The 141,200-nt window shown below is 38.6% G+C and overlaps 3 protein-coding genes across 10 annotated transcripts; 2 read left to right on the plus strand and 1 right to left on the minus strand.

Moving 5' to 3' along the window:
• Positions 1 to 14,464: 14,464 nt before the first annotated feature.
• AREL1 (apoptosis resistant E3 ubiquitin protein ligase 1) lies at positions 14,465 to 53,402 on the minus strand. 5 transcript variants are annotated; one of them, XM_031454047.2, is made up of 21 exons: positions 53,252 to 53,402; positions 51,102 to 51,201; positions 37,487 to 37,801; positions 32,438 to 32,549; positions 31,341 to 31,567; positions 30,179 to 30,416; positions 28,017 to 28,186; positions 27,591 to 27,771; positions 27,139 to 27,386; positions 25,589 to 25,666; positions 24,698 to 24,839; positions 24,445 to 24,566; positions 23,387 to 23,462; positions 22,758 to 22,867; positions 22,007 to 22,186; positions 21,707 to 21,832; positions 19,864 to 19,993; positions 19,718 to 19,776; positions 17,761 to 17,850; positions 17,157 to 17,332; positions 14,465 to 17,047 (listed from the first exon to the last, which is right to left on the minus strand). In XM_031454047.2, exons 4-21 carry the CDS (start codon positions 32,451 to 32,453, stop codon positions 16,945 to 16,947), a joined length of 2,472 nt encoding a protein of 823 aa, XP_031309907.1. In that variant the 5' UTR covers positions 32,454 to 32,549; positions 37,487 to 37,801; positions 51,102 to 51,201; positions 53,252 to 53,402; the 3' UTR covers positions 14,465 to 16,944. The 5 variants fall into 5 exon arrangements, with proteins under 5 accessions (XP_031309907.1, XP_010974802.1, XP_010974804.1 ...); XM_010976500.3 differs by lacking the exon at positions 51,102 to 51,201 and having other exon boundaries at positions 32,438 to 32,498; XM_010976502.3 differs by lacking the exon at positions 51,102 to 51,201.
• Positions 53,403 to 53,460: 58 nt separating this feature from the next.
• FCF1 (FCF1 rRNA-processing protein) lies at positions 53,461 to 76,728 on the plus strand. Of its 2 annotated transcripts, none has more exons than XM_010976499.3 (8): positions 53,461 to 53,518; positions 53,821 to 53,888; positions 55,206 to 55,277; positions 55,849 to 55,997; positions 62,537 to 62,609; positions 67,288 to 67,375; positions 68,755 to 68,849; positions 69,659 to 76,728. In XM_010976499.3, exons 1-8 carry the CDS (start codon positions 53,516 to 53,518, stop codon positions 69,705 to 69,707), a joined length of 597 nt encoding a protein of 198 aa, XP_010974801.1. In that variant the 5' UTR covers positions 53,461 to 53,515; the 3' UTR covers positions 69,708 to 76,728. The 2 variants fall into 2 exon arrangements, with proteins under 2 accessions (XP_010974801.1, XP_031309914.1); XM_031454054.2 differs by lacking the exon at positions 53,461 to 53,518 and adding an exon at positions 54,283 to 54,343.
• A 5,505-nt stretch (positions 76,729 to 82,233) lies between these two features.
• On the plus strand, positions 82,234 to 140,521 carry YLPM1 (YLP motif containing 1). Of its 3 annotated transcripts, none has more exons than XM_064486115.1 (21): positions 82,238 to 83,265; positions 91,735 to 91,971; positions 92,921 to 93,100; positions 94,183 to 95,177; positions 108,293 to 110,407; positions 113,053 to 113,185; positions 117,535 to 117,955; positions 118,063 to 118,155; positions 118,379 to 118,574; positions 119,061 to 119,179; positions 120,117 to 120,271; positions 122,793 to 122,855; positions 123,145 to 123,264; positions 123,674 to 123,850; positions 123,938 to 124,021; positions 124,306 to 124,389; positions 126,603 to 126,683; positions 129,845 to 129,896; positions 134,930 to 135,060; positions 139,590 to 139,772; positions 140,104 to 140,521. In XM_064486115.1, the coding sequence occupies exons 1-20, from the start codon at positions 82,393 to 82,395 to the stop codon at positions 139,734 to 139,736; spliced, it is 6,456 nt and encodes a 2,151-aa protein (XP_064342185.1). In that variant the 5' UTR covers positions 82,238 to 82,392; the 3' UTR covers positions 139,737 to 139,772; positions 140,104 to 140,521. The 3 variants fall into 3 exon arrangements, 2 of the variants coding, with proteins under 2 accessions (XP_064342185.1, XP_010974800.3); XM_010976498.3 differs by having other exon boundaries at positions 113,053 to 113,173; XR_010381033.1 differs by lacking the exons at positions 129,845 to 129,896; positions 140,104 to 140,521 and having other exon boundaries at positions 82,234 to 83,265; positions 139,590 to 139,728.
• The last annotated feature ends 679 nt before the right edge of the window (positions 140,522 to 141,200 follow it).

The raw sequence follows: 141,200 nt of genomic DNA on the forward strand, positions 1-141,200 counted from the left end.
TCATTAACCAGGAGGCTGGCATTTCCAGCAATTAAGTCATGCTGAATTCATTCAGTATTTATTGAGCATTGCAGCATGCATTACTGTGAGGGGTTGCCATCTCTGAAAGAGACAAAGTCTCTGTTCTCATGGCACTTACACCCTCCTGGAACAGAAACGCTCCAACCCTACTAGACACTGCAATACTTTTTTAAGACAGCAGTGAGTGGATGGGAACAGCATGTGTTTTTGCCACCAAAACCATTCACACTTTCCTGTGAAAGTATTCATTTTCCCCATGGTACCATGGGACGGAGGTCTTAGCCAGTCAAAGCATTGTATTGCCCCAGCCACAGTGATTGGTTGAGGCGAGGACCCACCCAATCAGCCTGAGGGAGATTTTGTGCCAGGGGCTCCAAAATGTCAAAACCTGTGAGGAAAGAACAGCGGGGGCAGGGGGGTGCATGCCGGAGAATAAGCCACTGCCACTGAGGGCGGAGCCAAGAGTGGAGGGAAATGAGTCCTGATGGCACTGTTCCAGCCCCTGAGGGGAGAATGGGCTTGAAGTCTGTCCTATTCGGGACTTTTCAGTTGCACAGCCAATACATTCCCTTGTACTACTCATTACTGAAGGAGCCCTGAGCTTAGTTCAATCCCTTAGAGAGCTGACACTTGGGCAGGAAGCTGGACGCTGTTCTGAGCCCCTGCTGTTGCTCTGAGCACTTCTTAGTTTCCTGCCGTGTCCCCAAGTGTAAACCACCACACAAACACACACACTCTCTCTCTCTCTCTCTCTCTCTCTCTCTCTCTCTCTCGCTCTCGCTCTCGCTCTCGCTCTCGCTCTCGCTCTCGCTCTCGCTCTCTCTATCCACTCCATCCCACTTCCCACCTCTGGCCCACTTACTCCTGCTTCCTCCTCCGGGAGACCCCTGACCCAGGCCAGCCTCCCCTCCCCCATCCTCCAGAGCTGGAGTGTCTCCCTTCTGCTCACCTGGACCCTCCCACCCCTCAAACTCTTCTGTCCGAGCCTCTCTTTGGAGGCAAGTCTGGCTGAATTCCCAGCCTTCAGTCTTGCCTTTTGTGGCCCTGCCTCCTCCCCTCTGGAAGGACTGAGGGAACCCTGTGCAGTCCTGATGGTCAGCAGGAGAGGACCACCGTCCACCGCAGGAGTCACACTGAGGCTCACACTCTAGAAGGTCCCCCTTTCATTACCTTATCTGTCCCTGGGGTCTTCCTGTAATCCTAGGCCTGGGCAGCTTCAGGGCTGACTCAAGGATGTTGGAGTTCTCCCACCTCCATATCCTGGTAGAAGCCATATCCTAAGGGGAACCCAAACTGCCACTTCCTTTGAGAAGATTTCCATCTCCCTTTTCTCAAATTCTAGGGAACTGGCTGTCTAAACTACTTCATCTTACCTTGACTTACGACATTTCTTGTGCTGTCTGTCCTCCAACCTCTCTTGTGTTAACTTTCACTCAGTATATGATTTGCCTCTTCGACTGACTGGTGTCTTGGTCAGCTCGGGCTGCCTTACAAAATACCACAGACAGGGTGGCTCAAACAATGGAAATTTATTCTTCACAGTCTGGAGGCTGGGAAGTCCCAGATCTATCGGCCAGCAGATTCAGTGTCCAGTGAGAGCCCTCTTCCTGGTTTTCAGACGGCTGGCGGCTTCTGTGTCCTCACACGGCAGAGAAAGAGAGAATTGGATTCTTCCTCTTCTTACAAGGACACTAATCCCACCATGGGACCCCCACTTTCATGACCTTATCTAAACCTAATCACCTCTCAAGCCCACTCCAAGTATCATGACACGGGGATTAGGACTCCAACATATGAATTCCGGGGTTGGGGGGGGGACCACAGTCCTAGCAACTGGACTGTAAGCCCCGCACAGTGCTCAGTGAGCACTGAATGAAGAAATCAATGGTTGACTAAATGAATTATTGAATGAATGGTGAAATGAGTGAGTGAGTGAGTAAATGAATAGACTAATGATGGGAGGCAATAATAGGACTGGGGTGAAGTGACAAAAGGGTCAAAAAGTCCTAGAGGGGTTCGGACTTGGGTCCAGGGAGGGGAGGAGCAGAGAAAGGAGACCCACAGGGGCTGGGCAGCTACCACGGCAGAATGTCCTAAGGGAGACAACGCAGGGGCTTGGGCCTGGACTCCCTTACAGAGCCCATTTATTAAAACTTACATAAGTGCCATTTGTCACGAACATTGTGCATCTTGCTTTGACGTGGCCAGTCTTGACGGCTGAGGGCTCTGCTCTGGTGTATCTCTCACCTGGATGTGGGAAGGCTTTGTTACCAGCACAGCAGGTACAGCCTCTGAGGAAGGGCCTGCGAAGTCCTGTGGACCTGGCTGCCTCCTACAAGCCTTTCAGCGAGATTCCTAGTCCTCTCAGGTCAGAGCCAGGGGGCCACTATCTCTCCTCCCCTTCTCCACCCTTTGCCATCCCTTCCCAGTCCCTGGTTCCACACCGGCACTGCCAGAGCCTGTGGGGCCCCACACAACCCCAGAGCGCCACAGATGTCTGCATGGATTTGCAGCTACGAATGAAAAGCCGAGGTTTGTTTTGAATGGATTGTGGCTCTGGAGAGAAAGCCTGGGGATGCAAATCTGCCATGAGTGGGATGCAGATGGGAAGCAGATGTGGGAAGTCCCTGCTCCATCCCCTAAGGCCCACCTTAGAGAACTCATGCCTTTCTGCTCAGACCTGCTCAAGGCCCGGTCTGCTCAGCTGTTCCCCCATCATCTCCTCTTTCTCAGTCATTTGCATTTTCCTTTCTCTGGCATTCCTATAGGGTAGTCTATATCCCTCACCTCTCCTCTCTCTACTTCTGTCTCTCTCTTTCTCTCTGTCTCCCAGTCTCTGTTTCTCTCACTCCATCTCTTTGTCTTCACATCTATCTTACCCTATCTCTTGCTCTCAGACAGTCTCTGACCCTGTCTGTCCTAGGTCTCTGACTCTCACTCCCTCCCTCTTCCTGGCTGCTTCCCAAGGCCAGTGCCCCTACCCTCCATGCTTGGATAAGTCTGCCAATCAGCTTGAGCTCCTGGAGTGAGGAACAGGAAGAACAGGCCAAGGGCAGACAGCAGCCCCTGTTCCATGAAGGAAGGCGATTTTAAGCCAGAGAGGCCTGGACGGGCTGAGGCCAAGAATTTCTCACTTACCCACAGGGCTGGATATTTAGTCTGAGTTGGGGAGGGCAGGTGGCAACCAGCCTGGAGCTCCCAAGCCTCCAAGAGCAGCTCGGCTGCGGGCCCTCCCCAGCCTGACGTCCCCTTCAGCAGACATCTCTCTCCCTCCGACATCTCTCTCCCTCCTAGCCTGGACCCTACTCCTTCCAGCAGCAGGGAGAAGCAGCACCGCAGGGCACCACAGTCACTGTCTGCCCAGGTGAAGGGCAGGTGGGACACGATGGGGTGTGTTTTGTATCCCTCCCTGCTCTCCCAAGAGCTGGGAGCAGCTCTTGCCTTTCAACCCCTGCAGGGCCTCAGACAGTCTCCCAAGGCAAATTTTCCTTTGGCCTGTGTACAGACTAAATACTTTATCCAATTGCTATGGGCTCCACCTCCAGTTGTCTTATTCTCCGTTACGGGTCTGTCCACAGCCCTCTGAGCTCTCAGGCTTGGGATGATTTGCCGCACAGTCCAGAGGCCCCTAGTGATCTGACACACGAATGTTAAATGCATGTACAGGTGGAGAATCCTATACAACTTTGGGGGGAACCTCGAGGGACACACAAAACCATCCCCAAATAGGCTTCTGTCATTCCCAGGAGACTGGAATCGTTTAGAGGACAATGTCACAAATACAGCTGCAGTTGTGAATGAGGGTGCTGTCAGAGGACAGCTGGGGCCGGTCTCCCTGGCACTCTCCAAGACTCTGCTCAGGGCTGCCTTCCCCCAGCAGGCATTTGCTGTGGGACCCAGGGGCACCCTGTAGTCCTGGCACTGGGCTGGCACTGAAGGGCATCACCATAGTGCTGTATCACAAGGCATGGTCCCGGAGGCATGGCATTTAGGTGGTGGCCGAGCCCTTGGTTCTGGAATCCTTCATGCACTGAGAACCTATCCCATGCTGACTCTGTGCTGGGCAGTGTGTGGGAGTGGGAGCACACCAGACAGGGTGCCTGCGTTCATGAAGGAAGACGACGGGGTGGTGAGAGCTGGGACAGTGGTCAGGAAGGGCCTGGAGCAGGTCACAGCAGATGTCTCTGAGCTTCAGTTGCTTCACCCATGAAATGGGGGCGATAACAGGGCTGTTCTGAGGAGTCAGTGAGGTAATCAATACATGGTAACTGTAGTGATAACAGACCACGAATAAGGACCAGGCAGCTAAAGCAGTTAGCAGCAACAGACAGGGCGTGGGCATAGCATGTGCTGTCAGCGCTCTGCCCACACCCTCAGGTCCCTGTATCACTTCAGGACCCCCTTGCCAACACCTGTCCCCCGCTGCTGGAACCCACTTTGGCTGCCTACATGGAGGTCAGGGAAATGCCTGGAAAGTTACTTCCCTCAGTCCCCATGGGCTGCCCCTAACTGATGGCTCTGGGTGAGGGGTATAATCACTTCCATCTCCCAAGCTCCCTGCACACTGAGCCATACCCCCACCCCCTCACCCCATCCGCCCCCGTGGCCTCTTGCCTGACATCTCAGTCTTGCTTAGCTTCTTTCTCTTCTCAGTCTCCCACCCCCACTCCTGGGAAGATTCCTAAGAATTTCACTTGCTCACAAATCCTTGTTGCAGGGTCTGCTTCTGGGCATACAATTTAAGAAACAGAGAAGTGCCAAGTAAACATTAGGAGGTGTCCCCTAAGTTGTGTGACCCAGTGTTCTTACAGAGCCATGGAAGGGTCCTATAGGCCAAGGTGGGTCCTCTCAAGCCCCTAAGGAATTAGTCACAGCGGCCTTCTAACTCTGAGGAAATCTGGGCTCCCTGTATTTGAACATGGCAAAGGCCAGGGCCGTGGGAAGCTGGCCTATATCTCTTAGCCTTTGGGTCAGGAAACCGTCTGAGCCGCTGGCTTCAGGAGTCTGTGTCCTTCCTCCAGGGATTACACAGGGTGCCAAAATATGGCATAAAATCATATTTAACTATTGCCATCTTTCTCTATTCCTGGGAACCCCAAATGGGTCAGCTGAAGTTAAATCTTTATTGTCCCTCTTCCCACATCCCATCAGAGGAGAAACGGCAGACCCACACATAGCGGCTGGCAGGCGCTGATCCAGATGCTGGTCTGGATTATTTTTCTGGACTTCGTGATGTTTGTGGTATTCGCTAGCTTTTAAAAATTTTGTGACATGTGATTTTTTTCTTACTCTAAATAAATATCCTTCTTCATACCTAATTTTATGTTCTTTTTCTTAAAGCAGGCTCTCCAAATTTTACAAGCTTCAGATAACAGAAAACCTCAGTACACTTTGACCATCCGATGAGTGGAAGAATTTTTCACAGACTGGCTTCTGGCTCCATACATCTCAACCCTTCTTCCTCCTCTCCTGTCTGCAGACTTCTGGTGCCAGATGTGATACGTCTCTGGCCCTGCACCTGGCACTGCTTGAGGTGAGTCCCCACAGTGCACAGTGGGAATATTCCAAAAAGCCATTTCTAAACATCTTTTTTTGTTTTGTTTTTGGGGTTTTTTTGGGGGGGATTAGGTTTATTTATTTATTTTAATGGAGGCACTGGGGATTGAACCCAGGACCTCGTACATGCTAAGCACGCATTCTACCACTGAGCTATAACCTCCCCCCAGAAAGCCATTTCTAACTAGCTTAGCTAGCAATAAATATATGACATAAATGTATTATACGTGATCAAACTGAATGTTTTCCCAACATAACCAATGAAAATGTGACAGTAAACTCAACTGAATGTATTCCCAACTCAGATTCCCTTAGTTACATCTCCGAATGCCATAGCCTCCCCCTCCTCAGCTGACATGAAGAGAGGTGTGACAGAGAAGAAACTGGGGTGGAGGCAGTGGTCTCAACCTATTATAGTTCAAAAATCTTACTTTAGCAAATATTATAAAATATATGACCTTGAAAAAATATATGACCTTGGAAGGGGCTCATGCGAGTAAGGGGCCCTATGTGTAAGAATTCTCAGGACACCTGCCTCTGATGGCTGGATTGCTTGAGGCTCAGACATAGGCTATTTTAAGATCTGTAGGTTTCAGCGCTGTGTGAGAGAGGAGAGTGGCTCACTATTGTTCTGGGCTCTCCTTTTCTTTCGTGCTTCTCAACCTCCAGGGTTCACCAGGAATTTGGCCCCTGAGGTTGGACTTCATAGCAGGAGACATCAGTATTCCTAAGTTCAATTTTTTCTCCTCTTTATTATTTTCTTAGCTTCATTTACCCTCTTAATTTTTAAACAAAAATTTCTTCTAAAAAAAATTCCAGGTCTGTTTTTGTTGACTAGGAGGGCGAAGGGATTTAGCCACTCCTATGCTAGGCCAGTTGCAGGGATGAGATCACCCCAAGGGGCAGGCATGGTACAGAGGTTCACCAATGCCAGGGCCCCACGTGAGCCAGTGGAGGTAGGAAGGGCAATGCCAGCATTTGTAGCAGGTTCTGTGATTTACAAAATATTGTTCACATCCTTTATCTCCTTTGAGCTTCACACCCACTCAGTGGGGTACACTGTGTAGGTGTTAGAATCAATCTTTTCTAGTTAAGGGAGATTGAGCAATTTATCCAAAGAGTATTCAACTAAGAAGTGGCAAGGTCAGGAAGTGAACCCAGATCTTCCAAATTCAAATCTACAACAAAGTCAAAGATAGCTGGGGGTATTGGTTTACCATCGTTAATAATAAGGATGATAATGTTACCAACCTTTTTTTTTTTAAGGCTAAATATGTGTCCAACTTTTCACGAATCCACACTATCCTCTGATATGAGCTGGGTTTGAAGGGTAGGGAAGCTGGACTGAATGAGACGGGAAGCAGTGCTCATGGGGTGCACAATATAAGCAAAGGCTTGAAGGCAGGATGAGCTGAGTTTGTTCAGATGGCATTCACAGTGCCTGCAGAGCCGCTGTCCTGGGACCTCCAGCCCAGTCAGGTAGGCCTCCTAGCACACTCTTCCCTCTTGGTGGAAAGGGGCTGCTCCCAGATAAAGTGGAAAGTGGGCTCTGGCATAGCCCTGGCGGCAGCAGCAGCTGGAAGAGGCTTGCAGCCTGTTACTATGCGAGACAGAGACCTGCCAGGGTGAGCTGGATGTCACTGAGGCCCTCAGCTCTGCAGTCAAGTGATGAGCTTGGCTCCCATCCCGCACCTTTGAAGTTTAATGGGACTCTTGGTCCGCGGGCCTTGGCCAGATCCTGCCATTTAGTTCCTCTTCCACTCCCCGCTAGGGGCCTGCAGCCCAGACAACTCCCTAAGGAACCTCCTCCAGCAGATTTGGAGGAGATGGAGGGGCACCACTTGCCCTGCAGGGGGATGAGAAAAGTGCAGGTTCAAAGAGCAGCAGAAGCTTGAGGAGGCACAGAATGGTGGGACTGGATGGAGAAGTGCCTGCCAGACAGGCTCTCTCAGGTCCCAGAAGTCAGAGGCCTACACAGTTGGTCTCTGGTTTGGAAGATGAACAGAACAGTCTGAATTTGACTGTCCTGCCCCCAAACTTCACCTCCTTTGACCTTGTGTTATATAAGGTGTCGGGGCCTGCTTGACACCTCATCACTGGACATGTGACCTTGGCAAGTTGCTTCTCTGTGCCTCAATTTCCTCATCTGTAAAATGAGAACAGCAGTTGTCTTTACCTTGCAGGCTGATGTGAAGATTAAATGACTTAATACAGGCAGTGCTTAGAACAGCACATGGCACAGTGTTAGATGCTGGCTATTATTTTTACAAGAGTTTTGAGATTACTCCGAGTCCCCAGTATTTTCCCTTGGGGTGTTTCTGTTATTTAAAATGGATTGGGATTTCAGGGCAAGCACTAGAAAAACTTGAATCCCTGCTAGCGAGACTTTTGAGGCTGCTGTGATAACGGCTATCACTGGCTGGTTTCTCCTCTCCTGCCACCCCCAGTCCTAGGCTAGCTTCACTGCTCTGGCTCATGGTCTGTTATCGGCAGCTGCAGCTGGAGAAGGTGTTTAATACCTCTTTAGCACCTCCCAACTGCTCACTGCTCATTGTGGGCACTAATCACTTGCTCCCTCCGGAGTGATTCTGAGCTGCCTTTGGAAAGCATGTGATGCCTGGAGGCTTCACCAGCTGGTCCCAATTCCCTGCCTTGGTTGCTCCCTCTGCCCAGAGGGTGAAACAACTTACTGGTTAGATTTTGGTGACACATACACACATCAAAAAAATTAACAATAGATATCACTCATATGTGGAATCTAAAAAGAAAAAAAAGACACAAGTGAACTTATTTACAAAACAGAAGCAGACTCACAGATATAGAAAACAAACTTATGGTTACCAGAGGGGAAAGGGAGTGGGAAGGGATAAATTGGGAGTTCAAGATTTGTAGATACTAACTGCTATATATAAAATAGATAAACAAGTTTCTTCTGTATAACACAGGGAACTATATTCAATATCTTGTAGTAACCTATAATGAAAAAGAATATGAAAACAAATATATGTATGTATATGTATGACTAAAACATTATGCTGTACACCAGAAACTGACACAACATTGTAAACTGACTATACTTCAAGAAAAAAAGAAAAAAGAGAGGGAAAAAAAAAAAACAGAAAAAAACAAAAGGTCAGATCCTTTGCAGCACCTGAAATAAAACTTTTAAACAGCCTTTCCCAGTCTTCCTCCTCTTCTTCCCCACCCCACACCTGCAGACCTGCCCCTTCACCCTTGCCACCCGTGGTTTGGTACAGGAATCAGAGAGAAGGCAAGGGCCCAAATCTGAAGCAGATGTTTGGGACGAGGAGCAAGGCTGGGGTGGAGACAATAGGAAGGATGTGGACCCTGCTAGAACTGCTTGTTGCCCTGACCTACTGCCAAGGCTGAGAAAAATAGAGCGACTGTTCCCAGTTAAATACCCAACGTTTACTTGTGCCAGACTTTCCTGGGCCTCAATCCTTAGAGTCTCTGGCTCTGCTTCCAGAGTTCTCCATATCCTTGTGCCAACCACTATCTTGGCCCCCTTTTCTCACCACGCCAAGCCCCTATAAGCCCAGCCTGACCCCTAAAAGTCAGGACTGGAGAATTTTTTTTTTAATTCCCCCATAGTTAATCTCCAGTGACATTTTTGGAGCCCATACTCAAGATACAATCTGACAAAAGGGTTCTGTGCTGCTTCCAGGTGTGAGAGGCTGTCTGAGAAGACATAGCTTGGATGCCAAAACAAGAGAATTTCAAGGTGTAGGGGGATCTCACTCAGAACTATTGAAACCAGAACCTTTGTGGAGCAGGCAGATGCATGGCTGCTGTATCCAAACCCACCTCCAGACACCTCCAGAGAGGCGCTCGTGAGCCTGCCAGGATCAGACAACACGTTTGGCTACTCCAACTGGGAGAGCTAGTGTCAGATCTATAGGAGAATTTACCTCTGTTGCTTTGACTTTTTGAGGAGATGCAGGCTGGCATTACCATGAAAAGATATCAGAGAAATCCCCCTGGGAAAAGGAGCCTGAAGACTGTCCTCAAGGCAATGGTCTGACCCAAGGCCCATCCAGCTGTGATCCATCCCAGAAGCTTGGGGGATCAGCTTTAAGATCTACCCAAACCCCAGAGAGGACTAAGCATCAGCTGTAGCACACTGCAAAGAGATGACCAAGGCCTCCAGTTTCCTGGGTTTGATAAACATTGAGAAAAACTGGAGCAACACTCAGTGTTTCCACCTAAAGTGGCCACAACCAACCAACCTCATGGCTATTCATGAAACTGATATGCCTCTTCATACCTCTGGGTTCATGGAAAATAACATTACTTTGTCTTTCCTCTGCCACCCCGTAGTTATTCTGATCATAGTACAAACCTTTTGATTGCTTTAGTGTTGGAGATACCTCCCTCTCCCCATTCACTCAAGATTTGAATTTCAGTCACTGTTCTGCAGTCTACCAGCCAACCCCCTGATGCCTAAGTCAGTCCCTCAGGTCTGCTTTATCTGCGAGAGTATGTTAAAGGGGGAGTGGGTCCTAAGATGATGCAGATCCCTTTCCCAGCCTTTCCTCGGAACTGCTCAGTTGTGATGGCCTATTTACGGCACAATGAGGGGCTTGCTCCTTGGGTCAGTTTGGAATCCATCTTTGCAAGGGTTCTTGCTTCTCTGAAAATCAACAGGGAGACTAATGTCCCTCCCTTTGTATACGTGTAAGGAGCTAGACAAATTTCACTTGCAGCTTTTACTCTATTACTTTGGAAAATCTCCAATGCATAAACAGAAATGTTCCCCCCTCCAAATTAAACAGGAATGAGAGAAACTATGGGGGTGGGTGGTGATGGCTTTGGGTGCTTAAGCCTTGGGGAAAGGAAACTCTAAGGAAAATGGATTGTTTATATATCTGTCTCCCCCCACAAGACTGTGAGCTGTTCAGACGCAGGCATCACATTCTATCTGGTGTGTCCTTAGCTCCCTGCACAGTTCCTGATACACAGGAAATGTTTGCTGAAATGCAGAGATGCAAAGAACTAAAGGGAAAAGAGAGCCCATAAAACCAATGATGGAACAGAAGTATCAGGGTTTTTTTGTTTGTTTGTTTGTTTTTTGGTAGGGGCAAGGGAGGTACTCATATAGGAAATGAAAACAATAACTTGAGTGTAGACCTAGGATTTATGAGAACTAGCACAAACCAATGACACACACATCATCTTCCTCTTACACAATAACACAACACTTTGTTTTCAATGTAACTTAAAAGCCATCAAAGGCTCTCCAGCTGGCTTGCAAATAGATATCCCTGACTCTGCTAATGGGCAAACTGAAGAATGTCTTGGCAACTCCTTCGAGTGGGAGTTCCGAGTAGAGAGGGAACATTGTTGATCTGTCAAAAGAGGGTAAGATTCAGAAAGATTCCTTCATATGCAAGTCCATAATGCAGGTGAAGTGGGGGTTGTAGAAACAAAGGGGGGCTTCATCCCAGAGAGGTTCAGGACCCCTCACCCTGGAGGAGATACTATGCTTATAGTTCCAATAGAATCAGTTTTGTTTGAGGTGTGTGTCTCCCTTTAACTCTGGCATTCTTGAACATGTTTCCTTCCTCAGCGAGATATCCACCAGAGATTTGGCCTTTGCCAAATGGTGCTGTTTCTTGAAAGAAGAGCTTAGAGACAAAAGATTTACTTAAATGAGTCTTTTTCTGCAGACTTAAGTTACCAGAGATAAACATCAGGTTATTGTGTAGTGTGTCTGACCTCATTCTAATACTTCATTTGCATATAGCCTATGGATTTTCCACCAAAGTGGGGATATTAAAATTTTGGGATTTTCTTCGTCAGTTATATCCTCAAGGGTGTCTTTTATACTCTATGCAGGACTCATTTAAACTTGTAAGTCACTTCACTCAAGTCAGTACTTGGTATTCTATGGAATTTCCTATGCAAAAGATTCTAAAGCTACTACCAATTGCTGTATCTCTTACAAGCTCTCTATGCTGAGTAAATAGGGCTTTCTCCTCATAAATCCCAAATCCTCTGGTGACTGACAGGTAGACAAAGGCACAAAGTGCTCATCTGTCACACAGTGTCACCAAGTGAATGTGACACTGTCAGTGAAGACAGGTAGCCCAGTGCCTGTGTTGTTTCTTGATCTAAGCTAACCTGCTAGACACAAACCAGCAATGGGGAAAGAGTTCGGGCTTTGAGATGGAACAGACTCATGTTCAAATACTGCTCTGCCCCTGGCTAGCTAAGGAAATTTGGCAGCTGCTTATCCTCTCTGAGCCTCAACTGTGTCTCGTGTAGAATGGAGAAAACAAGCCTTTCCTTGCAGGGTCATTGTCAACATGAGACAACATATATTAAAGTTCTTAGCATAAGGGGAGAGCTCAAAAAATGGCAGCTGTTACCATAATTCAGTAATCAGGTAAGTTAAGGGATTTTAGGTTGCTTGCCATATGATACGGGTTTCGATGCAGTCCTCTCAAATACTTCCTCTGGCTCTTGGAGGGTCATATGAAGGAGGTCTCTTCTGATCTGGGGTCTTCTTCACAGGTCTTGAAAACCCATTCTCTATGGCCTGCCTGGATGTGGCAGGAGCTGGCCAAGGCCCGCAGACACGGCAAGGTGGGAAAAGAGCCCCACCCCATACCAGTCATCCCCTCTTGCATCCCCTACTGCCCCTAGACCCATGGAGCTGCCTGCTGTAGAAACTACCAGAGCCCTGAGCTATAATCAATATGGTATCACACATACTGTACATAGCAAAACTTTTTTCCAAGGGATCCAAGTTATTAGTCAATTTTCTTTAGTTAACAGCATCATTTTGCAGGTCAGAAAACTAATACTGAAAGATTGTCTTGCCCAAGGTTGAACCATGGGAGTTAAAATATGAATCTTCAAACTCATCAATTCATGGCTGCCTACCCTTTGAGCGTCCCATTCTGCACACTCAATGCAAAAGCATTTAAAGGGCATCTTGAGAAAAGGCCAAATGACAGGAGATGCCTATTCCGCAAGGGAGGATGGAGGCCTGGGGGCCCTTAAGTCAGAAACATAGGATGCAAGCAGGTTCTTGTCATCCGGGTGGGCCATGTAGTCAAGGACTCAGTAAAATTAGTAAAAGAAATTTATATCCTCACCTACCTCCTTGAGTAGTCCAAGACTGATTTCTTCCTAGAATCACTCTGAAAAGGTGAAGTCCTAAGACTTTGCTCACTCAGAAAGTTGACTGGTTGGCCAGCTGAACATGGTTTAAGGCATTCATGACCATCTTGCAGAGACTATACCTGGGTTCACTGCTAAGAACCAGCAGCCAGCCTGCTGTGGTTGCCAAAAAGTATTCTTATACAAGCAACATTAAAATGAACTGAATTTGGGGGGTGAGAAAGGTATTCACAGCAAGGCGTATCTCAACACTAGCAGCCCCCCTGTCACATACAAACCAAGATCCTCATCATGCTCCCTGCAGATTTCTAAATCCACTCCCTTTGCACTCCAAAAACAGTAAGCTCTCCAAGAACTCTGGGATAGCTTTCTGTTAGAAGTTACACAGATTCAGTACCCTGAGTCAGAAATACTAGCCATCCCACAATTTTTGAGACAGTTTAGTACTGAGTCATTTTCAATACCACTACACGTATATGCTTTTCAAGAACCTGCCGACCACCAAAGAGATCACATTAGATCAGCCCACAAAACTGCTTCAGGGTATAAAAACAAAGGACTATCCAATTTAGTATATCTGGGGAAAGCCCTTTGCAGAGAGATCTTGTGGTCTTGGAATACGACTCATCAGATCGAGCATCAGGAATCTGAACTAGATTCTTATGGGGTGACAATGGTTCCAGAAGATTTAAAACTAATTGTGAGTAGTAATTACTATAGAGAAACTGACCTTGAGATGACATGGGCTCTTTTTAACCCTCTCCCCACTGTGATTTTTAGGACAGACTGTTTGAAAAGGGGATTGGTGAAAAAGCCTAAAAGTCACGACAATAGTTACCTCTAAAAGGGTGGGAGGAGACTTGCTCTGCAGTGCTGTTTTCTTTCTCTCCTGGACAGTGGTTACATGTGCACTTTCCCTATAATTATTTGTTAAGTTGTACATGTTTGTATGTCCTTTTTTTGGTATACATGTTCATCCCAAAATAAAAGAAAAAGAAAAAGGAATCATTCATTTTTAAATGAAAGTATTACAGGATAGTTTGAGCTCATCTATTATGCTTGAGGCTCTAAGTGAAGCCAAAGCAGAGGTAAGGAGTACTCTGGTCAAGCTGCTGGCTGGAGAACCTCTACTGTAGTCCTAAGAAAAGGGTGGCTGGGTAGAGGTCTGAGAACTTGATCTGCAGTGGCTCAGTGGTTAACAGTGCATGAGAAACTGAAAGCACCTGTGTGTGTGTGTGTGTGTGTGTGTGTGTTTAGGGAGGACACTGAGAAATATGTGATTATACGCAAATGAGAAGGATATCCATCAAAGTGCTATTACCTCTGGATGGCGAGTAACTTAACTTTTCTGGTACTTTTTTTATTTCCAAATTTTCTACACTGAGTTTCTTATGTAGTAAAACAACAACAAATTAATGTTTAAAAGACCAATGACAACAGACATCCTCTGTTTTTGTCAAACTGGTTTTTTGGAGCTGAGCACAGGCACCTGTCCCAGCCTTTGGCGGTCTGTGCAAATGAGCACTGTGGGCCTGCCCGGCAGCATGGACAGCAATCAGGGAAGGGTGAAAGGGCAAGAAGGTCCTGGCCAGGCCTGGGCTCCGGGGTACATTCTACCCCAGCTGACTCCTTTTGAAGGGATTACTGGGGAAATGCAGAAACATTTCTAAAATTTCCTTTTCCTTCCCCACCTCCAATTTAAGCCCTGAAGCATCACTTAAAGCAGTCACTTGCTCCTTAGTCCTTTTAAACATTCATTTATTTACTGTACAAAATTTTTACACTACCACTGCAACTGTCTGGCCTGTTTGCCTGGCCTGACAAATTTGCAGCAGGGCTTGGTCTCTGCTGAAGTTCTAGAAACGCGCTGACATTCTCCTTGGTGTTCACTTGGTGCCTGGTCTCCTTCAAAGACACTCAAAGGCCAGGAGGTTAGCTGGCCCCCCAAGTATCTGGGCCACAAGGGCATAAATAAAAGAACTGGACAAAATAAGAAACGTGAATAGAAAATTGCTCAAGAAGTAACAGACACTCTTCCTTCTCTCCGACATGTTGTACCTTTCCCCACAGTGGCTAGTTCCAAAGCAGGATTAGGAAAAAAGGTCAAAGAAAAAGGTCAAAAGAGCAAAGATACTTTTCAACAGAATTAGGAGAGAGTAAACTAGAAGAATAGAAAACCACAACAGTACCAAAGGGTTTTTTTGTTAAACAAAGATCCTAGGGCTAAGAACCACCACAGGACGCAGCTGTGCTGCAATGGTACCCAGGATGCTCTGAAAAGTGCTGTAACTAGAGCTTAAAATGACAGACCTAGCCAAGAAAATCAACTTAAGCTCCAGCATCAGTCTCTGGAGGGGAGAATGCAGAATCCAGAAGAGGAACAATGGCCAAAGACAGCAGAACCAGCCCACGTGCCTGCAGCTGGAAATCCCTCTATGGGCCCGAGGGGCAGCATCATGTTTCCCAAGAGGACGATGAAACCTGCCTGTACATATCCCGTGGGAAAACACTGGGGCAGGCAGCAGCACCTTGTCCTGGTCCCTGAGGAGAGCAGTGACCATGTGGCATGGAGGACCCTGGGGTATAGAGGCCCTGATGCTAGATCCTAGACCCCAAGGATGAGTGAGGTCAGCATCCATGCCAAGAAGGACAAATGACAACTGCAAAGGAGTGAGGTCAGGCAGGAAGTGTAGCAGCTCAGAAGGCATGTTCCTCATGATCCCTGGGAACAGGAGGGCTCAGACGTGCTTCCAGGAGGCCAAGGCATTGCTGCAAGTCCCGCCTCATCTCTGGACTCTTTGTACTTGCTGGTTTTGGCAATAAAGATGGCTTGTAATATTCTTAGAGTCGAATGCCCCACTGGGAATGGTAGCTTGCAGCAAAGCCTTCTTAAAAACAGAAACTTGGGAACTCGATGAAATTTTGAGTCTTGAAAATGTTTTCATTCAAATCACGAAAAAGGTTGTCGTCATCTTCCAAGAAACAGCTGCAAGTTCTCTTCAATCATCATGTAACAGTGAATCTAATCTATCTTCCTCCCTCCTTAGTTCCCCTTCCTGGTAACTGATGGAGTGACAAGAAGTGACTGGGATAACTAGGTGTTATCGTCTGACATATCTCCTCTATGTGTTCCCAGCATCCTGACCCTAAGGACCTGTGATCAGCAATTAAATTACTGATTCCTTTTCCCTTGCCTTGGGGCTGTCCAAGAACACCACGCAGAGAGAGAAGCAGGCATCAGTAGCATGTTATCTTACTGTCTTAATCACTTGCTCCAAAATTTTCTTCGGTAGAAATCTAAAGAATCCCCGGCTCTTAGCAGGTTGCATAACTTGGAGGTAAGTGGCCAGGCCCAGCCACGCCTCAGTAAAAAGAACAAACTCAGGGACAAGCATCAGTAGTCTTCAAGCCAGCCACGTGCCTAGGCATGCCCCATAACCCTAAAGGAGAATCACATTCAGCACTGGAGGCAACAGCCCAGCTATCTTTCACATTCTTAGGTCTGTCTGTTTGTCTCACTGGCTCATATTCAAGAAAAAGCTTATTAGAGATTTCTTCTTGATGGATTAATGATCATTTCTAGAAATGCTTGCAAGGAAAGCTCCTTTTCCAGTTCTGACACCTCAAAAAAAAAAAAAAGATCCTTTTGTGCTATCAGTCACTATGAGAGGTAGTCCAGTGCCACAGCCTGCGCACAAGTCCAGTGCAGAGGGACAAAACTGAAGACTGCTCACATGGGCTACTTCCTATCTGGGCTGCTTTTGGCGAGAAGCAGCAATCACCCTGCCCACAAGAAGGACTTGCTGACTTCAGGTCAAGTAGGTAGGGCCACAGAAGGGAGGTTTAAGGAGCATCAGCAGAGGAGGCTGAGCTACGCTGAGCAATACCAGCTCTCCAAGAAATCTCCCTCAGCTACTGAGGCAGCTCCCGCTACTGAGATCTTCTAGGAACCAATGGAAATTACAGCAGCATGGCCCTTTTCTTGGAACTGAGTGAGCAGCTCAGATTACGTACCTGCCAAAGTGGCCTGTAGGGGAGACGGGAAGGAAGGGGGGCGAGGGAAGGACAAGGCCTGTAGGCGACCAAATACTCCAGACACTGGGGAGCATGCAGCAGCTTCTGGCTGATGGTTATGTGTATGTGAGGGTCAGTGGTTATGTGTGTTACGTGCACCTGGATGCTCCAGAAAGCACGGGTGCCAAGTGGACGGCAGGAGAGTGGTCAGAGCATGCCAAAGCCCTCGCAGCCCTCGCTGATGGCCAGCTGCAGCATCCTGTGCACTTCTTCATATGAGTCATATGTAGGGAGGCACAGCTGGTTGAAACTGGAAGGCCAAGGAGAGAGCAGTGATTAATTCACACCATGAGAAACGCTGGCAAGGGCCAGAAACGTCATCCCCCATGACAGCATGCATCAGGCAGTCAGATACCCACCACGTGTGTGCAGTTGGTAGTGTGCTATGGGTTGGAGCGGCAATAATCTGGAATGAGGGACAGAGGGCAGCAAAGCCTCCAGGTGGTAGCTGAGAGGAGCCTGTTGTGAACTGAAGCAGACGAGCCAACTCCTCCTGTGTTAAACTGGAAACCACGGTCCAAAACCATCTCATGACCTGGCAGGGAGAGAACAAGGCTGGGGTCACACCCATGTGTAGCCTGGGATTTGACCCCTAGGGGAAGGAACAGGATATTCTGAAGTGGGGGTGGGTCCCAGTGACTGCCCACTGAGGACACAGGTAGGAATGGTTAAAGTCGACAATCTCTTTAAAAGGAACTGATATTGTCACACAGACTGGAGGGTAGTTGCTGACTGCTTGGTTCTATTTCTTTGCCTTTCCAATGTACTGCCCCTGGGGCAGTCAGCATGACAGCCCTGAGGGACCAGGGCTCCCTTCTGCCTGGACAACCACCTGCTTTTCCCACATATATCACACTTCCCCAGTTGACATGTCTGCTTCTCCAACTCCTTGACTTCTTTCTTCTGAAACTTTTCCCTTCCAACATGGCACAAATCAAACTAAAAGAAGTTTGGCTCACTTACCTTTTCTCTGAAATGCCATGAGCCACCAACAACCACTGCATGGGCTTTGAAGTCAGATACATTGATGTCCCCAGTCCCACACATCAGCAACTGGAGAAAACAGACAGGTGTTACTAGGATAGTCAGAGGGGCAAAGACCCACCATAAAGTCAAAATTACCTATGTTGATGTGCAAAATGTGGAATAAAGAAAATACCAAAAAAGAGGATAGAAGGTGAGGTCATAATGCCAGAACACCGCTTCAGGAAAATCAATTATAACCAGTGCAGTAAAAATCACACAGCTTAAAAATATATATATATATTTGCCTATGGCCTTACCTTAGACCTACTGAATTAGAATCTCTAGTGATGGGTTACAAGCTTGTGTATTTTGAAAAAGTTTCCTAAGCATTTCTGATGTGCACTCCTAATTAAGAACTGCTGCTATGGATGATTTTCAATTGAAACAAAGGACAAAATGGGAACTAAGTGTTTACTGATGGTCTGCTCTGGATGTGGCCTGGGAATGAATACCAGGGGGAAAAGCAGGCCCTTGCCCTTTGATGAAGACCCCCAGCCCCATTTATGAATTTGTTAGATGGCCTTTCCTTTTTCCCAGGATCCATCCTTCTTTTACGGATTGAATTTTTACTACGGTCCCTTCAGCCCCGCCTCTACTTGATCAGATAAATGAAAAAGAATGCCAAAAAATGAGAACATTAATGACATCAGGGTCCTAAACATCTTGTTGATGTCCTAATTTGATTCAGGATCCAGCAAGTTACTTAGCAGACTGTGAGTACTCATCCAATAGCTATAAAGAATGATACAGCCTAATCAAGAGACAAGAAAAGCCCAAATTAAGCCTGAGAAGCTTGGATCCTTCAAAAAGAAATTGCTCAACTAATGAGCAACCAAGGGCAGGATGGGGAACAACCGTGTAAGAGATAGTGTCCTTCCTCCTACTCACTTTACGAGTTGTTACAAATGCTTTGCTTCATGATTAAGCAAAATACACCAGTACCTTGTTCCTCAGCCCTCAAAATGACAGCACTAGGTGACAGGTCTATCACAAACTTCAGGCTGAGGATAGAGAGTTCATTATTCATATTTCATATCTAAAGGTACAAAATGTGGTGAAAATTGCACAAGACTTTGACTCTTGTTCTCAAAGCCAGTTCACTTAACATGAATCAAAATTGTGTAAGACCACCTGCAACTACTTTTTGTTTCCCCATTTTTAAAGAAGAAATTCCTCTCTGCAGGAAAGAGGCTCTGGGAAGTTAAAACTATTAACTTGCAGTGTATCTATCACCTGTGAGCAGCAGGTTGAAAAAATGACTTTATTTTGTTGCCTGCACCTGAAGTTCATAGAACTTCAATTTTGCTAATTATAGAAAGGTATTTACCATCTCATAGCCACATTTTGGTTGTTACGGGATGTAAAGTAAGAATATATTAACTATATAGTGCTGTAGCCCAAAGCTGTGAATATGTCATATTTCTGGTTTGCCTCCTCTTAGAATGGAGCTCCATGAGGGCAGGGACACTGTCTTATTCATTGCTAACTCCCCAGTTCCCCAAATGCACATGGCATATGAGGCACTCAATAAACAATTTCTGAACAAATAAATTCTATTATTCCCTTAAACTAACTTTAAATGTCACAGGATTTATGAAGATTGTACAGGATATCAACATTCTTCCCTATTCAACCAGTATCAATAACAGAAATGAATAATAAATAAATAAATATTATTACTCTTCATAAATAATTAGCCATTTGCTGGTTCCTTCACATTCAAATTGTTTAAAAGCTGGAGAAAGGGTCAATGCATGGAAGAGTGACAAAAGTGAAACCAACTCTTAAAAGGCTTTTCTACCACATCTCATAACAGAAGATGCAGTAAGCTGGTTCCTGTGGGCATAATAAAACACAAAGCCAGGAACAGGGGGTTCCAACTGTAAGCACTTACCTCAAGCTCATTCTCATCAAAAATAGCCAAAAGGTTCTCAGGGACCAACTCATTCAGGCCTGAAACAAAGTAGCCAAGTTAAAGCCATATCCACACCACAGATACAGGTACTTTCACCTCAAAATCAAGAGCAGACAGGATCCCACCTTTTAGGAAATGTTCCACCTCCTCTTTCACTTGACTGGCCAACCGGTATTGGGCCAGCAAATTTAAATAGAAGATTTTATTGGCATTGGTGACTGGGGTTTGAGCTCCACCTGTCATAAGTTCTACAACCTGAAAAGAGGCAGAAGACAGGGACAGGATGTGGATGGGAGTTTCTAAGATGGTATCTGCCCAGTATGTCCCACAAACACATCATTACTGAATTCCATCCCAGTCACAAGCTCCTGCTGTGCACTCAGGTTCTCAACACGCTTGGTTTTATTTAGTTACTAAGCTTCAGGGTTCCTACTGCTATTGCTGTATGCTACTCGCTACTATATCTGAAGTGGGTATCTGAGTGAGTCTTCTCTGACCTGATCAAATAAATAGTGTTGATGCAACAGGAAAATATAATGGTTCCTTGTCAGCAATATTTAACGTTTCTATGATTCAAAGTTAAACCATTACTGACCTCTTCTCTTTAACCCCTGAGCCAACTGACAATAAATAAAGCCAGACAAGTAGTGAAGAAGTCTCTTCAGGTCTCGGAAATTCTAAGATGGGCACAGCTGTTCCCTACATTCTTCTGTTTTCAGCGTGAGTCAATGGAAAAAGCCACGTCTTGATACTTGGTGACTAACTCGCTACAGGATTTCAGTCACTTACATACTTCGGCCCCCAATCTTCCTATCTGCAAAGAAAAGGCTGAACTATATAATTCTCAAACAGAATTGAAACCCTTCTCCCAATAAACAATTCCCAAGGGAGCTCTGAGGAAGCCCTGAGGTATAGCTTAAAGCCACCACCCCAGAAAACCTGTGTACAATGACCACGGTTGTCTTCACAGGTGAATGAAAGCCTCCATTTAGTTACAGCATCAGATTTTAAGGTCCCAGTGACAGCATGGTAGGGACGGAACTTTGCTCCAGCAAGGATTCTCAATGGATCTAAATATGTAAAACTTTTTTCTGTTATTATGCGCAATTCTGGATATTTTTATCTTATGTGTGTAAGCATTTCTAACTAGTAGCCTAAGAAGTAAATTACTATGATTTAGAATTCATATTAAACTCAATTAAAATCAGTACTGCCCTAGGCCTGCAGACCCTAATTCAGTATTCTATTGACTCTAGATGCCTTGCTGGGTTAGGAAGATAGGCTCCGCCCACATATGTGCAAAGGCTGACAGCTGGGATTCCCACAATGTTCACAAAGGCTATTTGATTATCAGCACCGCGCTACAGTGATGATACATTCTCAGTCACTGCTATTTTGCTTTCAATTATATGTTACTGCAACTTCATTTCATATTATTTAACTTCACAATGTAAATGAAATCACATTTGCACCAGAAATATTTTTGGCCATTAATTTTCTAATAAAACATTTAAAAATATATAAGCACAGTGTTAAAACAGGAGTCATCCATATCCCCACCCTTAATGCTGAGAGAGACACTGCCACCCCTTCCAAAGCTGCTTGTGCAGTGACATTTCACTATCACTTAGTTCTTTTTCCGCTGGTAAGAAGGAATGGGTGGGATGGATGGTTACCTGTGTCTTTGGCTCCACTCAAATAGGCCAAGACCATACAGTGTGGGATGCAATGCCCCAAAGCTGTGCTGTCCAATACGGTTGTCACTAGTCACATGTGGTTATTTACATTTAAATTAATCAAAGTAAAAAGAGAAATTCGGTTATTTGGTCACACCAGCCACATTTTGGGTGCTCAAAAGACAGTACAAATAGACAACACTTCCATCATTGCAGAAAGTTCTAGTAGACAGCCCTGCACTACAGAAGGCTGGGAACCATGGGACACACAGGCTTCAGTCCTCCTTCTCACCTTATCCAATTGACCTGATTTGTTATATTTCTCTTCTGCAAAGACCAGCTCCATCTCACTCATGTCATTGTTGAGGATGAAACAAACTTTAGATTTGTAGAATTCTGGGTCATCTGTTTCAAAGTACTAAGGAGACAGGAAAACACAGAACACAACATGACTACTCTTACCCAGCAATGGGCTTTGTCACTGTGTGGAACCACTTACCCCTTCAACCTTAAGAATAACAAGCTCAGGGTGGAGAGATTCCAGAGTTAGTGGCCAGGGGCCTTAGTAGAAAATGCACACCTAAGATGTTACCTTGTAATGCATACGCAGTCCTATGATTTGGGCCAAAAAAGAGCGAGTGAAGCGAGCTCGGACCAACTGCTTGTAGGCTCCTCCTAGAGAGGACTCATACAGACACTTGCCCACCAGTCGCCCTGCAAACTCATACATCTTTAGGCGCAGATGAGCGGGGCGATTAGGGTTGGGATGCACCTGTCAAAGAGAGAGATTAAAAGGCCCTGGGCCATTTTTCTTCAAGCTGAGTTCTGGAAAGGTCCTCCCTCCTCAACTCTATCCCAAGGGAGCAAGAATTTCAGTGTTATGATGAAAGAGCCCATCCACATGGCATCAGTCTTTTGGTAGCCACCACTGAATAATTCAAAGTGACTAAAGGATAAAGGGTAAAATTGACTTACATTAAGTTGAAGAATCTTATATTAATTTTGTGGTTTATGCATATGGAATGTAATCAGTGGATGATATTATGCCTTTTCTCTAAACTAGAACTTCTTTCAGCCGAAGTCTAGATCTTGTACAGAGTTCAACTGCTTCGGATATGTTTTGAGAAAGTGGCTTAATTATTAAAATAATAATGAGTAGAATAGCCACAGCTTTATAATGCTTTTTAGTTAAATATTCATCTGTCTGCATTTTCTCTTATTTTATAGATGAAATAATGAAGGCAGAGAGGAGGGAGGCAATCTGATTAATTCAAACTCTTATTAGTCTCTCCCTTATAATCCACATTCCCCATCCCCGCCCTTTGGGGAAGTCACAGACTCACTAATGCTTGGTTGGTGTCACTGAATCGGGTGAAGAGCTGATTGGTGGTATCAAACAATGCTTTGCAGATTAGCTCAAACCATTCCCGGCGAGGCCCTCCCCAGTCCAGAGCTGAAAAGTATAAAATAAAGTGACTCAAGCCTACCATCTCTTATCACTTTTGTTCATTTATTCATCATTCTACACTTCCTCCATTCCACCACCTTAGTGCCCTCCATTCCAGTCCACCTCAACTATAAATCCCACCCCTTTCTGTGGGATTAAAGTTATTCTCATCACTAAGCTAATGCCCCCTAGTGTGGAAACACAGAAGATTGGAGATCCCAGGAAACACATTTCTCTTGGTCCTACAAAGGTTACTCTGCCCTTCTGCTTCAAACTCTTAGAGCTCCCCCTCCAAGTCCCTGTATGTCGGTGCTCTGTAAGTTCTACCAAGCCATCGAGCCAGTAAACACCACCCTTTTCTTGAGTCATGACTTCTTTTTCTCTCAGAAAAAAAGCTGGGGTGGCAGGGGAGGGGGCGAGTATGTGTAGGAGGTTGTTTTTATTTTCTGTGTATGGGCGGGTAAGGAGGAGGGGAGGAGTGGGAAGGAGAGTTAAAAAAGATGAGTATAAAATTTCAAAATTGACCTTCTTCATCCTGAAAAACCACTTCAAAGTTCTTGCTCCAATCTGAGATGGAGAAATTCCGAGTGGCTTTCAAAGACTGAAAAGTAGTGAAAAAAAGAAATGATCAGAACACTGGCTGGTATCTCTTGGGTGTTAAAGACAAAAACACAGGAACATTGCCCACTGTCAATGTAACTAAACACTAGTGCTTGGAGGCAATATATTACTCATGAATAAGCTTTAATAATACCGTCTTCTATTCAAAAAGCACATATCTCCAGAAGAAATTAATATTAAAAAATCTTAAAATATTAAAAATCTATTCATATTTATACCATTGACTTATTGGGAAGCTGAAGTTTGGTTTTAATCCTAATTTTATTAATGAGAAAACTCTTAAATAAAGAAACAAAAATGGCTCAAATCAGTAAGCTATCAGCAAGAGAACCAAGGAGTCTTGTTTTTCAGTAAAGTACAGTCTATCCACTAGACGTCTTTATCCACAAGGCTAGGTTCAGACAGGGAGCCATGCCACAAGAAAGTGGCTGAGAAAAGGAGTTTCCACTCATACCTACCAGAGCCAAACATCACAAACACTTTCTGGACAGGGACCAAAGCCTTCTCATTCTCAAGGAATGTAAGGACTATGCCAGTGTCTGTGCAGTGGAGACAGACACACATCAGGTATTCCTTTCCATCAGACCAGAGTGACAACAAAAACCATTTCCTGTTAATCCAACAAGAGCTCCTCTATTCCTGGGATTCAGTAACAAGAACTTTCTTCTACAACAGCTTAACACCTGCCCTACCTCAGAGTTCCGTAAGATTGTTCAGGAACTAGTTCAGTACAGATTTTTAAAGCCAATGTGTCAACTAGTCTCTCCTCTCATTAACATCTCTCCAAAAAATCTGCCCCAAGCTCAGTATAACCAAACACACAGAATAGTCTTTAATATGTTTAAAGAAGAGAGAGATTTGGGTTTCATAAAAAAGATAACCTATAGAATATAACCAAATATCAAAGAGCTTTCTATTTGGAAAATTTTGACAACCATTGATGGGGATGAAACTTTACGCACCGATTCCAACAAGGCATGTCTGCTGACCTTCAGGGTGACTTTGGAATGTGGTCTTTTCATATGTACCTGCCGAAGTTCTCGCTGGAAAAAGTTCACCTTGTCCTGAAAGGTCTCGGAGCCTCCTGAGGAGCAGCAAAAGCCATCGTGATTACACCTCATTACAGGATATCTATGCAGGCCACCTCTACACACTCAGGCCCCCAGGGTCTCCAGGGTCTCTGTCTTCCCCACTGGAATTCCTGTCCAGCCTCACCTATGTTCTTATGAAGTGAGCGGATGAACGTGGCTGCGAGGATGTTCCTTTCCTTACAGCTGAGCTCCACAGGAGGTTGAATGCCATCATCCACCACCAATGTGAGGAGCTTATGGACAGGGTCAGGGCCGAGGTATGAAAACTAACAAAGGGGGAAGAAAAAGGAGTTAATCTACAAAGCCTTCAAATCCAGCAAAAACCCCTCACATCCCTAGCCCTTCTGCACCAACTAACAAAAACAACTTAAGCCTGTTTTCTCAAAGTACCTACCAGGAATACATCTCATTGTTTTTTTTTACCTCAGTGCTCTATGATTCAAATTCTATTTTAAATTATTTGAGTCACAGAGACTACTTTTAGTAAAGATCAGAGGCAATGCTACAGACTCTCCAACGTAAAGTATAAGAAGGGTGAGAGAAATAAAGATATATAAAATAACAAATGACTGCCGGAATAGGTTGGACAAACTGGCTGGAGGAAGGTGATTTGCCTTTAGATTCCAAAAGCTCAGAAAAGTTAAAAAAAAATTTTTTTTAAGTAGATGAGAATACTGGTGTTGAAAGAGTTAGCTTTGGTATGGGGAAACCAAGCTCAGGTCACAGATACCAACACCCTCTTCATTAACTTAGTCCTAGGGGCAAAAGATAATGGTTGAAGTATTATTCTGACTTGCTACTAATTGTTATTTCTGTAGGCATGTGTTCTCCTAGAACTATATTCTTCATTCTGGTTCACGAGGAGGTAACAACTCCTCCTTTATTTGGCAATAAACCCTGTGTGCACAATGAGAACTTCCAGAAACACCAAAAGCCTTTCTAGGAAAAAAGAGAAGGCTGGGATGTTGGAGGTAGAAGCCTGCTCTGCATGAACGGGGTCTAAGGTTCAACTTACTTTTGTTCCTGGGCACACTCGGAAGGTATAAAGGCGCCAGGGAATGATTTTCAGGTAGAACTCCTTCACTGAGAATTGCTGGAGGACCAACATATAGAAAATAAAGTGAATGGTAAATAAAGAGGCTCAATCTATTGTAATTCAAATATCAGCCCCTATCTACATGTTTCACGATAACCTTTTCCCCTATAGACAAAGAGGATAATTTAGTCAGTACTGAAATCAAATAAATAACATCAACTCTATCTTAAAATAGGGAAATTAAAAATATTACTCTTACAATACAATTTCATAATCTTAATACTCAAGTTTGCTACCATTTCTAAATATCTGAGGTCAGGTTTTCACTTTATAAGTAGAGAACGTTTCACCTAGAAACAATCAAAATCTCCTTCTGCTTAGCCGGATGCTGCTCAGAGAGACTTCTTCCAAGTCAGTGCACAGGGAACACCAGTGACCCATACCCAATGCATTAGCCCTATTTCAATAGCACCAAGGATTTCCTGGGGAAGAAGAGGTGTGGGATGGGAGGAGTCTCATTTAAAAAATCCATAAAAATCCCTTATGTAAGAATAAAAAGAGGTCTCTTGTCATTTACAAAAAAGGAAAACATAATGCAATAATTTTTCAATCTAAAAAAAAAAACCCCATTATCTGAACATCTATTAGGTCAGATTTTTTTTCTTGATTTTTAAAAAACTCTTCATTAAAGAAAATTTCAAACACATACCAAAGAAAACAGTAGAATGAAGCCATCACCAGCTTCAACAATTACTAATTTGTAGCTGATCCTGTTTTATCTCTACCTCACCATTTCCCTCATTACCATTCCCCCAGGCCAAATTAAGGCTAGATCTTTAAATGATGAATGGCACATAGCAAAGCGTTCTGAAGTAGAACAGAATTAGAACTCAGTTTTGGTTATGAGATTAAAAGAATGTAATGAGATGTTTCAAGAGTCTCATTTTTTCTGAGGTCTGAACGAATAAACAATATACAAATATTAAAAAAAGAAAATCCCTAACACAAAGCGCCTCTTAGCTCCAGGGCCTTGGGAAGTTCACCTCCTTGTCTCTGCCAAAAATCTCTCTATTCCAATCCTGTTCCCTGATGATGACATCCATTTATTGCGGTTTCACAAATCACAGAATGAAAGATCAAATTGTTCTGAATAGTACAAGGGGCTAACAGTCATTTTTACACTAGTGAGGAATTTTTAATGGTTAAAAGTAGTTTTCTTTAAAACTCTGAGAGCCATGCCTTGAAAATGCATCCCAGAAGCAAACAGCAGAGTGCCACAGGTGCTCTCAAGCACAAGGCACACAGACTCCCCAGACAGAGGTGTAACCTAGCCCAAACCGAACATGCAGCAGAAGAGCAGGCACAACCTTCTGCTCAACTTTAGGCAGCCCCTCTTAGTATCCTAGAAACCCTACGAGTCAGTGATCTCGCCCTGATTCTCAGACTGTTGCTTTGTGGGTTTTGTTACCAAATACCAATTACAAGCAGGCTCAGGCAGGGGGTTTTAAGGCAAGAATGGGAGCTCCAACCTTTGGTGACACATAGCAGTACACCTTCTTCGGTTTCTTCACCTTCTCCGGGGTGTGACACTCAGACGGCGAATCTTCCTCTTCCTCCTCCACAGCCGTGGAAGGCCGGCGCTGGGCAGAGCTCATGTGCATGGGCGGGAGGTGCCACGGAGTGCTGGTACAGTTGGCAGCATTATACAGATAAGCTTCAAAGTAAATGCTGACTCCTGAGGTGGACACATTGCGTTCAACAATATTCCTCTCATTCTCTGAAGTATAACAAGGAATAAGGTTTAGAATGCAAGACAGGGGAGAAAAAAATTATCTATCACCAGATCTTTGGTCCACAGGGCTCCACACCAAGTCTGGCTCAAATATCAAACATCTGTGAGGCTTGTCAGAAGAGTGCAGATGCAAAGAAGAAGTGATCTGGGAATAGGACTAAATCACAGCAAGCTTTTCTTTCAACTCACCACTTAGGACTATGATGTCAAATTCGCCATTACTGATTGGCTGGTTTTGGTATGAAATGCAGGCATGGAAGCAGCCCCTGGAATGCAGGGTGAGCCGCAAGAACACCTGGCAGGTCTGCCTGTTGGATGTCACTGACTTCTCAAATGAGACACCAGTGCTCTCTTCTTCTTGAGGCCCGAGCTACAGGAGGAAAACAAAGCATCACTAACCATATATAATTTTCGCTGTTTGCACAGTAATTTACTCTTTACAAAGAACTTTCCTGTCTATGAGCTAGTCTAAGTCTCACAATTACTAATGAGCAAGGTACTATCGGATAAAGGAAGGCCGGCACAGCACTCAGGGAGAGGGGACAGGCAGAAGTGAACTAGAAAGGACAACAGTGACAGAGAAGAGCACACAGGGCAGGAAGGGAGGCTGCTCACCTCATGAATGGACAGACTGTAATTGTGCTCATCTCTCAAGGACGCGGAATTGTTGGTAGGGTTGTCATACTCATCTCGGGGCACTATTTGAAGAGTGTGCGGCTGCCCACAGGTCAACAAAAGAGTGGAAAAATGGCACACAATTTTGGTCTTAGAAGGAACCACCATTCCTGCAACACAGACAATAGAATGTAACGTCACAGAGGTGATTTTTCAGGGCACGAAGATCTACTCAGTCAGTGAGTCCTAGAGAGCTGTATCCCCACCCTATTTCCAGGGATAAACAATATCATTATGAGGCAGAGAGAAAGAAAGAAAGAAAACAAAGAGATTGATTCAAATAAACTTTGGGAACTCATTTTTACGAATTCCTAACCACTGCAAGCACTAAACAAAATGACAGAAGAACTTAGAGAAAGCAGAACTGAAGTTACAGATACAGTATCTAGAATCCCACTGGGAACCTATGAGTGAAACAGGCCTTAAAAATAAGTGAATAATTGCAAAACAAACAAATCTGAAATACTTAGGTGCAAATCTAATAAACCAAGTATAAGACTTGTATGTTGAAAACTACAAAATGCTGATTAAAGAAATGAAAAAGGTCTAAACAAATTCAGGTATACCATGTTTATGAATTGGAAGACTCAACATGTTAAAGATGTCAATTCTCCCCAAATGATATACAGATTTAACAAAATTCTTATCACAATCTCAGCAGAATTTTTTGGTAGTTTGGACAGTTTTATACTAAAATTTACATGGAAAAGCAAAGGGTCTAGAATAGCTAAAGCAATTCTAAAAAAGAAGAATAAAGTCAAAGAGTCACTTTACTCAATTTAAAGTCATTATATACCTACACAGTCAAGACACTGGTATTAGTAGAGGGATAGACAAATAGATCAATGGAATAGAACAGAGACCCCAGAAATAGATCCCCATAAACATGCCCAACCAATCCCTGACAAAGGTGCAAAAGCAGTGCAATAGAGGGGGAAGACAGCCTTTTCAACAAATGGTGCGAGAGGAACAGGACGACTATAAGGAAAAAAAAAATTCTTGACCCAGTATATGAAAATTAACTCATATTAGATTATGATCTTAATAATAAAAAATGTGAAACTAGGAAACTTTTAGGAAAAAAATAGGAGAATATCTTTGCAATCTAGGACTAGTAAGAGTTTTCAGATACCAAAAGCGTGATCCATGAAAGGAAACATTAATACTCTGACTTCATCACAATTAGAAACTCTTGCTCTGTGAAAGACCCTATTAAGGAGATGAAAAGAAAAGTTAAAGGCTGACAGAAAATATCTGCAAACCACATATCTAACAAAGGACTATGAACATCTATTATCTGGCACAAATAGAAATAGAGGCCTCAATTCTTAAGATACCAAAAGCTTGGCCAGACACTCCTCAGTAAGGAGTAACACACATACTGGCAGCAAGGGTAGGATTAAATGGGTCAAGTTCTTTTACTTGAAAAGGTTTCAAAAATCAGAAGACTTTACCTTTGGTCTATTTTAGCACCCTAACCCCTTAAGAACTTACCAGGCTAATGACCCAGCGATTCTATGCCTAGGGAACTAAAAATGTATGTCTATACAAAAACTGTACACAAATGTTCATATCAGCATTATTCATGGGAGCCAAAAGTGAAAACAACCCAAGTGTCCATCAACGGATGGATAAAGAAAATGTGATATACCCACATAATGTAATACTATTTAGCAATAAAAAAAATGAGGTACTGATTCATGCTATAGCATGGACAACTCAAAAGCATTATGCTAAGTGCAACAAGCCAGTCACAAATAGCCACATATGTTATGATCACACGTTTATTAGATGTAAACAGGAGAGTAGTACCCAGAGTATGTACATCCACAGTAGCAATATATAAGCGGTTGCCTAGGGCTAAGGAAAATATGGAGTGACTGCTAATGGGCACAGGGTGATGGGGTGATGAAAATGGTCTAAAATTGACTGTGCCACCATGTTTATACAACCCTATGAATTTTAAAAAACATTAAATTGTGTATTTTAAATGAATGAATTATGTAGCATGTGAATAAAGGTTTTATTAAAAAGAAGCAGAAAGGAAAAGAAAAAGGAAGGTAAGAATGGAGAGAGAAAGGGAGAAAGAAAAAAGAACCTACCAGGCTGAAAAATCTTATAGTAGGGACTGTAGGCTACATTTAATCCACCAAGCTTCACTGAGATTTCGTACCGCCCAGCCCTGCGCACAGTGAAGGCCACCTTGACGACGTTGGAACTGGGTTCCTGGAGGACTTCCTGGGTCACTGGAATTTCCACTGCTAGCTCAACATGAGAGATGTGAACTCTTAGTCCCACAGGCCGATGTGCAGGGAAAGGTTGCCCATTCTTATAGAATAACTGCGGTGGTGAGAAGAGGGACACCCATTAATGAACAAGGGGAGAAAACATTTCCTGTGTAACCTGAGAGTGTGGGAAGAGAGGAAGTGGCTGGCAAACCCCAGTACCCACCCACTCCTATGGTCCCGTTCACACAAGGAGAAACAAATTCTCTTAGTGCTTCAAAGAAAACAATTATATCATGAACTAATTCTTCCCCTATTCAGAGGATAGGGGTAAAATACACCACTGAATCAATTTCAACTTGGTATTTCTGAACCACAAGTGCGGCCTCCCCTGTCTTACCCTCCATTTTTCATTATGTTATCACTGCTAAATCAAATGTACAGGTAAGTCAGCAGGTACCACTGGCACTGAGCAAACAAAACCACCTGGCAAGGCTAGGGGGGTTCAGACTATGAAGCCAAGCAGAAGGCTGCAATGGAGAAGTCATTGCAGGGGACAGCAAACTTTGTGCAAAGAGCCAGAGAGTAACTATTTTTGGCCTTGTGGCTCATACACAGTTACTAACTGTGGTTAACTTCTCAAATGTGAAAGCATCCATAGGCAGTACAGGAAGATGAACGGGTGTAACTGTGTTCTAATAAGCTGTATTTATAGAACCAGGAAGTGGGCCTGATTTGGGCCTCGGGCCATAGTTTGCCAACCTCTAATATAGAACGCCAACTCTTTACAGTAATATTCTCATTTTGAAAAGGTAACATTAAGCTTTATACTTCTCCAAGGCTAAGCACCTGTTAAACCAAAATGATAGAGAAATTTGTGACTTTTCAGATATTAACAATTCCCAAGTTCCCGGAAGGGGTTGAAAAACAAGGAACATATTAACATTCCAGGCCAGCACCACCAAGAGACTGAACTGGGCTCTGGAAAGCAACTGACTCAGAAACCCCCGTGGGTATGGAGACAGAAACATTCCCTTACATGCACTCGGAAGGCCATGCTGTGGCCCACCTCATAGGGGTCCTTCCAATCCCAGGAGACTTTGCAAGAGCGAGGATCCAGGTAATTTCCCCGCACATAGTCATAAATAGTCCGGTCCCCTCGGCGTTCACGGTCCTCATTCTGGAGGAAGCTGACTACACGTGCGGCAAGCTCAAAGAGGAACTTAATTGTGAAGAAGAATGCAACCACAGACACTGTGATGCCACCTACGTGAAAGAGAGAACACACACACCACCTGCCAGTTACACATTAGTTTCTCGTTATGGAACAGGCTAGCCATCTCTCATATGAGAATTCCAAAGATACTCTCTACTGGGTCACCACCTCTGTGGGTGAAGAGGTACTTCCACACCAAGGTTAGAAACTACAGTCTTCAGCAAATCCCACCCACTGCCTATTTTTGTAAATAAAGTTCTACTGAAACACAGCCCCACCCTTCATTTACTATTGTTTAGGGCTGCTTTTGCCCTCAAGCAGCAGAGTATGGTAGCTGTGACAGAGACTGTATGGCCTAGGAAGCTGAAAATATTTACTCTTTGGTCCTTTACAGAAAAGGTTTGCCAACCCTTGTTCTATACCACAGACCACATATAACACCTCTCCGCAATGTTCCTGCATGCGCTGGGCCCTGACACAGTAGTAAAAAGAACGCATATTCTAATTTTCTCCATTTGGAAGTTTTCCCCTCCCTTGCCCACTTGGCAAAAGCCCTCCCCAATCCCTGCTACAGTTAGGGGTTCCCTCTTCTTGGCTCCCTTGAACTCCTGTACATTCACTCATCTATTACAACTTTTCACCCACCTCGTGTTATGAACTTCATGGAGGTTGATTTTTGCCTTATTTGACTCTGACTGGGCAGGAAACAGTGTCTGGCACTGGCCATAATTACTCAATAAATATTTCCCAAATGAATGAATTGCACTGCCAACTCTGTGAAGGTACATTCTGGCATGACTAGAAATATTTCTAAGTCTATTTTCAAGGAGAAATATTTCTAAGCTTGCCTTCAAGGAGGCAAAAAGGGTACACACAACCCTAACAAAAAAATAATAAAGAGAGCTCTTTCCATAACATACCAATAACGTAAAACATCAGGTCCCTTCAATGCCAACAGACAGCCGAGGATCACAGCTGCAGCTGCAAAAGAAAACTTGTTCAGTTTTTCCTCCAGCTCTTCCTTACTGCCATCTGTAAGATGAGACAAAGTAGAGCATCTGGCTTGAGTCAACCATCTCCAGCCTTACTGTCCCTTCTCTCTCTCTAGCTTGACAGGTGCCCCACAACATTGCAGAGAAACAGAGACTGCATCACTCCCCCTAAAGACTTCCAATCTACCGACCACCCTAGGAATACCACAAACAGCCACCTCTAATTACCAAATGCAGAAACATGGCTTTCATCTTCTTAGATCCAGGGCCCCAAGACAGTTTCCCTCCCCCATGCAAAGTAGTGCTAATTAACATAAGCAAAGAGGATAATGGAGTCACTTTCCCCTTATATTTACCTTCTGGAAGTAATTCATCTAAGTAGAAATAGTTATATAAAATGTGGATTTTTAAAAGCAAGTATTATCATCATCATGTAATTAAAATGAACTCTGGGTCATCCCAATAATAAGCAGTGAGTGGGCATGTAAAAGAAGCCATTTTTGCTGTTACCAAGCAGACAAACTAATGGGCCCCGTGGAAGATGAGCTCAGCAGAGGCCAAGGAGAGGAACCAAAGGAGAAGACTGTACTTCTCATCCTAAGTGATGTCTGCCAAGGTCAGAACAATTCAAACAGGGGCCAGAGTCTGAGAGAAAACTTTCACTGTTATTAAACTTATTTCCAGAATAAGACTTCAATCTTTATTACTCATTTGAACCACCCAAGGTACTGCCAAGGAAAAATTCAATGCACACTGACATTTTTGACCTTAGCATAGGCTGTATATGCTCTCCAATCCACAGAGCACTAAATTCATTCTTTCAAATCTGTCTCCCTCCCTCTCTGTCTCTGTCTGTCTCTCTCTCTATAAAGATTATCAATATTATCTCAACCCAGCACCTTTTATCAGCACTACTATATTACTTAGAGATAAGACAGCTGAAAATTTCTGGGTTCAGATTTAGGAGAGACCAAAACAACTTTTTTTTTTAACTAAGTACGCTTTTATGTCTAATTGTAATGGGAAAATTTAATAGAAAAAGTGACCAAAAAGGCCATTAGTTCCTTTGATAACAATATACCCAATAGAATCCATACAGAGTAGTGTAATTTGAGGTATGATCATGTCAAGTTTCATAGAAATCCCTATTTAGACTGGTGGTTAAAGTACTATCCAAAGAGAAATCCACAAGGGAACATTCGCACTGTCAATACACATGGATTAAGCTGCCCCTACAATGGGACTATTATAGAGACAAAATGCTGACTCAAATCTGGGATCACAATTACTGAACCCCTTGCCAAACAAGTATCTCATTTCCTGGGACCCTATGCTGAAAAGCTGGTATCATCTCTCAAAAAGCATCTGTCTGTGCCTTACAGGATGTGCTAGGTGACTTGGTGGGACCAAAACCAGCAGTTAAACTGTCTTAGATACTCCCCTAGTTGGATACCACCCAATCTGATCCTGGATGTAAAAATTTAGTCATCAGCAAAGTTATAGCACTCAGCAGAAAATGAAGCGTATATAGCTGATGTTATAGACTTGTGGTCTCAAGTCTCTTACTCCTTGGAGGAATAAGAGAAATGCTAAATTTATGGCACATGTCATGAGAGCTGGGAAAAATCCTAAGTGTTATCCCTCACAATTACAACAACTTTTTCTGTGAGAGGCCACTGACAAGCAATATGTCAGAGCCTGGAGACCAGATCCAGGGCTGCAACTGTGTGGCCTATCTAAGCTACAGAATTCTCACTGCTGTAAAAAGAGTTGAGGTTTAATAATTTCCATGGCATCATCTCCTTTAGTGTGATAAGACTTCCATATAACAAGCCACAGCCATCAAGACTCTAAAATCAAACATTACAGCAAAGAGAATATAGAGGATGAGGGTACGTACTCTAGAGCTAGACTACCTGGGCTTAAATCCATTCTCTCCCACTCAGAGGGTGACCATAAGCAACGTATTTAATCTTTCTATAATCTGCCAGTGTCCTTATCCATCAAATGGGGATAGTATCTGTCTGTACCTCATAGGGGTGTCATGAAGATGAAATGAAAACATATGTCAACAGCATAGAATAACGCCCAGCACAGAATGAGTTCTCAGTTTCAATTATTATTATAATTATTATCAATAGTAATAGCAGCATCACTACTCCTTTGCTTCAGAGCCAACAGGAAACTCAGGGAACCCCCTACTAGCCTCCACTTTCTTTAATGAGAAATGCATCAGAATGACAAAAGGCAAGGCTTTTCTTACCGTACTTAAAATCTCTGCCTACATAGGCGTTCTTTATGTCTGAAAATTTTTTTAACGAAGAATTAAAATTCATCCTAAAATAATTCATCCAACAAATACTGAATATCCAGTTAATATCCCAGGTATTGAGGGAATGATGCAGAACAGCCATTGTCTCAGTACTCATGGCTGGCAATAATGAACTTGACCTTGTCAAGTCCTTGTCTATTTTTTTCCTCATTCATTTATTTCTCAACCAGATCATCTGATCTAGACCTTTTCCAAAGGTCAAATCTACATTTCTACACCAATTCCCTTTTTCATTTAAAATTCAGCATACCAACTATTACTTTTTTCCAAACTCTCCTCTTTTCCTTGAAACCTCCTTGTGACCAATGACTTAGCTCTTTCAATTCATCACTGAATGATGTGATCTTTACAAAATATCCCACTTCTCGTATTCCTCTCAAAAACCTCCTCAACTCCAGAGTGAACAGAAGTGCATCCTGGGCCTGCTGGAGAACTTCTAGGAGCCCCTGGCCCAGGACAGCATGGATTCTCTGGGCCTCCTCCAGAAGCAATTTGTATACAGCACAGTGTGACTTTTGGGACAAATCAAAGCTAGTTTTGGTATTTAAAACCACACCTCCCCAACAATGGGATACTTACCCATCCCTCAGTTTTACATGGTCACATTCTGAACCTGTCTTCCTTCTGTATTTTCTCTATCTCTGGATGCTGTCACAAAGCCTTCATATCTTTGTCTTTGGGTACAGAATTTCTTTTTATGGTGACCCCTCAAATCACTTTTATTCCAGATTTCACCTCTTCTGAAGGCATTTTCTATCTTCTTACTGTCCCTCTCTACCTTATCTCTGCTCCCACCCCATCCCATACTATTCTCCTTGGCCCCATAATGCACAATATCTTGTTATTCAGCCTATGATCTAGCTGAATCAGATCCTTGACACTTTCACATATAAGCTCTAAAATGTCCCATCTCCGTGCCTTTGCAAAAGTCATCTCCTTTGCCTAGACTATCTTCTCCTCTCTCAGTCTTTATCCATGAAAAATCTCTTAATCCTAAAGTCTAGAAAAATCCTGTCTTCCCTCCCTGAAATTTGTCCCGATCCTCAATTAAAAAATTCCTTATCTCCTCTAAATTCCCAAGCTACTTTATTTTTCTTATACCACTTATATTCTTTCAGTTCCTTGTGTGTTTTATTTTCCATTTCAGATGGTAAATAACATGAAGCAAAGACTAGTCTTAGAAATTCTCCCCAGCATCTAACATAATTACATAGAGTAATTGCAATAAATATAACTAAAATATCTGCTGAATGGATACAGTCATATGTGTTCTTTTCTTTGTCCAGGAATCAGGATGCCTAAAGATCAGGTATTTTCTGCCTGATGGGGCCTTCCTTTTGATATAGTTTTTAAAGACTTCTCTAATTAACAGTAAATTCATTTGAGACGGGGGTTATAAACTCTTTAGACCAAATGTTGTCAATTTACTTCATTCAGATCTTTAAGCATGTATCAAATACCTAGGATTAGAGTCATGGGTTCCCACGCATGGCTGGTATCTTAGGTTTAAGGTCCTATCTTCCTTATCTTGAGGGTTTTTTTTTTTTAAACAATAGTTTTCACAGCACCTTCCACTTTCTGCTGCTGACACTTCTTCATAAAATTATTTTGGAATTCTTCCTGAGTCTAATTTATGCACAAAGAAGCAGTATGTTAAGCCTCTGCCATACTATTTCATGTACAGCTAATTCATCTACATGAGTATTTTGTTTTCAAGTTCGATCTCTTTAGTGTCCTTGCCTTTATATAATTCAGCAAATTGTGATACCCTAGGCTAGCAGAACAATAGTAGTAGTAGTAAACTCATAAATTACAACCCCATTACTAAGCCACTTACCATAGGCCAAACATTATACAAAGTATTTTACAAATTAACCTAAATAAAAAGCTAGGCTTATAAAAGTTGACTTGCTGAACATCTCCTGGCTGGTTAAGTGACTCAAGTCCGTGTCTAACTCTGAAGCCCAAAGTTCTTCAGCTCATTCAACACTGAAGTATGAAAAAGAGTGGAGTCATAGGGATAGTGAAGTATTTGGGAAGAGACAAGATGTAAGAAAACAGGTAAAAGAAAGTATGAAAAACATTACCCAATCTTACTGTAAGAATCTCACCATAAAGCTAAAATTAGAAAGATAAATGCTTATGGCCCCTTTATAGACCTTTTGAAATAAAAATAAAGTATGATAAAGGAAAATGGAATGCAGTACCAATTATCTAAGGCAGAAATATCACTTGCTTACTAAAAGATCCCGGGCAAGTTGCTTAATACTACAGCATTTTGGCTCATATTACCTACAAAAGAGGGAAAGGGGAAATACTTGAAGATAATCTGTCTCAAGGGAACATTACAAAGTTGACTGACAAAACATATTCTAAAACTGTTTGCTTTTTCTTTTGGTTTATAAAGATTTACAATTACAATATCAAATAAATTTTAGCCCTGACATTGAAGATCAGTTGTGAGAAAGTCATTTCTCAGAAATGGAGAACTGATTTCTTCATACTCGAAGTTGCCCTGCTGGGAGCAAAGTCAATTCTACCTGCAACTGTGCATTTCAATACTACCCCTTGCTGAAAAGGCTTTGAAACTGAGTCCATGTTCTACATCCAGTACAAAGTGAAACTTAATGAGTCTATCCCCTTACCTTTAAACGAGGGCCCATGTTCTGAGAACCAAGAAGAATGCTCCTAATCACCAAAGCGGTAACTTTTGGCCACATCCACTTTGTCTTCCAGCTTCCACATGAAAGAAAATAGCTGCAAGGTCAACAGAAAGTGTCTGTCCATCAGACCTTCAGTGAGGGTGTGTCACAGAAGCAAAGGGTCAATGTTTCTGGAATGAACTGGATGAATTCCAGGGTGGAGAAATACAATCCCAAAATATATCATCTCTGGACCTCTCTAGTGCAGGGCACAATCAGCTGCCAAAGGATGCATGCGTTCTGTCTCAGGATCTTACCCTACAAAGAAAAAAAGAGTCAGTGGAATAGGTTTTTATTTCTGAAAGAGAACCCCCAGAAAACAACAAAGAGGAGGTAGAATAGGCAATGGAAACCCTGTGGCACTAAAAATAACCTAGGCCTGGTAAACTCTGGCCAAATTTTCCCAGTTAAAAGTCCAGAAGAAAAGTCAAGCGGCAATCTCACGGCCTTCACCGTGTCATCCACTGGAAGGGAGCTCCAGCACTTCAGCTGATTCCAACCCTTCAGTAGAAGCGACCTAGAGCATAGATTCAGAGTGAGCCTTGTCACAACCACACACCCAGTTTCGGTTTAACGGGGCTAGAACACAGGGTATGGGAACAAAGTGAAAACAGAGGAGAGGATATAAGAGGGGCCAGGCTGCCAAGGGCCCTGGAAGCCATGACAAGGAATCAAGATAACACTCAGCTAGAAAGCAGAAACCACCAAAGAGCTTTAAAACTTTAATCTATCAGCCTATACAGTCTGCTCCCTTTGTGCCCGTGTTTGTATTTCCAAGACAGGGTTAAACAATACTGACTTTATCTTTAAAACAGTAAGATTTGCTACTATGAGTAAGGGGGAAATTATTGTGAACTTTCAAGATAAAGTCACTGAGTAATAAAGTTCAGTAAAATCAGCCTGTAACTCAAAGATAATCATGAACTAAATGTAGCAGAAAGGGGGTTATAGCAAGGCACACATAAACAGCCACTACACAACATGTGAGAAGAAACAACAATCCATTTCCACATGGCAGGAACTGTTCTTAGTGCTTCATATGTATTAACTCACATCTCTAAGACATAGAGACAATTATCCCTATTTTACAGATGAGGAAACTGAGGCAATTTCTCAGTTATGTTCTTAAGATTTCGCATAAGTAGCAGAGTTCAGTGAAACCCAAATAACCTGGACTCAGACTCCATGCTCTTAATGACCACTCTACTGTTTATCATGGGAAACCAAGAGCAAAAACACAAAATGCTAAGAGCAGAACAGAATGAGCAAAAGCCACCATATCAAACTAGTTGGCAAACTTTTATAATTAAAAATAAGTACATGTAATTATTTTAAAATACAGCGATAGACTTGCCAAGTACATGAACTAAAACGTGGGTCAACTAGTGACTGGAACCAGCTTAAAGGATCCACAAACAAGAGAACTACATAAACTAAGAGAGATCCATTAGAATGCTATATAAGCATTAAAAAAATATACAACACTTCAAAGGATTAACAACACAGTGAACTGCTCACAAATAAAATGTTAAATGAAAAAGCAAACACAAAATTATTTACATATCATAAGCCCAATTTTTATAGTATTACATTACATAGAGAAGATTGGAAGAAATAACATAAAAACGTTAACAGTGGTCATCTCTTGGTGTTTGGAATTATAAACAATTTTTATTTTCTACCTATAACTTTTAGTGTTTTCCAAACTCTTAATGATGCAAGAACATATGAAAAGTTCCTATTTCTGGAGAACAAATACTTTTATTCTCCAGGAGAGAACAGGCAAGTTGTCCTTTTTTCAGATAAGGAAAGAGTATTTTCAAATTAGCTAAACATAATAGAAAGTATTAAACTTTTATTTCTATTCATAATGACCTCAGTGGGTCTCCAACCCTGTGATCAGCTATTTGACTATTAAATCAAACAACTCCTAGATCAAACATCATCTTTACTCTACCCCACCATGATCTACCGTGCTTACTTCTGTCCCCTCAACTCTGCCTGCCCCCGTCCCATGCTTCAGAGCTTCTAGGGAGCTTCAAGACTCAACTAAAGCACCATTCCTTTTCCTGGTCCAACTCCCAAGACCCTCTGAGGGTTCCCCCTACACCAAGCAGAACCAATCACTTTCTACTTTGTGATACTTCTATGCTGAAGATACCTCTATTATAGCATTTATTGGTCTGTATTATAATTATTTGTCTACACAATTGTCTCTCCTAATGAATTGCAGACTCCCTGAGGATACTTAGTGGGTCTTCCTCATCTTTGCCTCCCAGTCACTAGCATGGTATTCAGAGTCATTTCAGAGTCCATACTTCCCCAAGTTCCCCAGTGATTCCTATGTATGTTAAAGTTTAAGAAGCATGGTCCTCTTTAGAGCAGTCAGCCTGAAAAGGGACCCAACATTCTGCACCTCTAACAGGTAGGTTCACAGGCAATGCTGATGCTGCTGGTCTGCAGACCATGCTTTCAGGAGAAAGGGTCTATACAGAAGGAGCTGGCAAACTACAGCCTGCAGGTCAAATCCAGACAGCAGCCTTTTTTTGTTTAAAAAAAAAGTTTTGTAAAAAGAGAATGAACACAGCCAAGTTCATTCGTTTACATTTTGTCTACAACTGCCTTTGAACTACAGCACAGAGCTGAGTAGTTGCAGCAGAGATGTATGGCCCACAAAGCTTTCCTATCTGACCTTTTACAGCAAAAGTTTACCGATCCCTGGTATGGAGGACTTAGTCGTAATGCGCTGTATAAACAAACTCATTTTTATGTATCAAGAAAGCATAAAAATTATTTTCCAGTTCTACTATGCCCCTCCTAGGAAAATAGCTATAAAACTGGCAACATTATACAAATGTTTCTCCTGGCTAATTTCAACTGTTATTTAAAAGTTTTATGCCTTCCATACCCCAAATAGGAATTTTATACATTCATTTCCCAAAGTATGTGTTTCATACAATCATGCTTGGATTTCCTCAAGGCTATAACTTCCTAAAACCACCTAGTACCTCAGGGACCAAATCCTGTATCTGGGTTTCTAAAATTACCACAATACATACTGACTTAGTCTCTACTTTTGAAGTGTTATTCTTTAAAAGTCGCGGAAAAAAAAAAAAACTATGTGACAGTCCACTTTGGAATTCTGGTATATAAAGAGGTAGGGGTAGCACATAGGAATCCTAAATAACAACCACTGAGTTCCACAAAATAAGACAGGACAGAAGAAAGATGTTTGCTTTGCAAGCTGTCATCTACAGCTTTCTCTACAGAGAGAAGCACCAGCCACAAGTCCACGGAAGTCAAATTTAAAAAACAAATCATTCAAGTAGCAAAAGGCCCACAAGTTACAGTGGTCTAAATAAGGAGGCTCCAGGAAATAAAGTGCACCGTAAGACACTTTAGCTTATTAGTTTACATTTTTCTTTGCTTCATTTCACCCTTGGTTTATTCTCTCCACCCCCAAAATCCCACCATAAAAGATCACCCTCCCCCAGCAAGTTTATACTCTTGAGATATTTATACAGTGTATATTCCTGCTACCTTGGTTCAGCCAAGTTATACAGTTTTTCATTTATATTCTTTCCTCATCAATCAGCCCCTCCAGTCTCTTAATCATTCCTGTGAGTCTTCTGTGAACTCCCTCCAGCTGGTCCCCAGTGATCTGGTAATGAGGTGCCTCCAACTGACTGTAGCCTTCCAGGAACAGCCTCGTTACTCAGAACAAGATGAGCTCACCCTCCTCAGCTCCATGACATAATACTCCTGAGAAGACAATCCTCTGAATCACAGAAAGCTAGAATGCTGCCATGTTAGACTATGACCCCATTCCATGCTTCCAGATTTGGACATTGGGGCATGCCAGAACGTGCTAGCAGACAGGATAAATGACACGCGTTCCTGCAGCAACTAGTTATTAGAGGATGAGGTCGGTGAGGAGAAAAAAGTATTTTCATGTTGGAAAAAACTCACAGATAGTAAAACAGAATGCAAAATATGTATGAATTTCTAAAGATAAAGCAAGGGTATATTCAAAACAGTCATATATATTTTGTAGTTTTGTACATATTTTGTACTTGGGGCTCTGCTCCCAGCCAACAGGTTACATACCAACCAACCTCCATCATTAGAGGTACCTGAGCTGAAAAGTTTGAAAAGCAGTATAACCTCCACCCAACTTTTGGTGTACCATCCCACTGTCAACCCACTCCATATACCCACATTGTATTTTTTTTGTTATGGTCCTCCATCCCTAGATATCTATATTTTCTCTTAAAACTATTTGCTAAAGTTTTGTGTTTTAGCAAATTTACTGTAATTTACTACCAACATCTCTAGGTTCTTCTGTATCATTCATTCTTCATTCATTTCATATTTACTGAGCATCTATGGTAGTATGCCAGACTGTGTGCTAAAAACTAAAGTCACCAGGATAGATAAGACAGACTCTTTTTCTTAACCTCAGTGAACCCTGTCCAACACGGGAGATGGACAACACAATGTGGCAAGTACCACAGAAGAGGAAAAAACAGTGTGTGGAGGAAAAAAGGAGAGAGGTAACCTTGCCTGAGAGGAGTGGAAGTCTTCACAGGAGTGGCAATGGAATTATTACTTAAGAATGAGTAAGCATTTGCAAGGCAGGGAGGAATAAAGAATCAGTATCCTAGGTAGAAAGAATAACATAAGTAAAAGTACTGAGTTGAGAGAGCAAGAGAGAGAGAGAGAGGAAGAGAGCACAATGAAAAGTTAAGCATGATGAAAGCAAAGTGTTTAGAAAACCACATAGGGCCAAACCAGGGTGACTGATTCTAAGCACAGTGCAGTGCAGTGGTCAAGAGCATGAATCTTACAAGGAAGTGATCTCAGGCAAGCTACTTAGCTTATCTTTAGTTGCCTCAGATGTGAAATGGAGATACACTGAGAAAAGGAAGGAATTCAGCTGTTCTTGGGGAGTAAGACTTGGAATATAAGGAAAGGGAGGACCAGCTGAGACTGGAAACTAGACCTAGGTGACTTGGCACTACAGGAGCACCCCGGATGCGGCTCTATGTGCAAACCAGGCTGCTGGGGTGCCAGGTTAGGATGGCGGTTTGTGCCCAGGGCACAGCAGCCCAACCCAAATAAATGAGGGAGATAGAACTGAGTGTATTGGAGGGAACTTGGTTCAGCTAATTATACAGTTTTTATTTATAGTCTTCCCTCATCAGGAAAGATGAGAAATCCAGAGAAATCTCATTTGGAAACAACAAAAGCAACAATCCAAATACTAGGTTTTCTGGGCTTTTATCAAGTACAATGATAAAAGCAAGAATCCACCTTTATTGAGAATTTACTATATGCCAGCACTGTTTGAAGTGCTTCACGTATTATCTCATTTAACTCTCACAACCACTATATAAGGTAGCCATGTTATTATCCATATCTTATAGATGAGGAAACAGAGGTACAGAGACCTAACATAACTTGCTTATAGTCACTAAGTTGACACCAGGAGCCAGGCAATGTGATTCCGGAGCCTACACTCTTAACCAGGAATATTAATGCATCAAGAAGAACCCCCGCAAAGAAAAAAAAGATATTCTTGGAATATCTTTTTTAATTTTTTTAAATTTATTTTTAAAACTTAAATTAATTTTAAAATTTAATTTAAAAATATTTTAAAATTAAAATTCTAAGCAACAACAATAAAACCACAAGGGATTTTTTTTAACTAAGGGAGTAAAAGAATCACACATTTAAAAAGAGGTAACTCTGGGGGCAATGTGAAAGAGACTCTGAAGAGGAAGACAGACCAACGGCTGAGAGACAAGACAACAGGATATTGGTCCAAGGGAGTAACTAGGCACAGGCAGTGTGATGCAGAGGTGGGAGAGACTACAGTATGCTTTATTTCTGTAAGAAGCAAAAGGATTCGTATCTGTGAGACCAAAAAGATCAAGGATAGCAAACAGCCAAGGACAAATGAGGATTTTCTATGCTTAGGAGACTGGATGAATAATGGTGGAGAAATAAGGAGGCAGAGCAATTACATAAGGAAAGACAATGAATACAGAACTGAACACATTAAGTTTAAAGCATCTATAGGCTATCCAGGTCATTATACCCACAAGACAAGTGGAAATCTGAAGCTACAAAGATGCCAGGATTCAGAGGGCAGTGAAAAGACATGGGGACTGGGAAAAGATGACCATAGAAAGTAGGCAGACCAAGAATAAATACTAGCTACAGAACCCCAAGGGGATCAACTTTAAATATGCCCAAAAGAAGCTAGCAAATCAGAATGAGAAGAAACTTAGAGGAGAAAAATCGTAAAAGTAGTTTATTGGAGACAAAAGGAAGTGACTATTTCTAGAAATTGGTGGTCAATAGTATTAGACCAAGTAAAGATTTAGACCAGCGGGGGAATTCAAAGTCAGCCCTCAAGGTTTTTTTCCGTAGTCATTTGGTAATCTTATTTTCTGATCTAGAAACTTCTTCAAATAAAATTTGTGTCTTATTTCCATCTATTTTCATTAATATTAACCTAAACTTGACTCAACACTAATAACTAGTAAACGCTTTGCAACCCAATTCAGTGATACTGATTATTATTTCAAAATTATTTTAATGCCTATAACAAATTCAGATCCAAACTAATCTAAATTCACTCTCTAATCCTGCATAAGTCACTGGTAAAAAAAAAAAAATCTCTTGTCAAATTGAGGTGTAATATATAGATATATAGTAAAAGTCACCAATTTAAAGCATACAATGAAGAGTTATGACAACTGTAGAAGGTTATGTTATAAAATACAATCATGATACAGAGCATGTCATCACCCCCAAAAGCCCCCTCTGGATCCTTTGCAGTCAGTCCCTCTCCTCCACCCTCCTGCATAACTACTGATGTGCTTGCTTTTACCATAGTTTTGCCTTTTACAGAAGGCCATATAACCATCATACAAAGAACACAGTCCTTTGTGTGAGACATGACACTTGAGCGCCATACACGCTGTTACACGTATCAGTAATTCATTCCTCTTTATTGCTGGGTAGTAGCTGTCCATTATGTTGACCTACAACAATTTGTTTCCATTCACAAGTTGAAGAACATCTGGTTTCTATCTAGTTTGGGGGTATTACAGAAGAAGCTGCTATAAACATTATAGTACAAGTGTAATGTGGACACAAGTTTTCATTCCTCTTGGGTAAACAGCTAAGAGTAGGATTGCTAGGTCATGGGTAAGTATATATTTAACTTTTAAGAAACTGCCAAACTGTTTTCCAAAGCGGCTGTACAACCTCGTGTTTCCACCAGCAACATATGAGAGTCCAGTTGCAATACCCACCTACAACTGGTATTATCAATCTTTTAAATTTTACCCATTCTAATAGGTGTGAAGTGGTATCTCACTGTGGGTTTAATGAGAACTTCCCTAAGGACTAACAATATTGAGTATCTTTTCATGGGCCTATTGGCTGTTTGTAAAGATTCTTTGGTATCCAAGTCTTTTACATTTAAAAAAACTGAGTTGTCTGTCTTCTTACTACTGAGTTGAGTTATAAATTCTGAATACGAGACCGTTATTAAACATATGTTTGGCAAATATTTTCTGTGGCCTGCTTTTTCATTTTCTAAGCAGTGTTGTTTAAAGGGTAAGTTTCTAATTTTTCTAAATTGATGAAATCTAACTTATCAATCTTTTTCTTTCATATTTTATAGTTTGTGCTTTTTTTGTGTCCCATTTCTTTAAAAAACTTTGCCTAACTCAACGTCACAAAGATTTTCTTCTGTTTTCAAGAAGTTTTACCTAAAAGTCTCACAAAAGAAAACCTCTTGTCAAAATTTTTAACAAGATTTAAAAAAAAAGCTTGCATTCCATTTACCTCATAATTAGTCACACAGTTTTATTATCCGTTTGTTTCTTTCAAAATCAACTTCCCACATTACCAAGCACTATTTAAGTTATAGTCTATTTCAGAATTGGAGAGATTTTTATCTTTCAACAGTTATTCCCCTTCTTCAACCTAATAAGTGGCATTTCTAAATGCAGACAAAGTTTTTAGTTCCTCAGTCCTCCTCAAACAGACATAAAACTTCTGGACCCCTGATGCTGGTTCTTAAAAGTAATTCTACCTTTCTTAATTCAATTTTGATTCCATTACATCATTTTCTTTAAAATAAGCCAGAGTTCTTCAGACTCAAAATTAAATGAATAGTACATATGAAACTATTCTATGTCCCCTGGAATATAGCATAGTTCAGAGACAGTAGGAAAATGGTATACAAAGCTAATGTGAATAAAACAGGGAGAAATGACAATTATCATTGCTCACTTTATAACTTCACAGGATGTCTGCAGCAAAATAAAATAGAAAACTGGCTCATCTATGCCCCTGTCACAGTCTTTACTCTAAATCAAGAAAATAGCAACTTCAATTTACAACTCCCTCCTATCCTGATGTTTCTTCTATTTACCAAATGGACTCTACTGTGCCTGATCCACAGAATTAGAACAGGCCCCTGTGTTCCCATACCACGGCAGCTTTTATGCTTAGGTGACCCTGGGCCACTGACTCTTGGCTATAATAGGAAAATTTTTAAACTAATTCTCTGAATCTGACAAGCCGTCTCCCTCAATAAGTCTAGGAAGTTTTTATTTCATTAACTGTGCATGAAGTGGCAGGCAAACAGCCAGATCTACAGCCCAGTGGAACTGGAATTGTCACACAGATACTTAAAAGCTCACAAAACTTCTACCTCAACTACCATCTATTACTTTCAATTCTATCCTTATTTTTGATGGAAAATAAATTATCTATATAATCAGAAGAGCAACCTTAAATGAGTATTTTATGGTTATTTGTTTAAGATTGAGAAGAACAACTCAACTTGCCACAGAAATGGCAACTTAAGATGGCTCAATTTAAAGGAAAAACTAAACACTTACGGTATTCAAAACAAAACTTCTGTTGACCTAATAATCAATGTTACCAAACAAGGATTTATTAATTTCTTCAAATATGTATTAAGAACCTACCACATGCCAAGCATGCTGGGTACGTTGGGCCTTTAAGATTCCAAAATAAGCAGAATAGCTCTTGACTCCCTAGAAACAAACAGTTTAGTAAAGAAGACAGACAAGTAAATAATTAGTGATGGTGATAGTTCCATATAGTAAAATCTGAGGTGAGCACACGGTGCTAGTGGAGCCGAGGAAGGGACCCTCAATCAGGATCAGCTCTTAAGCTTCTCAGGAAACTTCACACCACCCTCCTGGGAGCAAAGCCAACTCTTCCACTGAGTTAACAGTGCTTTGGGAATCAAGGGCTACAAAACACTACCTATGCAGTATTGTTTATTCTCATGGTCAATGACTTTCTCTCCCCAGCACTGGTCAGAGGGGATTATTGGACCACATACATGGCATAGAAAAAGCTCATTGAAAACCCCAACCTATTTATCAAAATTACACATGGTCTAAATGCAATGTGGTATCCTAGTTTGGATCCTGGAACAGAGAAAGGGTATTAGTGGAAAATTTTGTGAAATCCAAATAAAGTCTGTAGTTCAGTTAACGGTGTCATACCAATGTTAATTTCTTAGATGTGACAAATGTACCACAGTTATGTAAGACATTAACATTAGAGAGAGAGCTGGGTAAAGGCATACAGGAACTCTATTATTTCACAACTTTTCTATAAACCTAAAATTATTCCAAAATAAAATTTGTTTAAAAAAAATAGGGGGAAAAGGTATAGCTCAAGTAGTAGAGTGCATGCTGAGCATGCATGAGGTCCTGGGTTCAATTCCCAGTACTTTCTCTAAGAATAAATAAGTAAACCTAATTACCACCCCCCACCAAAAAAAATTAAATTAAAATTTTTTAAATTACATACAGATCCCCACTTTACATTCTCACTGCCCCTTAGGATTCTGATCATGCCTCCCAAGTCACTGCCCCAATTCAGGTAACACCTGGTTAAAACACTTTTTCAAATCCTTTCTATAAACTATTTATGTAGACCAGCTGGGTTTTCTTCTTCACCAAAACATAAAAATTAGATCACATTTGGGAGGTCTTAACTGTTTTCTCTTCCTAATAACTTCAACAAATACACCAGGGGGTATCTTTAAAGCCAAACTTTCCTAAGTGGACAAGAGAGGGGCTAAAATAACCTGGACTAGATCTCTGGATAAAAGCAAAGGGTGGCTTAAAGACTTAAACATAAGACATGACACTATAAACCTCTTAGAAGAAAACATAGGCAAAACATTCTCTGACATAAATCTCAGCAATGTTCTCCTAGGGCAGTCTACCCAGGCAATAGAAATAAACGCAAAAATAAACAAATGGGATCTAATTAAAATTACAAGCTTTTGCAAAGCAAAGGAAATCATAAGCAAAACAAAAAGACAACCTACAGAATGGGAGAAAATACTTGCAAAAGATGAGACTGACAAGGGCTTAATTTCCAGAATATATAAACAGCTCATATAACTTAATAACAAAAAAACAAACAATCCAATCCAAAAATGGGCAGAAGACCTAAACAAGCAATTCTCCAATGAAGACATACAAACGACCAATAGGCATGTGAAAAAATGCTCAATATCACTAATTATCAGAGAAATGAAAATCAAAACTACAATGAGGTATCACCTCACACCAGTCAGAATGGCCATCATTCAAAAGTCCACAAACGATAAATGTTAGACAGGCTGTGGAGAAAAGGGAACCCTCCTATACTGTTGGTGGGAATGTAGTTTGGTGCAGCTGTTATGGAAAATAGTATGTAGATTTCTCAAAAGACTAAAAATAGACTTATCATATGATCCAGCAATCCCACTCCTGGGCATATATCTAGAGGGAATCTTAATTCAAAAAGATACATGCAACCCAATGTTCATAGCAGCACTATTTACAATAGTCAAGACATGAAAACAACCCATATGTGCAATGACAGATGATTGGATAAAGAAGTTGTGGTATATTTATACAATGGAATACTATTCAACCATAAAAGATAAAAAATAATGCCATTTGCAGCAATATAGATGGACGTGGAGACTGTCATTCTAAGTGAAGTAAGCCAGAAAGAGAAAGAAAAATACCATATGATATCACTTATATATGGAATCTAAAAAAAAAAAAGACAAACGAACTTACTTACAAAACAGAAACAGACTCACAGACATGGAAAACAAACATATGGTTACCAGTGGGGGAAGGGATAAATTGGGAGTTCTAGATTTGCAGATATTAATATATATAAAATAGATAAACAACAAGTTCATACTGTATAGCACAGGGAACCATATTCAATATCTTGTAGTAACTTATGGTGAAAAGACTATGAAAACGAATATATGTATGTTCATTTATGACTGAAGCATTACAATTGTACACCAGAAATTGAAACGACATTGTAAACTGACTATATTTCAATAAAATATGTACATACACACAGGAAAAAAGCAAAAGCAAAGGGACACTACAGAAAAGATATGTTCTATATTATTACATTACCTTTACCTGATCTCTGACCAAAAAGAATAATGAATAGAAAATACAATGAAAGCATGAGGAAGGACTTTTCTAGAAGCCTACAACAAACTTAATCTCTCATTTCAATGACCAAAATTGAATTACATTCCCTTTCCTAAATTAATGACTGGTAAAAGATGGATGGAATTCTTAGCCAACCAGGCCCACCCCTTGGTGTGAGGATGTGGTAGGCTTCCCCTGAAGCATGGCTGCAAGGGAGAAGAGTGGGTATATGGAAGAAAATCTGTTAGGAAGAAGGAAGAAACAGATGCTGGCAGTAGTGGGGTGAGGAGATCAACCAAAAGAATCCTCTGCACTTTATACCCACAGTATGCTAACAATTGAGGAACTTTAAAGTGTAAAGGCAACTTTTACTATACAATTACTTTTACTGGCACTTGAGTTTTCCCTTGCTTGTCAAAGTCCTTGGGGTAGACATGGGAGCTTATATATGTACACAGAAAGACAGAGAACAAAGTATGGCTAGTAGGTTTCCATGAATAGTAGACTTGCTATCTGGTGGGTGGGATATGGAGGGCACCAAATTCATGTTCTCTGTATGGTTTAAGTGGAATCAAATGGTCTTGCAGACATACAAAAGCATAAAGACAGGTCATCTAGTTAAGCCAACCCCAATTTTTCAAAATAGAGATAGTAAAATGTTCTTTAAATGCTTTTTAAAGTGTTTTATCTCACTCCTTGTCTTTAAGGCTAGTCCAAAAGGAACTAGTGTTTGTTAAGGGATAAAATAGAAGGCTATGCACTGGGAAGAAAATGTACAGGAACATTGTATAAGATCTTCGGGTATCTAAGTGGGAAGAGACCTCAAGACCATTAGCTGAGTAAATATAACAAAGCATTCAATCTTTTAATAAAATTTATTGTGTCGATATTTCAAAAAATACGATGAACAGATGTTGACAATCAGCATCTCAACACCAACAGGCAAAAGGCACTGAAATGAATGCTTCAGCTACAAGCTCTGAAAAACATGATACAAACTCCTCAACTATTCAAGGTAATAAAAATTCACGTTAAAGTCATATGGTACTGTTCAATTCAGGCTAAATGACAAAATATATATCCACCATAACTGGTTTCTAATAACTAAATAAATACTCATCTCTCTCAATTAAACCACAATTTGTAATAAGGTTTTGAGAGTCCCATCAGGGAAACAATATGGTAACCCAACACCATATCAAGGCCTTAGGCATGCTCTCATATACACACTGCGATAAGGTTAAACAACCTCAAAACTTTGAAAACTACTACACAAAATATTAGTGAAGGCTAAACATTTATGAGCCCTTCAAAGAAAAAGAAACCAAAGAAAGATAACTGAAATTTACACCTAAGCTATTTAATGGCTAAAGCCATTTAAAAGGTAAAATGACACACTAGAATCCATTAAGGTCAAAAAATTTGATCTGTTGTCTGCTATGTTATAAAGTTAAAAAAATATTACACAGCAGTACTCTGACCTGGACCACTTTCAGAAAGATGAACAGGTAGAGTAATTCCTCTAAAATATTTCAATTTGCATACCTCTGTTCAGCCACCTACCATAATCTATCTGTTCACAAGTCCGAACACAGGGCTGAGCTCTTGAAAAGTAACCAGTACATTGCATGGCACAGAATGGCCCCCCAGTAAATGCCTTTAGAATGAATGAACATGTGGCGGTAATGTACTGCTGAAATATCTTTACAAACCAATTCAATATCAATTCCATAGGAGTAGGGCATCCTGTAATATATACTATGCTATCACATTTAGGAGGCAGTCAAACTAATTAAAAAACAACTAACAGCAACTAATGTTTGTTAGGAAAAAAACACATTACATGAGACATAAAAATAAGTGTAAAAACTGTAACTTGAAAAGGAAGAAAATATCTGTGAATTAATTTTTTTTCTCTTAATGGACACAAAAGTGAATCTACTTTCAACTTTATAACATTGAAATACAAGATGTTCCTTAAGGAATTTTTCATCACCCAAAATTTATAAAGAAATTTGTTATCAACTTACATTAGTAAGTTAGACCAATTAGTGAATGGAATGAAGTCCAAGCCCAATTATGTGTTCAAACTGTGGGTCGAATACCTTGAGCAATTCTTCCTCTTCAAGACTGCAGAAAAGTACAAAACAACCCTCTTAACTGCTGAGAAGGACTAAAATCATTTCTTTTTCTCACAAGTATGTAATCAAAAGCAATTACTTTCTGTTCCCACCCAACACCATACAACACCACACAACACCATCTCCCATTAAAACAAGCTATAGAATATCTGAGTGCCTTAATCTTAAGTGTTAAGAATCTCAGACTGCAATTAAATTACAATGCAACAAAAATATATTTTTCTAAGTATGTTCTTATACCCCATCGTGATCCTATACTAACTTAACTCCCTATCAAGTATTAACAATCAAGGAAATCAGAAAAGCCTCAGAATTGATATTACAAACTGCTTGGTTTTTTTGATTTGTTATTGTTCATGGATTCCAAAATTCAGGGTACACATTACCAGGAGAGTGTTTTTCTGTCAATGCCTGAATTTAAATGCAAATTACTATTTAATTATATGTAATTTTGCCTCTGAACCTATATATAATACTAATCAGTCTCCAAATGTTTAAAATAAACACACCAATCATGTTTACTTGAAAAGCGTATTGCCTAATCACCCAGAGTTTCTAATGCATCAGAAAAAGTAGTCGCTATCATGTCGCCATGAGAGCTTGGCAGACAAGCTGTTCCCAAAAGATTAGGAACTTCTAGTGACCATAAACAGGGTAAAGCAGTAGGCATATACAGTGTCTGTAGATGCTTCCATAATAAAACTATTTCAATATCAAAAATTTAGAGCTTCCAAAGTCAGATATGTACCCTACAAAGCTATTTAAGTGCATGTATGCCTAAAAGGGAAAAAAGTAGGAAGAAAACTGTCTACTCAAATCAACACAAGAAATCACCTTGCAATTGAGTTTTCCAAGAACTGATAACATAATAAGATTCTTGAGGTTATCAACACATTCAAGTTCCAAAATAGACTAGCTATATTAAAATACAATTGGAATACTGTGACAGAAGACACAATGATAACAGAAAACACGAAATAGGGTTTACTTGTGGTAAGCACTGTTCTAGCAACATCATATTTTAACTTAGTCCTGATTACATCCCTGTAAGACAGGTACTATTATGATTTCCTCCATTTTACAGATAAAGAAAGCACAGATAAAATCACCCAATTACACACAGCTAGTAACAGGCAGAACATAAATTTTTTAACTCCATCAGTCAGACTCCAAAATTCATATTAATACACTATGCTTCACACTAAGGGTTATGTTACAATGGTCAGCTTTTTTTTTTTTTAAACCTCATAGCCTTTTTGGATTCAAACACTAGTGTAGCTTTGTGCAGCAAGAACAAACCCGTGAAGAAAGTCTAAGCCTCAGCTTCCCCATATGCAAAATAAGGGTATTTAAGTTATTGTGAAGGTCAAAGAAGGTAATACAAGGGTTCTTAGCTTTAAGTTCACAGACACCCAGACGGTCCACGGATGGGCTTCAGAGTCCACGAGTCTCGTAACTGCATGACAAATGTTGTATGTGTACCCATTTATTAAAGAATCGTCCCTGGATCTCCAAAAGATTAAGAACCACAAGAATGCATAGCAGGTACTCAAAAAATGAAAGCTATCTTTCCCTTCTTGTTCTCTAAAACTCTCCCTTTTCCATTAAGGATGACACCCCTGGCTTCACAATAAATGTTATTTCCCAACATTTTCCCTGCTTGGCAACTAGTAACATATGCAAGCTTATGCCTCAATTTTCTAGACAGTGTCTAAACAAATTCCTCAAAAGCTTCTCCATCCCCCGCTTCACCGAGACGAGTACACGGTATTCACTCGGTGAGAATCAAGAGAATCGTCCACCTGGCTGCACGAAGCACCATGCCGTCTAGAAGAACCAAGTAGGAACCGGAGCCTCGGGGTAGCACAACAGAGACCTGACGCCCCAGCGCTGAAGGATAAGGAGAAGGTGTTTCCCCAGACTACTGGGCAACCCAGAATCCCGTCCCCTCTACCCTTGTTCTCCCTCTCTCTGGAACTCCCGTGCAGGCAGTTCCTCTGGACTCTGCCCCGTGCTGGAATGGAGGAGAGAAATGTTACCTGAGCAGGGGTGTGCAGCGCAGCGAAGTCCCAGCTCTGCTGCCCAGACAGGCAAGGGCAGCACCAGCAGAAAACCTGCCCTCGACCCCCCGACCGAGAGACCCCGGTACAGATCCTGGCCAGGGCTGGAAACCGGCTTGGGGCTTTTCCGTTTTCTAAAGCGGCTTCCGCTTCCGGGCTAGCCTTTGCCGGAAGCAGTATACGGCTGACGCAAAAGTGTCGTGCCGCTGGTAATTCCGGAAGAAACAAGAGTGCGGCGTGAACATGGTGAGAAAGCGGGGTCCGAGAAGAGAGTTGTCACACCACATTTGGGACGGAGATTGAGGGGGTAGTACACCTTGGTCACATTTCCTCCACATTCCCCTTGCGTATTTTTATTCCGGTCTCAGCTCTTAAACTACTCGGAGTGGTGCCTGTTGAGGTCCAGCGAATGGGGAGAACCCTGGTTGGGACAGAGACTAAGAGGAGCTGAGTATTCGAGGGAAGAAGGGAAGGGAGTGGACGAAAGGAAAGGAACTTAAGAAGATGTAATTTCCAACTTTTTTTAACTCTAAAATTTCTGTTTCAAGGGGAAGCAAAAGAAAGCCCGGAAATATGCGACCATGAAGCGAATGCTTAGTCTCAGAGATCAGAGACTGTGAGTGTCTGGAATCAACTGGGTTCATAGATTTTCCAGAGATATAGGAGTCACAAGGGGATAAGTAGTGAGATTTTTTGCTGTTATTTTGTGTTTACTTTTAATATTATTGTATCTTGGATTTATATAGCGAAGTATAACACTCATTTAGCTGCTGAGCAAGCACACTGGTGAGTGGGATGGGAATTCATCATGCTAAGTGTTCAGTTTGTGCCACTGTTTTTATATATTACATCTTCCATATCACATTTAAGCCTCCTAATAGTTCTGTGAGGTGTGTAGGATTATCTTTATGTTCTTGCCATTACATTTCTGTATTCCCCAGGAAAAAAAAAATTGTTAACATTGTTAAAGGATCGCGAGGTCAGAAACCATGATTGTGTTTTGTCTCCAGCACCTGACACTCGAGTATTTATGAAAGAAATAATGGGAAAACACCTAGATGTCTCCATTTTGTAAGTCTTATAAGATTTATGGCTGTGGAAGAAAAGAAGTAGAATAATAGTCCCTATTATAAAGAGAACCTAAACAGCTTGCCTGCTTCAGTGGAGAATGAATTGAGTTATTAAATAAGGAGTGGCCTTCATTGTGTTTAAGAGTCTCAGAACAAAGGAATCGTCCTTAGAGCCTTCAGTCATTAAATTGTATTCTCAGCCTTGAGTATGTATTTATCATGTAATTTTTAAGAAATTTGCCCCACTAATAATATTTTATTTCTTTTTGGGGAGGGGGAGGTAATTAGGTTTACTTATTTATTTATTCTTGGAGGAAGTACTGGGGGTTGAACCCAGGACCTTGTGCATGCTAAGCATGCACTCCACCACTTGAGCTATACCCACCGCCCTTATTTCTAATTAAGGTTAAATTTTGCATATGTATTGTTACATTTTAGCCCTTTATAAGAGGCATGTAGGGGAACCATTTCCCCTCTGTTATTGAAGCATCTGAGTCTTCAGACGATAAATGTCAGCCTATTTACCCACTACTTGGAAATGGATTTTTATCCTTGATATAAGGAAGAAATAATAATATAAACAACATTTATTTACCCATTAACAATCTTTATGGATTATCAGCTAAAGATGTTTAAGTGTAATTATGTTTACTGATTAATTATGTTAATTCCAGGCTACTTCTCACACAGGCATTTGTGCTCAAAAAGTGTATGCCGATATTAACGTAATGAAGTCACCAAGTAGAATTTCTTCTGTAAACCAAAAAAAAAAGGAAAGAAATAAACTGTAATTTTGAATAAGATTATAACTGCTATGGTTTTTTTCCCCCTTGCATTTAATTTACTTTTTTTTTTTTTTGTAGTAAAGAAAAGGATAGATTAAAACCGAAAAAGAAAGAAAAGAAAGATCCCAGTGCCCTCAAGGAAAGAGAAGTGTGAGTAATCAAAAATTTCAAGTTTTCCTTTAAAACTAGAAGAGACATTCTAAAACCATAGACCTCTTAGAAATTCAGGCTTTCCCTGAACTGATTTGCTCAGTCATTTGTAAGTCACTATGCCGAGTGATATTGATAAACATAGAACAATTCCAGTGGTTTCAAGGTTTTTTGATTTCATGGAGCAGTAAAATTTCCTGTAAAATCCTGAGGATTAAGTCTAGGATTTTTTTTTTTTTTTTTTTTGCCAAAAATCTGTCAAAAGATGTAATTGCCATTGTTTAACACACTATCATTTCATCAGAGAGAATGTATCAAAAAGTAGTAAGGACATATTTTCAGAATAAAGGTTATGCTTTTTAAGTAAATACATTTAACTTTATGAAACATCATCATATTTTTCTAATTTTTCTCATTTTGCCCTAAATTGGTGATGGATATATCATCACAGGATTTATTGGGATTTATTTCTAATGAACAAGGAAAAAGGAGCAAACAGTTCCAAGCAGAGACTTCTTTTGTTTGTTTATATCAAAATATCAATGTAGATATTTATTTCTTTTTCCTTCAGCCCTCAACACCCTTCCTGCTTATTCTTCCAATATAACACACAGCTGGGCCCACCTTACCACATCCTGGTTGATACCAACTTTATCAACTTTTCCATTAAAGCCAAACTGGACTTAGTGCAGTCAATGATGGACTGTCTGTATGCCAAGTGTGAGTATTGTACTTTTCCATTACTGTGACATTTGTACAGAATAGTCATAATCATCCAAAATAGAAAAAGAGGGGAATGGGATTTTAGTTAACTGAATTGCTAGCCATTTAATTTGCTCACCATAGTGATGACTGGTTTTTTCTGGTTTTGTTTTTTTTTTAGCAGTGACCATTTTTAACGAATTGAAATATGATGCAAACTTGACTAGGAATAATTAAACTTTCACAATTCAGAAAACACTTAGCAGATTTTTGACCATCATTATAGACATCAATTCTGAATATAGGAGGGAACTTTTCTGTTTTAAGATTTTGGATTTTAAAATTCTGGATAAATGAAAATTCGTTTCTTTTCTCACTATGTATATATGTTTTTACATTAAGGAAGAAACAGTCTTCATTCTACTACAGTGCAGAAAAGCTAAATAAGACATTTTGCTATTTACAAACACAGGACCAGAAGTGATGATGGTCAACTATTCCTAAATTTATTTAGTTTGGCTTTTATGTGTCCACAAAGGATCTGAGATAGTTTATTTACATATAGGTGTGCAGTTTACCATTAATAGATTTCCCTTGTATATTTGGGTGTTCCCTCTTTCAAATGATCTTCTCTTACTGCCATGAGGAGGAAAAAGAAAATTTAGACCATGTACAAGGGAATAACTTCCTAATAGTGACATCTGGTGCATTTTGTGGTGGGATGGGTTTATATTCATGTATTTTCCAGTTGCCTAATTAAAGGTACAAATAAAAATTAGAATTATACTTTGCCATAAAGAATAAGTTACTGGAATAAATGGAAAAAATTTGCACCTTCTTTAATATTTAAAAGGTACTACATAATAAACATTTATAGAGTGGTAGTAATATAAATGTTGTTTACTGATTTATTAAAATTAGCAAGATAAGGTATGTGGTAAGTGAGATAAAGTCTTTAAATGCCTAAAATTAATCAATACAAAAGTAACTGAGTAATTTTATTATATGAAGATATAATAAAGTGAGAAAGACAGCTAATAGGGTGAAATCATCATCTCTAAGGATCAGAATTGGTGGAGTGGGAAAAAATCAGGGGACGATTGTTTTTCATATATGCCTTTCCGTATTTCTTTTAAAAGCTATGTACATGTAGTACTTTAATTTTCTAGAAAATCTCTTAGAAACAGTAAAGAGTAGTCTGGAGTTGGAGCACTACCATGTCTGTAAGGGTAGGCTAGGGTGGCCTGTATTAGGGAAGACACCAAACCTGGTAGACTTTTTGTATTCCCATGGTGTTTCTTATAGATGTCTTAGCCGCTTCTTCAGAAATGCTTTGGCTTATATGTAAATGATGTGGGTGGAGGGTTCAAGCATGGCACCTTGGAGGTGAATTGTTTCTCTGACTCTGTAGTTCCGCCATTGCTATCTAAATGGTGATTGTTTAGGATAGCTTGAGTCCTATAGTTAGGTTTTCTCTAGGTATGGTTACCTTAGAGTACAGCTATAATCCATATGGCTAAATGCTCTCACTGTGCCTTTTCTAAAAACAAGCTAATTAATGAAAATTCTGTGCAACGTAGTACTTCATAGCAGAGGTTGAAGAAACATTCAAGTACAGTACAAATTCAGTTACCTAGGACATTCCTTAACTGTTTTAAGCTCTGCTTATTTAATTTTTCTTCAGTTGCCTTTACATATAAAGGGAGGCCTTTACCTTCCTCTTGCCTTGGAGATTCCCTTTGATCTTTTCTTAGTCCCTAGTTTCTTCCATTTCCATCTGATATTCCTACAAGGGAGGATAGTTAGCCGCCCATCAGCTTTCTTTTCTGCCCATGAGTCTTCTTCCCTGTTCTTTGTAGTGATCTTCCTGGGCCTGCTTCCCCACTCTAGGTGTAAGCCCTTGCTTGTTTCAGTGCTACATGGCTCTGAAATTGATCCTCCTAAGACGCATATTGCCCTCTGAGTCCATAACTATTTGCTTCTCCTGACTTTCCTCCATTTTACAACTGCTTTTGCTTCTGGGCATGGTGTTTTAAAGTTTCTTAACCTTACTTGCTTTCAAAAGTGTTAATGTACTTCTAAAAAACAAATGGCTTTCCTCTGACACGGGCAGTTTTTAAAAAATTCATATACAATTTCTGTTGGGTAGAGGTTATTTTTGTTTATTAACGAGAGTGGATCATACATTATTCTTATTGTCATGCTTTTTTCTTTAACAGTTTTGAGGTATAATTTACATGCTATTCATTTCACTCATTTAAAGTATACAATTTGGTGGCTTTTAGTGTATTCATAGTGAACCATTAATTTGCTTTCTGTCTCTATAGATTTACCTATTCCCGGACATTTCATTAAAATGGTATCTTTATTACCAAATGATATTTCATTGTATGGCTGGATCACATCTTAGTTATCCATTTCTCCTTGCTTTTTACATTGAACAAATACATCTTGAATGTTACACTGTATCAATATACATAGATGGATTTATTCTTTTTTAAATTACATAGTATTCTATGATTTATTTTTTTAATTTTCATTTATTTATTTAGTAGGGGGAGGTAATCAGGTTTATTTATTTATTCATTTATTTCCTTAATGGAAGTACTGGGGATTGAACTCAGGACCTCATGCATGCTAGGCATACACTCTACCATGGAGCTGTGCCCTCCCTCCAGTATTCTGTTGTTTAAATATATCATTTTTAAAGACCAACATCCTAATAGACATTGGGTTATTTCCAGTTTTTACGCTATTACAAACAAGGCTGTAGTGAATATTTTTGTGAATGTGTCTTTGTGTTAGGGTGGAGTATTAGTTTAGGATACATTTTGTAAAAGCTGTATTGCAATATCAAGGGGGTACTTTTTTTTTTTAATTTTAATAGGTATTGCAAAATTGCCCTCAAATAACTTCACGAGTTTATACACCTACTAAGTTAGTGTGAGAATACCTATTTCCTCAATATTGGTTATTTTCATCTGTTTAGTTTTTGCCACGCTAATAGATAGAAAATGAAATCTTGTTTTAATTTATATCTCTTTAATTAGGAAATTGAGCATTTTTATGTTGATTGACCATTTGTATGTCTTCTTTTGTGAAATGAAATGTAGCCAGGTGGTTAACAACCCACTCTGTAGCCTGACAGTCTCAGTTCAAACCTTGGCTTCACCATTTGCTCTCTGGTTACTTCATTGTACCTCAGGTTCCTCATCTATAAAATGGGAATAGTAATAACAATGCTACCTGATAGGAATTGTTATGAAGATTAAATGAGATAATCCTTGTAAAGTGCTTAGCACAGTGTCTGGTAAATAACACACAATTCCAAGCTATTATTATAAGGTTCTTTACATATTAAGGAAATTAACCCTTTGACAGATATGTAGAAATATTTTTCCAGATTATTTTCATTTTACTTTAATATGACTTTTTATTTGATAGTTGTCAAATAGAACTTTTATATTTTTATGTGATCAAATTTACATTCTCTGGTTAATTTCGTGGTTTCTTTTGGATCACATTTAAATTTTTTTTCATCTAGAATTTATTTTAATATGTAAAGATTGACAGGGATCCAGCTTAATTTTGTCCCCAGATACGTTTATGAGAGATACTTTATGGAATCTTGATGTGGGGTTGGAACAGTTCCCTAGTTTCTTTTTTTTTTCACATTTTGTTATTGAGTAATAGTTATTTTACAATGTTGTGTCAAATTCTAGGGTAGAGCAACAATTTTTCAGTCATACATGAACATATATATATTCATTGTCACATTTTTTTTCACTATGAGCTACCACAAGTTCTTGTATATTTTTCCCTGTGCTATACAGTATAATCTTGTTTATCTATTCTGCATTTTAAAATCCCAGTCTGTCCCTTCCCACCCCCTGCCACCTTGGCAACCACAAGTTTGTATTCTATGAGTCTGTTTCTGTTTTGTATTTATTTTATTTTATTTATTTTTTTTAGATTCCTCGTATGAGCGATCTCATATGATATTTTTCTTTCTCTTTCTGGCTTACTTCACTTAGAATGACATTCTCCAGGAGCATCCATGTTACTGCAAATGGCATTATGTTGTCAGTTTTTATGGCTGAATAGTATTCCATTGTATAAATATACCACATCTTCTTTATTCAGTCATCTGTTGATGGACATCTAGGCTGCTTCCATGTCTTGGCTGTTGTAAATAGTGCTGCTGTGAACATTGGGGTGCAGGTGTCATTTTGAAGTAGGGTTCCTTCTGGATATATGCCCAGGAGCGGGATTCCTGGGTCATATGGTAAGTCTATTCCTAGTCTTTTGAGGAATCGCCATACTGTTTTCCACAGTGGCTTTCCTTGCTTCCTCTCCCACTCTTAATGATTTAGATGTCTTCTTTTACAATTTTGTGTTTATTCTTTTTGTAATTCATGGCAGTTATCTCCTTCCCAGTTACGAGTTTCTCATTTTTATAGCATCCTGCTTCTTTTCTATTTAGAGTAGACCTGTCAATATTTCTTTTAGCATGGGTTTAGTGTTGCTAAACTCTTTTAGTGTTTGCTTGTCTGTGAAGTTCTTTATCTCTCCTTCTATTCGATAGCGTTGCTGGATAGAGTATCCTAGGCTGCATCTTTTTTTCATTCAGGACTTTGAATGTATCTTGCCACTCCCTTCTGGCCTGTACTGTTTGTGTATAGAAATCAGCTGAGAGCCTTATGGGGTTTCCCTTGTAACTCACTCTTCGTTTTTCTCTTGCTGCCTTTAGGATCATTTCCTTATCCTTGACTCTGGCCATCTTGATTATGATATGTCTTGGTGTGAGTCTGTTTGGGTTCTTCCTGTTTGGGACCCTCTGAGCCTCCTGTACTTGGATATCTGATTCCTTTAGGTTTGGGAAGTTTTCAGTCATGATTTCTTCAAATACCTTTTCAATCCCCATTGTTCTTTCTTCCCCTTCTGGAACCCCTATTATGCATAGATTGGCACGCTTTATATTATCCCATAGGTCCCTTACATTGTTTTCATTGTTTTTTATTTGTTTTTCTCTCAGCTGTTCTGATTGGGTGCTTTCTGTTGTCCTGTCTTCTAGGTCACTTTTTGTTCCTCTGCATTATCTAGCCTGCTTTGTAGAGCATTTAGGTCAGCTCTCATCTCAGCAAATGAGTTTACTAATTCTACTTGGTTCTTTATAGCTTCTATTTCATTTTTGACATATTTTATACCTCTAAACACTATTTCTTTTAGTTCCTTCAGTACTTTGATCACTCCTTTTTTGAAATCTTGATCTAGTAGGCCATCAATGTCTATTTCCTTGATCGTGCTTTCAGGGAATTTCTCTTGATCTTTTAATTGGGAGTGGTTCCTCTGCTTCTTCATATTGCTCATATCTCTCTGACACTGGCTTAAGGAGTATCAGTTATCTAGTTATCCTGGAGACTGTGTGCTCTTAATGATTTTATCGAGAGGTCTTTGTGTCTTCTCCCTGTTTCGCGAACTCAGCTTGCTGTTTCCAGAGGCCTTCTGTTGACGCCCTCATCTATACTGCTTCCAGTGGCTGTCGGCTAGCAGATCGTGCCCCCTCCTAACACTGGGTCAGGAGCTGAGCTCTTACCCGGTGGGCGGGCAGGTCACTCTCCCTCCCAATGCCGCTGTGCTCAGGCAAGGCAGATGGGCAGATCGCGCCCCCTCCCAGCACAGGAGGAGATGACGGCTGTGGCTGAGCCCTGCTTCTCTTGTCGTGAGATGTGCTAGTAATGGCGGCGCAGGTCTGAGGAGACAAAGGCTACAGCGCCCCTCCACCCAGGGCACACCAGCCGTGTTGCTTTGCTTTTTTCGCAATTTATGGGGGACCGAGGTGGTTCTGCTCCATATCCCCTCCCAGCCATGGCGCGCAGCACCCTGCATTCCCCTGGGGCTGCCTCAGTGCAGCCGCCCCAGTCCTCCACCCGGCTCAGGCAGCCTGTCCCGGCCCCCAGCTGCTGACTCACGTCTCAGGCTGGGTGTCGCGGGGACCCTTTGTGCATGGTTAACTCAGTTCTGTCGGTCAAGAGGTGCTCGGGGCAGATTTGAGCCTCGGAGGCTCCCCCTCCGTCCTGCTGGTCTCTCTGTTGGAGAGGGGAGACCCAAAGAACAAGCGCCAGTCCTCCTTTGCCGCTCCCTCTCCGCGGGATAGGTCCCGCACTGTTTTGCTTTTTCTTCTTTCTTTTTTCCTTTTCTGCTACCAGATTTTTGGCGTCTTTGTCCTTTGAAGAGGGCGATGTTCTGTCAGAGTTCCGCAGGTGCTTTGGTTGGCTGAGTACGTCTATAGATGTAAGTTTTGGTGTATTTGTGGGAGAGGGTGAGGTGAGCTACAAGCATCCTTCTACTCTGCCATCTTGCTTCTCTCCCCTAGTTTCTTTATAAATAAGGATTTTATTCTCTTCTAGCTCTTATCAGTTATTGTACTGTGCTTTTTTTCTGTTATTCCAGCAGTCTCATGAGTCTTTTAAAGACTCTCAACAGAATATAATTCAGAGAGAGTAAAATCAGTTCCTCTACAAATTCTGTTACTAATATATTTCTTTTCCTGGCAGGTATCCCTTGCATAACTGACTGTGTAATGGCTGAAATTGAGAAGTTGGGGCAGAAGTATCGAGTGGCTCTAAGGTAGGAAGGAGTGGGTTTACATTTGTCCTAGATTGGTATACTGAAGATTCTTTTGACCCTCCTTCATCTGTTTGCCATCCAAATGTTTCTTGGCTGGTTAGTTTAAATAAAAATCATACATAGCTTGTTAACTTTTTATGATTAAGGAAGCAAACATTTAAAGGTTAGAGATTTCCAAGCTGAAGCCTTTTGAACTAAATTACTTAGTCATAGTGGTCTTATGGGCCTCCTTTTAAGTTCCTTGAGATTTTTCGATAAGAAAGTATCTTTTCGTTTGTTATGTAGTATCTTCTTTGGAATCCCACACTTTAAAGATTCACATTCTAAGTTTCGAGTTTATTCCAGAAAGTGTCTTTGAGTTTACTGTAGTCATTCTTGAAGTGTGGTTCATGGACCTCCTCACCCCTTCCCCACCAGGAGTCTCAGAGACCTTTGCAGGGACTTTGCAAAACTGTTTTCACAATAATACCAAGATATTGCCTTTGTCACTGTGCTGACACTTGTACTGATGGCAAAAATGCCAGTGCCTTGGTATAAATCAAGGCAGTGGATCCAAGTAATGTTAGTGGTCTTTATAGTCTTCACTACCACCCCTGGCAGTTAAGAAAAAGAAATACACTAGTCACTTAAGAATATCCTTGATGGAGCAGTAAAATTTGTTAACTGTTAAATCTCAACCCTGGAGTACATACATATCAGTGTTCCTTGTGGTGAAAAGTGAAGGACACATAAAGCATTTCTGCTGATGGTTGCTCTCTAACCCTATTGTGGGAATCATTTCATGAGGTGTGTTAGTCAAATCATTATGCTGTACACTTTAAACTTACACTGTGCTGTATGCCAATTATATCTCAATAAAACTGGAAGAAGGGGAAGAAAGCACCTCTGCTGCATACCAAAGGATTAAAGTGGTTACAATGAAAAGTATTTGTGTGCTATTTGAGTCGTGAGCTGAACCAGCTGCTTTTTCATGAAATACCATTTTTATGTGAAGAACAACTGACAAACACTGATTTTTTCAGACTTTGGTATTTAGCAGATATTTTCTCCAACATTAATGCAGCGAGCCTGTCACTTAAAGGAAAACAACTTACTGTATGACTTACGATGGATAAAAACAGAATTTTCAAGTGAAAAATTAGAGTGTTGGAAAATTCCAAGCTTATCACACTCCCAATATTAAAGACCTTTCTGTTGAAAACAGTGATGGTATCAATGCGTATGATATTTTTATGTTGTATAATGAAATGTGTCAATATTTGAAATATCTGTGTAGCTCAGTGAATCAGTATTTTCCAAATGATCAATGCATGATATTACAAAATCACACATAGGTAAAAGACCCTTTCAAAGTCCAACATATACCAGTGGATTTGTGTGTTGGGGGATGGCCTTTAGGTACCAGAAATGTGATTCCATTTATAGGAAATTCAAGAAAAGGCAAAACTATAGTAATAGAATACAGATCAATGGTTGCCTGGATCTGAGGATGGAAAAAGGAAATTAACTGTAAAGGGATGTAGGGAACCTTTTGTAGTGACAGAAGTCTTCTATATTGGTTGTGGAAGTAGTGACATGGACAAATAAATTTGTCAAAACTCATCAAATTTTACATTTGTAATCAGTACATTTTATTATATTTATTTATGCCTAATAAAGCTAATTTTAAGGCAAAAGAAAACAGTGGGAAAGTGATAAATTATGAAAATATTGATTATTCCTGGGGAAAGAAATAAAATTAATCCTTATTCACTTCTTTCACAAAAATTGATTCCAGGTAGATTGTCTGAACCTGTATAGAAAACATAGAGACTATCTTAGTGATTTGGGGGAGGGCAGGAATTTCTTAAGGCCAAACCATAATGGAAAACTAATAAATTTATCTATACTGAAAATGTATAGTTCTGTATAACAAAAGACAGCAAAAACAAAGTGAAAAGCTGTAGAGATTGGGAAGATATTATTAGTAACACATAGTGAACAAAGGGTATATTTTCAAGATACATAAAAAACTACAAATCCATAAAAAGAAGACAAAATCCACAATAGTATATCATTTCAGAAACAGCAGATTGGCAAGAAATAAAGTCTGCTTGACAGTGCCAACAATAATTGAGACTGGGGAGCAATGGGAATTCTCATACTCAACTGCTAAGGATGTAAATTGGGCAGTCACCTTGGAGAGTAATTTGATAATATCTGGTGAAAATGAGGTTGTCTACACTCTTATGACACTGTATCTTTCAACCTGGAGATGGTGAATCTATAGGATATGACATCAGTTTAATGGGTCACATCCAGCTTCTTTTATTAATAAAACAGTATAAACTATATATACAGTTTGCATGCATTGCATGTAGCAAAGGTCGAGTATTATGTCACAGAACTTTTTTCACTTTTATTTGTGTGTGTATATGTACATGTATGTGCTTACTGTATGCAAGAAAATGTATTTCATACTGTGGGTTTTGGTGGAAAAAAAAAAAAAAGCCTGCCATAGAGAAGCTCACATACATATACTGGAAACAAATATTGGAATTTTCTTATCTGGATAGTAGCAAAAAATTGCAGGCAGCCAAAAGATCCATTAGGAAGATAATGGGTAAATTGTGGAATGTTCACAAATAAAATACTCTACAGCAGTGACGATGAGTGAAGTAGAACTATGTGCGTCAATATGCATAAATCTCAAAAAAAATGTGAAACAAAACAAGAGCATATGTAGATCATTCTGTTTATCTAAAGTTTAAAAACATGCAAATTAAAACTACATTTTTTACAGGTGTATATATAATGTGATCTTACATACATAGTAAAGTGTATCTGGGACTGATAAATCCCAAATTTAGGGTAATAGTTACTTGGGGGGAGGTAAAAAGAGATTAGGATTGAGGAGGGGGCTTCATTTTTTTTATGTGTAATGTTTCAGTTCTTTAACTAGATGGTGGGTACAAGGTATTCATCATTCCTTATAATTTTTTGTATACTTGAAATATTTCAAATAAAAAGGGGAAGGAGGCAATTATTTTTAAAATAATAATAAAAATAGAGAGTAGGAGGGGAGAAGATAGAGGCACCAATTAGAAGCACCAAGTTTGGCTGTGAAGAGAAGTAGAAATGGGATGTTAACGGTGTGGGTTGGGGTGGTGGAATAACAAGTAAAGGGATTTTTTTTTTTTTCTTTTTTAAGATGGGGAAGATACTAGAGCATGTTAGTTTCTGAGAGTGAGCTAATAGAAGGAGATCAGTGATTTCAGGAGTGAAAGAGATAACCCAAAGACCAAAGGCCTACACTATTGCCTGCCTAGTTTCTCAGCAGCCAGCATGGCTTCCATCTAGTGTATCCTCCTCACCACAGCTACTTACTCTTCCTAAGACAGAGCTTTGCTCATGTCTCTGTCACTGAGAAATCTTTATTGTCTCCCATCACTTATGTCTCAGAGCTTATACTTCTCAGCCTGGATTGGAAACTCTTCCCAATCCATCCTCAACCTGCCTTTTAACCCTGTTACACTCTCTTCTGCACTAACACTCTTCCCCCCGCCGGAAACATGGGCTCACTTTTCCCGGAACACCATTGAACCATTTTGCAGATGGTGCCTTGTTTGGAATGTGCCTGCCTTCACTTTGCTTGGATCATTCTTCATTTTATTTTATCTCCGTGTAATTTTTTTCTAAATATACCCAGCCCACATGGACCTAGTTCTGAACTGCTGCAATAGGAGTATTTTTGTTGCACTTGATACCTACATGCTGCCCTGTATTATTCATTCTGTGACTCATTGTCATTGTGTAATAGAAAGAGCATGACTCTGGGAATCACAGATTTGTATTTTTTCTTTCTCAAATTTGCATGAAAATGGTACATGTTTGATTTTTTTATGGTAAATAATATAAATATATACATATAATAAGAAGTGAAAGTCCCCCTTCATGGTACATTTTGTCCAGTCTCCTACCCTAAGAATGACAACTGATAAGGGTTAATACATATTTTTCCAAAACTTTTTTTGAACAAATGGAAATCTGGAGAAAGAGAATGAGATTTTAATTTTCTTAATTGAATCATATCTCATGTATCGTGTGTGTGTGTGTATATATATATAAAACCTGCTTTGTTTATTCAATTTATTGCATGTCCTTCCATGTTGGTACATACATACAGTTCTACCTCATTTTTTTTAATAGGATAGGGGCACCAAAATGTATTTAACTTTTATCTTGTTGACGGATATTCAAATTATCTCCAGTTTTCCACTGTTATAAACTGTGTTGTAGTGATCATCCTTGAGCCTATATTCTTGTACGTTTGTGTAAGACAACTTCCTAAAAGTGAAATGGTTAGGTTAAAATTGATTTGGTTTTGAATCCTGGCTTATCCCAGCTGTGTAACTTTGCACAAATTAATCAATCTCTCTGAATCTGCTGCTTCATCTGTAAAATGGAAGTACAATAATACAGAGTTTTGTGACGAGTCCATGACATAAGTCACACCAGCTGTCAGTAAGCTTTACTACCCTTCTCTTATTATCTTTTCAATTAGAAGATAAGCTTCAGGAAGAGAGGAGTGCCTTAAAATCTCTGCATAGATCACATTACTCTTATTTAACTGATTGAGACTTGTAAAGTTACCGAATTGCGTGGATGTTTTCATTAATCCACTTTTATAACCCTACAGGATCGCCAAGGATCCGAGATTTGAACGATTACCATGCACACACAAAGGAACTTATGCAGATGACTGCTTAGTACAGAGGGTAACTCAGGTATCATCACTTTTTAATATTTACTTTGTGCTTAAAAAAAAAGATAAACTATTATTTCCTGAATGTTAATGTAAGTATCTGGGAATACAAATGGTAAAAAGAAATTATGTAGAATCCCTTCATGGGATGTGCAGGTGCCCTCGTTTACTTAAGAAAATGGATTGGAAATGTATACTATAACCATAATGGAAAGATAATGGGCTTGGGGAGGACAAGGGTTTCAAATCTTAGTACCTGCATTTATTGGGTTTGTAATATGGAGCATTCACTGAATCTCTGTTCCACAAATCTTCTCTATAAAATGGTGAGTATAGACAAAATAATATATCAGATTCCACCTCCCTGTGAATCTAAAATAAAATTCTATTTCCATTTACTTCCTGTGTAGGAATTCTGTTCCTCTCCACCATGCCTAACCCAGAAGTATTTCTCAGTTACATCTGAGTCTTCCAGGGTGCGGTCTTACATGTACCTTAGAATAAGTAGGTTTTTAATTCTTCTCTTCTGACTTCCTTGTCAAACACTACAAGAACTGCTGCTTATTGCCCTTATAAGAGCCTCTCTCTGCTTAGGATAATCATCTTCATCTGGTGACCACACTGCCATCCCATTAGCCAGTTCATCCCATGTGTGGGGTCAGCATTTCCCTTAATTTCCCACAGCACCGCTGACACCAATCTTTACAAAACTCAACGAGGTAGGGGTGGTTATAGTTCAGTGGTAGAGTACATGCTTAGCATGCATGAGGTCCTGGGTTCAGTCCCCAGTACCTTCATTAAAAATAAGAAGAAGAATAAAATTAAAAAAAAAACTCAGTGAGGGATTTGGGTACGATGTAAGTAGAGTACAATACAAATTAGTTCCCATCAGCTAAATGTTAGTGCTTTCAGAGCTGTTTGACTCAGACTTATCCTGGAGATTCTCCTATTCTGGCTTCAGGGCCAAGGAGGTATCCTGCCTCCACCACTAGGAGGGCTCAGGGTAGGCCCAGGCCCCAGAGATCCCTGCTGTGCCACCTGATCTAAGGTGCTTACTCTGCCTTTGCATAGAGTCCCTTAGGGCATTTTCTTAAAACCAAGAAATTGTCTGTCCCAGATGTGAAAATCCCTTCCACTTACGAGACAAAAAAACAATTTGCAGCTTTTAAATAGGTTTTTCTATCTTTCCCTCTCAAGATTCTTAGAGCTACATTCATCCCAGGCAACTTACTGTGTCTTATAAATAAAATTTCTAGATCATAGTAGCTACTTAAGAAATTGTTATAGACTTTCCTTTCCTATTTGCTGTGAAAATGCATAGTTCTTCAGATTAACCAGTGGTTGTACCATTATCCAGTATCACTCAGTGAGCTCTATGTGAACACTCGGTGTCTTTTATAGCACAAATGTTACATTGTGGCCACAGTTGACCGGGACCTTAAAAGAAGAATCCGGAAGATCCCTGGAGTTCCCATCATGTACATTTCTAACCATAGGTGAGAACTTTCTCTTAGGGAAGTGATTAAAAGTATATAGTTCATATGGTGGCGGGGAAGGGGTTAGGTATAGCTCAGTGGTAGATTGTGTGCTTAGCATGCATGAGATCTTGGATTCAATCCCCAGTACCTCCATGTAAAAAAGAAAAAAGTATATAGTTGATATTAATTAAAAATGAGGTCAAGTTATAGAAGAATTTGAAAAAGATTGTTGTATCAAATGTTTGCATAGTTTTATTTGAAGAAATGAGACAGAATAACAAGAACAAGGGCAAAAGATAAAACTGGGATTTAGGAATGAGGCAGGCATCCACAATGTTACATTAAGATCACTAGAAGAAATAGATGTGTGGCTTTAAATACAAAGCAGTGATTTAAATCAAGCCAATCTTTTTGGCCAGAAATATCCTTTTTTTAAAACCTAGTTTATGTGATTAGCACCTCATCTGGGAAACTAGAAGTTTCTTTAAAAAATACAAAAGCTGCTTTTATCCTTCTTAGATGTTCCTGTATCAGTCCTCAGACTATTATTGCCCAGCTTTTCAGCCTGGGGCAAACACAACATAGGAGAAATATGGGCGAGGGGATTGGGCTTACCTGGACTCAGTGCCTGGCTCCCCAACTTGTTAACTTTCTGACTTTCGAGAATATAGATAATACAGTCAGCATTTTGCCGTAAATCGTTCATTATGATGTCCCTTTAAAATGTTCCCAGTGCAAAAGGAATTCGCAGCAGGAGGTGAGAGTAATCAGTACAGGAAGGGTTTTTAGGTGGGTTCTTACCAGTGTTAATTTTTTGTCCTGATCAGGTACAACATTGAGCGGATGCCAGATGATTACGGAGCCCCTCGGTTCTAATTCTTAAAAGACAAAGTTCCTCTGCCTTCCTTCGACCAACTTTCTCTTTTGCCAGTTCACTAAACATGCTATAGCATGAATTCCACTCATTTGCTCTGTAATGAGCTGAGTGTGGTTAAATACACTCACTTTTTAATGTTGTTTTGAAAATGATATTTTGTGTCATTTTAAAATTTGTTACATCTTTTTGTAAATCAGATGATTGCTCACATAATTTGGTGGTCATTTTATATTGATTTACTCAACAAGTGTTATTAAGGTCATACTAGGTACTTAATAAGATATGGTCCTGTCCTCAAGATACTCATATTATGATGGAAAAGAGAAAAATGTAGATGAATAAATATGGAAAGATAATGATGGTAGGATGCAAATATGAGGGGGTAGACATATACAGGAGGAAAGAATGATTTCTTTCTACTTGTTCAGGATAAGGAGGAAGAAAGGCTAGAGGTGGTTATGTTTGAGTTAATCTTTAAACAGTGAATAGGTGCTTGCCCAGTAAATGAGCTTAAGAAAATGAGGCAAGTAAATAAATAAATATTTAAAAAATAAATAAAGCAAAAAAAAATGAGGTATATGAAGCATATGAACAAAAGTGTGGAGATGTGGATATTACATGGAATGAATGTTCTTGGCCTGTTTAGACAGCTGCTAGAAGGTTTTATAACTAGAACATGGGGGAAAGGGGTCTGTACCCAAATCCGAGACTCCAGAGTTAGGAGGTGGGAGGGAGAGGGCCTTATATGACATGCCAAAGGGTTAGGACTTGATCCTGAGGTCAATAGGGAGTTTGAGATTGTTGTTTTCTTATTTCTGGTATCTGCCCCCTGGTGGATGAGGCTGGACTAAAGGCTTATGCAAGTTTCCTGGCAGGAAGAATCAGTACCTGCTCACTGCTGGGTGAAGCTTGGTCCTGGATCTCTGGTGGGCAAGGCCATGTCTAGAGGTGTTTGTGACTCAGGAATTCTACTGATGGATGGGGCTGTGTTCCCATCCAGTATCTTGTTTGGCCTGAAGCTTCCCAGCCTGTAAGCCTATAGGCTGTTTGGTGGGGCTAGGTCTTGGTGCTAATGATCCAATCAAGATGTCAACCTCCAAGAAAGCTCATGTAGATGAACACTCCTGGAATGTCCACCACCAGCTTTTATGTCCCTTGGGTGAGCCACAGCCGTTGCCTACCTCTCCAGGAGATCCCAAGTTGCTTGAATCCACAGATGCAATACCTTTGGTTATGTAGGGCTGATTGCATTGTCAAATGATTTTTCTACAAAGGTATCAAGACTAACCATGGGTAAAGGACAGTCTCTTCAAGAAATGATACTGAGAAAACTGGATATCCACATGCAAAAGAATGAAGTTAGCTAGACCCTTACCTTACACCGTATACAAAAATGGACTCAAAGTGGATTATAGTCCTACACATATGACCTAAAACTATAAAACTAGAAGAAAACTTAGGGAGAAAACTTCAGGACATTGGATTTAGCAATGATTTATTGGATGTGACACCCAAAGCATAGACAAAAAAAGCAAAACTAGATTAATGGGCCTACAACAAACTTCAAAGCTTTTGTACATCAAGGGAAACAATCCATAGAGTGAAAAGGCAATCTATGGAAATGGAGAAAATATTTGGAAATCTTATATGTGATTAGGGATTAATATCCAGCACTTAAAAGCAACTTCTGCAACTCAACAACAAAAAACAAATAACCTGAATTTTTAAATGGGCAAAAGTCTTGAACAGACAATTCTCTGAAGAAGATATACAAATAACCAACAAGCATATGAAAAAGATGCTCAACATTACTAATCATGAGGGAAATTCAAATAAAAAACAATGAGATATCACCTTACTCCCATTAGGATGGCCACTATCAAAAGAAAAGCATATGAACAAGTGTAGGCGAGGATATGGCCAGCATCCTATTATTTGGAACACTGTGCATTTTTGGTAGGGTGTAAAATGGTACAGCTGCTATGGAAAACAGTACTTTTTGAGATGGTCCCTCAAAAAATTAAATACAGAATTACCCTATGATCTAGCAATCTTACATCTGTGTATATGTACAATAGAATTCAAAGCAGAATCTCAGAGAGATTTGCACACCCATGTTTGCAGTATTATTCACAACAACCAAAAGGTAGAAGCAACCCAAATATCCACTTAAAAATGATAAAGATGGCAAATATAATGTGATGTGCTTTTTTACTACAATAAAAAACATGAGATCAGAGCAATGCACAGAGAGAAATGAAAGCTTAACTATCAAAAGGAAGTCACACCTCTATTAGGAATTACTTTTTCATTTGCTATAGTCCTGTGGAGCTCGTGGACACAAGCCCTGTTGGCTTTCAGAGCTAAGTATTTTAGGGACCTGTCCCTGGTGTGAGAACCTTCAAAGTTGGGGCACTTTTAGATGTGGGTCCAAACATTTTGCTCCTCAGGGAGAAGCTGGGAGTTGGGGGTTCCCTCCCAGCTGTATGGTGCTGTGTTGAGGGTGAGGTTTTTGATGAGAGTGTATCTCAGCCTTTCCTACCCACTGTGAGGTATTTTTTCATTCACTCAGTGTGCAGAAGTCACTCGGCTAGTTTCTGGATTTCTCTCAGAGGAAATTGCTCTGTGTGTGGCTGTAGATTCTGTGTGTCTGTGGGAGGAAGTGCAGGGGGCTTTTATGTCACCAACTTGGTCCCTCTTCATAATAAGGAAATTTTTTAATTATAGGAAAATCCAAGGAAGTGCTCAAAAGTTGATGGGGATTTGCCAAAAGAAACAGGAACCAGCTGGAAAAGGCTCATGTTAGCCAAATTTGAGACAATTTAAGGATCAAAATTAATAATGATGGTAGTGAATTATCACATGTTTATTTTTTATTGATATATATATTTGATATATAACTGTAAATTTATAGTGTGTACATGTTGATACACACTGATTTTTAATTTTAAGAAATCCATATGTCCATAAGATATTAAGAATAAACATGTCCATAAGATAGTAAGAATAAACAAAATGGGAGAGATGGAGAGCTTTTTTTGTATGGGAATATTACAACTGCTAAATGTAGAGGAATGATAGAAATACAAAATCATTTACAGTGACCATTGTAATAACTGACTCGGGCAAGGATCATCAGTGGTTGGCAGAATCGTTGGTGAAAAGCTGTAGGGAACAAGATGTTTTCAGAGCCTCATTCCTCCACAGACTATTATATATACCTTTACAACAGAGAAATATGGCAAACACTGCCTTAACCAAATGATCAAACTTGGTATCACTATTGATAGGACAAACTGACATAATGTACATCATGGTGTGAGGTATAGAAGGAGACATTACTTATTTGTATTTTTGTCCCCCCAAATTAAAAAAAAATGTTTTACATAAATCTAATTATGAGGAAACTGTCAAATCCAAAATTGAGGGACATCCTGCAAAATGATTCGCTTGGATTCTTAAAAAATGTCAGTGTCATGAAAGAAAAATAAAGGCTGGAGAACTGTTTTATATCAAAGGAGACTAACTAGACATGACAACTAAATACCATGTGTGAGCTTGATTGGACTCTGAATTTAAAAAAAATTAGAAACTATAAAGGATATTATTGGGACAACTGAGGAAATTTAAATAATGGGCTGATTGTTAAATAACATAATTATACTTATGTTAAACTTCCTTAGCACGAATGTTGTAGTTGCTGGTAAGAATACCCACATTCCTAGGAAATACATGCTGAATGTTTAGGTGTGAAGGATCACAGTATCTTAAAGTAACTGTTTAATGGTTTGGGGAAAAACAGATAGGTAGGTAGGTAGATAGATAGCTGGATGAAAGAGCGGGAAGGAGAGAGAGAATGTAGCAAAATATTAACAAATATGCCTAGATGAAGAGTATAGGGTGTTTGTTTACACATTCTTACAACTTTTCCATAGGTTTGGTATTTTTCAAAATAAAAAATTTGGTGAAAAAAATAAGATCAGTGAGACATACAGTAGAAAGAAAAGATAACTAACAGAGTAGCGTCAAGAGATGGAATCTAGAGCATAAAGGCCAGGATTAACTTGGGACAGAAGAGCCACTCTGAAACTGGTGGATAGGAGGCAGAGGAGGCTGCAAGTAAAGATTAGTGTGTAGATATGTGAGCAGATATTGAAGGAGTTTGTGCCTACCAGTCTCAACAATCTTTGTGATGTTGTAACCAAGGCCATTTATTGAGGAACAAGGCTTGGGGTAGTGGTGAAGGATTGAAATAGTTACTGTAGTGAATGGGAGAGGCCAGTGACATATAAAATGATGGCAAAGTAACATTGAAAACCCAGGCGGGATCGAAGAACCTGAGTGAGTTAGTGGCACCTGTTGTGTCATGTAATTTCTTCAGAACCATTTAACAAAAGAAAGCAGATAGGTGGAATGAGCTGTAGTTGGGAATTTACATGGCAAGCACAACAGTAGAGCAAAGAGTTGATGATGAATGCAAGAAAGATTGAAATGATATAACCTAGGTTCCAGAACTAGTAGAAAAGAATTGATAGGAAAGTGAAATCATGAGTGGAGTGTCAAACTGGGGAAAGGGAGTCAAGGGACAGGAGGTTCAAGAAGGTTGATTAACAGATATATTAAAAATTAGGAAGTGAGAGAGCTATAGAAATAAAAGATTGAGATAGGTAATTAGAACAAGATATCAGAAATAGTACTATTCCTGCAAATATAAGGGCTAATGTTGCATTTTGGGTACCAATTGTGGATAAAGATTTTGAAAATGACATGATGAGAGAACTTTGAGCCTAAATTGTTCAGTGATTCATCCATCTGTGTACTGAACAGAAACCAAGCATTAATAGCACACCCAAAGGCCAATTGCCTTCCATATAAATTGCCAAATTGGTACTTCATAATTAACGAACTTGAATCCTGTTAACTGAGTCAAAGGCAGGGCATCTTACCCACAAACATGTTATCTATAAATTGGCAGGGAGCTCATAAGATGGACTGTCCTAAGGAAATAGATCCTCTCTTTAAGGAATTTAGATCTCAAGACATGGATTGTTGAACAGCTATAGCAAGAGTAGAAACCATACACAAAGAAAAGCTGGGGTGCACCTGACACAAGAGTACCAAGATGGCAGAGTCCTAATCAAGAACTTACTAATGCTGAGACAGTGACAGCTAGGTCTACATTGAGACCTAAGGGCAGCCAGTTCCTAAACTATATTCCAATCCCTCTGTGACCTACGTATGCAGCCCTTCTTCAAAGGGCCAAGTGGGGTTCCTGCATTTCCAAGGGGCCCAACTGTGTTTCTGAGATTCCTGTTACTGTATGTATCCTTAGAATGCATCTCCAGGTTTCAGTTAGGATGCTTCTAGTGCAAGTAGCAGAAATCCTAACTCAGTCTATCTTAAACAGTAAGGAAATGCATCTCAAATAACGGAATTCAAAGGTAGTGCAGCTCTATGCACAGCATAATCAGGGCTGAAGCTCTATCTCTCTCAGTTTGACATTCCCCCTTTGATGACTTGTCATCAAAGCCCCCAGTTGGCTGTAAACAGCAGTTGGAACAACATGCCCCTTCTTCATATCTATTGGTGATAAAGAGGGTCTCTTCCCCAAACCATGTAATATAAATCCTTCTCTTCAGCATGATTGTGCCAACTTTGGGCAGATGCCAATCTTTGGCCTAAGAAATGCCACGTGCTGATTATGTTAAGACAGAATATCTGAACCAATAAAAGGCAAAGGGATATCACTGTGATTGACTGAAACTACTCAGGATCTACTCTTGGAGCTGGAGATGGTCAGCTTTTTCTCAGTGACATGGGATATGTAAAGAGAGATGTGGACACTTGAACAAAATTGGGATTTTATCAAGATGGAAGAAGGAAGGAAACGAATGTCCTGAAGGGAAACAGTAGTATTCACTACACCTCATTCTCAAACACTCAAACCTGTTGTTTGAGGTGGAACTATACAAGTTGGAGCTATGTTTCAGTCTAGAAAAATTGTCTGAACAGTAGTTTTCCTGAAGTAACCCACTTTAATATTTCTTAATTCTCCTTTAATTTTCCCATGTAAAATATATAATACTTCATACATTTAAAGGTAGACATTTATGTTAATATTTAACTATATATGTGTATTTAAATGTATACTTTTGATTGTATTAAATACTGTATAATGTATGCAGATCTATAAAAAATTACATATAGAGTATACATGAGTATAAATATACATAGAGTATATTTGAGCTATAAGGAATATTACTAAAATGAACACCCTTACACCGATAACCTGATTAAAGAAAAGAATATTATCCATAATTTTGAAACTTTCTGTCTAATCCTCTCTGATTACATTCCTTCTCTCAACAACACCCCTCCTCTGAGGTAACCACTCTCCTGGATTTTGTGTCTGTCATCCTCTTGGTTTTCATTATAGTTTCACCCATTACTTGTATACCTTAACAATATGTTTGTAATGTGTATGCTTTTGAGCTGCCTATAAATGAAAACATGCTGTATATAGTCTTTTAGTAGTAAAATACACAAAACATAAAACTTATCATTTTAACCATTTTTAACTGTATAGTTCAGTGGCATTAAGTACATTCACATTGCCATGCAACCATCACTACCATCCAACTCCAATTTTTTTTTATTTTCTAAAACTGAAACTCTGTACTCATCAAACAATAACTTCTAATTCCTCCCTACCTCCAATCTCCATCATCATGATTCCATTTCTTGTCTCCATGAATTTGACCACTCTAGGTACCTTTTGTAAGTAGAATCATACAGTATTTGTCCTTTTTGACTAGCTTATTTCACTTGGCTTAATGTTCGAGAGTCATCCATGTTGTAACATGTATCAGAATTTCTTTCCTTTTAAAGTTGAATAATATTCCATTGTATGTATACGCAACATTTTGTTTAGCCAGTCATCTGTTGATGGGCACTTGGGTTACTTCCACCTTTTGGCCATTGTGAATAATGCTGCTGTGAACACAGGTGTACAAGAATCTGTTCAAGTTTCTGCTTTGAATTCTTTGGGGTGTATATCCGGCATATATAGTCTTTTCCAAGTGTCGCTTTTTTCTGAGTTATGTTTGTGAGATTCATCCATGTTAGTTTTAGATTTAGTTCACTCACCTTAATTGCTGTATGATTTTGAAATATTTAAACAATTTGTTTATCCATGCTCATATAGATGATCATTTAAATTGTTTCCAATTTTTACTGTTAAAACAGGGCTTTGTTCTTTTACATACCTCTTTGTATAAATGTATAAAAATATCTTTAGTCCAAGATACATACTTAGAAGTAAAATTATGTTGTAAGGCATTGTATATCTTCAGTTGCATCAGATATTCTCAAATTACTATTTAAGTACTGTACACATTTGTACTCCCATCAATAGCATAAGAGAGTTTCTGTTGCTCTACAGCCTCCTTAGAACTTGTCATTGTCATTGTGACAGATACCGCTGGTTGTCCCAGCATCCACTCTGCCCTTCTTCCCTTAATAATAGATCTTATGAGGTTTTTGGAGGGTTGCCCAAGTAGAAACTTTATTTCCCAGCCTTCCCTGCAGTTAGGCATGGACTACCAATTAATTTGTAACCAATAGGATGTAACTGAAAGTGGTAAGTATGTATTCTGGCTTATGATCGTAAAAGGCATCCTCCCTAAAAGGTGTGTTCCCCTAACCCATTCTGCCTCCCCACTGGCTAGATGCAGATTTGATGGCAGGAACCAGAGCAGCCACTTTAAACCCAGAAATGGATGCTTTATGTTGAAGATGACAACTTTGGACTATTTACCTCTAAATTGTTCTATGAGTGAAAATGAACTTTTATTTAACCCACTATATTTTAGTGTCTCATTGCTACAGCAGCTTAGACTATTTCCTAATTAATACATTTATTCTTTGATTTTAAAATCATTTCCAATTTATTGCTCAGAAAGCCTCTGTTTATTCTCTCTCAAGATCTTTCTGGCAGTGTTCTTTTTGCATTTGATCGATAATGCTGATCTCCTTTTTATGCCCATGTCTTGAGTACATTCCCCTGAAAGTGGAGGCCCTTCCTCCATGGTAATGGATATTTGTTGCTTTTGCTTGCTCACATTCACTCTTCCTTTTTAATAGTACTAGACTTTTTTCTTGGGCTGTTACACTTTCCTGAGTTGTGTGCAGTTTTACTAGGATTTAGATTAGAGTGCCCAGCCTTTTTACTATGGAAGATGAAGGGCGCCCTGGAGGTGCCTTCTTCCAGATCCTTCCTCTCACCACCCCATATATCTGAGAAGGCATTGAGTGGCTGAAGGAAAAAAAAAAAAAAAGAGTTGAACCTTGTTTCTAATAGCATCCAGAGTTCTGATGATAGACTAGCTCCTGGCTTGGCTTTTTCCTGCTCCTAGACCTAGTTATAGGTCCTTCTTTTCTATTTTGTGACTTTCATAATATCTTTCCAAATACGTTTCTTTTAAAGCTTTAGTTGTTATGTTTAGTTGCTATGGATAACATCTAAAGAACTGTAATGGATACAACCATTCTCAAGCTCCTGTGCAAATCCGTTGGAAATGAAGGACTGACCACATGCAATTGAGGTTACTTATGAACACCTATGAGTTTTTTTTTTGTTTGTTTGTTTTGTTTTGTTTTAGGATAAAATGAAAGCATGACTCCGTGGTGATAGGAAAGGGAAGAAGCATTCACATTGCCAAGGTTATGTATGACCAGGTTACCCTGAGTCTAGACACTGTCCAACCCGAATCTTTAGAGTGCCTAGATCCAATAGCAGATAATCTGCCTCTAGATCCTGTTGTTTAGAATGGTACAAGCTGCAAGATGTAGCAGGGATTTTTATTCCACAAAATGGTGTGCCATCCACCAGCCAATCAGAGTATGGCTGCAAACCACTAATCAATCAAATGCCACCTCCTGGTCCCAGCCCTCACCCAAGTCACCCTAGTAACAGCAAGGATGAAACATAACAAGACAGAAGTGCAGCTGGGTTATAAACCTAGTCTAGATAACACTCATGCTGAGTTGATTTTGACAGCATTGACAATTAACAGCTGACCCTCTCTGGAGTCTCCCACACAAAATCTTCTGTGTGATTTGTGCTTTAATTCATCCCTTATTTCATTTTGAATGAGTACTTTATGTTTTTATTGTTCTTAATTTTTGCATTCTAGATTAGTAAAATTAGTCTCTGAAAAATGAGCTTGGTGGTTGGTCATACAACGTGAAATCAACATTGCTAAAATGTCATGAGGAGAGTATTACACAATGAGGTTTCTTTTAAAGAATTTTCTGGAGACAGTGGTTCTGTATAATGAAGATGGCTGTGACTTTTGAAAATTGTTCAGGCCAAAAGAATGGCCAACTGCATGTTAGTTCCCTGACAGTAAGAATGCAGGGGGAAGGATTCCCTGTATCATCTAGAACAATGACTAAATTTGTGAAGGGCCTGTTTAAATAGCAGTGCTGTTTCCCTATTAGGTGCTGGAAAACCTGTTGTTGAGGAAGGGGTTCTGGATAGAGAACCTGATGGCTAGAAACTACCATGCCAGGTAGGAAAGGAAAAAGCAAAGAGACAGCTTTCTGTCTTCTTCCACCTGTCATCTTTCTCTGCCTTCCACTACTGTCACTTTTCTTCTCTTTCCTACTCTTTTGAAAACTTTTTTGTAAAATTGTGAGGTACAGCACACAAACAGGAAAGGCCAAAGGATAAATTTACAGCTCAGTAAGTTTTGTATATATATCTTTTATTGAAATATAGTCAGTTTACAATGTTGTGTCAATTTCTGGTGTACAGCATAATGCTTCAGTCACTTATGAACATACATATATTCATTTTCATATTCTTTTTCACCATAAGTTACTGTAAGATATTGAATATAGTTCCCTGTGTTATACAGTATGAACGTGTTTATCTCAGGTCAGTAAGTATTAACAAAGCAAGTATCTGTGTAATTACCACTTGGTTCAAGAAGTAGAACATTGTTAGCACTTCAGAAACCTACTTATAACCATCACGCCTCCTTGGTCAGTATCCTTTTCTTTGTCCTCAAAGGCAACCACTACCTTTACTTTTAACACTATAATTTCATTTTGCCTATTTTTGAACTATATGTAAAGTCAATTATACAGTAAATATTCTTTTGAATTTCCATCTTTTACAGTTTTCTTGATGGTACATTATTGAATTATATAAACAAAAGTGCACAGATCATTAGTGGTACAGCTTGGTGAACTTTTCATAAACTGATCATACCCATGTAACCAGCACCCAGATTAAGAAACAGCATCAGCAGCTCCCTTTCTGCCTGTTTCCAGTCACTATTCCTTCACTGTCCTGAAACTAACACTATATATCAATTTTGTCTATTTTTGAGCTTATATATGTGAAGACATAGTTTGTATTATTTTCTGTCTAGCTTCTTTTGCTCAGCATTGTTTGTGAGATTCATCTGAGTTGTTTCATGTGTAGTTCCTTTATTCTCTTTGCTGTTTGTATTTCATTATATAAATATACCACAGCTTATCTGTTCTAGTATAGGTGGGTATTTGTGTTGTTTTCCAGTTTTCAGCCATTACAAATAGTGTTGCTTTGAGCATTTTTGTACATGTCCTCTGGTGAACATATATATTTCCATCGGTTTCTGTTGGCTTAGGAGTGGGATTCCTGGGTCATAGACTCTGGGGTTGTTCAGCTTTAGTAGACAGTGCCAAATAGTATTTCGGAGTGGCTATCCCAATTTACACTCCCACCAGCAGTGTATGAGAGTTCCATTTGTTCCACTCTTTGGCTCGCAGCTGCATAACTCCATTCCTGCCTTCTGCATCACATGGCATTCTCTGTGAATGTCTTCAGATGGCCATCTTATAAGGAGATTGGGGGCCATATTAGGTTGGGGCCCATCCTACTCCAGTATAACCTCATCTTAATTAATTACATCTGTAACAACCCTATTTTCAAATAAGGTCACATTTTGAGGTACTGGGGGTTAAGACTTAAACATCTTTTTTGGAGGGGGACACAGTTCAACCTGTAGCAATTGTGATAGTAATGGACATCTGTTCTCAATCTCAGTGGGAAAACTTTTCACAATTAAGTGTGATGTTTGCTGTAGTTTTCTTAGTAAATACTCTGTGTAAGATTAAGGAAGTTCCCTTTTATTTCTGGCCTGCAAATCTTTTTAAAAATCATAAATGGATGCTGAAATTTATCATATTCTTTTTCTGCATCTAATGAGATGATCATTTGATTTTCTCCTTAAGTTTAGTCTAAGGTGATTTCACATTTATTTTTATAGTTTTCGAAGAGAATTTCAATTGAAATATTAAAATTATAAGTAAGTGGGATTTCTGAGTTGGGTGATGTTGTTTCTTGATCAGTACATAAGTGTGATTGGTTTGTGAAAATCTACTAAGCTGTACACTTATGATGAATAGTTTTAGATATATGGTTTATATTTCAATAAAAGTTAACAGAAACACAAATTCCTATTTGAGAATGAAAAGCCCTTTCTTCTGAAGAAAGCTTAGCTGCCCCATTTTTCACTCACATCCACCTCCTAAGAGAGGTGAAGATCTAGGTTGTTAAGATGGAAGCAAGGTCAAATCTTTAAGTGGTGCACAACTGACACACTGACACAATTAGAAGTCTCAGAGTTAGATAGTTGGGTTTTTTTTTTTTCTTCTTCCAAATTCAGTGTGTATCAGATTTGTTTTTCAGTAATTCATTCAAGCCAAAGGAGATCATGTTTAGCATTATGATGAGAGATTGGATTATTTTCTAAGTCGTCTTCTCTAGGTAATCTTGTATCTGGTTTTTGTTAACTTTCCTTTAGTTGAGATACTCCAACATGAATTTTTCTGTGTTGAGTTATTCTAAAGAATTCCATTTCTCCCCTTTCACAATACCTACAGAAATTGATGTAGTCTTACACTATTTTCAAAATACATTTCCATTCTTCACAGATTTGTTCCCAGTTGGATTTTTTTTAGAATTGAATTAAATCTATTAATTTAATTTGAGAAGAACTGACATCTTCATAATTTTTTCTCTTTTCTTTCGGAACCATGATAAACCGCTCCATTATTTAAAGTCTAGCTTTATCCCACTCGGATTTGATTCTGTGTGGTTCGGTAGTTTCCTTTATATACATTCTACATATTTCTTATTAGTGTTGTTCCTACTTGTTTCGTAGTTTTTGTTGTTGTTGCTGCGATTGTTGCTACTGTGAATGGAATCTTTTTTTTTTTTTTTTTTTTTTTTTTCATTCAAAAATGAATCCGTAGAGCGATAGGATCTCTACCACCCCTTTCAGCTGCGAGACTCTATGGTTCCTCGGTTCTATGAGAATGTTAAGCTCGCACCTACATTATCCGAACCGGAAGGAAGATGGCAACCGAGAGTCGCCAAGCAAAGGGCCGCTCTATCTTGCCTTTGTTCTCATCTCGGTGGTTATTGCGCAGGCGCAGTCGCCACAGTACGGTCCCCGCCTTCCCGGTCGCGGGCCCAGCTCCGGAGCGCCGGCGCACTGGCGCGCTCCGTTTACACGCTCCGGGGCCTGTAGGCGCCGCGAGTTCCGGCTGTCGCTGTCGCCGCCGCGGCTCCTAGAGGTCGGTTGCGACGAGTAACGGCGCCAGGACGAGCCCTGCGCCTCCTTCTCCGATATGTACCCGAATTGGGGCCGGTATGGCGGGAGCAGCCACTATCCGCCGCCGCCGGTCCCGCCGCCGCCGCCGGTGGCCCTTCCTGAGGCCTCGCCAGGGCCCGGGTACTCGAGCTCGACGACTCCCGCGGCCCCCTCCTCCTCCGGCTTCATGAGCTTCCGCGAGCAGCACCTGGCGCAGCTCCAGCAGCTGCAGCAGATGCACCAGAAGCAAATGCAGTGCGTGCTCCAGCCCCATCACCTTCCTCCGCCCCCTCTGCCGCCCCCGCCAGTGATGCCGGGGGGCGGCTATGGGGACTGGCAGCCACCACCGCCACCGATGCCTCCGCCACCTGGGCCGGCTCTCAGCTATCAGAAGCAGCAGCAGTACAAACATCAGATGCTCCACCACCAACGAGATGGGCCTCCTGGTTTGGTTCCCATGGAGCTGGATTCGCCCCCTGAATCTCCCCCAGTACCACCGGGGTCCTATATGCCCCCGTCTCAGTCTTACATGCCCCCACCTCAGCCGCCACCTTCGTACTATCCCCCGGCCTCGTCTCAGCCCTACCTGCCTCCCGCTCAGCCGTCCCCTTCTCAGTCCCCACCTTCCCAATCCTACCTGGGGCCCACCCCCTCTTATTCTTCCTCATCCTCCTCCTCGCAATCCTATTTGAGCCATTCCCAGTCCTACTTGCCCTCTTCTCAGGCATCCCCTTCCCGCCCCTCCCAAGGCCATTCTAAATCCCAGCTACTAGCTCCACCACCACCGTCCGCCTCTTCTGGGAATAAGGCAACTGTCCAGCAAGAGCCTTTGGAAAGCGGGGCCAAGAACAAGAGTGCTGAACAGCAGCAAGCTGCCCCTGAGCCAGATCCCTCTACGATGACTCCACAGGTAAGAAAGCATCTGCCCAGAACGCCTCTCTCACCTAGGGGGCCCTAAGTGAGCAGACCTGGGGGCTTTACCCAGTGATTAGCCTAATTCCAACACACGGTAACTAGCTAATTTACACTCCAAAGGATTCCGTAAAAGTCAGAGGTCTGACATCCATGCTTTTAAACTAGCTACATGTGGATTATTAAGAGAATAGTGTGAAGATACCTCTAAACCCCGGAGTATTGGTATGGCTCAAGAGTTTACTTCTCAGATGTATTTCTTGGTTTCCATTGATCAACCTTCTAGATTTTGTTGCTGTTGCAAAGGTTTGTTTTGTTTTTTTTTTTTTTAATTGTAACTTAAACTAAAATTCTGTTTGAGAGGCAGCATGAAAAAGAAACTTCTCAAAGGGCTTACACTTGAAATGCATGTAACTCTTATGACCAGTTAGCTTCTTTAAAAAAACCACTGGTAGCTATCAGCTTCCTGAATTAAGAGGTCTCAACAAATGAAGAATGGAAAACTTGTTCTAATTAGGAGCATCTTAGTTATATTTATGGATATGTATATAATACTTAGGAAGTCTACATATTTGATCTTTTGAGGAGCTTATTGGTCATTTAAGGAGTTGACTCATGCATTCTTTCTCACATCACTTGAAGATACTTTTAAGACATGAACAATTTGCTGAATTGCGTGTTGTTACCATTTACTCCTGAGTAACAGCCTTGAATTTGGCCAGGTTTTAAAAAAAAAAATTCATGATAGCTCTTCATAAGAAAGCCATTATTCTAAACTTCTATTTGAAATGATGCTTCCCTGTCAAAGATTGATTGGATAAAAGATTGATTGGATAACAGTAATAAATGAATTCCTCCCTTAAGAAAGAAGATAGGATTAAACTGGAAGAAATCATCTGTTCTGATTTCTTAAGATAGACACTTTTAGCAATTAGTAGTCTACCTAGATTCCCTAATGAAAAAAGAGAATCTTTTCATCCACAAGCTTAGATTTACATATAAAAGATTTACAATAGATAGGGATGCAGCATTCTAATTTTACAGTAGTTTGGCATTAGAAATTAAGAAAACAAAACAAGTTGTTTTAAACAAGATGTGCTTGGCACATCATTAAGAGAAAACACTTGAGGTAATGGGTAAAACAGTTGAATAAGAGATTCTATTAGCTTACCATATTAGTACCATCTGACCAGCTTATTTTCCTAGATTCTTCTATTACAGTAGAGACAGAATTTCTGCCCTCTTTATCACCCTACTCTGAAATTTCCAGTGCTTCTGTAGTTAAACACTTTCAGAGTTAGTCCAAGCCAAAATATGACATTTATATCCTCATCTCTTCTAGACTTTTTCTGGCGTTAGAAAGACAAATTAATTGTTTTTTGGTTGTAGGGGGTGATTAGACCGATCCTTAATATAAATGTTTACCATGAACACTGCTTTTGGCTTTTCTGCTTTTGTACCCTTGTCTATAGTGAACTTCTTTTGGTGCTTTGAATATTCAGTGCCTTAAATTTTTTGATGAGAGCCAGAAAGAAAGTGATGGAAGATGAGGTTTGAGAGGTGTGAGTGGGCCTCTTTAGGTTTTCTTACTTCTGTCTAGAATTTGTCCCAACTTCCTCAACCCTGCCACCCTCTTAGAGTTGTATTGCTTTCAGGGCACATCTCAAGTATCGGTCTCTGTGAAGCCATGCCTGAGCTTCCCCATGTGGTTTGGTACTGTTCTTCACATTGTAGGTCCCTTGCAGACACTGTCCACTTACCTTTTTATCCCGTGTAGCACCTAGGTCAGTGCCTTGCAAATTGTAGGCTCTCCACAAAGACCTGAGTAAGATACAAGAGTTGTCATGTTTTAGACTTGGGATACTTTGGTTTATTAGATAATAAACTTTTTTTTTCATGCTAGTGCCAATCTCTGACACTTAACCCTTCTGCACATTTATTATTTTTTGATTTATATTTTATTTTTGGAATATTTCATTTAAATTTTTTATGGTGAAAGATGTTAAACATGCACAGAAGTAGAGAAAATGGTATGATTCCTCCATATACCCATCACTGACTTCAACAGCTATCAAGATTTTGCTGTATTTATTTCACTTAGGCCTTTATTGTTGTTGTTCTTGCTGAAATATTTTAAAATGAATCTTAGATCTCAAGTCATTTGATTCCTTCATTCTTAATTAGACATCTTTAAAAAAAAAAAAAGGACCCTTTCTTAGGTAAACACATAACACCTAACAGAATTGACAGTTTCTATCATCTGATACCTGATCCATTCAGATTTCCCCTATTGTCTCATCATACTAATAAAAATAATTCCTTGGTATTATCCATGTTAAAATTCCCCAATGGACTCAATAATGTTTTGTTGGTTTGTTCAAATCGAAATCCAACATAGACATTCTTGGGCAGAATAATTTTGTTGCAGGGCTATCCTGTGCATTGTAGGATGTTAGCAGAATCTCTGGCCTCTACCTACTAGATCCCAGTAGCAGCCCCCAGTTGTGACAACCAAAAATGTTTCCAGACATTGCCAAATATCCCCTGGGGGCAAAATCACTCTCACTTGAGAACCCTTGACTTAGGCTAGTCTCTCCTGTTCTCTTTTTCTACCCCCTGTCATTGAGCTTGGTAAAAAAATCTGTGGTAGTTGTCCTGTAGACTGTCCCATGCTCTGGATTTGTCTGTCATCTCATGGTGTCATTTGACTTGTTCCTCTCTCCCATGTGTTTCATAAACTAGACATTAACTCTGAAACCTTAGATTGAAGATTACCTTACTTTTGGTAGGTGGACTTCATAACCTAGGTAGTGCTGTGTACTTCACTGGCATCCGCATCAGGAGATACTCAGTACCTAGTCGTCCCACAGTTAGTGGTGCCAAAATTGATCAGGGGGTGACAGTCTGATTCCTCCACTGTAAAGCTTCCCATCAATCTTGCATCTAATGTTTCATCTAGTGTTTCATCCATTGATGGTCTTTGCGTGAGTAGATTATTTCTTCATTAGAGGTTGCAACATGATGACTTTTTCTGCCATTTCTTCTACATTTACTGTACTGAATTCTGTAAAGAAAGACTTTCACTCATGACCTAGGGTTATTTGATTGGAAATACAGTTAGTATAGAAAAGACAGGGTAGATACTTAGTATTCTTCCATTTAATTTCTGGTTTTCAGAGTTAAGTGCTGGTGATTTAATGGAGTGTGTCTTTTGAATTATCTTTTCTGTGTGTTTAAAGGACTGGCTAGGTAAAATGCATATGGTCTTTTTTTCATGAATTGTGATTTTTTCTTCTGTTCTCAAAACTTATTTAGATGAAGCTGTTGACTTTGATTAGAGTTTTTAGTCATTATTTAATATCCAAATATTGAGTAACAGCTATGTGCCAGGAACTGTGCTTAGTACCAGAGATGAAATGGTGAGCAAAATAGACATGGTACCTGCCCTCACTGACTTGTCCCGATGGGGAGAAAGACATTTAATAAGTAATTAAGAGAAGTGCACAGTACTGTAAGATTATAAAATAGAAAATATCACTAGACTGTTCCATAAGGAATAGAAAAGGCGAGCTTTTTAAAGCTCACCATTGTTTTCACAGTGCCTTGCTCAGGGTCTAACACACAGTAGGTGAAGGATAAATATTTTTCAAATGATTAAATATAGTTGGGCACTCTGACCTTTATTGACGAGGTCTCCCTTTGCAAGTAATATTTAAATGAAACCTGAAGAATGGGTAGGAATTAACCAGATAAGAATTCAAAGAATTAAGTTCAGTAAGGCTTTCTGAAAGCTCGGGTAGAGAATGGTAGGTCCAAACCAGACCAGGGGGTACCTATGAGGACTTTATCCTAAGGGCAGTAGGAAGCCACTGAAGGATTTTATATAGGCAGATGTGACAGACTGGCTTTTTTGAAAGTTCACTCTGCTTTGCAATGTGGAGAGTGGAATCGAAAGGAGCAAGAGTGATTTGGAGAGAATAGTCAATAGAGTAATCCAGGCAAGAGTTCGTCATGACTTGGACTTGGATGGTGATGGATGAGATGGAGAGAAGTGGAAAGACTGGAGAAATATTTAGGTGCTAGAATCCAATTGGAGATTGAATAGTAGTGGAGAGGGAGGTATCAAGGATGATTCCTGGGTTTCTAGGGTAGGCTGCTGAGTGGATGGTGTTCCATATACTAATAAAATAGGAAAACCACAGGAGAGGAAGAACAGATCTGGGGATGAGGGGGAAATGATGAGTTAAGTTTTAGACTTACTGAGTTTAAGATCCTTGAGACATAAGATTCCAAGTGGAGATGTCCAATTGGAAGTTAGATACAGATCTGGAGTCCAGGAGCGAGATCTGGGAAACATGATAGACTTGTGAGTCATCAGCACAAAAATGGTATTTGAAGGCACAGAAATAGGTGAAGTCTCTTGCAGAGTGTGTGTAGAGTAAGAATAGAGTTTAAAGGACATTGAGCCTAGCTCTGCAGAATCAGTATCTAAGAGAACCAGTGGGAAGAAAGGCCAAATAAATATATGGAAAATCAGAACAGCACAGGGCCACAGAAGTGAAGGGAAGACTGTTTCTAGGAGGAGGGAGTGGTTAGCTGTGTCACTGCTGAGAGGTCAAGTAAGATGAAGGCTGTGAGTTATCTTTTGCATTTACTGACATGTAGATTATTGTTGACCTTGGCAGGAGCAGTTTCATAGTGACTGAAGCCATATTGCATTGATTTGAGGAGTGATGGAAGGTGAGGAAATGGGGATGGTGAGTATAGACAACTCTTTCAAGAAGTTTGACTGAAGGAGAGAGAGAGAGTGTGGGCAGGAGCTGGAGGAAGGGGCAAAGTAAAATAGTTTTTTTTTTTTGTTTTTTAAGGTGGGGCTAAGATTATCTGGTGATGTAATTCCTGGAGTAGAATATGAACCTCAAAAATATTGGAAATAAATATATTTTAAGTACGTTTTAAAAATGGAAATCCATTTCATTGTTTTACCAAGTGCCCCCCTGCCCCCGACCACCCCCGCCTCCTTTCTTTAGGATATGATACTGAACATTTAATGTTATAGGCATTTGTAATAATCAACCTGGATAGGAAAGGTAACCTTTTGAAATTAATCTTTAAAACACCACACACACACATACACATGTGTTCATTTGTTCATTCTCTCTCTCTCTCCCTCTCCTTCCTCCTTTATATTTCCCTACTTGGAGAATCATTTAGTACCTAGTTTATTACTGTACTGGTAGCAAGTGGTCAGTAAGTACGTACTGAATTAATTAGCATCTTTTTTGGTAATGATATTTGTGACAAATACATCCTTACTTTTTAACTCCATTCAGTCTCTTTTTGAATGTGACTTATACTATGATTTTCCTCAACCTATGAACTAACATCCCATATAAGATGGAGTTTCCTGATGTAATGGGACATTCAGAAAAACTGGCTACTAGTTTGGCTTCATTAGCAAGTCCAGGCAGGTTTTATTCCTTTCTAAAATAGAGATAAATCGACCTTCTGTGGGGTCACTGAGGACATTTCTGAATGATTTTATCATTATTCATTTGTAGAGCTTTAAAAATGTGCCAAATCCTCATCCTAGGATTGAATTTGATCTTGTTTCTGCTTATTGGGTTCATATTAAATAGAAATTGACCTGCAGTGCATGCTCTCAGTAAATCAACAACCACTTGAGCTCCTAACACAGTTCTTAACCTTAGACTAAGTCTAAGACAAAGAAAGCATGAGAATAAGGTGGGTACAAATTGATAAAAAATCTAGACCTGAATGATCTTTATATCTGTAGCCACTGACTTCTAGTTTATAAAAGATCGTTTGCATCTTTGTATCTTTTGGTGATGTTTTCAGAGCACCTTTAAAAAAAGGAAACTTTTAACTTCTGCTTGAAAGAATTTATTAATTTTTTAAAGCTGAAAGATAAACCTGTTGCTATTTTCAGTATTTTTATAAAATAATGGAAGAAAGTTTAAAAAAAATTTTTAAGGCACTGGGAATTGAACTGAGGACCTCATGCATGCAAAGCATGCATTCTACCATTGAGCTATATCCTCCCCACTGAAAATATTTTAATATTACATTATTGTTGACTATAATGGTTGATGTGCTGTTTTTTTTTCATATTGAATAGTAAAAGTAGTTATATCCCAGGAGCTGATGATTATGTATATGATGATTAAAAACAAACAAACAAAAAACCTCACCAATGACCCAAACTTGAAGATGGAGTTAGTGAGATGAAATATATTCTTCCCAATGGACTGCAGCAAGTTTCAGGTCATGGAAATTAGTAGCCTGGAAGGGAAGTCTTTAGCTGATTTGTTGATGTTCTATTGTGTGCTACAGCACTATGCTTAAGCACCAGATAGGTTACAAGAAAGGCATGAGACATATATATCTCTCCCAAAAAATTACATTCTGTGAGTGAAAAATAACAAAACAGTATGTTTAGTGAAAAAAGACTATATATTGCATGTGGAAAATTGGAGAGAATATATGATAAAATAGTAAAAATGTAAGAAATCTTGGTTATACAAAGATAATGAATTCTAGTGAATGCAAGTAAAATGAATCAATTTAATACAAGGACCAAAAGTTTATCATAAAAAGTAAAAAATTTGCTTTGGGACACAATCTTGAAAAACAGCTCAAAAATCATGAATGGCTGAGTCTTGGAGTTTATAAAGAATAAAGTGTAGTTTAGGTTTCTGTACTATAATTTTTCGTGACAAAATTATATGACAACATTATAGTATCTTTTATTTCATTTTTGGATATGTTGAAAAAATATTTTACGGATTTATAAATTTTCCCAGGGGCTGTTTTTCAGCCTTTAATACTAATGTCATTCTCTTTTGTAGTTCCTATTAGAAAAAATTATTTTGGGTTGTTAACTGGTAGTACTTAGTTCCTCAGCTATCAGTGATGAGTTCCAAAGTTCTCCAAAATCACTTTCATAAAATCCTGCATCTTTATAATTTAAGTAGGAATATATGCTGTTGTTAATTATGGAATTATATAGGGAGTTCATTAGTGAATATTTTAGTGTTGGGACAACTTTTTTTTCCTATGTAACCTTGTAACCATGGGGAATTATATAATGAACACTGGGATAATGGAGATCCTGTAGTTATTTCTGAGCAGTGAGGTTTTTAAATTGATTTTAATTAGTTATTGCTTATTTTGTATAGTCAAGTCTCTTTATTCAAGATATTTATGTTTTATAAAATTGTAAAGAGCACTGAATTAGTGAATACTGAACCATTGCTCCTAGGGGAAATATGGGGTTAGGTTTCTGTGGGCGTTTGGTCACATTTTCATCAACCAGTCAATATGTAACCTTGTTTCTTATGTGTTTCTGTTTAAAGATACCTTATTTAATGTATATTGTTATTCATTAACATTGAACTCACAGCCAACAGCACTAACTCTTGCCTGAACGAAGCTTATCCAACACAGGTATTTTCTCAAGGCACATCACAGCCTTCCTTCACTTAGGAACACAAGACAGTATTTCAGCAGTATGCTTGGGGGTCATTTTAAACAGGAAAATCTTCAACAAAATGCACAGAAATGTGAAAAATGTGGCCCTGAATAGACCTTGAAAAAAACATTTATTTAAAGTATAAGAAATAAAAAGGCAGAACATGGCTATGCCCTGCCTCAGCTGGGAACATGCAAGTCAGGTAACTCAGATTTTTTGCCAGTCTGCACATGTTCACAAATGATTGTCAAAGCTCCTTGAGTATTGATTTTGGATATAGAAGTACATTTTAGCAAGTAGGCAAATTCACAAGTACAGAATCTGTGAATAATGAGGATAGGCTGTATCTTATAATTTTTTTCCACATTAAACTTATTGTTTCAATTTTGAAAAAGTGGAAAAACAAAACGAGCTTCCAGAAAGCCAAGTTACAGTATAATTTATAAGGCAAAGCGAGACTTTTAAAATAAATAGAAAGCATTCTAAAACACGGTGTACTCTTGACTTATACAAATATACCTTAGCATAGCAAGATTAGTAGTGTTTAAAAGGGGAAAGAACACTGCAGAAGAGAAGACAGAGAGAAGAGATAGGACTATTAGGTTATTTTCATTAATCACAAGATCCTTGGGAATAAATCTGGACCGACTAAAGGCAAATTAAAAATAAGTAGCTGTGAGTACTGAAAGGATTTATTCTGCTCATTTATCAGAAAGACTGCTCTCACCTCCAAAAGCGTGTTTTTATTTTACAAGAGTAGAGAAGTATGTTGAATTCATATGTATAGTTTAACTTAAATGTATAAATTTAGAGGAGGAATTGAAAGCTCTTTGTTGTTTGCCTTTCTCAGTCCAGCTTTGCCTTTTATTACGTACAGATACATGAACACAGACATAAATATAGTTGTTTGTCAATACCAAATTGCAGACATACAGGATTGCCAATTAAAATTCTTAAAAATGGTTTCTGTTGTAGGAACAGCAGCAGTATTGGTATCGACAGCACCTGCTTAGTTTGCAGCAGAGGACAAAAGTGCATTTGCCAGGACACAAAAAGGGTCCTGTTGTAGCAAAGGATACACCTGAGCCAGTAAAAGAAGAAGTTACTGTGCCTGCCACCAGTCAAGTAACAGATCCCCCTCCATCTGAGGAGCCTCCATTACCACCCCCCAATGAGGATGTACCACCTCCTCTCCCACCTGAGGAACCCCAGGTAACCATAAAATTAATTACTTGGTGTTTATTAAATTGTTCAGCTCTTTTTCTGATTCATATATGTATAATACGCGTGTACATATACCTTTGTTACAAATTGATATATATTTTCATATTTTCTTTTTAAGTGCCTGTAAAATTTCATTTGTGGAATAATCAAATGTATGCCTTGTCAGGCTTAGAAAAGGCATTTTTTTCCATGATTTAAGTGAGAGGAAAGAATTAGACACTCTTTTGAATTGAGTGTCTCTAAGCACTAAAGGGATGCCAGGTTGAGTGTTTTCATATTGGCAGCACAGGGCAATTATGAGATTCAACTTCTATTGTCAAACTGCCCAGGCTGTAGTCTAAGTAGTGACTGAGCAAGTTAGTTAACCATTCTATGCTCTAATTTTCTCATCTGCAAAACGGGTATATTCCATTAGTAGATATCTTATAGAGCTATTGAAGCATTAAATGTGATAATCCTTGTCGCTTAGCATACACTGGCACACGCAAAGTTCTCATGTTGGTCCAAAGGTCATTGTTCTCCCAAGAACCTTATGTGGAAACATTAATGAAATATAATGATTACACAGTAGTCAGCTGGTGAAAAGTGACTAAAGTGAAAAAGAAACAGATTTCTCATAGAGTGAAAAGGACAGTTACTGTGGATTGACTGTCTGCTGGGGAAATGGTTATCCTATTTAGGAACAATGAGATTATTATGCTAGTGAAGACTGTGGAATTTATAAACCCCTTTGTATTAGTGTCCATGATGACAGTATAGATAGAAGTAGGTATTTTATCTAAAGATAGAACAGCTTTTCTCAGCCAGAGTTGTAGGGATTCTGGACTTTATAACACAATACTATACAGTACAATACTTCATAAAATATTCAAGTTTCTTATTAATTTGATGGTTGTTTATGACTTACAAAAAAATATATCCTCTCTTTTATCTTTAGTCTGAGGACCCGGAAGAAGATGCCAGGTTAAAACAGTTGCAAGCTGCAGCAGCACACTGGCAGCAGCACCAGCAACATCGAGTTGGCTTCCAGTATCAGGGAATAATGCAGAAGCACACTCAGTTACAGCAGATCCTACAACAGTACCAGCAGATTATACAGCAACCACTACATATACAGGTGAGTGCTTCCTTAGTTGACACATGGGAAACTGCCCCAAGACATTTAAAGGATTTCTTTCTCATGAAAGAGATTTAATTGTGAAGAAGGAAAGATATCAGACATTTCCCTGGGAGTGCCCAAGCAGTTAATCTGTCAGTTACCTGGGGGCTTGGGAAGTTTGGTATTATGAAAATACTCTTGGGGAGGGGCAGGTAGAGTGGAGTCTTCTGATCGTGTCCATCTAGGCAGATGTTAGAGTATCTTGCTAAGGGATTTAAGAACCTGGGCTTCTTACAGACTCACAGACAGAAAACAGATTTATGGTCACCAAAGGGGGTAGGGGGATAAATCAGGAGTTTGGAATTAGCAGATACAAACTACTATATGTAAAAATAGATAAACAACAAGGATTTATTGTATAGCACAGGGAACTGTATTCAGTATCTTGTAATAACCTATAATGGAAAAGAATCTGAAGAAAAATACATATGTTTATTTTTTATATATATAATAAATTGCCATACACCTGAAACTAACACAGTATTGTGAATCAACTATACTTCGATTAAAAAAAAAAAAAGAACTAGGGCTTCTTATATAGCTTCAAGTTAACCTAGTGTTTTGCCTAAAAAACACTACAGTAACAGACAAGCAAAAATCCACCAACAAGATCAAAACAGTCATCACAAAAAAACCTAAGCAAATACACCACAAAAGATGAAGTGACTTAGATACTTGTTTGTCTTGTATCTTTGAGGTATAAACCTATGTCTGTTTGTTATAACAGATCAGTTTCAATAGTAATATTAAAATGATCCATAGTAATATTAAAAACTTGAAAAATACTTATTGTTGAGATAGATATTTGTTTTAGTGTTGGTTGATTTTTTTCCAACTCTGTGATAACTTATATAAATAAATCAAAGGAAGAAAGGCGAATGATCATCATTGAAAGAATTTAACAGGCTTATCCTTAGCCTCCCAAGGTCTTATGTTCTAATTTTCTTAGGTTTCAAATGCCATTGATTCATTAATGTTTTAATTATGATTACTTATCTTTTATGAATATCCTGGAATAATTTTTATCCCTTTATTTGTAGACAATGTCTGTAGATATGCAGCTGCGGCATTATGAGATGCAGCAGCAGCAGTTTCAACATCTCTACCAAGAATGGGAGCGAGAGTTTCAGCTGTGGGAGGAACAGCTTCATTCCTATCCTCACAAAGATCAGCTTCAGGAGTATGAGAAGCAGTGGAAAACATGGCAGGGACATATGAAAGCCACTCAGACCTATCTCCAGGAGAAAGTCAATTCATTTCAGAACATGAAGAACCAGTATATGGGAAACATGTCAATGCCACCACCTTTTGTCCCATATTCTCAGATGCCTCCACCTCTACCAACAATGCCCCCTCCGGTATTGCCTCCATCATTGCCACCACCAGTGATGCCCCCTGCCCTGCCTGCTTCAGTGCCACCACCTGGCATGCCCCCACCTGTGATGCCACCTTCTCTACCAACCTCTGTGCCCCCACCTGTGATGCCTCCATCTCTCTCTTCAACAGGGCCACCACCAGTTCTACCCCCACCTTCCCTCTCTTCTGCAGGACCACCACCAGTTCTTCCCCCACCGCCTCTCTCTTCAACAGCACCTCCACCTGTCATGCCCCTTCCACCATTATCTTCAGCCACACCTCCTCCAGGAATACCTCCCCCTGGAGTTCCACAAGGGATACCTCCTCAGTTAACAACAGCCCCAGTTCCACCAGCCTCCAGTTCTCAGAACTCACAAGTTCCAGAGAAACCTAGACCAGCACTTCTTCCCACTCCTGTGTCTTTTGGTTCTGCCCCACCCTCAACTTACCATCCTCCATTGCAATCAGCCATTGGCCCATCAGAACAAGTGAATTCTAAAGCTCCTCTGGGCAAATCTGCTCTGCCATACAGTTCATTTTCATCTGAGCAAGGACTTGGGGAGTCTTCAGCTGCTCCATCTCAGCCAATCACTGCAGTCAAGGACATGCCAGGGAGGTCAGGTGGACTGCTTCCAGATCCTCCTAGAAGCAGTTACTTGGAAGGTCCAAGAGGCCCAAGGTAGGTCTGCCTTTTTTTGGGAAGAGGGGGGTTATTTTGGCTTTTTTGTTAATATAGGCTGAGTAGGCCTTTATATTCTCTTTGTACTTTTACATGCATTCCTGGTTTACAATTAATAATGTTAGTATTGTTCACTTATTGGACATGGCATAATGAAATCTAGAAATGGTAACATGCCCTCATTTCTTTGATGTCACTGCTTTTATCCAAATGTGGAGGTTATAGTCCAGGATGAATGTAGTCGTTTAGAGTAATGTTTATCAATTTCTTAGCTTCAAAAGCAATGTTTATTAAATTTATTGATCTTTTTGCTTTTTGTTTAGCAAGTAACTGAAATGGTAACTTCTCTTTGTGAGATGATACGCTAGCTGTTGGAGATAAAAATGAATAAGCATCTAGTGAAATAAGGCCATGAAATTTAGTGTAAGGGTAAACAGGACTTTTGTTTTATTCATTTGTTCAGCAAATATTAAGTTCCTGTTCTGTGCTTCCAGCAGTGACTATAACATGGGCAAAATTCCTGCCCACGTAGAACTCATATTCTTTATATTTTCCTTAATTTAGGAGATGTTTTTCTTTTGTCTGAACTACACTTTTATTTAGAAAAACACACAAAACATTTCTTAGTAGTTTCTAAGCTTTCTCTTTTATCTTTTAAAAAGTGTTAAATTTATTTTTTCAAGTTTGTGAAAGTATTTTTTCCCCAAGTTGGCCTAAATGATAATTTTCTTATAGAAAAACATTTTAAATCATATTTTTCCCAGTTGGACATTGTACTGGAAATACATATTCCTTATACAAAATGTAGATAGTACAGGAAAGTATTGAAAAAAGTATGTAACCTAATTCCACTATGTGGAGATAATAATTTTTAAAATATGTGTCATAAAAATTGAATCATAGGAAGTACATTATTTTGTAACTTGGTTTTTCCACTTAATCAGTATTGGTTAGTTTTCTATCTCGGTGTCAGTGGATCTACATCATCATTTTAAATTTAAACCTAATTTTTACATTTGAAAACAAAATACATTTTTTATTTCCTCCCCAAGTTTGTATTCTGAAAACAAAACTGTCCAAAATCAAAGCTCATTAGAGGCAATTAACATGAATTCCTTTGGGTAACAGCAGCATTATCAGAGGCTTTCCATACATTATTATCCCATGGAGTCTTCTCACCAATGTGTCAACTTGGTAGGTTCATACCCTACACTTACCCTTTACAAACTGGAGGTGAGGGGATGAATAATTTGTTCAGGATCACATAGGTGGGAGAGTACAGCCTGAGTTCACACAGTGGGAGCTGAGTCCAGAGGGTCCCCAGAGCAAGAGCGCTAGTTAAGCACTGTTCAATGCGTGATTCAGTTGATTTGAATTCCTGCTTATCTTCTGGATTGAGCATTGCCGTTTAGGTCTGGTGACTGATTTATATGAGAAGTACATTCTTAACACCTCCCAAAACATAGATTTCCCACTTCCTTTTTTTCTGTCATAATAATGTTTTCTCTTTTGCCTACCAAATCTTAACTTTGTAAATTTAAGGCCTATTTTAAGTTTTTCCTTGCCCCAAGGTACAGTTAATCATTTCAGTGCTAGGAGGATCTTAGCAGTTTCTCTAGTGCAGCATTCCTTCTACAACAGCTCATCTTTGTGTTGCACTTTAGTTTGTCATCCTAGGTCTTGCACATATTACTTTATTCCTCTTAGTTATCTCATGATGTAAATGATAAAGGGAACTGAGACTTGGAGAGGTTATAAATAAATTGCCCCGGATGACATAGCTAATAAGTGGTTGAGATGGGGTTAGAATCCGAGGCCTTCTGATCCGCTCTTAAGTCCACTGTGCTTCCTGTGACAAGCAGTTGATGGACTCTGCTTGAGCACTGGCACTGCAATAAGGAACACTGCCCATAAGGTGTTGACTGTGTTCTAGAAAGTTTATTTCTTACACTGAACCTAAATGTATTGCCTTATCTTGTACCTGTTGATTCTAGATCTGTCTCTGTGGTGCAACACATAATGAATTATCCTACCCTCTTCTACAGTGTGTTCCTGCTGTTGTTTAAAGACCACCTTCCTGTCTCCCTCCACCTGCCTTATCTTCTCTGCTCTGCCATCACATAAACTGAAGTTCTTTTCTTTTCACACTAACATTGGTTCTAGCCTTCTCCTGCTGTATTGTTCACTGTCCTTTGAAGGGCCTTTGGTTTATCAGTCTCCTTCAGAATGAACACTTCAGGTGCGGAGGACCATAGACCTATTACTAACTTCATTATTAAAAATGTACTTATATAGCTGAACAAATTGCTTTTTTTCGATCAGCACTCTCACAGTGTTGACTCATGTGGAGCTTAACATCAATTTGGCTTCCCAGGTCTTTTTCACCTTACTGTTAATAAGCTAGTTCTCCCTCATCCTGAACCTGTGCAGTTGTTTTTTTGTCACATTTTGTTTTTTTCTTTTACTAAGACTTTATCTTTACATTTCATCTAGCTAGGTTTGGGCCAGCATTCTAGTCTGTTGAAATCTTGATGAGCAGAGATTATATTGTTTTGAGGTAGGAGATATCCCTTCCTAGCTTCTTCCACCTGTAGCTTTGATAAGGATGGCTTTTTTGGTCCTTGAAAGGATCCTGCTCACATTTTCTACCTTATTTTAAAAACTTTTCCCTGCTCTAACTACGTCATTGCCATTTCTATTACTTTCTACTTCTTTTGTTCACTTAGCCCATACAAAGTATAGTTTGTGACTGTTGCCTAGGCATAGTTCTTTTTTCTCCCACATAACTCGGTGAAAAATGTATCAGTGGGAAGCAGGTTAGTGAGTGAAAGAGACTGAGGTAAGAATAATCCACACTATTAAGAAAACTTGTAGTGTTTCCTTAAGTAAGGAAACTTGAATTTCCTTTATTAGTTGAATTTAGAGTTTGTTATAAACATATAACTTATATAATAAGCCACTCTGGTTCTGTGTGTGTGTTTTGTTTTTTAAACAAAGCTGGGTAGAAAGATAAGAACGGAGAACACAGTTAACTGAATCTACCAATAACACACTATATTAAAAAGTACTGTAAATTACTTTGAGTTCTTTGCAAAATCCAGATTTTGGCTACTTTCTAAAAACTAAAGGTTTACCAGAAGTCAGGTGACATAACTACATCATATGTAAATAGCATATCGCATTGTTGAGTATCTGGGGCATCTTTTTGAAACTGTTTATGTGTATATCATTGGATTCATCAAGTCTTGTAGAAGACTACCACCACTCCAGTAAACTGTCATACTAGTGGATGTTGGTTTCCAGGAACCTTTTATTTTCAATAATAAAACTTACTTATTGAAGGCTAACATACAGAAATGTACACAATCAGAAGTGTACAGCTTAGTGAATTTTCACAAAGTATATACACCTGTATTATCACTATTCAGATCAAGAAATAGAAATAATAGTGCCTAAGAAGTCCCCCTCATGCCCTTTCTCATTTTCCTTCATTACAAAGATAACCACTGCATCAACTTTTTACACTATAGATTAGTTTTGCCTATTTTTGAACTTTATAGAAAAGTACATCATACTGTATGTACTTTTTTGAATCTGACGTCTTATCACTTGACATTATATTGTTGTGAGATTCATCCATGTTGTGTGTAGCTGTAGTTTGTTCATTCTCATTCCTGAATAGTATTTTATTATATGAATATACTACAATCTGTTTATCCATTCTAATATTGATGGTCATTTAAGTTTTTTGGTAATTATGAAATACACCAAGAATTGAAATTGCTTGGTCATAAAAGTACGTGTATGTCCGGCTTTGATAGATATTATTGTCAGATAGTTTTCCAATGTGATCATATTAATTTATACCCTCACCAGCAATGTTTCTGTGTTCCAGTTTATTTATATCCTCATTAACACTTGGTATTATTAAACTTTTAAATTTTAGCAATCTTGGTGCATGTCTAGTGGTGTTGGATTTATGGCTTTAATTTATATTTCCCTGATGACAAATGAGATTGACTTCCATTCCATTTGATTATCATTCTGTTGAATTTCCTTTTTTATGAAATGCAAATTCAAACTTTACCCTGTTTTTATGTTGGGTTATGTTTTTTTCTTATGGCTTTGTAGGCGTTCTTTATATACACTAGATAGCAATTCTTTGTACATCATATGTCTAGATTGTCTTGACTGTTTCTCGCTCTACTGCACTTTTTGCTTTGTTATCCTTCAGTATATTAGAAAAATAGTCTTCACTTTACCATCTAGATGGTCCAATGGAATCTTTATTTTTTAAATTTTAAGTAATTTTACAAATAACTTACAGAAGACTAAAGGGATAATGAAAAACAACTTACTAGAAAGTTTAATAAAATTTTTTAGTAAACAGCAAATATAAATACAAGTTAAAGAAATTTTAATAAAAATTTTAAGAGTAAAACTCTTCACGTCAAGTAAATTTAGGCACACAAACATTGTAAAAGGTGAAATAATTGTCACACATTCTTCTGGCAAAGCAGAGTGGTCCAGATTCTTGCCAAAAATATGTGATGAAGTCCTTCCTGTTTAATAGTTAACTGGATGACAATACCGCATTTCCTTTCTGTCCTTAGAAATATATTTTTCATTCATTGAGTCTTTTTTTTTTGTATATATATTTTTTATTGAAGTATAGTCAGTTTACAGTGTTGTGTCAGTTTCTGATGCATACTCATTGAATCTTGCATTTAAGAATATTCGTCTAGGATATTGTTGTCCGAGGACTCATAGCTAGAGTTTTTACTTGTATGATTAATTTCACATCTTTATTAGAGCCTGGAGTGCACCTGTTTCTGCATTTATCTTTTCATTCATCTAATAATTTTGACACAGTTTTCTCTGTCACTTTTCTTTTGTTTGTCATTAGAGTCGGGAAATGAAAATTTCTAAATTCTCAATTGTGTTCAATGAAGCCTAAAAGCAGCCTGCAATGTTTTGGGCAGTGCAAAGATGGGGGGATGACAGATTTCACAATTTCATCACTCTTGTTGCCTTTGTATTTTAATCTTTAGTATAGTTCGGGATAGTTGACAAATAATGATGAGTAATAATGAATTCTAGGATAAGAAAATCGAAAAATGTTTCAAGATACAGAAAAAAAATCACTTAAGACCCCACAATGTATCTTAGATTTATGAAAGACTTCAGTAGGCCTATATGGTGATTACAAGGTAATATAAGCTTTATTCTGTTTTTTGAAGAGTAAATTTTCTCTTTGTTCTTGGGAAGGCCTGTAAGAACAAAAGCATGAAATATCAATCCTTACAAATAGAACTGTTTAAAAAAAGAAACTCAAAAACTACAGTTGGATCCAGTGAACCCAAATGAACCCCAAGGGTTAATGGTATCTTTTGATTAATAGAAATTCATGATTTTAATATAGTAGTCCAATTTATTGATCTTTTCCTTTACTGTTAATGCTTTTTCATGTCCTTTTTAAGAAATCTTTGTTTACTCCAAGGCCATAAGTACATTATCGTATTTTATCTTCTATCTTTTATTGTTTTACCTTTTATTTTTAAATGAACAATTCATGCAGAATTGATTTTTTTGTTGTTGTTAATGCATGGTATGAGGTAGGGTAAGGTTCATTATTTTCTATATGGTTATCAAGTTGACCCCAGCACCATTTATTGAGTCATCCTTTACTTACTACTTTACTGGGTTTCCTTCATCATAAGACAAGTGACTATATGTGTAGATTTGTTTGTGGACTCTATTCCTTTGGTTTATTTGTATATCCTTGCACCAGTGTTGTATGGTTTTAATTACTGTAGCTTTATAATAAATCTTGATATTTCTTAGTGTAAGTTCTCCAGTTCTATGTTTCTAGATCAGAGATTGGCAAACTTTTTCTGTGAAGGGTGAGATGGTAAATATTTTTAGGCTTTGTGGGCCATATTTGGCCTCTGTAAAACTTTTTTTTCTTTCTTTCTCTCTTTTCCTTCCTCCCTCCCTCCCTGCCTCTCTCCCTCTCTCTCCTTTCTTCTTTTCTTTTCTTCCTTTCTTTTCTTTCCTTTTCTTTTTTCTTTCTTTCCCTATAAAAATGTAAAAAATCACTCTTAACTGGATTTGACCCATGGGCCATAGTTTGCTGATCCTTGATCTAGATTGTCTTGACTATTCTTGGTCCTTCCTATTTCCTTTATAATGCTTAGAAGCAGCTTGTCAGTTTTCAAAAACCTGCTGGAATTCAGATGAACAGTGCAGAGACTCTATTGACTATGTTGAGGAAGAACTGACATTTTTATAGTATCAAGGCTTCTGATAGTTATGCCTGCTTTTGATTGGTTTTAAAATTGGAATTGTGGGTCTCTTCCATTCTGTAACTGTCTTACTAGGATTACCAAGGGACTGTGAACACTATAGTTTTTCTTAATGCTTCCATTTATCATGACTGTTCCTCTTGATAATAATTACTTCTCTTTGGAATTTTGATTTTAGGATATTAATTATACATATTAGAAAATAGGCATTATTTCACATAAAAACTAAAAGGACAGGAATTTGATTCCAGAATTTAACGTCTTATAATTATCATGGTCTGCTGATGTGAATGTGTTTAAATAAAAATTGTGATAATCAGACATTACCTTGTTAAGGGTATTTGTATTTCTACATACCTCTTAAATTTTTATACCGAATTTGGAGAATATTTTTATATCAAATTTTGATATTTTTATACCTAGTTCTAATAGTTTCATACATAGTTTTAGGGTTTTTATGTTTTAGAGGTTTATGAAATACTTAACTGTACAAGCAAAAATTTTCAAAATATTTAACCACCAAACATTTATTTTTCTTTTCACCTAACCAGTGTACAATGCATGCGTTTTTATGTGACTATATTTAATGAATGTATACTATGTTTGTACTTTATTTCAAATACATTTTTATATATTAAAAAGGTCATAGTATTCGTTGAATTGATGTAAAGGTGGCTTATTTTTGTACATGTTTTTAATATGAGTATCTCTTAATATATTTATTCCGGGGCATAAAATCTTTTTACTTTGGTAAATCAAAAAGATTCTGATAGTCTAAAATTTTGTAACATCCTTTAACTTTGAAAATTTTGAAGTACAATATTGATAACTAGTTGCCATTTATATGTAGTGTTGAAAGCATATTGCAATTGGTTTAACATTTTCTGACCCCCAAAATAAAAATAAAATGATGACCCTTGGCTGCTGATCAGCAATTTAATCTGAAAGTGAAGTACCCTACCCTTTTGTGGACACTGTGTATTATAAATGCAGACATGAGGCTTGCAGAAGGAGTTCATTACCTTTTATAACTTTTCCACCATGTTCACTTCTTTCTTATCTACATGCCTTTTAGTGTCTCTTGCTTCCTTTTTCCTTTCCTCTGGCTTTTGCACATGCTCTTCCCTTTATCTGGAATCCCCTTTCTGTCATTTTTTGCTGTATCAATTCCTATTTTTCCTTCCCTGGGGGATGGCACTTAAACAATTATGTGTTCAGATTCTTCAGTGAGTCAGACATTGGGGCTACCTCAGTGATCAAGACCAACATGTCCCATATTTATCAAATTCTGTTCTAATTTCTGATGCCTGTCTTCTTGCAACATCTTTAAAATAGTCCTCCAACCCCAGACCCAAAAGCAACATCTCTTTTTCTCCTGAGGAGATCTCTCTCCCATATTCATGCATCCTCATGTTTTTGCTTGGTCTGGTTCACTGCTCTCAAGATCTGTCAAATGGCTAACACTCCGGCATTTCCCTTGACTGTCCTGGACTGGATTCACTGTTTGTTGAATCTCATGGCTTCCTGTTTATGGTTTAGTACCTCCTTTTCCTGGAGTACATGCTCAAGTAACTATGAAATTGTGGGCTGGAGGTAAATTTTCTGAGTCCTTGCATGTCTGAAAATGTTTTTATTCTAACCTCACAGTTGATTAATAATTTGAATATAGAATTTATTAAGTATATTTAAACTAAAAAAGTTTACCCATTTCTCCCACCACCTCCCCCCCTACACACCCCACCTTTGGCAACCATCAGTCTTCTCTTTATCCATGGGATTTTTTTTTTAATTGAAAATTTTTTATATGTCTTTCTCTGATTTATTTCATTTAGCATAATGCCCTGCAGATCCATTTATGTTGTTGCAAATGGCAAGATTTCATTCTTTCTTATGGCTGAATAACATTGCATTAAATATATATATAGCACATCTTCTTTGTCCATTCATCCATTGATGGGCACATAGGTTGTTTCCATATCTTGGCTATTGTAAATAATGCTGCAGTGAACTTGGGGATTCATATATCTTTTTGGATTAGTTTTTGTTTGTTTGTTTTCTTCTGATAAATACCCGGAAATGAAATTGCTGGGTCATATGATAGTTCTATTTTTAATTTTTTGAAGAGCCTCCGTACTGTTTTCCATAGTAGCTGCACCAATTTACATTCCCACCAACAGTACGCAAGTGTTCCCTTTTCCCTGTACCCTCAACACTTGTTATTTCTACTCTTTTTGATAATAGCCTTTCTAACAAGTATGAAGTAATATCTCATTGCAGTTTTCATCTGCGTTTCCCTGATAATGAGTGATATAGAGCATCTTTTCATGTACCTGTTGGCCATCTGTATGTCTTTGGAAGAATGTCTATTCAGATCTTCTCTTTAAAAATCAGATTGTTTCTTTTTTTTGCTATTGAGTTATATAAGTTCTTTATCTATTTTGGAATTAGCCTCTTATCAGATACAAGGTTTGCAAATATTTTCTCCCATTCAATAGGCTGCCTTTTCATTGTATTGATGGTTTGCTTTGCTGTGCAGAAGCTTTTTAGTTTGTTGTAGTCCCACTTTATTTTTGCTTTTGTTGCTTTGCTTTTGATGTCAGATTCAAAAAATCACTGCCAAGACCTGTGTCAAGGAGCCTACTGCCTATGTTTTCTTCTAGGAGTTTCGTGGTTTCATGTTTTGCACTCAGATCTTTCATCCATTTTGAGTTAGTTTTTGTGTATGGTGTAAGATAGTAGTCCCATTATGTTCTTTTGCATGTGGCGGTCCAATTTTCCCAACACCATTTATTGAAGAGATTGGCCTTTTTCCATTGTATATTCCTGGCTCCTTTGTCATGAATTAGTAGATTGTATAAGCATGGGTTTATTTCTGGGCTATTTTGTTCCATTGACCTATGTGTCTGTTTTTGTGCCAGTACCATACTATTCAATACTGTTTACATACTGTTCACTGAAGTTGAACATAATTATTCCTCAAGGTTTTAGGGTCAGTGTTCTCTTTTCTTCTGATACCTAGTGTAGCCATTGTGCTGTTCTGATTCTTTTAGATGGTTTCTCCCTACTGCCAGAAATTTTTTTAAATCCCCATTGTTTTAGTATTTTACAGTGTTTTTGTTTGTTTGTTTAGTTTTATTACTTGTACTGATACTTATTGTGCTGGGCCCTTTTCATCTGGAGATTAGAGTCTCTTAATTCTGGAAAATTTCTTTGTCCTATTTGTTCATTAATTTTTTTTCTCTTTTCTGTTTTTCTCTTTCTAGAACGCCTCATTTGTAGGATTTTGGACCTTCTGGATTAATTATATTTGTTTCTATTCTCTCTCATTTTGTTATACCTTCTGAGATACCTCTCATCCTTTTTTTTGCATTTTAAATTTTGATAATTAAAAAACAGTTTCTGTAGTTCTGATTCTGATCCTTTTTTTATTGCTCTTGATTTATAGATACAGTATCTTTAGGAATCTCTCTGAGGATACTAACTTGAGGGTTTTTTTTATTTTGGAGACATTCCTCAAATATCTTGTGAACTTTGGTTGTCCTTTTATATTTAAAAATGGAAGACACAAGCTGATTGGGAGCTCTGTGAGCATGTGGGGGACTAACCAACTGTCAGTCTTTAAGTGATAGGGCAGAGAGCTGTCTGCAAATGCTAGGGAACTCTGAAATTCAAGAATTTAGAGACAGTCAAGCCCAGGGAAAGGCTGATCAATGGTTTCAAATATAGATTTTAATTTACTTAATTTTAGCCTCAAGTCTTATCCTGCCTGTCTTTCCCCAGCATCCCTGGCACCTGGGAATTTTGACCCTCTCTGGGTTCCTGTGGGCAAGGCAGCCCCATTTTGATTGTATTCCTCTCTGCTATTAGCACTCTAAACTGCAGCTCTTTTCCTGCTTCCACGTGTTACCACTCATGTTTGTTCTTAGTCTTCCAGAATTAAAAAAAAAAAGTTCTCATCTGCTTGTAGTCCTTTCTCTTTGTTTATGGTAGGTTTACGTATTTTTTAAATTCCTTGTGATGACTCTATAATAAAGTATCAACTTGGCCAGACTAAAGTACATTTCCCAGAGTTCCCTTCCTTTTATGTTTCTGATTAGGGTGGATCACAAGGGAGATTTTTTGCATCTAAATGAAACATTTATCGCTGGACAGCCAAAAACTTTCTAATCCTTTCCCCAGAAAAGAATATAAAGTCCCTTTTTGTCTTTAGAGAAATCGTCATTCTTCTTAGCTGGTTCACATCTGCTCTTTTATATTCTGTAACTTAAAGTCTAAGATATGAAGTTAACTATTATTAATACATCTTAATGATATGGAAGAAAAATCAACCAAAAATCTGATTTGTATGTTTATATTTAAGCATCTAATATCAAATTAAGGAAGAAATGCTTATAGCTATCGCAGCCCTTATTTTTGTAACTGGTCGTGTAATTATAGTATTTATATACTTTTTCTTCCTCTGTTTAATTCATATTCCCTTTGCTTCCAGCGAGCTCTTCAGCTGGTCCTAGTTCCTTGCCTGGTGGGGGGACCCAAACCTTCAATCTTGAAAGGTTTGAGTTATTCTTAGCCCTGCCTGAATTGAGTTATTGTAGTTTTCTATTGACTTTAATCCCAGGACATGGAAGTACTAAGGGGTATCCTAGAGGATCTCCTCCATTCCATACATACTCCTCACCCTCACTGTGTGTAAGTAACCCGATTTCCCCTTGAAAGACAGGATAAGTCACCCCCAGCCAGTACAGTAACTCCCTTCTTTGCCTGTTGATTCAGAACCCAAAGTGGCCAGATAGCAGTCTCAGTTTGAGTTTAATAGAGTCATTGTTGTGTCCCCTGAGAGAAGCATTCCTCCCTTTGAAACTAAGGCTTCTAGATCAGCAAAGCCTAATGTCACAGGGATAGGAAGTAAATATTTTGCTGAAACTGAATTTATTACTCTCATTTATTTCCCTAACAAATGAAAGAAAAGCTCTTTTCTCTTTAGAGGCATGAAAGACATAACCGACCACTCAGTCACCTAAACCAAAAACCTTGGAACCATCCTAAATTCTTCTTTTTCCATTATTTTAATCCCACCTGTTAGAAAATTCTATCAGTTTTACCTTCCTTCACATCTTCACATCTTCACTTTTATCTCCTCCTTTACATCCTCGTATTAGTCACTGCCTTAGTACACTCTTCACCTTACTTACTCAAATTGCAGAAACAAAACTTTTCCTATTTATCCATCTGAAACTTTTCTTCTAGAGCAGTCTTTTAAAAATCAGATCATATTTAGTGGCTCTAAGCGTTTAGAATGTAATTCCCATCTACTTCCCGACCTGAATTAATTTACATATTGTAACATAGATCCAAAGTCACATGGCTTTAACATATTAGAGGTTTATTCTCTCTCAGATCTTATGTGGTGCCTCTACAGCGTCAAGAACCCAGGTTCCTTCTGATTTGTTACTTTACCATCTCTTAGTATGCTGCCCTTATCTACATGGTCCAGGATGCCTCACCACCATGTCAGAGCCAGCATGAAAAAGAAAATGGTGATGAGGAGGATGTGTCTTTCCTTTTAAGTTTACAACCCAGAAGGATATGTAAATCATTTTCACTCTTGGCGCATTAGCCAGAGCATGGAACAAGGAACAGGGAAGGAGAGTCTTTAGTCTGGCTGTCCTTGTTTCCAGCTACAAATGGAGAGGCTCAATTAAAAAGGAGAATGGAAATTGGAGGAATACCAGTAGTCCATGCCATTGAGGCATAAAAGGTCTTCTGGAGGTTGAACCTTGTCTGCCTCTTTGTCTTTTATCTCTTTATGTGCTGCTTTTCCACTCCTCCTCCTTTCCCAGCTATCCCAGAGTTTGTCTCCTCTTTCCTTCAGCCACGGTAAACTGTTTGCACATCCAAACATGCTATGCTGATACATGTTTCTCTGCCTTTCCTCATAATGCTGAAATACCCTTGCTACCCGCTTCTCTCATCTCCAGTATACTCTGATAACCTGATCTCTGAGAATTTGTTTTTCAGGAGTTAACTTAAGCGTCTTCTATTATATAAAGACTTTATTGGATAGCACCCCCTTCACCCTGGTAGAATTTACCATTCTCTCTTCTGTTGCCCTTATAATATGCAGATGGACATTAATCATTGCACCTTTTGGCAGTTTTATACACTTAGATTCTTCATCTTGGATTGTAAACCCTCTGAGGGCAAAGAAGACATTTTATTCATGAATCCCTTGAATTTAATGTAGTCCCTGATAGACAGGGGATGTGCACTAGATATTTATCAAGTGAGCAAGTGGGTCCATAGCAAAAACATCTCTGTCCAGTTTTAAAATGTCAATGCACACTCTTAAGATATAGCTAACTGCTGTTTTTTAAGCTTTTGTCAATTAATCAAGATGATAATGCTAGCTCCAACAATATTTATAATCATCCTATATTCTCTTGTTCATTGTTTCATATTTAGTTTTTAGTTATAATTTAATTCTAAAAGTACTTTCAGAATTAGCTATGGGGCCTTTTTTCCTGTTTAAAATGAGTGGACTTTTCTGGCTACTAAGGCACAATATTATAGTTGCTTTTTTAACAATTCAGTATATTAGTGACTTGCTGCAGATTTGTCCTAAGACTTTCTGAGCTCTGCCATGATAACATACTGGTTCTAAGATACAAATATTTCACAATTTGTTTAATGACTGACAGAGTCATTTTTGTAAACAGATTCTAAGGCAAGATTGCCTTAAATATTCTTACATGGAGATTTTTTTTTTTTCTGATTTACTGTCTTGAGTAATATCTTTTGTTTTACTTGTAGATTTGATGGTCCTCGAAGATTTGAGGATTTAGGGTCAAGGTGTGAAGGACCGAGACCCAAAGGGCCTCGTTTTGAAGGAAATCGCCCCGATGGGCCAAGACCCAGATATGAAGGTCACCCAACAGAGGGCACTAAAAGCAAATGGGGAATGATTCCCCGGGGGCCGGCATCTCAGTTCTATATTACCCCCAATACATCCCTCAGTCCTCGACAGAGTGGACCACAGTGGAAAGGCCCCAAACCAGCTTTTGGACAGCAACATCAGCAGCAACCTAAGTCACAAGCAGAACCAGGAAACAAAGAACCATTAGCAGACACCAGTAGTAACCAGCAGAAGAATTTTAAAATGCAATCAGCTGCATTTTCCATTGCTGCAGATGTAAAGGATGCCAAGGCGGCTCAGTCAAATGAGAATCTAAGCGACTCTCAACAAGAGCCACCTAAAAGTGAAGTCTCGGAAGGGCCCATAGAGCCTTCTGATTGGGACCAGAATTCTCAAAGTATGGAGACTCAAATGGACACAGCCCAAGCTGTTACTCAGCCTGTACCCCTTGCAAATAAACCTGTACCTTCTCAATCTACTTTTCCCTCAAAAACAGGGGGGATGGAGGGAGGAGCAACAGTAGCAACATCATCATCACTCACTGCAGACAATGATTTTAAACCTTTGTGTGCTGGTCTGCCCCACTCAGAAAACAACCAAGATAAAGGGCTGCCTCGGCCAGATAACAGAGACAATAGATTAGAAGGCAATCGAGGCAGCAGCTCAACTTACAGAGGTCCTGGGCAAAGCAGAATGGAAGACACACGGGATAAAGGACTAGTAAATAGAGGTCGAGGCCAGGCAATCAGCCGTGGCCCAGGGTTGATCAAGCAAGAAGACTTTCGTGATAAAATGATGGGTAGAAGAGAAGACAGTCGGGAGAAGATGAGCAGAGGAGAAGGCAGCCGGGACAGAGGGTTGGTGAGGCCAGGAAGCAGTCGGGAGAAAGTGCCGGGTGGTCTGCAAGGCAGCCAGGACAGAGGTAGAGCTGGCAGCCGTGAAAGGGGACCACCTCGAAGGGCTGGCAGTCAGGAGAGAGGACCCCCTCGAAGGCCTGGGAGTAGGGAGAGGGTACCACCCCGAAGAGCTGGGAGCAGGGAGAGGGGACCACCTCGAGGACCTGGCAGTCGGGAAAGGGGACTGGGAAGACCAGATTTTGGTCGTGACAGAGGTCCATTTAGACCAGAACCAGGAGATGGTGGGGAAAAAATGTATCCATATCACCGGGAAGAGCCTCCTAGGGCTCCATGGAACCATGGAGAAGAGAGAGGGCATGAAGAGTTCCCATTAGATGGTAGAAATGCCCCAATGGAACGAGAAAGACTTGACGATTGGGATAGGGAGAGATACTGGAGAGAATGTGAACGTGACTATCAAGATGATACACTTGATCCATATAACAGAGAGGACAGGTTCTCGGCACCACCATCTCGATCTCATGATGGAGATAGACGAGGCCCCTGGTGGGATGACTGGGAGAGAGATCAGGATATGGATGAGGACTACAACAGGGAAATGGACAGGGACTTAGATAGGGATGTGGATCGGATTGGAAGACCCATGGATATGTATGATAGAAATTTGGATAATGAGTGGGACAGAGATTATGGGAGACCACTGGATGAACAAGAATCACAGTTTCGTGAACGAGATATTCCATCTCTTCCACCTTTACCACCCCTCCCACCTCTTCCACCTTTGGATAGATATCGGGATGATAGATGGAGAGAAGAAAGAAATCGAGACCATGGGTATGATCGAGATTTCCGTGATAGGGGTGAGTTGAGGATCCGAGAGTATCCAGAAAGAGGAGATACATGGCGGGAAAAGCGAGATTATATTCCTGACAGAATGGACTGGGAAAGAGAACGGTTGTCAGACAGATGGTACCCATCTGATGTGGATAGACATTCCCCCATGGCGGAACATATGCCCTCCTCACATCATTCTTCTGAAATGATAGGGTCGGATGCAAACTTAGACTCTGACCAAAGCCTTGGAGGGGTAATGGTTCTCAGTCAGAGGCAGCATGAAATCATTTTGAAAGCTGCACAAGAACTGAAAATGCTTCGGTAAGTTGACTACTTAAGATCATTTCTTTTAGTCAAAACCACATTAGGACTGCTCTTTTTAAAATGATTGTGATATATTTGAATGGAATCATTTTATTTCAAGTTCTTACCACATAATTTTAATTTTTATTTCTGGTCGTTGAGTGCTGTTTGAGGGTAGGATGGGTATTTAGGTACTGTGTTAACTAAACTTATGTCCTGAAATATGAAACTTTGATAGCCATTCTTGGCTTTTATAGATGTGTTGCTGCAATGCCATGCCTCTGCATGTTTCAAGTTCAAACTTTGCGGTGCTCTGGATTCACAGAGCTTATATGTAAAATCTTTTTTTTCCCCCGGGAGGCAGTTTGTTCTTTGATATTAGATCTCATAGACTTCATATTCACTAATCTTTGGTATAACTTTGGAAAGTGCCGGAAGGGTTTATATTTTTCTCTGTTGAAGCTAAGAATATTTTACCTGGGAACAGCCTCAGATTTGTGTAACCATTGATTTTTTCTTTTGGGGATGTTTTATCTTTCATTATAACTAGAAGCATATATCTCTACTTGAAGATATTACTTGTTTCTACATAGTCAAGTATTTTCTTTGTGAGATGGAGAATAGAATTTGGATTTCTTGATTTACAATCACCTAACTATGTATACGTAGCTACATAATGCTTCCCATTAGTAGCAATAATAATAAAAGCTAATGTTTATTGTATGCTTACTGTGTACCAGGAACTGTACTAAGTGCTTTGTATGCATTAATTCATGTAATCCTTATACCAACTATATCCTGAGATAAGAATTTAGGAGTCTTTGACAGATTGCAAGCTTTCTGAGTAATTTCTTAGGAATTAGCAATGTTTGGCGAAAATAAATTAATAGTTAGGCTTTGATATATCCCAAAGTATTGTGTTTCTTTCACTTTTCAATTCTGGTCTACATTTGTGGATTATGTGAATTGAAATTACAACTGAAGCTTTATAATTAGAAAATTATGATGAGGAAAAATACTTGTAAGTAAAGATGAAAGATCAGGTGTCCCAGGAAGCAAAACAGATTTCTGTGGTCTATAGAAGTTACACTCTAAGAGGTGGGACTTTTCCAGATTACTCATGAAAAAGATGTGGAAAGCGTGCCATAGAACATTTAGCTACTACATACGGAATTTACTTTTAAATTATGGACACCTTTAATTTAACACCTACTGTGTGCTGACACTGTGCTGATAATTTACTGTGTATTCTCAGTCCTCCTATCTCAAATCTTTATCTCAAAGGCCTACAAAGATAAGTGGCATTATTCGCACTTCACAAATAACACTAAGGCTTAGAGAGTACCACTTGGCTACTAAGTGGTAAACCTGTAATTTGAACCCAGTCTGTGACTCTAAAATCTATTTTGTTTATGGAGAACACCAAGCTGATTGGTGTTACTAAGCTGCCAAGGTTTCTTTCCTTTCCTTTTTAAAATTTCTTTTTCATCCATTATTGCTTTGTATAGAAATGCTGAATAAAAGGTACTTCATCCTTTTTTTTTTTTAAAGCTCTTTCTAGGCCACATAAACATAATTAAACAAAATATGTGAAGTTATGGATAGGAGTGATCATAGTTGGATACAAGTCAGCTATGTTGTGTTGGGGTAGAGTCATAATGTGATTTACATGGGGCAGAAGAATAATCTTTTTATATACTTGATCCTTTCTTTGTGTCCATTTGGGCCACTGCACTTTACAACAATAGGAGAAAATTGTAAAAGTTCTGAAGAGGCTGTAGTAGATGTTATATTTGTTTAAGGTGGGCATTGTAAGGAAAAGTAAAAGGAATTTTACCAGAGATTTAAAGAAAAACTTTAAATTAAAGTTTGAATAAAGTTTAATATGCAAAGAAGAGTTATAATTACTCTTTGGGAATATGAAGTTTTGGTTTTAAAGGTATAAACTGACAATTGTTCTCACCATAGACACTGGAGGCCATAAACTAAAATGCCCACGAGAAACAGACAGTTAACTAAGATGAGTGAAAGTGGGCCAGGCTAACTCTGCTGGGTGTGGTAAGGATTGTGGCAAACTGCTTCATCTAAAAAGGGTAGCCACTACTCCACTAAGCTGATGGTTAGCATGTGGGAATGTAGGCCCAATATTTCCAAGTCTCTTTAAAATTTGAATTTATATTGAAATATATATTATTTTGCTTTGTAAACAATAAATAAGTCAGATTTTTAAAACTGTTGTGAAAGCCAAGTTTTTTTAAAAAACCATGTATTCATATATTCAGATATATTCATATTTAGCCAATGGGCTACCATTTTGCAACCTCTTATCTAAAGAGTATTGAATGAAAAAAATAGTAAGAGATTTTTGTGGGATGAATGAAAATATGACAAGTAGGTGAGATATTAAAATAGACTCCAGAGACAGATTCTAGAATTCATCCTTGAAGATCTTCAATAAATTATCATTATTTATAGGTCATAGATTACTGATCAGTTAGATCATAAAGGCAAGAGAATATTGCCCTGGAGGTGCTCTGTGAGCACTGCAGACAGTTTTAGAACAAGGTTTTTAATTTCCTTTTTCGTTCTTCGATATTAATTGTAGTTATTTAGGAATGGAGAACACATGCCTTCAGTACAATGACAATTTTATTTGTTTCCAGGGAACAGAAAGAACAGCTTCAAAAGATGAAAGACTATGGGGCTGAGCCGCAGATGCCTGACCATCTACCACCCCAAGATTCCAGACTGCAGAATACATCTTCAAGACCTGGAATGTATCCGGTATGGGAAAATGTATGCTCAGATAATGAAATGGTTCCTACTTTGTATGTTTGTATATTGTTTGATTTTTTTTTGTATTACAATAAGTATAAATTTCCTCTGAAAAATGTAAATTTTGGAAAAGTAAAAAACTAATGGTAACAGACCTTAAAAAGTATACCAGGCACACTTTGTGATCACAAAACTAGAATTTTCCTGGTAATCCTTTTTTGTTGAATTAGTCCTGTTTTCCTTCTGGGCAATGCAAGGACTCCCTGTGAGCTTCATAGTTTCCCTCCCTTTTTAGGCTACTAGTCCTTAGCTAGGGAGGGGGTGGAACATCATGCACCAATTCAGGCAGTGAAGTTATGTTAAAAACTTGTGTGATTAAGTTCTCCCCTTGTTTTGCTTTCGTTTTGTTGTTGTTTGACCTTTAAGCCAGTGATGGGCTTTAAAAATGTTACCATGCAAATAACTTTATAACACAGTGAGAGAGAAAAAAAAACACTATTGTGCCTTTTCATCAGATTAACTTTTCATTTCTCAATGTTCCCTTCTATCCTGATCTAACACACAACATTCATACGTAATGATTGATGTCAACAGCCACCATGATGTTGACTCCCCAGATCACATCTCCTGACATATGTGTGCATCCATCTGCCTACAGGGTTTCTCTCTGGATATGTCTTCTGTCAAAGTTAACATATTTAAAATGCAGCTCATTATTATCCTCCATGTAACTTGTTCCTTCCCCTCACCACCTGAACTTGAAACCTGAAATCAGCCTTGACTCTTTTCCTCTATCCTACGCTTTTATATCCAGTCATTCTGTTGATTAATTTTACTACTTTAAAAAATACTATTCAAGTATTCTATCCTGCACTTCCTCACAACCTCAGTTCTAGCCTTCATCGTTTCTTGTCTAGATTATTTCAGAAACATCCTAATTCATCTCTTTCCATCTCATTCCCCTATGATCCATTCTTCATTCTGCTTCCAGAGTGATTTTTTTTTTATTTTTGAGTCATATTTTGAGGTATAATTGGCATATGTTTTAAGCCTACATTTTAAGCCCATAGTTTGAATTTTGACAAATGTGTACCAAGAGATTAAAAAATTTCTGTTACTCCAAAGAGTTCTCTCCTGCCATTTCGTAGTCAGGACTACCCCTACACTCTACTTTAAGCAGCACTGATATGACTGCTGGTCAAAATGGACATTTTAAAACATAAATCTCACTATGTTGTGCCCTGGCTTTTGAACTCTTTAGTATTCCCTCCCTGCTTTCAGGATAAAATCTAGATTCTGTTGCATGGACTTTTATGTTCTTCCTGAGTTGGCCTGAGCTCTGCTTGCCATTACTTGCTACTTCCTCTCATTACTTTCCCTCTATGTGGAGCTTCTGAAAATTCAGTGAGTAACTGGCTCTTACTTCTCCATGCCTTTGCATGGGCATGTTGTTCTCTAAACCTAGAGCTTCTTTTTTTTTTTTTTAATTTGTATCCCCTCCTCCAACTAGTTAATTCTTGTTCATTTTTTAGAACTCAGTTCTGTATCTTATCTTCCACTTGTGTAAGACGAGTGCCCTCACATGTACCCCATAACATCTCGTATGGGCCTCTGTCAGAGCCCTTATCATGCTGTATTTTGATAGTCTGTTTTCTTGTCTGTCTTTCTTCTGTCTTATCTTGCCTGTCCTTCATAAGTATAGGAATTACGTCTTTCATCTTTGTGTCTCTTAGCAAATAGTAGAAGCTCTGGATTGTAGATCTACATTTCTGTTTTATTTACTTAATAAATCATAAAGATTTTAACATATTGCTACATGATTTATATTTTTGATGCATAATAATTTATTTAAACTATTCCATTTCTGTTAGACCTTTGTTTCTAATCTTTTACTCTTATTATTAATACAACTTTAATGAATGTCTTTGTATCAAATTCTTATTTTAGATAACTTCTTAAAAGTACTTTCAAATTCCCAAAGTGGAATACTTCAGTTAAAGAATAAGGCCATTTTTAATGATTCCTGTAATATAGCCAACATCTCTCTAAAATAGTTGTATAACAACTGTACTACAGCCTTGCAAGCATCAGCTCCCCATTATTTTTGGTAGATTTTATAGTTTTAATGAAATGTTTTAATCTACATTTTTGATAATTAGTGAACATAAATATTTTCCCATATTTGTTCATTACATTTCTTGTAAAATCCTATTTTTGTTATCTATTTGGCTTTTGAGTATTTTCTTACTAACATATTATCTTTAATATAATATAGATGTTAATCCTTTCTCATAAATACTGTAGGGGTGTTTTGATTTGTTTTTCACAAATGTATGTGTTGCTTTCACTATGAAGAAAACACTTTTTGTTTTATTTGTGACATATTCCAAAGAGTTAAGATATTTAAAACATGTCTGGATAGATAGCTGTGCTCCGGACACAATAGCTTTGTCATATATAGGTGTTTTCTTAACTTCAAAGTCCCATCACCTAAAGTTTACCTTTAGGTAATAGTCATTTGTATATAATGACTATTGTATATAATGTATATAATGACTATAAAGACTATCCTTACATAGTAGCCAAAATGTAATTTTGCTACTCAAAAAGTTTGTTTTTAAAGCGCAGCCTGTGTATGAGTAAATACATAAGTAATGTATGTTGTTGGCTCTCCAAGGTCTAAAATAGCTATCAGTTTGTTTGTCGGTAGAACAAATAGACCAGAAACACAGAGCTAAGAGAAGTGGGTAATGAGTGTTTGAATCAGGCTTGCAAAGATTAAAATAAAATTTGACAATTGAGTTTCAGTATTAAATAGTCAGGACCTATTTGCCAAGAAGTTCTACTGTCTCCTTAATACACATTTCTGTTGATATTTGGTGCTTTTTGGAGAGATGACTAAATGTCCTATTTGAGTTTTTTGTTTTGTTATTTCCTGGTGCTGATGTTGTGTTTTGGTACCAGCCTTGCCACAAACTGCTATTGTTAACCAGACAACTGAATAGAAGTGAGGGGGCTAGCTGGAGTTTGTTTCTCTCACTGGAAATCCACTGTTTTTGTGGAGGAGGTAGTTCACCAGAGTGGAAAGATAGTTTCTAGCAGAGATTCTTAACTTAGTGGTGAACATCAGAATTATATATGGAGGTTTTGTTCTGTTTGTTTGTTTTAAACTAATGCTAGGACCTCACTCACAGAAATTCAGTAGGTTTGAGGTAGGCCTGGGATATTTGTATCAAATTGACTAGCAATTTAATTTTTCTGGAAGGATAAGAAAAAGAAGGTGGTTCATTGGAAGTAGGGGTGATAGTGTTGAGGGCAGTTTTTTTAAAACAGTCTAATTGAGGTATAATTTATATACCATCTAATTTGCCCATTTTAAGTATGTAATTCAGTGATTTTTAGTAAATTTACTGAGTTGTGCAACCGTAACCATAATCCAGTTGTAAAACATTTTCATCACCCCAGTAAGACTCTTGTGTCAATTTGCAGTTAATCCTCATTGCTACCCCAGGTTCCAGGCAACAGCTAATCCACTTTCTGTCTCTAAAGATTTGCTTTTCTGGGCATTTAACCTGAATGAAATCATATAATATTTGTGTCTGGCTTCTTTCACTTAGCGTAATGTTTTCAAGGCTTATCCATGTTGTGACGTGAATCAGTTCTTCGTTTCTTTGTATTGCCAGGTAACAGTCTGTCGTATGACTGTACCATGTTTTGTTTATCCATTCACCAGTTGACGGACACTTGGGTTATTGAATAACACTGCTGTGAATATTTGTGTGCAAGTCTTTGGATGGACATGTTTTTCTTGGATAGATACCTAGGAATGGAACTCCTGAGTTATATGGCAAATTGATGTTTAACTTTCTGAGAAATAAGCCATTTTCCAAAGTGGCTGCACCATTTTACATTCTTATTAGCAGTCTAAGAATCTTCATGTTTCTCTACATCCTTGCCATCATTTGTTATTGTCTGTTTTGTCAATTATAGCCATTCTGCTGGATGTGATATGGTATTTCATTGTGGTTTAATTTACATCTCCTTAATGACTAATGACACTGAGCATATTTTCATAGCTTATTGTCCATTCATATGTCTTCTTTGGAAAAATGTATTCAAATCTTTTGCCCATTTTTTTGTTGTTTTATAAGAGATTTTTGTGTTCTGAATACAAGTTCTTTTTCAGATATGTGATTTGCAAGTATTTTCTCCCTAATGGTATTTTTTAAAGTACAAAAAGTTTTGACTTTTGAATGAGTCCAGTATATCAAGTTTTTCTTTTATGGATTGAGAACCAGATTTTAATTTCTACTGATATGTGAAAACATAGTGGTATGCTCATTCATTAAGCCATTTACTCTGTTCTTCAGCCTCCAGGGTCCTATAGACCACCCCCTCCTATGGGTAAACCACCAGGTTCAATTGTAAGACCCCCAGCTCCACCAGCAAGATCATCTGTTCCTGTGACCAGGCCTCCTATCCCAATACCACCACCACCACCTCCCCCTCCTCCTCCACCACCTCCTCCTCCAGTGATAAAGCCACAAACTTCATCTGTGGAACAAGAACGCTGGGATGAAGATTCTTTCTATGGCCTCTGGGATACAAATGATGAACAAGGACTGAATTCGGAATTTAAATCAGAAACTGCTACAATTCCATCTGCCCCAGTGTTACCACCCCCACCTGTTCACCCTTCCATCCCTCCTCCTGGCCCAATGCCTATGGGTATGCCACCAATGTCCAAACCACCACCAGTGCAGCAGACTGTTGATTATGGCCATGGCCGAGGTGAGTAACAGTGGCAAATTTATATTTGAGATTCTAAAGGGATTGTTAGTTTCAGCTTTGGCTTCCTTAAACTTCACTCTTACAGTGTTTTATCCCTGATTTGCCAGACATTTCCACTAATAAAGTGGAACAGATACCCTATGGAGAAAGGATAACTCTGCGTCCAGATCCACTACCCGAAAGATCAACTTTTGAAACAGGTAGGAGTCCAAGGAAATCAGTAATTTTAAACCTTTTAGGACTTAATTATCATATGATTTTCCTTTTGATAAGATTATCTGGGCCTCCCTTTAAATGGCTAAAAGCTTCATAAGTTGAATTTAGGGTAATATACTAGTTCTAAATTTAGATTTGTACTTCTCAGTTTTTATTTCAAAAAAAAAGGGAGATACAGTTCTTATTTTATACTAATTGTGTTTGTAGAGCATGCAGGCCAGCGGGATCGTTATGATAGAGACAGAGATCGTGAGCCTTATTTTGATCGTCAAAGTAATGTCATAGCAGATCATCGGGATTTCAAAAGGGATCGGGAGACACATAGAGATCGAGACCGAGATCGTGGTGTTATTGACTATGACCGGGATCGATTTGACAGAGAACGCCGACCTCGAGATGATAGGTATGCTATTGAAAAATATCTTTGCCAGATGTGCAAACTACCATATGCTTAAGTTCAGCAAAAGTCAGTGTATTTAAAGGAAATTCAGTAAATGATGTATTCTTCTCATGTGTCTGTATGTATAATTTGGAGAGGGAAGAGTAGTTCTGTACCAGTTTTCAGGAATCTAGATGTTTGAGTTTTGTGAGCTTGAATTTCAGAGAGTTAAATGGGAGATGGAGATTGCCATAAAGGAGAGGAAATAGTATTGTCAATAAAGTTGTAGTCATTGCTTAATTAGTAGGCAAACAGTTTATTTTTGCAATTTGTAAGCTTTTTGGATGTGTGTATGCAAGGCAGATTTAAATGGAAAAGCAAAATAAAATGATAAATGTTGACTATGTATAGTAACTACCCATAGTGAAAATTGGAGAGATAATGGTGTTGCATTATAAGAGACTCCCATATGTTTTTTATTTATCAAATCACTCCTGTTAAACCTTCTAGGACTCAGTCTTATCGAGACAAAAAAGACCATTCCTCATCCAGAAGAGGGGGATTTGATAGGCCTTCCTACGATCGGAAGACTGACCGACCAGCCTATGAAGGACCGTCCATGTTTGGAGGTAGATTAGTGCCTTATTAACTATAAGAATGTTGAGAATTATAAACAATAGGAGATGCTTTTCATTGTAGCTATGGATTTAAACTTTCAGAGTAAAATGCACTCACAGATTTCTTAGGGATGGCAACATTATTCACCAAAAATAGCCATGTAATTGTTGAAATAAAACATAAATTGCTTTTTTTATATTATTAAAGAAATTTTGGAAGATAGAAATAAAATCACTTATAATCCCACCACCTACCATACCACAACTATTAAAATTTTATCTATTTCCTGTCACTCTGTCTTTACATACATATTAATAAAGTTATAGGCAATTATAAATAGATTCTTTATCGTGCTTGTTCCCATTGATATTGTACTATATACATTTTTCCATATTATAAGCCTGTTATACTAATAGCTGTATAATAGTCCATAAAGTGAATACGATTTAAGACTTAATAAGACTTAAGACATTTAAGACTCTTATTTTTGGACATTTAGGTTGCTTTTAGTTTTTCACTGCTAAAAAATGAACTTAAACTAGAAGTTCAAATCATTTATACAAACAGGCTTTCCTAAGCTGGTGACTCGTTTTCAAGATGGTAAAACAAAAGTTATATATATAGACAGATTATAAATCATACTTAGGACTATTCAGGAGTATATATTATTCCTTTATATTCTGTTGCTTAACTTTTTTCCTAAGTTTAATATAAACATGGATGAGTTCAGTATTTTTCAGAACATTCTTTTTGCCTGAAATTATACCTAAATGTTTTCATTTCTTGATTTCAGTAGACTTACATTATCTTAAACTATCTCTAATTAAGTATAAAAATGGTCCCCAAATTATCATGAGTTAGTTATATTATCTTAGGAGGAGTGAAGAGGGTTACTATTTTCAATAATCACTTATAAATAGTAATTTTGTTCAACTGGTGGAATCCTAGGAGAACGAAGAACTTACCCAGAGGAGCGAATGCCCCTGCCAGCTCCTTCACTAAGCCACCAGCCACCTCCAGCTCCACGGGTTGAGAAGAAACCCGAATCTAAGAATGTGGATGATATTTTGAAACCACCTGGCCGAGAGAGCAGACCTGAGAGAGTGAGTCCTATTTAGTTGACTAGTTTTCTTGCAAATCAGAAGCTGATAAAAGAACTTTTTAAAAAATTTATATAGTGAAATGTCTGTGCTTTTCTGTGACATAGTATTAATATCAGATTCAAGGTTTCTTATCATCTCCAAATCATCATAAAATCTCATAAACTGCCTACCCTATACAATCTAAGAAACTAGAACCTGATTGCTTGGCAAAAAAGATGTTGAAAATTTAAGAAAATAGTTCATTAGAGCTCAGTTAATTGCACTTTGAAGAGGGGGAAAGAGGATTTAGTTTTATGGTATGTGGAACTAAGAGGGAGAGTTAGGAGACTTTATTGATTTTTTTGTTTTTTTTTTATATTTTTTATTGATTTATAATCAGAGACTTTATTGTTTAGACTTATTTTCCTAGTGACCTTCAAATGTATACATTCTTAAATTTATCTTATATTGCAAAATAATTAGATTCTATTTAAATAAACTGGTACTGGAGATTTCTATCAGATGTTTTGACTCCATACATGTACATATGTCATTGTTTTGAAGTCTGTTTCATGTATTATTAGTATAACTTCTCTAGCTTTCCTGTGGTTACTGATATGTCTTTTTCCATCCTTTTACTTTCAATCTATTTGTGTCTTTAAATCTAAAGTGTGTTTCCTGTGGACAACATAGAGTTGGATCATGTTTTTTTTTATGCAGTCTGATAATTTTTACATTTTAATTGGGTTGTTTAATCTATTCACATGTAATGTTATTATTGATATAGATGGCTTAATTCCAGTCTTGGATTGTTCAATTGTATAGAAATACAATTGATTTTTTCATATCAATCTTACATCCTTCAACATTGCCGATGCATTTATTGGTTCTAACAGATTTTTAGTGGATTTCTTGGGATTCTTTCTATATACAAAATCATGTAGTCTGCAGATTAAGATGGTTTTACATCTTACTTTCCAATCTAGATACCTTTTTTCTTTTTCTTGCCTAGTTGCTCTGCCTGTACAACCTCCAGTACAGTGTTGAAGAGATGCAATGAGAGTGACATCCTTGTTTTAGTACTGATCTTAGAAAGAAAACTTTCAGTCTTTGACCACAAATATTAGGTTAACTATGTGTTTTCATTAGATGTCTTTTTTCAGGTTGAGGAGATTCCCTTCCATTCCTAGTTTGTTCAGTTTTTTTGTCATAAAAGGATGTTGGATTTTGCTAAATGTTTTTTTCTACATTAATTGAGTTTTTTGTTTGTTTTTTTAATTGTATTGTGTGTGATTTTATTCTATTGTATAGTGATTTTTGTTTTTTTGTTCTATTGATATGATGTATTGTATTAACTGATTTTCAGATGTTAATTTGTATCTCTGGGATAAATACTACTTGGTCATGTTGTGTAATTCTTTTTATATGTTGCTGGATTCAGTTAGTAGTGTTTTGTTGAGAATGTTTGCATCCATATTCATAAGAGATAGTCTGTAATTTTCTTGTGATGTCTTTGTTGATTATGGTATCAGATTATCTGCTTGCTTTGAAATGCTGGCCTCATAAAATAAGTTGAGAATTGTTCTTTCCTCTTATATTTTTTGGAAGAGTTTGTGAAGAGTTAATATTGTTCTTTAAATGTTAGAATTCAGTGGTGAAGCCATCTAAGCCTGAGTTTTTTTTTTTGCTGAAAGTTTTTTAACTACTGATTGAATCTCTTCACTTGTCATAGGTCTATTCAGATTATCTATTTCTTCTTGAGTCAGTCCAGTAGCCTGAGTCTTTCTAGGAATTTGTCCATTTCATCTAAGTTATCTGATTTATATTTATTATATACATTTGTTCATAGTATTTCTTTATAACCCTTTTTAAAAATTTCTGTAAGGTTGGCTGGCAGTCATGTCCCCTCTTTCTTTCTAATTCTAGTAATTTGAGTCTTTCTATTTTTCTCAGTCAGTCTAGCTAAAGGTTTGTCAATTTTTTTGCTCTTTTCAAAGAACCAGCTTTTGGTTCCATTGGTTTTTCATTTTTCTGCTCTTTATTTTCTTAACCTCCACCCTAATATTTATTATTTCCTTCCTTCTGCTTGCTTTACATTTAGTTTGTTCTTCCAGTCCCTTAAGGTGGAATATTAGGTTATTGATTTGAGATCGTTCTTCTTTTTAATATAGGCACTTATAGTTATAAATTTCCTTTTAAGTACTACTTTAACTGCATTCCCAAAAGTTTTATGTCTTCATTTTTATTTCTCTCAAAGTATTTTCTGATTTTTCTTTTGATATCTTCTTTGACTCATTGGTTGTTTAGGAGTATGGTGTTTAATTTCCACATAGTTACACATTTCCCAAATTCCACTGTAGTCAGAGACATACTTTGTATTATTTCTGTCCTCTCAAATTTATTAAGGTTTGTTTCATAGTCTATCATATGATCTATCCTGGAGAATGACAGATCATTGTAACTATAAGATCTCATTGTAAAAAAAAAAAACAACAACAACAACAACTTCTCTGAGTGATTTTTTTTTCTCTTTGTGTTTCAGATTGTTGTTATAATGAGAGGATTGCCTGGCAGTGGAAAGACACATGTTGCAAAACTCATTAGAGTGAGTATGTGAAAGTAAAAGAATCAGTTGCTTTTGTTAGCCACTGGCCTTCTTAGCAAGCAATGTGATATTGATACAGATACTTCCCATTTGATCGGTTCTAGTTGGCCTACCTGGTAGATGCGGTCTCATAAGTTTTGATATGCTTAGACAACTACTTTTGCCTCTGCTTGATTTGAAGCCACGAGAAGATTGCATAGTATTTAGCCACAAGAGAGAACTCTGATGTGTACATTTACTAATTTATTCCATAAATTCTCTTTAACTGTCCTCAATATGTGATTCTTAGGATAAGGAGGTAGAGTTTGGAGGTCCTGCACCCAGAGTTCTAAGCCTGGATGATTACTTCATTACTGAAGTGGAAAAAGAAGAAAAAGATCCAGACTCTGGAAAGAAAGTGAAAAAAAAGGTATGATTTATTTCTCTCAGATTGCATCCTGATTCATAAATAGTATTGAAAGGAAAATGTGTTCAAAGAGAAATGTAGCTTTTTGTTGTTGATGATTAAAAGTAGAATTTATTCAGAGAGATGCACCCTCCATAGACAGAGTGCAGGCTGTTCTCAGAAGGCAAGAGAAGGGCCAAAAGTGAGGGGTTGGGTGTTTAAAGTAAAAGTAGATACACACTCCATAGACAGATTATGGGTTATCTCCAAAGATGAGGGAGTGAAACGCCAGAAATGTAGCTTTTTTGAACACAAACTTTAGTACTTAGGTGTGAAGGAAGGACTACAAAGTCATCTACCCAGATGCTAACCAGGGAAGGGTTTTAAGATGATTCTTTGCTTTTGCTAACTCATCTCTTTTGGGGGCTCACAGGTAATGGAATATGAATATGAAGCTGAGATGGAGGAAACCTACCGTACCAGCATGTTCAAAACTTTCAAAAAGACTCTGGATGATGGTTTTTTCCCTTTCATCATCCTGGATGCCATCAATGACAGAGTTAGACATTTTGACCAGTTTTGGAGTGCAGCAAAAACCAAGGGATTTGAGGTATAGATTTAAAAGAACTGTAGAGCACTTTGTGTTATCATGTAAGTGCTGCATTTGTTTGCCTAATGAGTATTCATTCTTTCTTAGGTATATTTGGCTGAAATGAGTGCAGATAACCAGACTTGTGGCAAGAGGAATATTCATGGAAGAAAGCTCAAAGAAATAAATAAGGTGATTTTTTTGAAACATAGAAGGTGTTGTATTCTAAACTTCATTTTGCCTGTTTCATCACTGTTGTCTGGAATTTCTTGTTTATCCCTTTTATTCTCAGAATTTCTTTTCTACCTGCTTTAGTAAATATTTCTTACTCTGTATCTAAGTGAAAGAGGTGGCCTAGCTCTTCCTGGAACTAGCCTGTTAGACTTGATAGTGTTAGTTAAATTTGTCTTGGACACTCACTTGAGCTTTCTTTGAGTAGTTTCCAGAGATAACTTGATCTCTTGAATCTCAATTAGATGGCTGATCACTGGGAAACTGCACCTCGTCATATGATGCGTCTGGACATTCGTTCTTTGCTGCAAGATGCTGCTATTGAAGAGGTAAGTGTCCTTTGACTAGAAAGTAATATAAAAGTGACCTTTTATTTTTTTACTTGGAAAAAAATTTAATTATAGAGAAGTTGCATAGATACTATAAGAACACCTGCATGACTTTCATTGAGATTCATCAGTTGTTAATATTTTGCCACATTTTTCTGTATATATACTTCTCCTTCTTTGTCATCGTCTTATTACTACTGCTGCTATTATTGCTATTACTGTGAAACCATTTGAGAGTTAAAATGCAGACATTATAATTATAGACCCCTAGATATTTTAGTAGATATCTCTCAAGAACAAGGGAATTCTCTTATGAAACTAGAAGTCTCAATTATCAAATTCAAGTTTAACATTGATAAAATACTATATTGAGTAATATAAATTTCCTGAATTAAATTTTCTGAATTCTCTCATATGCAGTGCATATTCAGATTTCACCAATTTTTCCCATAATGTGCTTTATAGCAACTTTTAGAAATCCAGGATCCAATCCTTTAATATAAAATTAGTTTCTCACCCATGTCACTGTTATGAAAGACAAAGACTTTTTGAAGAGTATAAGCCAGTTAGCTGTTTTGTAGAATGCCCCTCAGTTTGGGTTTGTCATGATTAGCTTTAGGTTAGACATTAGCATGGATGCTACATAAGTGATGTTGTGTCCTCACTGCATCATGTCAGGAGGCATATGTTGTCAGCTTACTTCCTTATTGGTGATTTGAATGTTGATCACTTGGTTTAGGTGATACTCATCCAATTTTTCTACCTTTTTCTCTTTGTTATAACTAATCTGTAAGGAGAGACTTTGAAACTGTTAATATCCTGTTCCCCAACACATTTTCACAGATTGGTCATTCTTGCCAAAATCAATGATTAGTTTAGTGGCGATAAATCTTTATCCTGGAAAAGGAGAGATTTGTCTCTTTAATCAGTTACTACTATTTTGTTTGACCTCTTCCTGTAAATAAGAGTTATCTATACTCAATGTTGTCATTGTATTTTTATGTGTTTTTACCTCTCATGTCACTTCTCAACCTGTTTCCTTCTGGCTTCTTCCCCAACCACTCTCCAGAGACTCTCTCACCAAACATTTCCATGATAATGGACAGTTCTCGCTTCTCCTGTTGCATAATTTTGCAGCCACACGTGCTGTAGTTGACCATGTTCACCTTCTTGGAAACATTTCTCTCTTGGCTTCTTTGAGTCTACCTTCTCCTGGTTTTCCTCTTGCATCTCTGGCCGTCTCTTTTCAGTCTCCTTTGCTGACTTTCCTTACTACCCAGTCCTTAAATGTTGGAGTTCTTTAGGGCTCTACCCTAGGCTTTATTTTCAGCCTGCACATTCTATATAGGTAATCAGTCTTTCTGGTACCTTGGATTGCTACTTATATGCCCTTAATATTAAATTACAAAGGCTGGAATAAGTTTTATCAATATCTTAACAGAAATTATATCTGAGTGGAGGGATTATCGGCGGTTTTTATAATTCTACCATTATTTTCCAAATTCTCTACAAAAAATATGTATTACCTTAGTATACCTCAAACTCAACTTATTTAATATATAATTCATCCAAACATGTTCCTCTTCTAATATTCTCTATTTTAGTAATTAGACCCACCAGTCACTTGGTTGCTAAAACCCTGACTCTTTACTCTCCGTTATCCTTGACTCTTCACTCTCTCCTTATACCAGAATTTGACCCTATCTCTCCACCATGTAGTCAGCCTAGAAGTTGTGTCAGTTTTATCTTATCAACTTCTTTAATCTATCTACGCTCTATTTTTATTGCTACCATTCTGGGCCAAACTATTATCATCTGACTTTTCACTATACTCTTTCTTACATTTTGAAATTTGCATCATACATGTTTTACTTGATTGAAATACATACTTGCTAAAGGTTTTTAAAAGAAATCCTAGTAATCCATAGTCATTCAAAACAGATAACCATCAACTTAGAACAGATCATTATATTCAACTCATAGGGAATTATGAAGATGGATAATCCCAGAAAAATAAAAGGCAGAAATACCATTCTGTCTTTTAGTAGTTCTGTTTCAAAGTTTAGGGTGCTAGAAATTCTTTAGTATGTAACAGTGAATCTGTGCTGTCTTGCTCTGGGCAACTGTGCTCATTTCATATCTCAGTGACAGACTCAACATTTTCCTAAATGTTAACTCAGTCTTTTTTGTGTGTGATTATTGGGGTGCTATAGGTAGAGATGGAAGATTTTGATGCAAATATTGAAGAACAGAAGGATGAAAAGAAAGATGCAGAGGAAGAGGAAAGCGAACTGGTAGGAGACAGAACAACCACTTTGAACAAAGTGTCTCTTTATTAAAATTCTTAAGGTTTTAATTCAGATCTGTGATCAGATTACTATTGTTGACATGTACCATAATGGTAAAAGTTTCCATAATCATCCTCCAGGAGACTTTTGGATACTTTTTATTTTTCCCCTGACCAAAAGAAAAGAACCCTCTACTGTGTTGTTATAAGAAAATTTTAAGAGTGCTAAGAAACTTACCCTTGTACTCACTCATCTATTTGTGGGTGGCTTTAGGGGAATCTACTTTATAAGAAAATCAATTACACATGAAAGGGCATTCTTGCATTCCAGCAGATATGTGGTACAGCCTACCCAGTGTATGCATAATTGTCTCTTCTTTGCTACAAGATGTCAAAATTGAGTTTCTGTCAACTAAGGCAGAAGAACGTATTGAATGAGGAGGCAGAGGGTTGCCACTGACTGCTGGATTTGTTCTTCTGCATTTTATCCTATTAAGTGATGGGGGGAATGATTTGACTGTGTAGGCAATGCATTTTGCTTAGGCTGATTAAAGGCTTACGTAGTATGAATTCAAAGTTCCCGTGTACCTACTGTAAATGCTTTTGATCACACCTCTGTAGTGATGTTTGCCTTAACCTGTCATTCAAGAATATGCGATCTATAGACTTACTAATGTTATTTTCAGTGTTTGCTAATGGGATACAGAGATTAGCGATACTTCGGAATAGTGTTGCTTTTTTAATTCAGAATACTATTTGGTTTATTTAATACTTCAGACCTTGCTAAAGCTGCTTTTCATATTTTTCTGAAAATGTACAAAGTGAGAACCCTGATCCCTACCCCATAGAGAATACAGACTCTCTAAGGAGTGGTCCCTTCAACCCATGTGTGTTATACAGGACTCTGGATAGAAATTGTGTGTTTATATAGAGATGGTGTCAACCTCTACATTCCTAGATTTCATATGTGGATTAAAAAATAAGCTTAAAAGTTAATGGCATTTGAGTCTCAGTATGTTTTTTTTCTTTAAACAAAGTATTTTTATGAATTAGGTTGTATTTTGACATACATGATCTAAGATGTAGGCAGGAAATTCACTTAAAGGTCCATGCTGTCCTGGAATATGGCTAATGACCTCTAGCTACTTGCAGCGTGTGTACTAGGAAGCAGTCATGTGAGAAGTCTATGTATAATGTTAGCTTTCTGAAGCTCCGTCTTCCTTTTGTGGAGATTTCAGTTCAGGGTGTGGTTCATAACATCTGATTTGCTTAGGTGTAGGTCAAAACTTGGAACTTTTAATTGAATATACTATTATTTTAAAAAGTGAAACACACTGTATTACTGTTTTTCATCAGAAACATGGCAGTGAAGCCTTAAAACTCTACCCTGCTGGACTATCTCTTTTATTTCCAAGTGGCCTAATATTTCAAACAGTGAGATGATTTTACAGTTTTAAGGAAGAACAGGGTGGTTCCAGCAGGGGGGAAGCTAATATACTCGTCTTGTTTATCTTTATGTGATAAAACTTCTCTTAACCTTTTTTCAAAATGCAGAATCCAGATCTTCTACTCTTGGGTTCTATTCCAAGAGTAAAAGATTATTGGAGAAGTTTAATCAAAGGGTTAAGAGCAAGTCTCATGTCATTCAAACCACCTTAATGGAATTATCACTGAACTTTGCGTTTTCTACTCTGTACTGATTACTCCAGCTGGGTGAAATCCAAACTTTTCTTGGTTAAGAGACTCCTTTGGGGGGATCAATGGTATATTTTGTCTTCTTTAGTGCTTCATTGAACCTAATAGATATGACTCAGAATTTATAAATATATTATTCTAGTTATGCTTAAGGTTTTCAGATGATTTTTGAGATATAATTGTACAAATTCCATCAGTACAAAACTTTTAGCACCATTACTTCAGTCTCGCTTTGTCTTGGTTTGTTCTAAAAATGTATTTGGAAAAGATGGCATAATTTATAACCTGAAATACTACCTAATAAGTTGAAACTGAATTACTATTCCGGCTTAAGGACTAGAAATGTATAAAACCTGTAGGTTTTCTGGAAGAATGATGATGCTCTAGTAAACTCTTAACAGAGAAGCTATTGTTATGAAATGTTCAGCATACTTTCCAGCTTTACCAGTGTGTCAGTCTATTCTATGAACTTGAACATTCCCAATAGTAGAGAGATACGTTGATTCTTAAAAGAAGATGCTGACACCTTTGATGAATCTGTCCTGTATAATAAGTCCTAGTAATAAAGTTCTGTATGTTAGGATCTAATGGAGAATAGAGTCCCAATGAAGGAAAAGGGGAATCATAGTGAATTATGTGGAGAAAGCATATACTTGCTAGGTGAATAAACTGAAGGACTTAACTTCATAGTTAAATAGGTACCTTGGGAAATTTGAAAATCTTAGATAGGATTTGGTTTAAAATAAACTGCCCAGATATTTTATTAAATGAAATATAAATTGCCTGTAGAGATTTCTGTTTTTTTGTATAATAGGAAAATGTAATTTTAAAAGACATCAGAAATAATTATCTAGTTTCCAACTGATGAAAACGTAATACTCTGAAATTGAGTCAGTATTTCAGAGATCTGACTGGTAAATGGATTGAGTCATTTTAAAATGAAATTGAATTTCATAGTTGTGTTCAGTGATACCATGTTTTCTCCTTTCTTTCGAGTATCTAAAATTATACTGGAATATAAAGTAACTGTCTTGAAGAACACTCTTTGGACCTCATGGCTACTATCACTTGAGAATAGCAGTTGTATTTAGAAAATCACCTAGCTAGTATTATAAGTCCTCTGCTACTCTGAATGACAATAATTTAGCACAGTAACTACCATACATTCTTACAGTATTTGCTGTACAGCTGTTGTTCAGACTACAGTTGTGTGTCCTGAACTGTAGCCGCCTCAAAGCGCCTTCATGATACTATTCTGAAGTGACTACTCTGAAATTTGGCAGTGAAGTTTGGTGAATTTGGTAATTTGGTTTCTTCAAAGATAATGAGACTGTGTTTTCCCTAAGGATATATTTATAACTAGTGAGTGGAAACTGAATCCATTCCCAGTTTTAATGCTTTTCCAGTTCAAAAGTGATATGCATGTATGTGTCTCTTTCTAACCCTTCGAGCTTCTCTCTGTGTACGATTTAGGGTTACATTCCGAAAAGCAAATGGGAGATGGACACATCTGAGGCAAAGCTAGGTGGGTATTTCCTTTTTCCTGTTTTTATATGTGATACCTGATGGTAATGGTCATAGATCTTTCTGCTGTAAGAAGAACAAATTTCCCAAAATTTCTGCTTAAACCAAGATTTTTGGCCTACCTTACATCCTTAGTCTGTTTTGCTGGCTTTCTTTGTATCTTGTGACAGAGTAAAAGAAGAGTATTTTAAAAACACTACCTTCAGTACCACTTAAAGTTTTTAGAGTAAATGGAAATATGTGATAAATTTAGTAATAAAATACTGTCACTTTTAAAATCCGTTCTTTAATATTAATCAGAAACGTTAGCGCCAGTGAGATTTCTACTTTTTTAAAAGAATATTTAACTGCAATCCAAAGTTGAACTTGATTATGAATACTTCGGGTAATAATAATAGTAATAATAATAAAAATTGAAGTTTAAAAAATAATTAAAAGATAGTTATTTTTGTTGTATGATGAATTAGAGTTTCTGAATGGGAGAGGTAGATATATAATTCAGGTTTTTGAGGAGCCTGCTTTGTAAGATTCCATTTAAATTTTCCTTCAACTTGTCTTTAGTGCCAGATTACAAAGTAAACTGGTTAAAATAATTGTCTAAATCAAAAACTGGAGTTGCTTAAAGTGAGGCTGTCTGTCAAGCAGAAAATCATTTATATCCAATGGATTTTCCTCCAAAATTTCATACTAATATTGCAGTACTTTTTTTTTTGTAACCTCACCTAAAGAGAACCATTTAACATACCAGGATGTATTATAAGATAATGGGATAAGAGTTTTTTAAAAGATTGACCTTACTAATGTATGAAGTGTGACTGTTGGTCTCTTCATTTCTCTTGCTGTATTATGTTGCTACTCTAAAGCTGAAGTAACCAGAGAAATATATCTTAAATTCATAGAACAACTTTGAGTCATTTAGCTGCTTCACTGTTTGGGGCATGTTATCTTTGTTTCTGACATCAGAGGGATGCATTTTATACACAGTTGCATAGGCTACACCTTTTGTTTTGCCCAGATGATCATGTGAGCCATTGATATTGACCAGGTCCCATGTTAAAAGACAATTCCATAAACTGTAGTTATTACCATATTATTGGGATAGGTGCTTTGTGCAAAGTCTGAAATATTTTTCTAGTGTATGGTATGTGAAAATTATATATAGTTACTGATATATTCTTCCACTCATCCTCCCTCTGTGGGAAATCTTAATAAAAACCAACTATCTCCTTCCCTAAACTTTCAAAGCATTCATAATTGTTTAAATGCAATTAAATATGTAGGAAAATCATAATTACAAATTTCTTTTTTGATAATAATACTTCAGGTCTGTTTATTTTGACATTAGATTAAATCTCATATTCTATACTTACAGAATAATCTGTAAGGCTGTGTAAGATCATTCCTTCTTTTCTGGTTCTCTAAATAGTGATTATCTTTTGGGGCAAAGAGAAATGGTAAATAAAGAAACAAGGGGAATGTAAAAGTGATAAATATTTTAGTTAAGCATATGATCTTTAGAGGCCTTCTGTAATATATTATCTAGGATAATGCTTTTTTTAAACTTGAGCCAGTCCATTTTCTATTTTCCTTTCTAATTTCTAAAGAGAAAGGAAAATGGAATTTAGTTATTACAATTCAAGAAAATATGACATTAATCTTGGTGTTGATTTCTGGAAAAAATTCTGACCTGTCCACCATTTGCTTCTCAGAAAATACATTTGACTTTGATACAAATTCAGTCCATTTTAAAGACAGAATGTTAGTAAATTCCAAAAATAGGATTGTTAAATAAACCATTTCAGTTAAAGGCACTGAAGTTCTAGTAATGAGTCTAGGAAAGAAATTTTAACATGTTTGCAGTTGGGTTTTTGTTTGTGACAGTGATGTTTCATATAATGACTTGCCTCTTGCACCACTGTATTATCTTGAGAGCTAAACCATCTGTAGAGGAAGGCGAATTGAGTGTGCGCATTCTTGAAAGTGCTTGTTTGTTTCTTTGAGATTGGTCCATGGAGCCAGTGGAGAAGATTCTTCTCTAAAACATGACTCTCTTCATCTGAGAATTAGCCTATTTACGTTGCCTTCCTTGTCATAAATTCAGTAGATTTGAATACCAGGCACAGTTTATTTTTCTGAGTACTTTTCCAACATTCTTAAGTTACTCTTGGTAACATGATTATGCTGGGTGGAAACAATATTAAGCTTTAGCAGTGTCATATATTGAGCCAGACTAGCTGAATCTATAACTGAGGAATATTGATTTACAAATGAGTCTGCCAGTGAGAAAATACTCACCTATAGCTATTAAATCTCATTGCAAATTCTTGATCTATGTTCAGTAAGTACAATATACAGTCCAGCCTATGCGTGAGTGTTAAATTGAAAGTGGTGTAATCTTAGAAAAATTCAGAACTAGCCTGAGCTGCATCTGGCATGGGTGTCATGGAGTTGTTGAAGACTGCGTGTGGCTCACCTTCATTAGCACCTGACTGACTCCCTTCCAGCTGGAACACAGGCACCCTAATGCAAGGGTGGGTGTTACATGCCATACTGAATGCTGGGGTTTCAGCATTGAAGCTACTTAAATTCCACTGACATTATTTTGGTTTCTTAAACTGAGAAACCAAAAGAATATTTTAGACTGTTACCATCTCAATTTAGGTTTCTTTATATCAAGTACTTTTGCTTTTCTCATCTCAGTGTCATTTGTCTCTGCTTATGAGTTACTGTGTACTGGCCTTCTCCGTGTCAGGCAGTTTCATCTCTTCAGTTATTATTTATATAGGCACGTAACCCTTGTATGTTCACCATGAACAAATTTTCAGAAATAATTATGTTTAGAAAATACATAGATGTATCTAAAATTTTTTCCTGTTGTGCTGTAATAATAATATAATCTGTTTTGAAGATGTGGTAAAATTCTGTGACCTGCCAAGTTGGATATTTAAACTTTCATCTTCATCTTAAAACTTCACCTTTTGAAACTCAAACCTCTGGGAATCATTAGCATGAGTGTATTGGACACCAGTTGTCTTCTGTAACTAACAAACACCCGATTCCTCTTCCCTCACCTTATGCCATACATCTGTGTGTTTGGGTTTCCAGGATGCCATCTGGAAGAGCTATGAACCTTTCTTCAGCCCCAAGAAGGAAACTTTAAACACGCTGTGCACAATAAAATTTCAGATTAAACATTACAAACAAGGGTTTTCAGACTAGATATACATGCTCTTCTGAACTTCATGTTGCAAATATGGGACTCCTGGTCTATAACTCCTGGCATACACCCAGTGTATGAGGGAAAGTTCTTGCAGGTTTCACACTCCCCTTCTGTATTGCTGCCTGGCCATGTTCTATTCTTAGGTTTGAAATATGAAAAGTTTCCCTTGAAATATGTTAATGTCAAAGTTGATCTTAATAAGTTGGAAATCCTTTGAGGTTTATTTAATAAGTGTGTTGGAGCTGCCTACTCTTCTCGTAATACTGTATGTACGCTATTGAACTGAGAACAGTTTTATTGTTTATGGGACTTCCTTGGTTTTCTAATACCATATTCTATGTCCCTGTACAATCAAGGTGTCACTTCTTTAAGATCTTGTATAATATGGCCTGTCATATATATGTAGATTAGAGCCATTTGGTACAGCATGTGTTTTACAGAGGAGATTAGAAGACTGTTTCTGTTGAACTCATCCATGTTAAAAATTTTCCAAAGTGATATGATAAAAATTTCTTGAGTTTTGTAAAGTGTTGTAATTTGACTTGCTGATTTTTCAATAATATTGCCTTTATGGGGGAGGGGCTTAGGAAATAAAAGCTTTGCCAATTATGCAAACTCTTACTGGTTTTTGAGGCCTGTATGGTATGGCACAGTTAGTTGTGTGTGAAACGTTTGAAGCATAAACTCACTTGCCTTCTGCCACTGTTTCCATTGTACTTTTCTTTTTGTATCAAGTTCTCTCCAACTTGGTGTCTGAAAGGTTTCTATTATATACACTCTGTACCCTTTATGAAGTTAAATGAAGTGTGGTTATGGTGTGTTTCTGTTTAGGTTTTCCTTTATTGACCTGTTAATAATATTGTGTTCATAACTACACGTGAGTCAAAAGTTTAGTGCTTCAATGTAGCTAAAAAGAAAAATACATGCATGTTTTATATGTATATAAACATATTTCACATGTAGAATTCAAAATCAGAATTAACAACCAATAAAAAAGACAACACATTTTCATCACATGTTCTTGAAGACACCGAAACTCATATCTCATAATTTCTGAATCAGCAGTCCCTGTTCATTTAATTGATTACAGCTTGGGGCCTTTGGAAAGCCTAGCCCTCTCGGATTGAGGATTCAGAAAGACAGTTCAGACCCGGCCACTTCAGCTGACTAGCCCTTAGCCTCAGAATGGTCAACAGCATTTCATAGTATAACCAAAGAAAGTGGTGATTTGTGTAGTCAACTTTTGCTTAAACATTAACTCATGGTGAATCCTCTCATAGCATCAAAATCCCAAGAAACCGTTAATCTAAAACCTTTCTAAACATTACCTTGGCTCACTGAGTTTTTGTACTACATGCTTTTCATACGGCATGGTATCACACGTGATTGCAGGTCAAATGGGTGGTGTTGATATTGTTTTCAAGAAAAAAAAAAAGAATGGAAGAAATTGTGTTTAGAAAAACCCAGTGTTACGTTTTCCTTCAGAACATGAGAGTTGAAGTGTTGTGATTTTAGCCAGGGTAGGAGGACGAGGAGGCCAGGAAACAAGTGCCTTCTCTTGCTCTGCCCGTATTTGTTACTTAAACCAGCACAGTAATGTAAAGGCTGACAGTGTGAATACCAGATAAACAATGGAAGTTGCACAGAACTTGATACTACCTCAGCCAAGAAGATAGTTGGGATCTGCAAATAAGCTGCTCTCAGAAATGCGGATGTGCCCTCTCACAGTGTTCCAGCCTTCTTTTCCCTTGTTTGTGTGTTGTGTGCAAACTCACACTCTTCCTTAATGCTACGGCTCTGTGTTTGTCCCTCAGACAAGTTGGATGGCTTGAGAACTGGTACTAAAAGGAAACGTGACTGGGAGGCTATTGCCAGCAGAATGGAGGATTATCTTCAGCTCCCTGATGACTATGATACTCGTGCTTCTGAGCCTGGGAAGAAGAGGGTAAGAGACTGTCAATAACCACCACCAGAGAAAGGGCTTGTTTAGGCATCTGGTTTTAGAATGTTACAGACAGATATTCATATGAATGCTACTTTTTTGAGAGTGATTTGGTTTATACTATATCATATTACACATTAAAAAAATTAGTCAGCCCTTACAAATTATCAGATTGAAAGGTAGAAATAACTTAAAAAATGGAGAATAGACCCTCAGGTGGCTAGATGTTTTCAGCCTTAAAGGAGTTTGGAGTGGCTGCTTGTGCCATTTTGTCTTAGGGCAAAAGACCAGATGCAAAGTAGAGTATTGAAGAGAATCTGTGGGACTTCTTAGTGGATTAGATGTGGAGAGCCCAGCATGGATGGAATCAAAGGTGACTCTTCAAGGTGCTGACATAAACATTCCATTTACTGAGTTAGCAAAAAGTAGGGGAGTTGTAAGTTTGAGAGTGAAAAATCAGCAGTTCAGTGAGTGTACCAGTTAAGTTAAGTGATAATGGGACTCAGGACTCCAAAATTTAAAAGTTCAGATAGAGGTAACTGAAGAAGTAAAGAATGGTGCATTGTTAAATGATACTGAGAAGACAGGTAAATTGGGAAAAGAGAAAATAGCCATTGGATTTGGCAACGTGGAGATCATTGATGATTGATCAAAAATAAGTCAAACTTTCTTAGAGAGTTGAAGGACAGAAGCAAGTTTGGAGCAGACTGAAGAAGAAATAGGAAATGAACAGCAAATGTAGACAACTTTTTGAAGAAGCTTTGCTATGAAAGGGAGCAGAGAAATGAAGCCAGGATGTTGGATAAGTCTTCCACATAGATGTCAAATTCAAGAAAAGTGATATTTGCATCTATCCTTTAAAACAAAATAACAGAGTAAGAGGGATCATAGTGTATATGATCTACATCAGCCTATTCCAGCTGGTCTGTCTTGATCTTTCTATATAAGTATGTATAGACCTACCCTTCTTTTTAAATGGCTGCCTAGAGTGCCACTGTTTGGTTGAACAATTCGTTACATATCCAGTCTCTTATCAGTGGATGCTTGTGCTATTTTCATTTTATTGTTACTATAAATACTGTGGTGAAAGTCATGATGCATATGCCTTGGCATCTTTTGGACAATATATCTCCAGCTTATATTTTTAGCCTTAAAGCTTCAAGCTCATAGAATATGATTTATCATTCTGTTGGATATTGTGGGATAGTTTTCCCAAAAAGTTGTACCTATGTTTATACCCACATGTAAGTAAATACCAATTTTTCCACACTTGCACCAGCAGTGCTGTTATCAAACTTTTTAATTTATGGCAATCTGATAGGTGAAAAAAAATTGTATCTTGTTTTGCATTTCTCTAAGTAAGAATGAGATTTTTACATACCATTTCTTTTTTTTTTTTATGAATTCCCTCAGTACTCTAATATTAAAATAATATTTATTATAAAGGAATAAAAATGCCAGTAAAACTTCATTATAGTGGATACCCCTATGTAGAACTCCAGGTTTCAAAACTCTTTCAAATATTGCAGACAGTCCCTAGGCCTGCCCTTGCCTGTGTGTCTTGAGAGGATGGGGAAGAGAGACCTGATTAGTGGCCTTCTGTACGTGCCCAGCTCCACCCAGAGACTACTTGTATTGATACCTCATATTCCAGTTTTACAGTTGGGGCAACAGAAGTAGAAATAGCTCTTTCTTGGGAATAATAATTTGAAGTGTAGTTTGGTAACAATGAATTGTCTCAAGTGAGAAATATTTTTCTCTAGTTCAGTTTTAGTCAGATTGCTGTCTTCTATAAGGAGTATGTGATCCCATGTAAGTTACTTTGTAAGCAGGGTGGGTGTAAGTGACTCCTCTTTTAACTCTCCTCCCTGCCTCCCACCCCCTTTTTAGATAATTTTTGACACTTAAACCACTCGCCAGAATCAACATCAGAGCCCAAGGAAAGCCTACAGGTAGCAAGGAATGCCAGCCTCATTACTCATTCCTTTGCTGAGGTCTCTTGATTTCTGTAATTAAGCTTTTTACAAATATTGGGCAGGTTCCTGGGATTAACTTTCACTGCAACACAAAGGTAGTTCTGTAGAGTTAATCATATTAGAATTTTACCAAAATGGCTAAGTTTTAAAATATAATTCATTTCTTAAAAGTTTTACTTGTTTACTTGGGTATAAAATGGTAGCTCAAGTGGACTTTAATTTGTGTTTCTTGATTACTGTGGAAAAGTCAACATTTCCCTTGTTTTGTTTGCTGAACCCCATACATTTTAGAAATATTTTTGGTGACAGTGGATGCAGTATACATACCTGAAATGAGTGTTGGTCAAGACTTTTCTTTATTAAAACATTTTGTTTACAGTAAAGATAAAGGGCAAAAAATTGATATTATAAATCTCAATAAAAGTACCTCTAGGAAGATTGGAAGGGACACTGACATTTAAGAAATCATTTCTAGCTGAAAGCCATTATTCTACTCCTTGTGTTTCTAGAGTTTTGGTAGTCATTCATTCATTCTACAACATTGCATATCTGTGTGTCAGGTCTGTGCCTGAGGCCTCTTAATGAGTGGACCTAGAGTAGAGGAGTCCAGAATGTAAATAAATAATGTTAATGTATCTGTCTGTTAGAGATGTGAACAGAATACGGTAGTTTCCAAAATATTTTCATTTCAACTTTAAAATTTTGGGCATTTGTGCTAAAACGTATTGCCTATCTAAAAAGTAATTACATACTTTTCTAATTCCATGTTCTTTATTTTATCTGAGTTTTAAAGACTTAGAATTTAAACTGCAGATTTAAAAATTAGCCTTTAGTTTACTCAGGGCAGGATTGATCAGTGTGCTTAATTCTGCTAAGGATGGACTGTGGACTGGTTACCAATTCTTTGTTAGTGGCCACAATCCATCTGTCCGTCCATCCATCCATTTTTCATCCCCCTTAACCATAGTCATCTTTTGCCAGGATGTACACCCAAGAACTGAGAGTGTATGAATCTGTCAAAATAAATACATCAGCATTAATGGGCAGAAGGCTCAGAGAGCTTGGTATACAAAAGCCCACATTATTTATTAGGCTTTTTACTAAAGCCCATGAAGGAAATTGAGCCATAATTTTTCTACCCACTAAAAATCTACTTTAAAAAGAATCAGGTGGTGTCCATTTTTCCCCACAACTGTTACTATGTGTCTTGTCTTTGGCCAAGTGGTTGCTGAAAACAATGGTCAGGGAAAACAGAACGAAACAAAAGCCTAATCATTTGATTGCTGTTCCCTTAGATGGTGATAGGGAGGGTCAGTGTACCTCTGAGAACAATAACACACTTCCAGGTCCACAATGAAGAGCATGCTCTGGTTCTCTTTCCTGTGACAGACCACAGTCACAATAAATCACAAGCCGTATTTAAAATGCGATCTCTGCAGACTTTGGTACTGTGCACTGCACACCTGTTTCATAGTCTAAGTATTTCATCTTTTACAGAATATACCTGTTTATATTTTTTAAATTAGTAATATATGTAAAAATATGTATTTTTAAAAAAATATCAGAGTACCAATAAAAATGTCCCTGACCTATATATTTGTAGTTATAATTTTGCCATAAATAACATCAGCTGAGTCTATGCCTCTTGGCCTATTTATCTCATAAATCAAAGTAATAGTACCAGCTCTCTGTTTTCTAAGATTAAACTTCAAAAAATATTTGTTATGTGGAATTAAATAAAACTCAGTCCTTGATCTAGAGTATCTACAATCTGTTAGGGAAGAGAGATCTATAAATGGTTAATTGCAATATCATGTGGAAGTTCAAAACTAGACATGTCAAAATCCAGAAGTAACTCCAAGGAGGCAGTGATTAATTATTTTATTGGCAAAGGACAAGAGGGGTAAAGAAGAGGTTGTTGACTAGGTTCATGCCAAGTAGACCAGATTAGAGCACAATTGTTTCAGGAAGAGAGCCTAGTATATGCAAGGTTACAGAGATGGGAAATGGCCCAGTGTGCTCTGAGAGCTGAGAGTAATTTTGTATTGCTGTATAAAATGCCATAGGTACTGCCCAGAGATGCTGCAGGAGAATAGTCAGGGCCAGGCCCAGAGGGACTTGTATGCTTGGATTTTAGTCTGTAGAGGAAAGATTTAAAGCAGGTGAGAGTCACAGCTGTGTGTATTTTAGGGAGATTCCTCTGGCAGAGTGGACTGTGGAGGGAGTAAGAATGAAGATAGGAAGACTAGGTAACGGTTATTGCTTTACTTCAAGTGAAAAATGAGGCCAGTGAACTAAAAAGGAGTGACAGAGGAGATGGAGGGGACAGGGCTGAACTGTTCAGGAGCTGGAGTGATTAAGACTTGATTTACTAGAGAGTTTTTTCTTTCTATAACTTAAGATCTGTGGCTTTCTCCAATTCTCCCCAGTTAATTTCTAATTTTTTAAACTCCTGGTTTCAAATTAGTTACACCTTTTAGAATATTCAGAGAGCTAAGAGGTTCTTTGCATATTTCTTCATATCTAAGGCCCAGCCTAATGCTGTATTCTTTTTAGGTGAGATGGGCAGACCTGGAAGAAAAGAAGGATGCAGATAGGAAAAGGGCCATAGGTTTTGTGGTCGGACAGACTGATTGGGAGAAGATCACAGATGAAAGTGGTCACCTGGCTGAAAAAGCCCTCAATCGAACCAAATATATATGAGACTTAGTTTTTGAATGGAGTCATTGTTCCTCTAAGGTAAGGGTATACAGTCATATAAATAGCCTACTCTGTGTTGTTTTAAAGGGTTTGAAATAAAACAGACAGCATGCTTTGCTTAAAATGCTTCTTTTCCTATATTATTTCCTGGTTCTAAAAGAGGAAGTATGTATTAATTGCCAGCATTTACAATACAGAGTATTGGAAAATAAAGCAATTTTCTGCAACCTGGCTCACTTATAAAAATGTAAGACTTAAGAAAACCTTGGATTCTGTAGATCTGGGAAGGAGTGGAGTGATGGGACACTAAGGTCTGCTGAATTTTCTGTCTGTTGTTTCCTGGCGTGACAGCCTTTTCTTTTCTTTCCAGGTGGTTCGCTTTGAGGTGATCTGAAGCCAAGGCCTCTAGGAGCTTCGTTGTGTGTCACCTTGCTTCCACGTTTCAGTTTTTGTTTTGTTTCTACTGCTTTAGTTTTTTAAAGTTCTCCAGTGTCCCCAAGAGGTATTAGAGTCTTGCGCTACCGAAGCAAGATGTTAATTTTTCTTTTTAACTACTTTGGGGAGGGAGGGAGTGATAGCTTAACTGCTGAAGCCAGGTGAAGGTCTGCCGGAGGACTCCAACAGACAATGTTCCTCCACTGTACAGTGTCACAGACTATCTCTATCATCATTGCTTTGTGGCTGTTTTTGTTTTTTACTGTATGTAACTGGTAGCTGATTGTACTAGGATTTAAAAAAAAAAATAAACTTTCATGATAAAGCCGATGAGATTCATGGGCTTTACAGCATGAGCCCCTTTCTCTTGTTTTCTTAATTTTACTTGTATTGCTTTTCTAATATGGTGTGTTCTGATTACATGCTAGTTGAACATCCCAAAACCTCTTTCCCATGGAATAATATGTGGCTCAGTGATTCCATAGCACATGTTGTGAACATAGCCTCAGTGATGTTCGCCAACACTTACCTATGTTTTCTACCTGATTTCTTTCTCTTTGCGTCTTGAAGACTAGTAGAGACAATTTAAAATACTCATTGGTTCCCTGGAGCACATCTGTTCTGTATCATGATGTTTTATTGTTTTATTCTTTCTCTTCCTGCCTCTCTTCTTTCCTTCTTCCTCTTTTTACTTTCTCCCTTCATGCTCTGTTATGTTTTGATTTTTCCCTGATGTGACTTTGACTCCTGGTGGACAAAACTGATGTACTCAGTGGAACTCGGGAGCTTGTTGCCTTACTGCTGAACTCAAATTGTTGATTTTTTAAGTCAAGATGACAGAGTAGGAGTATGGTGAAGTAGAGCACTCTGGCAGGCAGCCTTTAAGTCCGTCAAGTTTTCAGGTTCTTGCCAGATTGCTCGTTATTGGGAAGCATGGCCTGCACAGAACTTCCTCTCATGATGGTACCAGGGAGCACCTAGAAATATTCAGAGCTAAAACTCAAATATCGTTCCTGTTTAAAAACAAAAAAG

The sequence above is a fragment of the Camelus dromedarius genome, chromosome 5 (genome assembly GCF_036321535.1).
Source record: "Camelus dromedarius isolate mCamDro1 chromosome 5, mCamDro1.pat, whole genome shotgun sequence".
NCBI classification, from domain to species: Eukaryota; Metazoa; Chordata; class Mammalia; order Artiodactyla; family Camelidae; genus Camelus; species Camelus dromedarius.

Coding starts and splice junctions, on each gene's coding strand:
- AREL1 (XM_010976500.3), bottom strand. Junction 28,187..30,178: donor CTATAAGATTTTTCAGCCTG/GTAGGTTCTTTT, acceptor TCTGTGTTGCAG/GAATGGTGGTTCCTTCTAAG. Junction 17,048..17,156: donor CTACCAACTGCACACACGTG/GTGGGTATCTGA, acceptor TTGGCCTTCCAG/TTTCAACCAGCTGTGCCTCC.
- FCF1 (XM_010976499.3), top strand. Junction 55,278..55,848: donor GCCCTCAAGGAAAGAGAAGT/GTGAGTAATCAA, acceptor TTTTTCCTTCAG/CCCTCAACACCCTTCCTGCT. Junction 62,610..67,287: donor AAGTATCGAGTGGCTCTAAG/GTAGGAAGGAGT, acceptor ATAACCCTACAG/GATCGCCAAGGATCCGAGAT.
- YLPM1 (XM_064486115.1), top strand. CDS start 82,393: ATGTACCCGAATTGGGGCCGGTATGGCGGGAGCAGCCACTATCCGCCG. Junction 93,101..94,182: donor AGCAACCACTACATATACAG/GTGAGTGCTTCC, acceptor CTTTATTTGTAG/ACAATGTCTGTAGATATGCA. Junction 123,265..123,673: donor GAAAGAAAGTGAAAAAAAAG/GTATGATTTATT, acceptor GGGGGCTCACAG/GTAATGGAATATGAATATGA.